General features: G+C 38.6%; 1 protein-coding gene across 3 annotated transcripts; it reads right to left on the minus strand.

Moving 5' to 3' along the window:
* Positions 1-20,781: 20,781 nt before the first annotated feature.
* TAB2 (TGF-beta activated kinase 1 (MAP3K7) binding protein 2) lies at positions 20,782-90,793 on the minus strand. 3 transcript variants are annotated; one of them, XM_032407685.1, is made up of 8 exons: positions 89,098-90,793; positions 82,179-82,265; positions 69,828-70,018; positions 58,208-59,708; positions 37,474-37,634; positions 37,169-37,262; positions 35,775-35,855; positions 20,782-25,216 (listed from the first exon to the last, which is right to left on the minus strand). In XM_032407685.1, the coding sequence occupies exons 3-8, from the start codon at positions 69,927-69,929 to the stop codon at positions 25,074-25,076; spliced, it is 2,082 nt and encodes a 693-aa protein (XP_032263576.1). In that variant the 5' UTR covers positions 69,930-70,018; positions 82,179-82,265; positions 89,098-90,793; the 3' UTR covers positions 20,782-25,073. The 3 variants fall into 3 exon arrangements, with proteins under 3 accessions (XP_032263576.1, XP_032263575.1, XP_032263577.1); XM_032407684.1 differs by lacking the exon at positions 82,179-82,265; XM_032407686.1 differs by lacking the exon at positions 89,098-90,793 and having other exon boundaries at positions 82,179-83,371.
* Positions 90,794-121,125: the final 30,332 nt, after the last annotated feature.

The raw sequence follows: 121,125 nt of genomic DNA on the forward strand, positions 1-121,125 counted from the left end.
CAAGTTGCAAACATTTCTATCACTCCCTTAAGACCCTGGTGCCCATTTATAGTCAATTCCCAGCCCAGCTTAGGCAACTACTAATCCACTTTCTGTGCAATGACTGTTCTCACACAGGTCTCTGTGCTCATGTGCAAGAGTTTCTCTGTCCACCTAAGAGGGCAATTGCAAATGCCATGGGAACATGCGTTTCAGTTCTCAAATTCTGCCTCATTGTGCTCTATGTGTTTGAATCAACTACCACTCTTAACCAGTGGTGTGTGACTTCTTCTTTGGCCACATATCTCTTTTGTCCTTTTCTTTAGTTTTGTTCTTTTCCTTGACAATCTGATTTTAGCCATACCATTGTTTCAATTTGCATTTTCCTAATTTCTATCTTTTGGTGTTGGGTTTTTGAGTTTCCTCTTCTGTGAATTACTTATTTGTATCCTTTGCTCATCTTCTAATTACCTTTTTCCTATTGATTTGTAGCAGTCTTTTATATATAGTGATAATTCTTTTTTTCAGTTATATGCTTTGGAAATATCTTCTCCCAGTCTGTGGTTTATTTAAATTCTAGGGACTGGGGCACCTGGGTGGCTCAATCGTTAAGCGTCTGCCTTTGGCTCAGGTCATGATCCCAGCGTCCTGGGATCGAGCCCCGCATCAGGCTCCCTGCTCCGCAGGAAGCCTGCTTCTCTCTCTCCTGCTCCGCCTGCTTGTGTTCCCTCTCTCGCTGTGTCTCTCTCTGTCAAATAAATAAATAAAAATCTTTAAAATAAATAAATAAATTCTAGGGACTTCTGTTGAGCAGAAGTTGGCAATTTTTATGTAGCCAAATAATCAACAATTTCTTAGTGGATTGTGCTTTTCATGTCTTATAAGAAGCATTTCCCTATCCCAAGGTTACAAAGATAGTCTTCTGTATTTTCTTCTAAAACTTTTAAAGTCTTACATTTCACTTTAGGTCTTTAATCTACCTGTAATGGGTTTTCCTGTGTGGTGAGAAATTGTTTTCTCCACGTGGACATGTTGTTCCTCTATCAAGCCCTATCCCGTGTCAAGCTTTTGTTTCTGGTCTCCCTATTCTGTTTATCCGTGCCTGTGCTAACACCACAGCATCTCCCTTATTATCGCTTTAGAGCAAGTCTTGATATTTGAATGTGACCAAGCTGTATGAGGGCAGGAGTTGCTGACTGTTTTGTTAATGACTATGTACCCTACACAGCTTTTCAAGCTAGAATATACAGTGCGTGCTCAGTATTTGTCGAATGACTACGTGAACGAATGAATGATAGGGCAGGTCTCTCCTCTCTTTTTGTCTTTAGGAATGTCTTAGCTATATTTCGTCCTTAATTGTTCTGGATAATGTCAGGGTCAGTTGGTCGAGTTCTATGAAACACCTTACTGGAAATTTTATTATAATTTTCTTTGAGTTTATGGACTAATTTGTGGAGGATTGACATCTTGGTAATACTGAATCTTCCCATCTAGGAACATGGCATATCTCTAGATTTATTTAGGTTGTCTTTATTTTCTGTAGGAGTGACTTGTCATTTTCTCTACAAAGGTATGCGTGCATGTGTTATTGAAATTATTCCTGGGTACCTTGTAGTCTTATTGTTATTACAAATTGGTTATTTTTTCTTTATTATTGGTGGTATTTATGTTTGTATGAACAAATCTTGAATTCCCTGAATGTTTTGTCTACATCTATTCGGATGATTACATTTTCCCCTTTAATCTGTTAATGTGCTTTTCTAATTTTTTAATGTTGATCCATCTTTGCATATGGGAAAAGCCAGTTACTTTTCTCCATTAGTGCTGACCAACAGAAGTTTCTGGGATGACGGAAATGTTCTGCTCTGTCCAAGAGAGTAGTCATTACACACATGTGGCCACTGAGCATTTGAAATATGGCTGCTGTGACTGAGGAATCGAACTTTAAATTTTACTTAATTTAATTATAAATCTAAATAGCCACACATAGATCATGGTTGCTGTACTGCACAAAGTCTAACTGTGTGTGTGGTGCTGGCCTGGGATGTAGCTTTGGCTTTATCTTCCCTGTTCTCCTCACTAGAATGGGCTCTTCAGGAAATGTGATGAACGATGAAGACTATCGTTTTCCCTAGGGAAATATAAAAAAGCGACTGAAGCTGAACCCAAATCACGATGCACATGAAAAAGACACATGATGGCCGCATCAGCCATCACCCCTGAGTCTCCTGCTCTGTGCTCCTTCTCAGGAGCTCTATCTCATTAGAACCGCATCCACTGAAGACCCATAACATTGATTTTTCTTTGGAAAATAATGTGCATGTGCATTGCATTATTAAAGAAATACATACTCATTATAGGAAACAGGAGATACAGGAAAATGACTAGAAAAAAATCAACTGCTTAACGTTTTGGTGTACTGCCTTCTGATATGCTTTCAGTATAGAAATTTTTGTTGTTGTTGGTTTGCAGATGTATAGTTGAGATCATTCTCCAGAGATAATTTAAAATTCTGGGTTTTTTCTTCTTGTAAAATTTTAACATGAGCATTTCCTCAGCTTATTACAAACTTTGTAAACATCATCTGTTAGAACTATATCTTTCATAGTGGAGAGACTACAATTTACTTTTTTTTTGCTGTTATAAATATAAATATCTTTGGCTTAAAGCGTTTTCACCATTTCAGAATTTACCCATAGTGGAATTATGAGACACAAGCAAGGTAATTGATATTTTAAGACCTCCGATGCCTGTTGCCAAATTGTTTTCCAAAAGGACATGCAAATTCATACCCTCCCCATACCAATGCACGAGGACCTGACTTAATGACCCCCTTCCACCAGCAAGAATTCATTAGGAACACCCCCACCCCCACCACCAGCAGCACCTTACCAGCAACTTGATGGGAGATCGGTTTAAACTCCTCATCTTTGGTTAAAATGTTTGTTTCCTCTTTGGTGAACCGTCTGTTCAAGCAATTTACTTACTTGGTCAGCAAGGTCTTAGTCTTTTATTTTATTAAAAGATTTATTTATTTATTGAGAGAACGAGAGCAGGGGGAGGGGCAGAGGGAGAGGGAGAGAGAGAGAGAATCTCAAGCAGACTCTCCGCCGAGCACGAGCCCGGTGGTGCGGGGCTCGATCCCAGGACCCTGAGATCATGACCTGAGCCGAAATCAAGAGTTTGACACTTAATCCACTGAGCCACCCAGGCGCTCCCCCCACCCCCAAACTTTCTCAATAAAAAATTTTAGATGTACAGAAGTGAGGAATGTTACAACTTATACCTAAGCATCTACTATTCAGATTTTACAAATGCTGACATTAGCCATTAAATGCATGAAATCTTTAAAAGGATGTGAATATTATAGATACGAAGCCCTCATTCTGACTTTCTGAATCTGTCATCTGTCTTCTCTCTCTGGGGGTAACCACCATTTTAAAGCTGACGTCTACCTCATTTCTACTTGTTCATACTTTCACCACATACATAGACGTCTGAAAATACATACTATTTGGCATTTAAAATATTACATAAGCGGTACCAAATGCCAGATAATCCTGCTGGCAACTTGCTTTTGTCACTTTGCAACATCGCTGCATTAGCACAGGCGGCTTCAGTTATTTTAACTGCTGAATGGATTCCATGGTATGAACTTAGCCCTATTCACACACCGTTCCCCCACTGGTGGACATTTACGTTATCTCCTCTGTTCTTCTTGCATTACAAAGCATGCTTCAATAAACGTTCTTAGATTCACATTCTTGGCATGGGGATGAGCGCCCACAGGGCATCTCCCTAGAGTAGTATTGCAGACAGGACACATCCTCAACTTCTTTAGATTCTACTGACTCCTCCTCCTGCCGGGTTTCAGACCTAGTTTTCCTACATTCTCAACAAAAAGGTATTGGCAACTTTTCCACTGTTGCTAACTTGATGGGTGTGAATCTCATTTCCCTGTGGTTTTATCTATCTATCATCTATCTATCTATCTATCATCTATCTATCATCTATCTATCTATCTATCTATCTATCTATCTATCTATCTATCTATCTATCATCATCTATCTATTTTTCTATTTTTACATTTTAACTATTTAAAAAAATTTCAATTCCAGTGTAGTGTTGTATTAGTTTCAGGTGTACAATATAGTGATTCAACAGTCCATGTATTACTCAGGGCTCATCAAGATAATCCTACTTTTAATCTTCTTCCCCGATTTCACCCATCCCCCCACCCACCTCCCCTCTGGTAACCATCTGTTTGTTTTCTAGAATGAAGAGTATGTTTTTTTATTTCTCTCTCTCTTTTTTCCTTCACTGGTTTGTTTTGTTTCTTAAATTCCACATATGAGTGAAATGATATGGTATTTGTCTATCTCTGACTGGCTTATTTCATTTAGCATTATACACTCTAGCTCCATCCATGTCATTGCAAATGGCAAGTTTTCATTCTTTTTATGGCTGAATAATATCCCACTGTATATATATACCACTTCTTTTCCCACTCATCTATCAATGGACAGTTAGGCTGCTTCCATAATTGGGCTATTGTAGATAATGCTGCTATTAACATCAGGGTACATATATCCTTTTGAATTAGTGTTTTTGTATTCTTTGGGTAAAAAGCCAGTAGTGCAATTATTGGATCTAAGGGTAGTTCTATTTTTAAGTTCTTGAGGAAACTGCATACTCTTTTCCACAGAGGCTGCACCAATTTGCATTCCCCCTAGCCGTGCATAAGGGTTCCTTTTTCTCCACATCCTTGCCAACACTTGTTTCTTGAGTTTTGATCTTAGCTATTCTGACAGGTGTGAAGTGATAGCTCATTGTGGTTTTGATTTGCATTTCCCTGATGATGAGTGATTCTGAGTATCTTTTCATGTGTCTATTGGTCATCTGCACGTCTTCTTTGGAGAAATGTTTGTTCATGTCTTCTGCCCATTTTTTAATTGAATTATTTGGTTTTTGGATGTTGAGTTGCCTAAGTTCTTTATATATTTTAGATACTAACCCTTTATTGGACATGTCATTTGCAAATATCTTCTCCCATTCTGTCAGTTGTCTTTTTTGGTTTTGTTGCCTGTTTCCTTTGCTGTACAGAAACTTTTTATTTTGATATAGTCCCAGTAGTTTATTTTTGCTTTTGTTTCCCTTGCCTCAGGGGACTTATCTAGAAAAATGTTGCTGTGGCTGATGTCAGAGACATTACTGCCTGTGCTCTCTTCTGGGATTTTCATGGTTTCAGGTCTCACATTTAGGTCCTTAATCCCTTTTGAGTTTATTTTTGTGTATGGTGTAAGAAAGTGATCCAGTTTCATTCTTTCGCATGTTGCTGTCCAGTTTTCCCAACACCATTTGTTGAAGAGACTTTTTCCCCATTGCATATTCTTTCCTCCTTTGTCAAAGATTAATTGACCATATACTTGTGGGTTTATTTCTGGGCTTTCTATTCTGTTCTATTGATCTATGTATCTATTTTTGTGCCAGTAGCATACTGTCTTGAGGACTACAGCTTTGTAATATAACTTCAAGTCTGGAATTGTGATGCCTCCAGCTCCGTTTTTCTTTTTCAAGATTGCTTTGGCTATTTGGGGTGTTCTGTGGTTCCATACAAATTGTAGGATTGTTTGTTCTAGTTTTATGCAAAATGCTATTGTATTTTGATAGGGATTGCATTAAATCTATAGATTGCTTTAAGTAGTATAGAGATTTTCATGATATTTGTTCTTCCAGTCCATGAGTGTGGAATGTTTTTCCATTTCTTGTGTCATCTTTGATGTCTTTCATCAGTGTTTTATAGTGTCAGAGTACAGGTCTTTTACCTTTTTAGTTAAGTTTATTCCTAGGTATTTTATTATATTTGGTGCAATTGTAAATGGGGTTGTTAATTTCTCTTTCTGTTGCTTCATTATTAGTGTATAAAAATGCAACAGATTTCTGTATATTGATTTTGTATCCTGCAACTTTACTGAATTCATTTATCAGTTCTGGAAGTATTTTGGTGGAATCTCTAGGGCTTTCTACATATAGTATCATGTCATTTGCAAATAGTGAAAGTTTTACTTCTTCCTTACCAATTTATATGCCTTTTATTTCTTTTTGTTCTTTGATTACTGTGGCTAAGACTTCCAGTACCATGTTGAAAAAAAAGTGGAGAGAGTGGACATCCTTGTCTTGTGTCTTGTTACTGACTTTAGGGAAAAAGCTCTCAGTTTTTCCCCATTGGGTATAACTGTGGGTTTTTCATATAAGGCCTTTATTACGTTGAGGTATATTCCCTCTAAACCAACTTTGTTGAGGGTTTTTATCATGAATGGATGTTGTACTTTGTCAAATGCTTTTTCTGCATCTATTGAAATGATCATATGGTTCTTATCCTTTCTCTTGTTGATGTCACTGTGGTTCTAATTTGCACTTTCCTGTTTACAGTGAGGCTTCGCTCTTTTCTGCTGAGCCTTGGCTGTGTGTTTTCCATGTCTGAGAATTGCCTGTTTGTGACCTTTGCCCAACAAGGGCCTCTTACCCCTCTAATCCATTCTTTACACTTGCTGCCAGAGCAAGCTTCTAGAAAAGGCAGTTCTGACCAGACACCCACTCTGTTTAGCAGCCCTGGGCCTCTCTAAGCCCCGAACTCATAACATGGCCTCAGACTTGCACATCCAGCCAGCACCTCCCACTGTGACCTTCGCGCAGGCCATACTCCCTTCCTCTCTCTGGACCCCAGGCTGCCTGGACTTCTGTCAGTTCCTCAGATATGTCAGGTTTTTCCTGCCACAGGGCCTTTGCATCACATTTCTCTGCTCATGCCCCACATCCCCTCCAAACTCCTGAAATTCTCCACGCTCAGAACAGCATGGAGCTTCAGGGTTCCTTCACCGGTCACTGCCCTGGTGGCAGCCTCCCTCCTCCCGGGTCCTCACACCCCACCCCGTGAATCCAAATCCTGGGAGTCTGCTTGTCTTGTTTAGGGCAGGACAAGGCCCTGGGCTCACAGGTGCTAGATCTCTCCCCTCCTCTCTCCCCTCACTAAACGGGGGGGCCACATCAGCCCCATTTCCTCAAGCCTCAAGTGGGTCAGAGTTGGGAAGAAAAGATACCGTTTCTAAATATATCAAGGCTGTAAGCTGTCACGAGATTTAAAAATACACATAATGACAAATATTCGCCCCAAAGCTGTCTGAGGTACCAGACTACTTGCCGTTCTCTTTCATGGCTAATGAAGACAACTTTCTCAGAATGTTATTAAATCTCATCTACACTGTGCTTCACAACAGAAAAAGTCAAATCATGGTGTGTGTGATTAATACTAGACCAAGAGAGCCTGAAAACCATGCAGCTTTTTTTTAAAAAAGATTTTATTTATTTATTTGACAGAGAGACACAGCGAGAGAGGGAACACAAGCAGGGGGAGTGGGGGAGGGAGAAGCAGGCTTCCTGCTGAGCAGGGAGCCTCATGTGGGGCTCGATCCCAGGACCCCGGGATCATGACCCGAGCCGAAGGCAGATGCCCAACGACTGAGCCACCCAGGCGCCCCCATAAATGCAGCTTTGCCAACCTGCTTGGCGTCCCCCCACCAGCTTTCCTGAGATATTAGAATATTGTGTGAGTTTAAGCTACACAATGTGATGACTCGATTCTCTTATATGGTATGAAATGATAACCACGGTAGGGCTGGTTAACATCTCTACTCACACATTTACCTTTTTTTTTGTTGTGTGTGGTGAAAACATTAAAGATTTACTCTTTGAGCAACCGTCACGTGTGCCACACAGTCTTGTAAACTAGAATCACCATGCTGTGCATTAGATCCCAGAGCTTATTTCATCTCATAGCTGGAAGTTCGTGCCCTTTGACCAGCATCTTCCCAGCTCCCCCAGCCCCCTCCTTGGCTCAGTTTGCCAGCTTGGCTTTTTTGGATTCCACATGTAAGTGAGATCGTAGGGTGTTTGCCTTTCTCTGACCTACCTCACCTAGACGGGCTCCGTGTTGAATCACCTTGCTCCACACTGGCCAGGAAGAGCCGCAGTCTGACGGTCACGGTCCCGGAGCACCTCCTGTGGGAGCTATGGAAACCTGCTGTCCTTTGAGAGTCAGCCATCCTGGGGGCTAACAGGGGGGGTGGGAGGGGGCTTTGGCTGTGACAGCCGGAGAAACGCACCCTCAGAGCCCTCACTGCCGGAAGCGCAGATGAGTGACAGGCCCAGCTGCTCCCCTCTGGGTCCACCGCTGTGTCTGTGCTGAGGCCCCTTTTCCGACGAGCTGCTCCCGGCCAGGGACAGCATGACGGGAGCACTCATTCAGCCCCTTTCCTGAGAGACAGATCTCCTCTGTTCCACAGCTTTCTTTCCAGGACCCTGAGCAAGTACTGAGCCCGGCGCAGCCCTCCTTCCGGCCCCTCTCTCCTTCAGGGAACGAGGTCTGCATTGCCGTCCAGAGGTTCTCCTGCCTTCTCCTGCTTCTTCCTTCCTTATCCTCCACAGCTCTGCCCCCGGCTGCCTCTCTCACCCATCTCAGCACCTCCTTCTCAGAGGACCTGAACCAACACAAGTGTTGCCAGGAGAGGCCCAGGGAAACGAGAGGCGGTTAAGGACAAGGTGGCGCACTCCCGGCGAGCAAAGAGGCTGCCATTCTGAGTGGCGTGTGAGGCAGAGAGACCCTGGTATGTGGTGGCAGCCCAGGTGCTAAAGATCCCACCAGTGGTGACACGAGGAGAAGGTCCTGGCGGTCAACCTGTCCTTCAGATGCGAAGACGGGAAAACGATGTCTACAGGGGGCGCATCATATCGAGGCCTTCCAGAGAGATCCCAAGGACTAGAGGCTCTTAATGAGGGACGGAGGCCGGGCATGAGAGCCAGAGCGCCTCCTTGTCTCCCGTAGAGGAGGAACTGACACTGCCGAACGGTGAACACGGGACCTGTCAGTCACATAACTTCAGAGATGCTGAAGTACTTGGTCCAGGCAGGTCGGTCATGTTGCCAAGATCATCGCTCTGGCTGGAGAACCTGGCCCACAAGCATGCGGTGGGGACACCGGGAGGGATGTCTCCCAGGATGCTGGCTCTGCGGACTCCCCTGAACCCTCTGGGCTCGCAGAGGTGGCCAGCCCTTCCCTAGTGAGAAATGACATGTCCCTGTGCTGAAGACACTGCAGAGGCCTCTGTCCCACAGAGCCACCCTCACCCCTTCTCCTGCCTGGGAACTACGGTTCAATCCCAGCGGAATCTGGTTGTCTACAGACTGCACTTCACCAGGGAGGAAGATGATTGTATCCCACAGGAGCTGCAAGAATCAGCTAGTATACTGGCAGGAGCTAGGGAGGATCCCTGCCATTGGATTTCCGGGGGTTTGATTAAGGGAGCTAGGATTTAAGACTGGATAAGTAGAATTTATTGATTGGAGGCGCTTTATTGGACACATTTAACACCCTAGCAAGGCCTCCAGAGGAGGGGGCAAAGTCCTGCTGAGTGGCTGTTAGGAGCGGCCAACTCTGAGTGAAGTGAAAATGCCTGAGTTGCCCCAGATGGTAAAGGAAGGAATACAGAGACAGAGGGAACTGGTCATGCTGGAAAGCCTATCTTATGTGAGGCCAGAAGACCTGCCAGAGACCATGTTCACGGGAGGGCTCTGGGGTTCCCAAGGCCATCAGGAATGCCCTGGTGACAGGGACTCAGCGTCACGAGGAAGTTCAGTGGTGGCTTTCCTCTGCAGCCTAGGGTGGATGGTAAAAGGGCTGGGCTCATTAGTATTCATTTTCCAGCCCCATGAAGTAATAGAGGTCAATGGCAGCACTTAACCACCAGAAGCTGGGAGGTTGCAATGACTACAGTGACCAGCAAGAGGGAAGGGGTGGCCATGGGGACTTGGCCAGCAAGGAATCATGGAGATGGCTGGTAGAGCACAATGACCCTACAGCCAACAGGGTTGCTGCTCAACATCTGTAAGAGAAAAAGTCAAGAATGGAAGAGCAGAAAGCTAAGGGAAGTTGCCTAAATAAAGCCGTGGCCCCTTCTTCAGTTCCTGGAACAGAGTCTATTTTCAGATTTTCAACCCACTAACTGAAGAAGTGGCCATGTCCCTAGGAAGAAGGATCCTCTACAACCATGACAAATATATACAGTAATATTCTCCTGGTCCTTCCCTAAAGGGACCTGTAGCCATTTACTCAGGTGACTGTATACTGGGAAAGAACAATACCCAGACATTTTGAGAACTATGGACACAGGGTCTGAGTTAACTTTAATACGCATGATCTGAAGTGTCATTGTGACCCTCTGTTAGAGATGTGACTCACTGAGGTCAGATAATTAGTGAAGTTCTGGCTAAAGTCTGGTCTACGGACCTATCCAGGGATCATCTCCCCAGGCCCTGAGTATATAATTGGAATCGATACACTTGGTGGTTGAAGTCACCACCATATTGGGTCCTTGGCCTGTGGGACTTTCCCCTCTCATCCTCACCACCTCCACTCCCTGCCAAGAAAGTAAATAAAACACAATATTGCATCCTGGGGGAAATGGTGGAGATTAGTAAAGCCATTAAAGACTTAGAGTGCAGAGATGGTGGTCCCCATCCTAGCTGCATTTCCTTAGCAGTCTGGTTCCTGCAGAAACTGGCTGGATCCTGGAGTCTGACTGGAGACAATTGTAGTCTCAGCTGAGTACTAGCCCTGACGTCAACTGTTCTGTCACATACGATACTCCGCCATAGCAATACAGGTTAGTAAGATCTCAAGGACATGGTATGCAGTCCCTGAGCTGGCAATGCATTCTTTTCTATTCCAGTTAGGAAAGAGGATCAGAAACAATTTGTAGTCATGTTGGATGGAAAATACTTATTTACGTTTTGCCTAAGGGCTATGTGAGCTCTCCTGCCTTCTGTCATGATTCAGTCGAAAGGAATCTGAGACGCTGATCCACTGCACTGATGATGTCATGCTGATCAGAGGGGAAGAGCAAGAGGTGACCAGTAAGCAGAAGCCTCGGTAAGACAGGCTCCCCAGAGGTGGGAGATAAACCCTATGAAGTTTCAGGGACTTACCACTTCAGTGAAGTTTTTCGTACTGGCCAGGGGCATGATCAGACGTCTCCTTCAAAACAGAGGACAAACTGCTGTATTTTACTTCATCTATTCCCAAGAAAACGCCGTGCCTGATGGGCTCCTTTGGGTTTTGGAGGCAGCACATTCCACACAAAGACTCCCCCAGTCCGTACACCAGGTGACATGAAAGGCTGTCAGCTTGAGTCGGGTTAGGAGCGGGAAAGGGCTTTGTAGCAGGCCTGGGAGGCAGTGTAAGCAGCCCTGCTGCTGGGACCATAAGATCTACGAGACCCTGCGGTGTTGAAGGTGGCAGTGGTGGAACGAGACGCAAGGTAGAGCTGATGGCAAGCCACAGCGGGAGACTCCCAACACAGACCCCCAGACTTTGGAGCAAGGCTATGTTATCCACAGCAGAGAATTATACCTCTTTTGAGAAATAGCATGGGGCCTTGGTTGTGGGGCACCAACCTACCATGCATCTAGAACTGTCCATTATAAGCTGGGTTCTGTCAGACCCATCAAATCGTAAAATCGAACCTACCATGCATCTAGAACTGTCCATTATAAGCTGGGTTCTGTCAGACCCATCAAATCGTAAAATCGAACGGGCCGCCATCCGTCCATTTTTAGGTGGAAGCAATCCATCCAGGATCAAGGCCAAGCAGGACCAGAGGGCACGTGTAGGCTACGTGAGCAGGTAGCCAGGCCCCATGACACCACCAGGAGCCCTTCCCCAGCTCACACTTAGGGCCTTAAAATGGGGGTGGGTCCTATATGACCAGCAAAGGAGGAAGAAAAAGCCCAAGCTTGGTTTATGAATGGGGTCCGTTTGGTACGTGGGCGTGAGCTGAAAATGCCGGGTGGCTACTTGACAGCTGCACTCAGGGTGACCTTGAAAGACAGTGGAGAGGGAAAATCTTCCAGTGTGTGGAACTGTGAGCAGTGCAGCTGGCCATCCACTTTGAGTGGAAGGAGACTCATACTGATCGCTGGGCAGTAGCCAATGGCCTGGCTGTCTCATCAGGTGCTTGGAAAGAAAAGAACTGGACAATGGGAGAGAAGGGGGTGTGGGGTAGAGGCATGTGATGGCTACATGGGAGGGGGCACGAAATAAGATTTCTGCATCACACATTATGTCCACTGGAAAGCATCACTACAGAAGAGGCATTGAACGACCACAGAGACAAAACGACTTAGTTGACATGGTCAGATGTTTTATGGACCCCTCGGAACTGCCATGAGGGGCACACGAATGGAGTGGCTATGGCGGCAAGGGTGGAGGTTACGCACATGTGCAGCAGGGATAGGGAGGCAATGATGGAGGTTATGCACATGCCCAGCAGAGAAACTGTCACCAAGGCCAATGGAGTTACTGACTGCCTCTTTCTAACCTGTCAGCACTGGAGGCCAAAGTCGATCCCCTGATGTGGTCTGGTCCTTTTCCCTAAGGACGACAACCAACCCCTTGGTAGCAAGTCAACTACATCTGGCCCATTCTGTCATGGAGGGGCCAGCATTCTTCATAAAGATAGATACGCAGTCCTGGTGTGGGTTTGTTTGCCTTTCCTTCCTGCCCACAGAGCTTCAGCCGGCATCACTGCTGGGGGCTTCCTGAATGCCTTACCCATGAGCACAGAACCCACACAGCCAACATAAGACTAGGGGCTCCTCTTCCGGAGAGAGGGGTGCAGGAGCGAGCCTGGAGCATGAGCTCCGCAGGGCGGTCACGTACTGCACCCGGCGGAAGCAGGGGGCCCGGGAGAAGCCTGTGGAAGCCCCCCCACCCCACCCCCGGCAGCCCCGCTAACACACTGGCTGAGCAATAGCGTTCGGAAGGGACAGGGGCCACCCTTCGGGAAGCAGCTCAGGCGTTAAGTCAGAAACCTCGACCGGCAGTGTCCCCAGCAAGAGCAGCTGGGGCTAGGAAACAAGGGGGGGGACACAAGTGGCCCCACTCACCATCCCCACCCACGACCCGCCGGGAGGTTGCGTGCTACTCTTCCCCCAACTTTGGGCCCTTCGGGGTTGCAGGTCCAAGCAAGTCCCACTGACCTGTAAGGTACTGCGGTGGCCCAGCGGGTGAGGGGGCACCCTCCCGATCCGCGGGGGGAAGAGGGGCCCAGGGAGGTCCTGTGCGTGGGGCCCGGATGATCCCCGCGGCCGCCTCGGGGCCCTCGCCCGCAGCGCCGCGCCGGTCCGCGCACGTCCGCCGCCCGCGGAGAGGAGGTGCGGGTCGCGCCGCCGGGGCCCCCCACGAAGACCTGCCGGCGGCGGAGGAGGGAGGCGGCAGCCCTGGTTGCGGCCCCCGCGGCCTCCGCAGGGACGGGCGCCGACCTCGTGCTCGGAGCCAGGGGACGGCGGACTGCGGCGCGCACGGCCGGCCGCTGACGGCGGCAGGCGCTCCGGCCCCTCTGCGCCCCGCCGCCCCGCCGCCCCGTCCGCAGGGACGCTTCCCGCCGCCGCTCTCCGGCCCCCCGGTCTCCCGGCTCCTCAGGCCCAGCCCACCGGGGCGCGGGGCTCCTCGGACGCTCCTCCAGCGGCGGCGGCTGGCGGCGGGCGGCCTCCCGGCGGCCCCGCCTGGAACGTGCGCAGGGCCCCTCCCGGCGCTCCCGCCCCGGCCTCCCGCAGCCTCGCCGGCCTCCCCGCGCCTAGGAGGCTGGGGGCTAACCCGGGCGCCCCGGGCTGGGACAGCTCTCCTCTTCGGCCACTTCTTTTTTTTTTTTAAAGATTTTATTTATTTATTTGAGAGAGAGAATGAGAGAGAGCACGAGAGGGAAGAGGGTCAGAGGGACAAGCAGACCCCCCGCTGAGCAGGGAGCCCGATGCGGGACTCGATCCCAGGACTCCAGGATCATGATCTGAGCCGAAGGCAGTCGCTTAACCAACTGAGTCACCCAGGCGCCCCTCCTCTTCGGCCACTTCTCAAGGGGCTGACGGTCTATAAAGAAGTTTATGGATGTTAGAACAAAAAGCAGACTTTGAACCGAAATCGATTTTGCTTTATGCAAATTCAGCACATTGTTCTCGTTTTTTCTCGGTGCTCCGGATGCCTGAAAGAGTCGGTGATGGATTGGGGGTCGGGGGGGCGGTGGCGGGGGAGGAGAGCTCGGAGCTTGGCATCTGGTGCTCCTTGGCCGCTCCTGGGCGGGATGCAGGCCCTCAGCGGGGCTTGCTTTGCTGCAGTTGCTATTGTTCGCGAGGATGGTGGGGAGGGGTCTGACTCAAGTTTAAGGCCCCAGCACAGCTAACATAAGTGGTGGGTGGATGCCCCCCGCCGGAAGGCCTGTATTCGCACGCTGTGGAGGTGATGGCTTCACGTGGGTTTTCAAGCAGTCCCTCCTGGGATGGAATTGAGAGGGGCCGCTGGGGGGCGGTGGGGGGATGCTGACGGTTCGGCTGGGGCCCAGGACCCTTCCACCCACCCCCCAACCAACCGTGGCTTCCTCCGCTCGGCATTCGTGGCCTGTGATCAACATCAGGTGCTTTGGAGCCCACCAGACCATGCTTGTGCCGTCTTTTGGAATTAATCACAACTTGAATCCTCTGCTCTACTAGTTTCTTTAGAGCAATGGAACTATCAGCCCTGTAAGAGAATAGTTCTGAAGGGAAAACTGAAAACAGCTTAAACTTCTCTCTGTAAAGTTTTTTCCGGGTGAGCAATGTTTTCAACTTAAAAATGTTCCCTTGTAATTATGCCTCTGTTTATTCAGCAGTTAGGAACGGTGCCACATAGGGCTCAGCTGATGAGAGACGCCCTCATGATGTGCTTAGAAAGCAAGAACGTGGAGCCCAAGGAAAGAAACCACACATGTGCTTTCCCCAATGCGGCATTAGGTGGGGAGGAACCCACTTTTTGAGATACCCTCCACACTCCCTTCCTTATTAAAGAGAATATTGATTGAAAGACAGAGAGAAAGAAAAAAAAAAAAAAAACTGATGTCAGATTTAGGAATCCATCCAACTTAAAAAAAAGAAAATCAGATGCTGCTCAGCATACCACAAATGCAAGATACAAAGAGTGCACTATTTAGAGGAAAATGTACCAGCTTTTAGGGAACTATAAGGTCAATGCTCCTTACTTGCCCATTTCCCTTTCCCTCCCACTTCACCAATATACCACTAAAACCAGTTCTGAAGTGATTAAAAGCTAATGTTCTGGGCATTTAGTAACATCCCTTGACTGACGAGGTCTCTCTTATATCACAAAAGCAGAAGCCAGAGAGCATTAAAGTGTGTAGTTTTCAATAAAGGTAATGCTTGCTCACTTACACAAATTTATTCTTCTGAATTTCAGCATATGCTATTTAAGAGGGAATCTGAAAACAAAATATAACAAGACCACTCTCAAAACAAGTGGGTAACATATACAGGACATAATGAGGCAGATGGCACGACAGTCCAGAGCCTTGGGAGATCCCAAGGGTAACACTGGGTCTTGTTCGCTCTTACATACCAAAACCCAGTATGTTTGGCACATAGGACTGCATTTTTTGAATGAATAAAAAAGAAATTAAATTTCTAAATCAAGGTTTAACTTGAGAAAGTCGGAACGTCTGATAGTTGCTTGGGATTTGTTCGCATAAGATGCTTCATAGTGAGTGTAAGCAGAGGCATTAACTTTACATATAAGAGAATTACTAGAATTAAACATATTTTAATGAAAACACACTTAAGACTGGGAAAACTAAAGGTGGGTAGCTCCCTGGAGAATTCTATTTGTACTGCAGAATTCAAGCCACAAGAAGGCCTCTTCACAGTACATAAGTGTGCACCAATTTCACACTGAGCTCCCTAGAAGAACAAGATGACAACACAATGCTCCTAAACCCAGGATGACCTCACGCAGTTACCTTAATTCAATAGTATTACAGTTTGAGAAGAAAACCAACCAGATATACTGGTCATCAGGTATATAGTGGTGATAGAGAGGAATTGGTATATATACTACTAATAGGAAGTTGTCAAATACTAGTTAGCAACAGTGTGGATAATGGAAATTCCCCAGTAGGATGATGCTTTAGATATGACAAAGTTTTACCTTACACCTGATAATTACTAAGGGAGCATCTAGTTGGTAATTTGTTTTGTGTTTCTGCTTTTCCACTTACTTGCCTTTCTCATGGGTGTTTGTTCATCAGAATGGGGGAAAGGTATTGAAATATGTATCAGATGCTTCCCTTCCTAAAGCTTCTTTTAAAACAAATTTGTTATTTTAATTTACATACAATAAAATACATTAATATAAATTGCATAATTCTTATGTAACAAATGCATCCATTTATTTTTTTTAATTTAAATTTTGTTAGTTAAAATATAGTGCAATATTGGTTTCCGGAATAGAATTCAGGGATTCATCATTTACATACAACACCCAGTGCTCATCATAACAAGTGCCCTCCTTAATGCCCATCCCCCATCTAGCCCATCCCCCAGCCACCTCCCTCCATCAACCCTCAGTTTGTTCCCTATTGTTGGCATTTATGGCTTGTTTCCCTCTCTCCTTTTTTTCTTTTCCCCCTTCCCATATGTTTATGTTTTCTTTCTCCCTCCCTCCCTTCCTTCCTCTTTCTCTGTCTTTTTAGAGATTTATCCATTTCAGAGACAGAGAGAGACTGCACGAGCGGGGGGTGGGGGTGGGGGGGGAAGGGGAATCCTAGGCAAGCTCCACACTCAGCACAGAGCCCAACGCAGTGTGCGGTGTTCGATCTCACCACCCTGAGATCATGATCTGAGCTGAAATCAAGAGTGGGATGCTTAACAGACTGAGCCACCCAGGCGCCCCCAAATGCATCCATTTTTCAAGGTTCTGACAAATGCAGACACCCATGGAGGCTTGCCATAATCAAGATGCAGAACATATGCATCACCCCAAGAAAGTTGCCTTGTGCCCCTTTTCAGGGAATCCTATCCTACTGCTCCTGGGGCACTATAGTTTTGCCCGTTCTATAATGTTATGCACATGAGGTCATGCAGATGTTCTCCTGTGTCTCGCTTCTTTCACCCAGCATAAGGCATTGGGAGTCATTGATACCATTGCACAGTGTTTGTTGCTTTTTAATGCTGAGTATTCCCAACATAGAGGCCGTAATCTGTTCATCCCTTCACCTATTCGTGGATATGTGGGTTGTCTCCACTGTTTGGCTACTAGGAATACAGCCGCTATCAACTTCATGGACTTACATTTTCATTTCTCTTGGGCCAGTTACTCAAATTATTTTCATGGCTCTTTTTACTTATCAAATCAAGCATACCCTTACTCTTGCTTCACGGAATGGTTCAAATGACCCTTCCCTCCTGTACTCCCCTTTCAGCCAAGTGAGCCTGCGGATCTCTGTGGGGCCCCTGTGGTTTCTGGGCTCTGCCAGGGCTCAGACGGTTTTCTGCCCTGTGGAGCATCTTTCCCCCTCTATCGATTCTCACCCGCCATTTGAGACCCCTCTCAAATGCCTCCCTTTTATGAATCGTCCTGGACTCAACCATTGGAAGTCATCTGTCACTCCACGGAGCTTTGACCCTCTGTGTTCAGCCCTTGCCTTATGTTCCATACGCCCTATAAAGTCCTGTGAAGTCATCACAGTGAAAAATGCCCCGATAGGTAGAGAAGGATTGATTCAGGATGGATTGTTCACACTGAGAGAGAAACTAAAGTTTAATCTCAAACATTAGAAAAAATGGTTCTATCAAAACAACTGGATGAGCAAGTCCTAAACCACTGCTCCCAGGGCAAGTAGAGGGTGAGGTTCCCACAGCCTCTGGTCACGTTCTCATCAGCCAGTCGATACATGACCTTGCTTTATATGTGTTTCTGTTTAAAAAAGATTATTGATTCACCAACACTGGACTCACAGGCCACGACACTAGGACTAGGGCTGAACAAAGCGCATGTTCCCCGGAAGACACATGGCAGCGGGCTCGCCCTTGGGAGCACTACACAGCACCTCGGCGCGGGGCTTGGGGACCGTTTTCAACAGCCAAACCGCCCACAAGCAGCACACCGATGCGGAAAGCGCGGCACTGACTAGACCGTAAACACGGACCCTTGTTCACAGCCGGAAAAGCTGAAGCAGGAAGGCGGAGCGTTGGCACGTGGTCTGACGTCAGCCCGGAACGCGAGGGGCAGGCCCCGGATGTTGCCCGCCCCGCCCACGTCCACGAACGGCTCTAGCGAGCAGGCGAATTCACAAGCCACAGAATCCGAGAACAGTGAGGACTGACCGTGCGTGTGCACCTGTTTCCCCTTGGTAAGCTCCAAGGTGGCGGCTTTCCCTCCCTTGTGTGACAGGCCACCTGGCCGGTGGCAGGAATGCGCTCCTGAGAAGCGTTTGAGGGAAGTAACAGAAAAATGAAGTTACCCCAGGTCGCTGAATGTATAAGGTGAACTTAAAACTTACTGTGCGTCTGGTGCATGCCGCGTCCACGTTGGGAGCGGGCTGCACGGAGGTGAACACGGAGGGAGACCTTGGCCTCCCCCGTCCGAGTAAGATTAGGAAGACTGGCAAAGGAGGGAGAAAGGTAGAGTGTCTCCTAAAATAGGAAGACGATTCCAGAGACTGAGAACTCATCACTCACTGTAGCCACGTTGGAATAAGTAGGAATAAACATCAATTTCGTTGGAAGCAGGACCGGAGTGAGACTGCCCGATGTGGACTTCTGGTCCCGCGTCTTACCCGCTGTGTGACCCTGGGCAAGTCACTTACCCTCCTCTGCCTCAGGCCCTTGTCTGTGGAATGGGGATACCGTGACATCCACCACTTGGGCTCTTCTGAGGATCCCACGAGCTCACATCTGTGAAGCACTGCGGAGCGTGCCTCATGCAGCAAGCGCGTGTTGTCGTATCTAAGATGCAGAGCATCCGATTTATCTGCTGAAGCAGCAGGTCCCGTCAGATCAATTTGATTGTGGGAGAAACCGAGAAGTGGAATGTGAGGTAGTTACTTGTGTGTGGCTAGGAAAATGCGGTCTTGGCCACTCAACGGTGTGCCGAGATGTCCTGACCCCACGGGCGTGAACCACGGTTGGTCCTGAGGCGAGAATCAGCACGGCCATTCTGCTCAGCCCTCTGGTGAGTGAGGGACAAACCTACTGGAAAAAATGCCCAGATACGTAGAGAAGGACTGATTTAGGATGGATTGTTAACACTGAAAGAGAAATTAAGGTTAATAAAAGTTTACGTTAATTTAAGTTTTTATAGAACCATTACAAAAAATTGTTCTATAAAAACAATGTAAAGTCAACAGTCAGGAGATACAAGCACTGATGGGTTGAAAATAGACAACAAGAGCAAAGAGCAGAGGGAGTGACTGGAGAGCATCGTCCCAAGGTCAGCGAGGTTCCGTGGAATCACTCTGACATGCGCACGCAGGGTGCTGTGCTGAGTACTACGGTAGGAAACCTCCCGTGTGCCCCCAACACATCCGCGAAAGCACGGGACGTGCAAGTGCCAGGAGACAAGTATGAAGCCCGCTCCCTACGTGCATCAGGATGCCAAAGGTCCCACGTCCCACCGTAATTCATAAAACATGGTTAGAGGAGGCTCGCCGCTATGTGAACGTGTATGAGGAACGAGGAACGGCTGGAAGTAGTTATTCTGTCTAGAGAAGACGAGGCCGAAATGTTACTAAACTGCACTTTTTGAGAATGACAGGGCATTTCTTTCTCAGCGTCATGCCTGTAGAAAACTGAGAACGAGGAATCAGTGAGACTCATTACAGTAACAAAATCCTTTTACTTGTGGATGGATGAGTCTGTCAAAATGCTATGAAAATGAGAGCCTTGTACAACTCCAAGGGGGTCTCAAGATCTCCGCACTGCAGCAAATGTAGATTCCACAGCACAGATGCTCAGAGAAAAAAAAATGACAGTTGGTCTAAAGTTTTCAGCGAGTCCTCCTTATTCTTTATTTCACTTGCCTTAGAATGTGGGGGCCATTTGTTTCATGTAATGTGAACCCATTGCATTTAACTGTAGGTTATTAATGGTTATGAACGGCAGGAGAGAGAGGTTGTGGTGGAGAGAGAAATACAAGTGGCAAGGTTCAGAAACTTAGCTGTATGTTCTTGCCATTTGATATTAAATATACTTTGGGATACTTCACGATCTTAACAAAGAATACCTATTATTCACTGCAATGAGGTTGCACGGCTTGCTTCTCATTCAGTCGCCTAGTAGAGCTTGGTTGCTTAGGTTAGTGGCCTTCTAAGAATGTCTAGACTGTTCTGTGATACGTATCTGGTTCTTCAGCATGTGGGCTTGTGAAATAATTCTATTAAAAGCCAAAAAGGTAGTCATCATTAGGCTCCAAGCCGAATTGTATAAAATGTACACTTGTTTCATGGTGTGCATCACACAGGAAGTCTTGGTCTCTGCTATTACTCCTTTAGTAAGAAGGCTGCCTTCTCACCTTTCTTGCTAAAGGGGAGGAGAGGGTTATTACACTGTTTGCATTTAATTTTCTTTTTTCCTTCTTCTCTTGACCATTTTTTTTTTTTTTTTAAGATTTTATTTAACAGAGAGAGACACAGTGAAGAGAGGAACACAAGCAGGGGGAGTGAGAGAGGGAGAAGCAGGCTCCCCGCTGAGCAGGGAGCCCAATGGGGGGCTCGATCCCAGGACCTGGAGATCATGACCTGAGCCGAAGGCAGATGCTTAACCGACTGAGCCACCCAGGTGCCCCTCTTGACCAGTTTTCTCAGGAAAAAATATTCTCCCATATCCCTCTGCTTCAATTGGGAGATTAAAAAAAAATTTGAGAGGTGTCTTTGAAGAAATTATTTATTTTCCTGGAGAAATAATTTGTTATACTCCATCATAAAATGTACATTCTTTAGATAGCTGGACATACAACAGAAATATAAACACACCTGATCTTCAGGTCAGCCTTTGATAATTTTATAATCTTTGCAAAGCAACTAACCTTTTGACATTAAAAGGCAAGGATTTAATCGCAGTGACTGAAATACCAAATTCTGATCCACTGAGATGTCCCTAGCCCAATTCAGAGAAATAATTGCAAACTTACCGTTTCATTTACTGATACTGTTGAGAAAAATGCATCAAAGCCCATTCATTCAAAAACATAACCCAGTTTAAGGACAATAAAATTCCTAGTGAGAAGGGGTTGGCTCAGCTAGTTTCACATTCAGTGCCACAGTGAGGCGGGTTGAACATAATTAATATAATTATCTTCATTTAACAAGGCCGAGAAATAAAAGCAAAGAACTAATCTAGGGTTACAGGGTAAATCTAGGGAGATGCCCGAATTGGACTTCAACTGTCCTGATTCTTAACGATTTGAGTGGTCTATCTAGGGAACAAGGTGCCAGGGTGTTAAAAATGCAAACACATTGAGTATAGAATTGATGAATCACTGTATTATACATCTGAAACTAATATAACACCATATGTTAACTCCACTGGAATTTAAAAAATTAATTAAAAAAATGCAAGTGCTTTCACAAACTTTCTAAATAACTAGGCAAGTCAGTGAACTATTATAATGTAACATGGCAGTTCTATTTTTGAACATATAATATAGGAAAAAATTTATAGTTGCAAAGACAATGCATTACCAAGCATTTTTGTATGATTACACTCCCTTAAAACAAAAAACAAAACAAAACTACCAAAACACACTGGGGTAGGGTGGGGGAATCCCACTTTAACAAATATAAAGCTACAAAATTCTGTTTTCTTTAAAAGTCTTTTCTCTCAAGTTGCCTTATTTTCAGATGGAAGTAATAAAAATTAAAATGCAGCCCTAAACCATTTCATCTTCAAATAATATGGCTATAATAATTGTAGCTTCTAAAAACTGGAGCCAAAAATATGTTCATTTGTCAGAGAAATGTAAGTATTTTGTAATATTGTAAGGGAAACTATGCTAATACCCAGCATGAAGATACTAAATCTGGAATGGCCCTTGGTGCCACTACAGATCCAACAGTCTTTTCTAAGGCAATTCAGCCGACTTCAATTACTCATGGACTGGACATTATTACACCTTACACCACTCACTTCTTAAACCCATCATTGCTCACTGGACGGTCCCATCAACGCTCACTGGACTGTCCCATCAACATTCAGCTGGGATAGAGGTAATTGATGAAATGTCAGTGAAGTCTGCTATTTATAACGCTTCAATTGAAATACGTTTGAAGCTAACAGCTAATACGGTTTTGACTGTCCATGGATTTGATTTTCTGCACAATTTCAATTCTCTAATATAAAGTCAATTAATATTAGGCTACAGATTGATCTAGATCAGTCATTTAAAAAAGTGGAAATTTTAAAAGAAAAATTAATTTTCGTATTTCCCACAAAAATCTGCAATACAACATGCATCTTTGTAGGACGTATTAGTTATAATAGCAATACTGGCCACTGTTCTGTTAATATAAAAGTTTTCCTGAGAAGTCCAGGTTACATGAACTGCTAATTGCCCACCTCACCTTTAAATATAGAGAATGTCAGCACCCAAGGATAATTAGTGATGAGAAACAGAAGTCTAATCGTTCTGAGGTTCTTCGTACCTGTAATTCTATTTTAGTGCAATAATTCCTGAAGGTGGTTTCCAGACCACCAGCCTCATATTCCTTGGCAAAGAATATTTCTGTCCCACTAAGTTTAAAAGACCAACGGAGGCAAGGCAGGGCTTTCCACAGTTAAAGAAATCAGTGAATGCTACTTTGCCGTTTTCAATCTCAGAAAAGCTGAGTGATGTTTTTTGAAAATTCTTAATATAAAGGGTCTCTCCAAGAGAAGCACCACTGAGATCCCCAGCACCTACACATGGAATAAAACAGATCTTAACTGAATGACTCCCCAGGCCAAATGGCCCAAGATATCCTGTTTTCAACGAGGTAAACTTTAAAACCCCCAAAAGAAACTAAAGGAAAAGCAGTAACTATGAAAAAGCAACATTCATCATTTTTGGCTCAGTTTGAAACACGGTCGCTCTCTTTCATTAGTTAAAAAGCTTGGGGGAACTGAGAAAAATAATCCAAGAAATGCAGCTGAATGCCATGATGTCACGAGAAGACTCTAGAGAAGAATGAGTTTTCTCTGATTTCAATTAGCTATCAAATGTGCTGCTGGGGTATAAATTGTCTTCTATCCCACAAACTTTAAAAACAAGTCACAAAATCCACATTAGAATATAAGTTTTTTAATTTTTATAAATAACTTATCTGTTACAAAGATAGTTTACCCAGCTAAATCACAAAACCATCAACTCAAGATATCCAAATTACGTTTTATTAATAAAACAAGTAAAAACTGATTTATCAATCTTCACATAGAACTGCAGATGAAGCTGAAAAACAAGGCCTAGTTTTAAAACAAAATGCATCAAATGTAAGGGCTTTGGGTCTATGGTCTAATTAACTAGGATTGTCATATTTCTTCCCATATACAAGATGCAAAGCCTAGAAGTCAAGGCTTTGACATTCATATAGATCACCTGTAATAATCCTGCTTATTTAAAAAATATCCATTTGCAGACATTTACAATGGGTGACAGTCAACATTATCTCCTACCTTTTGCTATATTTCAGCACTTCCCTTAGCCCCATTCTAAGCACTGATATATAATTTCATAATTCTGTTTTTTAAATGCATACTGTTATTTCTTTTTCTTGATTTCATTTAGTTATATACATTCCCGATCATCTGAATATTTATTTTCCTTATAAAAATATATCATCAAAATAAAGAGATGCTTGAGGTTGCTTCAGTGTTCAAGTTTGCTTGTTTTTCTTTTTTCCAGCTTTCCTTCAGTTGTCCTAAATATGACTAGCCTCGTTTTATAAATACACATGATACTGCCACCAAGTCAGGTTTAGAAATGGACTGCCCCGACAGTAAAGCATTTACGCTTCTCCCCACACCAGGGCTGTAGGTTCTGCTGCTGTGGCTGGTTTTGAAAACTGTACTTTCCCCATAGTAATCTCTTGTGACAGTTCTGTGGGACACCAGGCAGATGAAGCAAGCTTAACCTTGTTCCTCTGTCAGTGGGTTAAAAATACCTTTCGTTTTAAGCTTCCCTGTGGAAGATCAGCGTGCTGTGCGACCCACTGCTGAAGTCGGCAGATATAGTGTGACTTAGAGAGACGCAAGTCTTGTAGTACATTTCCTGCAAGTCAGTGTGCAGCATCCCCACGTCTTCACAGAACATCGGCACTCATGAGGGCAGAGTACAGCGTAAGTAGAGGAAAGTTATTTTGTGCACAGTTTCATTTCATTAATGCTTTTTTATTTTAAGGCATTGCTTCTTTCAGGTAAGGCTTAAAAAGGGACATGATCGTGCTTAATCACTAAAAGGAGAAAAGAAAATTAGTTAACAAAAGACTATTACACTATACATATAGAAATATAAGAAAATAATAAAGAAAAGAAATCACTGAAAGCAGACTCGAGAGATCTGTACAGTAGGAAAAGCTTTGGGATATCTCACTGCACGTTTGTACAGACAATGCATGCTGCTTTCCTTGTCATCTTTACACCCCACATGCTGGCTTCACAGAGTGGAGACGTTTCAGGGAAGACAAAGACGAGGCCACGAGTACCACAGATTCATGAAGTTCTTCCCCTATCCATTGGCACCATGCGGCAGCAAACAGTTTTTAAATAGTTACATCTTGTTCCTTTTCTTCATGTTTGTAGTGTTTCACCGAAAGCTTTAAAAAAAAAAGCCATCGTTCTATTCCTTCCTCCTGTCAAAATTCAGTAGTGACATGAGGGGGAAAAGGTCCTGGGCACACCTAGGCATTAGTATATTGAGAGTTATCCACAACGGGCTACTGGTAACACTGTACGTGGTTAGGCAGCAGGCAACCGGGTCTCTCAGCAGATTCCCTTTCATGTGATGAATTTCAACTGCCCATGACATTAGACTGAGGTATCATTAGCTCTGTGGGCTGACATTTAACATTAGCACAACACCATCTCGTCACACCTTCAATTTGACAAAATCCTATGTAGCAGTGAAACTTTTCCCCTGATGACAGACTCATTTCTTGAACTTCCAATGTGGTTTTAGAGCTACAGGGCCTTTTGGCTCAGAAATGCCTTGGCATCTCACACTGTTCACAGCGGATTAAGGCTGGATGGTTCAAAAAAGTACAGGCGGTACAATTCCACTGAGCCCCCTCATCATCTTCTGTGTCTTGAGTCTTTGGTGTTTTGACGGTGGACCTTTGATCTGTAAGGAAGCAAACGAATTGTCTTAGAAGCAAAAAAAAAATGGCAAAGTCATAAATGACTGGCAATGTGAAGCACCATCTGGACTGCACAGCACGGAGCAGCCTGTTAACCAAATGACACGCGCGCTCGGGTCCCCCCACCTCTAGCAAGCCGGTGCTTCTCTGCTGGGGAACACCAACACGGACACGATGGCGTCACCTCACTGTCTCCTTTAGGGGGAACAGAGCGTCATTTTCTCCAGTTGAGAACAGGAGAAAAGGGAAATCAATTCATAGGGGACCCAACAGCAAAGATTCCCGTAATGTCACCGCAGGACTGTGGAAAGGTGTCCTACCGCCATACTGACAGTGAGCCTGTGTCTCATTAAACTTAGATTTGCGTTCCCCACTGAAGAAGTACTTATATTTCTGTTTTCTACCAGGAATGGACATTTTTGTCAAATGTTCCCTGTTTGCTAAAAATGTAAGCCGTGAACACCACAAATAAAAATAGAAAGATGAGCTAATTTCTAAAAACCTTAACTATATATCAACAATAGATTTGGAGAAGCAAATCAGTGTAAAGATTCTACCACTCTTTATTTCTCAGTTTATTTTAAAACCGTATTTATTACAGAACACTTAGAAAGAACACTAGATTGAGGGCTGAGAGAATGGAGTTCCGGAGCTGGCTCTGCTGCTCACTCATGACTTCTCTGTTCTGTGATCTTAGATAAACCCACATACCCTTCAGGTCTAAACTCTCCTATAAAGTGAAGCCACTGCAGCCTTAAGAGGCCAATGTTCTAGAGTGTTTGAAAGGATTAATGTATATTAAATATAAGGAATAATTACATTCCTTCAAGGCTGTGTCTAAGATGAAATTACATTTATGAAACTACTTTTTTTTGAGGGGGGATCCCATTAGAAATTTAGGATAATATTCCTACAAATTAGTTTGGGGAGGCTTAAAGTAAAAGGAGCATGCATTGTTGGAGCTCTCTTGTCAAGGTTTACAATATAAAGATTCAAACTATGTTAAAACACTGTATACTAATTTGCAAATTCCACCTACTCTACTGAGTTGGTAACTAAATGGTATCTTTTCTGATAATTTAAAAGATAAACTTACTGTATCTAGTAGGCAAAATAGAGGAAATCAAGCTTTTATAACAAATCTAAAATAATTAAGTGATGTTTGGTATTCTGCCCTCTTTATTTTTTAAAATATATATTTTGAAGATTTTATTTGAGAGAAAGAGCACGTGTGCATGTGCACACAACTGGGGGGGTGGGAGAGAGAGAAGGAGACTCCCCGTTGAGCAGGAAGCCCAACTTGGGGCTCTTGGTGCTCGATCCCAGGACCCGGAAATCAACGACCTGAACTGAAGGCAGACGCTTAACCGACAGAGCCACCCAGTCGGTTCTGCCCCCCTTTAGCAGCATCTTATTTACTGATTAGTCTTAAGGAACACTTTATTGCAAAACTATCAACTTTAGGCATTGGTCACAATTTTTAGGCATCATGACACTTTTTGCCACATTCAAGAGCAACTTGAGAATGCTATTTATAGAACAAATACTTTCTTTAATTGGGTAATATAATTGAGTAATAAATTTTCTTTAAATTGAGTAATTTAAAAATATCTAAGGCTTATGTAAGTTAAAATATTTGAAAAATCGAGGATCTGACAATACTAGGTAATATTTCTTAAACCACATTAAAATAAATAGTTAAAGGGGCGCCTGGGTGGCTCAGTTGTTAAGCGTCTGCCTTCGGCTTGGGTTGTGGTCCCAGGGTCCTGGGATTGAGCCCTGCATCAGGCACCCTGCTCGGCGGGAAGCCTGCTTCTCCCTCTCCCACTCCTCCTGCTTGTGTTCCCTCTCTCACTGTGTCTCTCTGTCAAATAAATAAAATCTTAAAAAAAAAAAAAAAGTTAAAATTTTGATTTTTTACCATATAAAATGATTTTACACTTCATACTTGGGAAACATTTTATCGAATGATTGTTTTAATCTGGGGATCCATCCTACTTAATAGAATTTTGGTCTCACTTAAGTGTTAGAAAACATTCCCACCTGACACATTTAAAAAACTTCATCTATCCTTTTTAACTACAAATGTTTTTAGGAAAGTGGACTATTTGTATTAACACTTTAATCTATTATTAAATACTAGCACCTTCTTCGTTATTTAAGTAGTATCTAAGGTAATCAATAGGGGACCTACATTTTTTTCTTTTAATGAAAAATCTCCAATGGTTTTCTTATATCTGCACAATTGCATTTGGTACTTAAACTTACAAATCTTTTTATTAGAAGTATTTGGAAACCAGAATTTAAAGAGGAAGTTAGACTGCAAAGGATGGCTTGTGATTTCCACACTAATTTTAGCTGTTAAAAACAAAACAAAACAAAACAAAACAAAACACTGCAGTGTAAAGCAAAACTGCAAAATTTTTTCTAACTAAATAAATCTCTATAAATGAAACTAATAATTCTCTATTTTAGCTGAAGGCAAAAATGTTTGATTCTCTATTTCTCCAAAATAGCATAAATAGATAGAAGCACACAAAAGCTTCTATCTTTTGTGAGAAAATTTTTAATAGATTTTTTCTTTTTTCCCTTTTTTTGGGTAATAATTGCCATATTTCATATTTGACATGTTATAAACTTTTTAAATTGAAGTATAGTTGACATACAATGTTATATTAGTTTCAGGTGTACTGCAGAGTGATTCAACAATTTTATACATTATACAATGCTCACCACAATGTAGTTACTATGTCACCGTACAGAGTTATTATAATATTGACTATATACCCTATGCTGTACCTTTCATCCCTGTGACTTACCTATTTTATAACTGGAAGTCTGTACTGCTTAATCCCCTTCACCTATTTTGCTCATCTCTTCCCACCCCAGTGACCATTAGTTTGTTCTCTGCATTTATTAGTTTGCATCTGTTTTGTTGTGTTTGTGTTTTTTTGATTCCACATGTAAGTGAAATCATATGGTATATTATCTCTCTTATTTCACTTAGCATAATACTGTCTAGGTTCATCCATGCTGTTAAGAATGGCAAGATTTCATTCTTCATTATGGCTGAATAATATTCCATTGCGTGCACACACACCCCACATCTTCTTTATTCATTCATCAATGGACACTTAGGTTGCTTCCGTGTTTTGGTTATTGTAAATAATGCTGCAATAAACACAGGCATGCATGTATCTTTTCAAGCTAGTGTTTTCATTTTCTTTGGGTAAATACCCAGCAGTGGAATTACTGGACTGTGTGGGATTTCTAATTTTTTAGGAACTTCCATACTGTTTTCCATAGCAGCTACACAAATTTAAATTCCCACAAACAGTACACAAGGATTCCCTTTTTCTCCATATCCTCATCAATACTTGTTATTCCTTGTCTTTTTTTTAATTAAGTTTAAAATTTTTATTTGTCTTTTTGATACTAGCCACTCTGACTGGTGTGAGGTGATATCTCATTGTAGTTTTGAGATTGACATTTCCCTCATGATGAGTGATACTGAGCATCTTTTCATGTGTCGCCATCTGCAGGTCTTTGCTGGAAAAATGTCTATTCAGGTCCTCTGCCCATTTAAAAATTGGATTATTTGGGGGTTTTTTTGGTGTTGAGTTGTATGAGTTCTTTATATATTTAAAATATTAATCTCTTATCAGATATATCGTTTGTGAATATCTTCTCCCATTCAGTAGTTGCCTGTTTGTTTCGTTGATGATTTCCTTGCTGTGCAAAAGCTTTTTAGTTTGATAATTGCTTTTGTTTTCCTTGCCTGAGGAGACATATCTAGAAAAATGTCCCTAAGGCCAATGTCCAAGAGATGACTGCCTGTGTTTTAAGAGTTTTATGGTTTCAGGTCTTACATATAGGTCTTTAATCCATTTTGAGCTTATTTTTGTGTATGATATAAATGGTCCAGTTTCATTCTTTTGCCTGTAGCAGTCTAATATTCTCAATTTATTGAAGAGACTGTTTTTTTTTTTCTCCATTGTATATTCTTGCCTTTGTTGTAAATTAATTGATGGGCACTCTATTCTGTTTCATTGGTCTATGTGTCTATTTTTGTGCCAGTACCATATCTTGAAATCTGGGATTGTGATACTTCCAGCTTTGTCCTTTCTCAAGGTTGCTTTGGCTATTTGGGGTCTTTTGGGTTCCATGCAAATTTTAGGCTTATTCTAGTTCTGTGAAAAATACCATTGGTATTTTGGTAGGGACTACATTGAATCTCAATGTAATTGATTGCTTTGGTAGTATAGACAGTTAACAGTTTCAATTCTTCCAATTCATGAGCATGGTATATCTTTCCATTTGTTTATGTTGTCTTCAATTTCTTTCATCAATGTCTTATAGTTTTCAGAGTACAGGTATTTTTTCCTCCTTGGTTAAATTTATTCACAGGTATTTTAGTTTTCTTTGATGCAACTATGAATGGGATTGTTCTCTTAATTTCTCTTCTCCTACACTGTTGTTAGTGTATAGAAATGCAACAGACTACTGCATATTAATTTTGTATATATAATAAAATTCAACTTCACTGAATTCATTTATTAGTTCTAATAGTTTTTTTTGGTGGAATCTTCAGGGTTTTCTATATATAGTATCATGTCATCTGCAAATAGTGACAGTTTTACTCTTTCTTTATCAATTTGGATACTTTCCTTTTTCTTGTCTGATTGTTGCAGCTAGGAACTACCAGTTGAATAAATGTTGAATAAAAATGGCAAAAGTGGGCATCCTTGTCTTGCTCCTGATCTTAGAGGAAAAGCTTTCAGTTTTTCACCAATGATTATAATGCTAGCTACCGGTCTGTCATATATGGCCTTTATTTTGTTGAGGTATGTTCCCTACAAACCCACTTTGTTGAGTTTTTATCATGAAGAGATGTTGAGTTTTGTCAAATGCTTTTTCTGCATCACATTGTTAATGTGGTGTATCATGCTGATTGATTTGTAGATATTAAACCATCCTTGCATCCCTGGAATAAATCCCACTTGATTGTGGCGAATGAGTGTATTGTTGAATTGCATTTGCTAATATTTTGTTGAAGATTTTTTGCATCTATGTTCATTTGGGATACTGGCCTGTAATTTTCTTTTTTTTGTAGTGTCTTTGTCTGGTTTTGTTTATCAGGGTAATGATGGCCCTGTAGAATAAATTTGGAAGTTTTCCTTCCTCTTATTTTTTGGAATAGTTTGAGAAGGATACTAACTCTTCTTTAAATGTTTGGCAGAATTCACCTGTGGAGCCATCTGGTCCTGGACTTTGGTTTGTTAAGAGTTTTTTGATTCTGGATTCAACTTTGTTACTAGTAATCGGTCTGTTCAGATTTTCTGTTTCTTCCTGATTCAGTCCTGGAATAGTGTTTATTTCTAGGAATTTATCCATTTCTTCTAGGTTGTTGAAATCCTGGCATAAAGCTTTTCATAATCCTTTGTATTTCTGTAGTGTTGGTTGTTACTTCTCTTTCATTTCTGATTTTATTTATTTGAGCCCTCTCTTTTTTCCTGATGTGTCTGGTTAAAGGTTTATCAATTTTGCTTATGTTTTCAAACAACTAGATCTTGGTTTCATTGCTCTTTTCTATTTTTCTTAGACTCTATTTTGTTTATTTCTACTCTGATCTTTATTATTTCCTTTCTTCCACTAACTTTGGGATTTGTTCTTTTTCTAGTTCTTGTAGGTGTAAAGTTAGATTATCTGAGATTTTTCTTGTTTCTTGAGGTAGGCCTCTATCACGATAAACTTCCCTCTTAGTACTGCTTTTGCTGCATTCAAAAGAATTTGAACCTGTGCTTCCATTTTCATTTGTCTCCAGGTTTTTCCTCTGTGATTTCTTCATTGATGCATTGGGTTGTTTAGTATGTTGTTCAGCCTCCACATATTTGTGTTTTTTCCCAATTGTTCCCTTGTAATGACTTCTAGTTTTATAGCATTGTGGTTGGAAAGATGCTTGACATGATTTCAGTCTTCTTAAGTTCATTGAGACTTGTTCTGTGGCCTAACATGTGATCTATCCTGGAGAATGTCCCATGTGTACTTGACAATATATATTCTGCTGTTTTTGGATGAAATGTTCTCTATTTATCTGTTAAGTCCATGTATTCTAATGGGTTGCTCATAAGCCACTGTTTCCTTTTTTTTCTGTGTGGAAGATCTCTCCATTGATATAAGTGTACTGTTAAAGTTCCCTACTATTATTGTATTACTGTCAATTTTTCTCTTTATGTCTGTTAATATTTGCTTCATATATTTAGGTCCTCCTTTGTTGGGTGCATAAATATCTACAATTGTAATATCCTTTTGTTGATCTCTTTATCATTACGTAATGCCTTTTTTTGTCTCGTTACAGTCTTTGTTTTAAAGTCTACTTTGTCTGATATAAGTACTACCCAGTTTGTTTGCTTCTATTTGCATGTCTTTTTCCATCCCTTTCTTTTCAGTCAGTATCTTTAGGTCTGAAGTGAGTCTCTCGTAGGGAGCATATAAATAGGCCTTGCTATTTTACCATCCAGTCACCCTATCTCTTTTGACGGGAGGATTCAGACCATTTACATTTAAATTTTTTTTTTTTTTTTAAGATTTATTATTTGAGAGAGAGTGAGCGAGGGCAAGCACACAGAGGGAGAGGGAGAGGGAGAAGCAGACTCCCCACTGAGCAGGGAGTCCAATATGTGGCTTGATCCCAGGACCCTGGGATCATGACCTGAGCCGAAGGCAGACGCTTAACCGACTGAGCCACCCAGGCGCCCAGACCATTTACATTTAAAGTAAAGTATCAGTAGATAGGTATGTACTTATTGCCGTTTTGTTGTTTTCTGGTTGTTTCTGTAGTTCTTCTGTGTTCCTTTCTTGTGCTGATGACTTTCTTTAACGGTATGCTTAGATTCCTTTCTCTTTATTTTTTGTGTATCTATTATAGGTTTTTGGTTGGTGGTTACCATGAAGTTCATATGTAACACCCTAAGTATACAGCAGTCCATATGAAGTTGATGATCACTGCAGTAAAAACACATTCTAAAAGCACTACATTTTTACTTTCTCCTCTATGTTTTATGTATATGTCATATTTTATGTCTTTTTATTTTGTGAGTCCCTTAACTAATTTTTTTTTTTTTAGATATAGCTGATTTTACTACTTTTGTCTTTTAACCTTCATACTAAGCTTTATAAGCAATTGATCAACTATCTTTACCATATGTTTGCTCTCACCTGGGAAATTTTTTCATTTCATTATTTTCTTATTTCTAGTTATGGCCTTTTCTTGTCCCTTTAACATTTCTTATGAGGCTGGATTAGTGGTGATGAACTCTAACTTTTGTTCGGCTGGGAAACTCTAGCTCTCCAATTCTAAATGATAATCTTGCCGAGTAGTATCTTGGTTGTAGGTTTTTTCCTCTCGCACTTTGAATATATCATGCCACTCCCTTCTGGCTGCAGTTTCTGTCCCCAAATCAGCTGACAGTCTCATGGGGTTCTTCCTTATATATAACTAGTTCCTATTCTCTTACTGCTTTTTAAGATTGTCTATCTTTAATCTTTGACATTTTATCTTGGTGTGGTCCTATCTGGGCTCATTTTATTTGGGACTCTCTGTGCTTCCTGAACCTGGATGTATGTTTCCTTTCCCAGGTTAGGAAAGTTTTCAACTATCATCTCTTAAAGTAAGTTTCTGCCCCTTTCTTTCTCTCTCCTCCTTCTGAGACCTCTGTAACGTGAATGTTATTATTCTTAATGTCCCAGAGATCCCTTAACCTATCCTCATTTTTTTTTTTTTTTTTTAAAGATTTTATTTGACAGCGAGAGACATAGAGAGGGAACACAAGCAGGGGGAGTGGGAGAGGGAGAAGCAGGCTCCCTGCTAAGCAGGGAGCCTGATGCGGGGCTCGATCCCAGGACCCTGGGATCATGACCTGAGCCGAAGGCAGACGCTTAACGACTGAGCCACCCAGGCGCCCCAACCTATCCTCATTTTTTAACATTCCTTTTTCTTTTTCCTGTTCAGCTTGGGTGCTTTCCATTACCCTGGCTCTAGATGGTTGATCCGTTCTTCTGCATCCTCTAATCTGCTGCTGATTCCCTCTAGTGTATTTTTCATTTCACTAATTGTATTCTTCAGCTCTGATTCTTTTTATATCTCTTAAGTTTCACTGAACTCACCCACTCGTCTCTCAAGTTTGATGAGCATCTTTATGACCATTACTTTGAATTCTTTATCAAGTAGATTGTTTATTTCTGTTTCATTTAGTTCTTTTTCTGAATTTTTTTGTTTGTTTGGAGCACATTCCTCTGTCTCATTTTGTTTGACTTTCTGTATTTGTTTCTATGAATTAGGCAACAGAGCTACCTCTCCCAGTCATGAAGGAGAGGCTCTGTGTAGGAATGTCCCTGTATAGACTACATGTGCCTGGCAGCTCTGGCTGGCTGGTGGTAGCTGTAACAAGTGTGAGCTGATTCCTAGGGTACGCCATGCAGGGATGCCCTGGTAGGATGGCTGGAGCTGTAGCGGGTATAGGCTGAGCATGCACTAGTGTGCACTGCACTGTGGGCCACCTTGCTGGGATGGCCGGAGCTCAGGTGGGCACAGGTGCAGGGGGCTGTTTTGGAAGAATGGCTGGAGCTGACGGAGGGGAAGAGGCGCAATTCTTGCTGAGAAGGCAGGCTGGCTACAGTGGCTAGACTCTGCTCCCATTTATGCTATCAAGGAGGTGGGAGAAGGTAAACATAGCGCTTTGCACTTCTGACCCCAGAGAGAGTTCCAGCAGTTTTCCCACCATTTGGTAGATGCCCTAGAGTTGGTATACGGGTTTTCTTCACTTATGTTCTAGTTGCCCTTTATTTTATTTTTTAAAAAGATTTTTATTTATTTATTTGAGAGAGAGAGAGTAGGGGTGGGGCAGAGGGAGAGGGAGAAGACGACTCCTCACTGAGCAGGGAGCCCAGTGTGGAGCTCAATCCCAGGACCCCAGGACCATGACCGAACTGAAGGCAGACGCTTAACTAACTGAGCCACCCCGGCACCCCACTAGTTGCCCTTTAAATCACAGCTTTTTTTGGGGGGTGGGCAAATCTGTGCATGGGTCCCTCAATGTTCTCTCTCCCCTCTGCAGTTCACAGTGTAGGGGGTGGGGGTCCCATGGTTACTGTGTCTCCATCTCTCCTTCCAATCTCTATGTGGTCCTTCTATCCTTTGTTGTGCAAAAGCTGTTCAATCAGCCCTCAGCGCTTCAGGAGGAACTGCTCTATATGTAGGTGTAGATATGGTATGTCCATGGGAAGAGGTGGGTTTAGGTTCTTCCTATGACACCATCTTGGATCCCTTCCCTTGACACACTAAATTTAAGGAAAGGCTTCCATCTGTGCGTTCTACTGTTCTACCTTTCCTTACTTTTTATCTCCATGAAAAATTTCAAATTTATACAGAGAGAATAGTAAAATAAACCCTCATGTTCTTATCCTGCTTCAAATTGTCAAGACCAATCTTATTTCATCTATTCTCCACCTACCCTCCATCTATATACTCCTTCCTACACTCAACACATAAGTACTGGATTATGCTGAAGTAAAACAGGAATCTTTTTATAAGAAAAATTCTAGTTTTTGAGAGACTGAAAAGGTTATATTAAAGCAACTCATTCAGAGTCTGGAAATACCCACTTTGCTTATTTTAAGGAGCTAGGCTATGCCATTGTTTTCTTTATTCCTTTACTCAATTAACATCCAAATGGCATCCAGTATTTTAACCACTGCTTACTGTGACAAATGCCCTAATCTCACTTTGGCTCTGCTGTAATAATAGTTCACTGCATTCCAGCTAACTATGTTTAGGAACATTTAAATTAAAAAACAAACAAACCAACCAACCCATGAAGATACAGTTAGTCCTAATCACTTTATATTTAAACAAAAATGAGGGAATGAGGAGAAAAGGATACTGAGACTGTGCAAAGTCTTTTAACGAACCAAAGTTAGTAACATACCTATTCTTTCTTGTTCTCATTTCTCTCTATATTTTAATTCCTAGAGTAAAAAAATCCACACACATATTTTGACATACCTTAGTTTCATGTGCATACAAATCTGATTATCAATGATATAAAATGATAGTAGGTAATAATTTTCAAAAATCATTCGTTTGAAATTCAGAGTATTGTGATTATACAGAATTTGCATAAATTAAACAGAATGCTCACGAAAAATAAATTTTCCTAAGGTATTGTTCTCATCAGTTACCTAAATTTTAAGGAGTACAAATTTTTACACCTGATCATTTTTTCCTAAGACTTGCTATTTTAGGAGTATATAATGAATCCTAAGGACATGCATATTACTTTTAAAGGGCTAAGTACATTAGACTTTTGCATCCTCCCCCATCCCCAGCATGTAAGTGAAAATAAGCAACTATCTTCCTAATGAATTCATCCACGAATGCCAAAGTTTGAAGCACTTCTAGAGTGGAAGGTTGCTAAAAACAAAATTTTCTAAAATCTTGCTTTTTAAAATGTAATGGTTTTCACACTTAATGAGTACACTAACCTTTGGGTTTTGGTGGCACAGGACCTACAAATCCAATATTGTCATAAAAGTTATGAATAGCGCTGGGATTAAAATGTGGTCCTGAAATATATAAAAAGTAAATATATCAATGTTTATAGCTCAAAAATATTTAATTTTATTTTTTAAAAAGCAAATATTTTCTTTCTAAAAAAGATCACAGTATAAATAGAAGAAATGCTTTTATTTATTTTGCACCTCTAATCTTAAATTACATGTAAAGATGTCAAAACAGCTGAGGTAGGTATAATACAGTACTCACAACAGAAGTCTAAGTGGTAAATGGAGGAAGAGGTCAAAATAAACTGTTAGTAACACAGTAACAGAATTACAACTAGACCACTGTTCTATGTGACAAGTTAAAATAACTTAAAATTTAACAATTTAAAATATAATTTCAAATGATCAAACATGGTCTTTAGCAACTAAATACCTTGGCCCCAAATAAGTATTAAAAACCTTGCACTAATTTAATATAATGGTTCAGATGACAAAAGGAACAAGTTCAAGAACTGTAGTTGCTAGACCAATACTTTTAAACTATGGCATCTTCAGTGAATGTTTCAAGATACATGATTTATTAAGGTTTTAAAAGAAAATACAACATTATAATCTTGCAGTTTGATGGATTTTCGGCACACACTTAAAAGGGTAATTAAGGACTTCTTTTTTGTTGGCTTCCTTCTCTTATCCTGTCTTTTCTATTTCATGTATTTCTATTATTTCCCTAACTTCAGAATTAGGTTTAAGTTATAAAATTTCCTTTTAGTTGTCTGTGGAACTGAATTAAATTGTCAAGATGTTTTGCTACAATAACCAAGTACTGCTTATCACTAATAGCTCAAGCTTCCTAATAAACTATCATTGTTCTAAAAATGTATAAGCCATATTTTTATTCCCTTCTCTATTTTATCAATTAAGATAGTGCCATTAGGGTGGGGATGTCTTTTTAACTATGATCTTAAAAGCATGATTCTTGAAAGGTAAAAGGAAAGAAGGGAAATAGGAAAAAGACATGAGTACCTATATTTTAACCTTATTAAATATTATAACAAATATTATAGATATTATACATGCTACTAATATATTACAGCAATACTTCTGACAATACAGCCATACTAATCATTGTCTTTCCTTAACACGAGACTAAAGCAGGTTTGAATAATACAAATTTTATCAAATTATTCATAAACCAAATACATAGTTTCTTCTGGAAGAGGGGGCAGGGAGAAAAACCCAATAGTTTTTTAGTACTTTCTGGCTCCAAAGTCAAATCTGAGACAATAAGATTATAACTGATAAGTTTGTTTTCAGCCACAGGAAAAGAGTTGATAAATTAATACAATGATTTCAGTTGAAAATGCACTGAACTTTACCTCGGGCTTGAAAAAGATCAATTTCTTTGGTTAAGCAGTCAATGTCAATCTGGAGTTGTCTATTACAACTTCTCAACTGCTGCATTTCTTCGAGCTGAAAAATAATTCCGTGTGAGAAGGATCTACGTTGAATTCTCTTGTCATTAGTTAAGAAAGAGTGGAGTTTGGCAGGGGAGGGTAAGGGCAAAGAAACAAGTGTGAATTAAGAGCATTTCTAGAAAACCAGATCAACCTTTTACACTTATGACAGACTGCCTATTCTCATGTTCAAGCACAGAGGTCACAAGAGTTATAGAAAGACTTACTGAAGGTATTTGGGATATGGAATTTGATCTTTTCAGGCGCCTTCTAGTTAGATTATTTTCCATTTCATTGACCTCAGATTTTAGTTTATCCAGCTTTTTCTTTTGAATCTCAAGTTCTCTTTGAAGTCGTTCCATTCTGGCCTTCTGGTGTACCAACAGAGCTGCAACACATATTAGTAAACATGAGGACCCACCCACTTTAGTCAATTAACCTTTAAGCAGCCTTGGTAAAACAAAACAAGTAAATATTTCTGCTACAAACAAGAGCATGTCAAGATACCTTAAAACAAACTATTCTGAGTATAAATGTTTACAATTTCAAAATTTTTAACTTGAAAATTATTTTAATTATTCAAGCAGACAAATGTTGCTACTTGTTTAAAATATTTTTTAAAAAGTGTTCAGATAAACTCACTTTATGGCTAAGGACAGTATTTTTAGTAGCCTATTATTTCTCTAAAGTAATAGGTAGTAGTCTAGTCAACTAATCTACTAACTATTATTTAATTCACATCTGACCCTCTGAAAGGATAAGAAGCCTGACGTGTTTGGACTCTGCATAAGGTATTCTAATATGAACACTTTATAGACATTTCAAAAGGGAATGTGGGTTAAGCTAAATCCATTCTGATGTATGCAACAAATAAAACAGACTGATTTCAATCCACATGAATGTTAACATTAAATTGTTAATTTTTTTTTTTAAGAGAGAAAGAATGCAACCATGTGAGCAGGGGTGGGGGAGGAGAGGAGACAGAGGGAGAGAGAGAATATTAAGTAGGTTCCACACTCAGCACAGAGCCCAGTGTGGGGCTCAATCGCAAGACCCCAAGATCATGACCCTAGCCAAAATCAAGAGTTGGATACTTGGGGCGCCTGGGTGGCTCAGTCGTTAAGCGTCTGCCTTCGGCTCGGGTCATGATCCCCGGGTCCAGGGATTGAGCCCTGCATAGGGCTCTCTGCTCCGCGGAAGCCTGCTTCTCCCTCTCCCACTCCCCCTGCTTGTGTTCCCTCTCTCGCTGTGTCTCTCTCTGTCAAATAAATAAATAAAATCTTAAAAAAAAAAAAAAAGAGTTGGACACTTAACCAACTGAGCTACCCAGGCTCTCCAAATTGTGAAACGTTAGTATTAAATTGTTCAAATCACAAAGTAAAAATGATACCACTTAGAGAAATCACTTATATTTTATGAAAATATTTTCCTAAGATTTGTTTTTGTTTTTTTTAGAAAGAGAGAGAGCGAGCACAGGGTAGGGAGGGGCAGAGGGAGAGGGAGAGAATCTTAAGCAGGCTCCATGCTCAGTGCAGAGCATGACATGGACCTCGATCTCACGACCCTGAGGATCATGATCTGAGCTGAAATCAAGAGTTGGATGCTTAACTGACACCCGGGTGTCCTTATTTTCCTAAGATTTTTAAAGAAAGAAATTATGCAATCAATCTTGTAGCATGAATGATAAACTGCTTGGGAAACTTTATTAAGCCATAAAAATCAGTGTATGTTCTTGTGATTAATCCTTGGACAATGTAGGCCTCTTTTTTAGTATACTGAACTGGAAGTGAAGATACCTGTATCTACTTCTATAAAGTCAGCGTGGGATGATTTTACCATGAGAAAACAGGTGGATTTAGAAAAGTACAATTAACAACCTTTAAAAATGAAAACCAGTTATTAAAATGTAAAACTCAAGTAGATTAAACAGATTAGGTTAATGCTGAACAGTCAGATGAATCTAAAAAATAAGAAAAAGGCTATGGCATATTAAGGTATATTTGGGCCATTCAATCTAGTAATGTATTCTAGAACCAGAATTACGGTATGGAGTGGGAAAGGCTGTTAGGCTCAAGTACTTAAAAACTAACCTTAAATAGTAGATAATTTTTCCCAACAAAATCTGACACTGTTATAATCCATAGATGCTTCCCTCTGTAATTCTCCTTTCTTATTTATTGGAAAAAATAAATACTAGGGCATAAATTAACCTTTCTCCCATTTTAATATATATTCTGTGACTGCAGAGAGGTGTTTTTGGAGATAAACATGTTCCTGGTTGAAAACTCGCTGTGTCTTTGTTACTTTCCTATCAAGCTTGTTTTGTCAAGCTTTAATCAATTTGGCTTATTTATCTGAACTGCAGTTTTATCCCTCTATTTCCAAAATATAAGAATTCTATGTTAGGGTTTGTTCATTCTCCTAAAAGAAGATGAGGATGTGGGCTGTTATTTTTTGAGTGGGACACAAAGAGAAGAAAAACTGGAGGCAGGACTGCAGTAAGAATGAAGGACAAGGCAAAGGAAGATGAAGAATAATATACTTCCCTTCATTTCTAAACTCCAACCATCTACCAACAATGTGTCTCAAGTGGCATTACTTAGAAATTTGTTCGAATTTGTGATTTTATTTAAAAGTAGCATTTCTTAAAATTAATACTCAAGATTTTCTCCCTAATGACTAAATTCAATATTCTCTAATGACTAAATGATGGTTTATATTTATGCTGAAATTATAAAACAAGATATACATTTGTGGTACTATTCAATATTATATTATGAAGCAGGGATCAGAACAGATTTCCCGAGAAACTGAAATCCAACTTATAACACATCTGAGTGATCAAAATTTATATTGTAAGGGCAGAGAGAGAACCTCAGGGTGAGAAATTATTATGACAATTATCCCAGGCTAGTGATTTCCTTGGAGTGCCTGGCAGAAGCAAATGCAAACTGCTCTGTCAACCCACTTCCACTACCAGGGAGCTATTACTATGGGATCCATACAGAAAAAACCTCAATGAAGAGAAGCTCTCAACAGAAAAGTATGACCAAAAAAGAAAATGATCTACCATGAGAATCAGTGGCCCAGAAAGAGCCCCCCAAACTTAAACTAAAAGGTAGCTTACAGAATAGGAAAAGATATTTGCAAATGGTGTATATGATAAAGGGTTAGTATCTAAAAACTATAATGAACTTATAAAACTCAACACCCAAAAAACAAATAATTCATCCAGTTAAGAAATGGGCAGAAGACATGAATAGACATTTTTCCAAAGAAGACATCCAGATGGCTAACAGACACATGAAAAGATGCTCAACATCACTCATCATCAGGAAAATACAAATCAAACCACATTGAGATACCACCCCCACACCTGTCAGAATGGCTAAAACTAACACAGGAAACAACAGATGTTGGGGAGGATGCAAAGAAAGGGGAACCCTCTTACACTGTTGCTGGGAATGCAAACTGGTGCAGTCACTCTGGAAAACAGAATGGAAGTTCCTCAAAAAGGTAGAACTGCCCTACAATCCAGCAAATTGCACTAGTAGGTATTTACCCAAAGGATACAAAAATACAGATTCGAAGGGGGTACATGCACCCTGATGTTTAAAGCAGCATTATCAACAATAGCCAAACTATGGAAAGAACCCAAGTGTCGACTACTGAATGGATAAAGAAGCTGTGGTATATATATATATGTATGTGTACACACACACACACACACACACACACACACACACACACACAAATGGAATATTACTCAGCCATCAAAAAGAATGAAATCTTGCCTTTTGCAATGATTTGGATGGAGCTAGAGTGGATATGCTAAGCAAAGTAAGTCAGTCAGAGAAAGACAAATACCATATTTCACTTAATGTGGAATTTAGGAAACAAACAGATGAACATATGAGAGAGAAGAGGGTAGTAAAAAAGAGAGAGAAAGAGGGTAGCAAACCATAAGAGACCCTTAACTACAGAGAACAAACAGAGAAAGGCTGATGGAGGGAGGTAGGTGGGGGATGGGCTAAGTGGGTGATGGGCATTAAGGAGGGCATTTGTGATGAGCACTGGGTGTTGTATGTAAGTGATGAATCACTAAATTCTACTCCTGAAGCCAATATTACACTATGTATTAAACTAATAGAATTTAAATAAAAATTCGGGAAGAAAAAAAAAGGAGGGGCGCCTGGGTGGCTCAGTCAGTTAGGCGGCTGCCTTCGGCTCGGGTCATGATCCCAGGGTCCTGGGATCGAGCCCCGCGTCGGGCTCCCTGCTCAGTGGAGAGTCTGCTTCTCCCTCTCCCTCTGCCTGCCTCTCTGCCTACTTGTGCTCTCTATCTCTCTGTCAAATAAATAAATAAAATCTTAAAAAAAAAAAAAAAAAAAGGAAAAAGGCCACAAACAACCTCTAGAAATGAAAAATAGTCAGTGAAATGAAAAAGTCAAACAGATTAAGCAGCAGATTAGACACAGTCAAAGACACAGTTAGTGACCTGGAAGATAAATCTAAGATCATTACCCAGACACATAGAGATAAAGCGACAGCAAACATGAAAGGGGTTAAAAAATCTCACATAAATCTAAAAAGAAGTTCCAGAAGGAGACAACAGAAAGAACGGAGGAGAGGCGAAATTCAAAGAGATGCTTGCTGAAAATTTTCCAAAACTAAAGAAATAACAGAATCCAGAAGATCATGGCATAATTTGATTTAACTAGATTATCAGAGCATGGATGAATAAATACATTTTTAGATAAAGTTTGGGGGAATCTATCAACCACAGATTGCTGCTGAAAGAACTACTAATGATGTTTTTGGTAAGAAGGAAATTAACACAAAAGGAAAGAATAGATGGATAAATCCAAATAAAGTTCTAACTCTAAAACAAAGGAGAAAGACCACGGCAGTGGGTGGGGTGGCATAAATTGCTTAGAAAAAAGTAAAACTAAAACATCAGAAAATAACAAGAAACTGGAAATATGAAGATCAGAGAAGCATTCTAAGGTCTTAAAAGTATTTAGGAAGAATACTCTCAAATGTTGCTAAACCAAATATACATGTTAGGGGCGCCTGGCTGGTTCAGTCAGTAGAGCATGTGACTCTTGATCTTGGGGTTGTTGAGTTCAAGCCCCATGTTGGGTGTGGAGCCTACTAAAAAAAAAAATACACCACGCACACACACACACACACACACATTAAATATTTAGGAATCACTACTAGAGAAAGCTAAATAGAATGCAGTTTCTAAATTATAAGACCAAACAAAAGGAGAAATAATAAAGATCTGATTAAACTTAGATGGCAGGAAAGGAAGAAAAAAGAAATAGAAAATAAAAAAATTATGACAAGAATAATTCCAAATATATCAGTAATCACAACTGCAATTTAGTTAAATGTATTTGTTTAGATACAAGAGATTTGCACATTAGATTTTTAAAATTTAGCTCTATGCTGTTCATAAGAAACACATTTAAAACAATTCACTCACACATTCTTTTAATATATTGAGAGCCTACTTGTGAAATCAATGAACAGGCAAAAATCCTTGCCCTTGTGGAGCTTACATTATAGAGGTAGGAGAGATGGGTATGTGTGTGTGTGTGCGTGCAAGAACAAGGCTCTAAACAAGTGTTCAGCAAACTATGGACCACTGGACAAAAACGGCCCACTGCCTGTTCTGTGAAAACAGTTTTACTGGAGTACAGCCAAGCTCACTTGTTTACTTATTGTCTGTGGCTGTTTTTGTGTTACAACAGCAGAACTGAATAGCTGTGACAGAAATTGCATGGCTTGCAAAATCATACATAGTTTATTTACTATTTGGCCCTCTATCAGATCATGTGGAGACTTGATCATATTAGGAAGTTTGAGTAAAAGGGGACCCATCGTAGCACAGAAAGGTCAGGAGTAAAGGACTAAAGTAAAATAAATATTTTGCGCTTCGGGTACCACTTTAAGAGACACAAAGTAAGAGCAGCCAGTTGCTGGGGATATTCAAAGTTTGTGGTACACTAAAGGCAGTATCAAAACCTGAACCCAGCTCCGCTCCTGACTAAAGGGACTCAGCCCTTTAATAACCCGCAGAAAAGAGATGTGTTCTTGTTTCTGGGTGTAAATACTACTTATCCTAGTCTCTTCTGGTTTTTTTTTGTTTGTTTTTTTTTTTACACACAGTAATTGGCATTCAACAAGAAATTATGAGACACACAGAAAAGCAAGAGAAAAATCCAACTTATCACCAAGAGATAAGGCAATCAATAGAACCATACTAAAAGATGACCCAGATGCTAGAACCACTTGACAGGGAATTTAAAAATAACTGTGATTAATATGTTAAAGGATCTAGTTAAAAAGGTGGACAACAGGCAGGAACAAAGAGATAATTTGAGAAATGGAAATTATAAAAAAAAGTCAAATGCTAGAAAGTAAATACGGCATCAGAGATAAAGAATTCCTTCAAGAGACTTACCAGCACACTGGACACAGAAGACTCAGTGAACCTGAAAGACAGAAATTACCCAAACCACAAAGATAAAAGTGAAAAAAAGAACAAAGCATCCAAGAGATGCAGGAAATATCAGTCTAATATACATGTATTCAGTGAAAAACAAGTCAGAAGAAATATTTGAAGAGATAATGGGCAAATATCTGATAAAATTAAGGAAAGACAATAAATCACAGATCAAAGAAGCCCAGAGATCTTCAAGTAGTATTAAAACAAAACAAACTAGACATATCATAGTCAAACTACTAAAAACCAAAGATACAGAGAAAATCTTGAAGGCCACTAGACAAGTGTTTTTTCTTCTCTTTCTTTTTTTTTTTTTTAAAGATTTATTTATTTTAGAAAGAGAGAGAGCGCGCATGTATGCGATTTGGAGGGGGACAGAGGAAGAGGGAGAGAGAGAATCCTCAAGTAGACTCCCTGCTGAGTGCAGAGCCTGACAGGGAGTTTGATCCCAGGACCCAGAGATCACGACCTATGCTGAAATCAAAAGCCAGCCACCCAACTGAGTGACCAGGTGCCCCCACTAGACAAGTCTTGAAAGTGACATACCAGGTGAATATAAAATTGAAATAAAGCAAGTGTAGTAATACTCATTTCAGAAAAAAAAGTTGACTTTAGGGCAAAATATGTTATGAGATAAAAAGGCTTCTTTACTTAATGATAAAAGGGTGGTGGTGGGGGGGGAAGCTAGCATCCAACTTAGTTTTGAAAACCATAGAAGAACATTCAAATTTATTTTCCAATGAAGGCATCTCAGAACATACATTCCAGGACAGGGGCTGAACACTCTCCCAGTCACAGAGAGCTCCATCAGTAATCCCCAATATGATATTTTTAATGTTTCTATCAAAATAGGAAAGTAAACCACAGAGTTGAGAGCTACACAGAAGACCAATATTAGTAGGAGATATCCTTTAACAACAGGCAGAAATCTGATTCAAAAAAGACAAGAGAAAAGAAGGAGCCAGAGCTGCTGAAGGTTGTGGGATATTTTGAAGTTAAAGAGTAAATTCTTCAAAATGTTTCTGAAATAAGAAAAATATTACATCCCTGGGAATTTACAAAGAGAGGAGTTTTTACAATGGCTAAAGATATGGCCTGCCTTTGGGAAAAATGGCAAGATATATCCTATGATTAGACCGAAGCCCTAAAGTAAAATATTGTGAATCCATGGTCTCAGAATTTATGAGAGATTTCTTTCCAGTGAAAACAAAATCTTAGAGCAGAGTTATAATGACTATATTACTTAGAAATGACAAATGTAGTTTACAGACTATTCAGGATTTCTTAAGTATGTCTGTTAATTATAAAATAAAAAGTCCTCTGAAGATAGTAGGAAAGAGATATGACCCTCTATTTCTTAGCAATTCTTTCTTCTAAGTGCCTGGATTTTTATGTGTCTAGTTCACTTTCATTTGTGGCTTGATATTTTTAGATAGAAATCTGAGAAAGATGAATGACAAAGAAAAGAGGGGTGTCAAGGTGAATCACTACAAAAATACAGCTAAAGCCAATGAACTCTTTTTCTCTAGTTGTGGTCTCCCAATTTTAACCTTTACCATATAAACCATTATACAGTACGTATCCATTAAGAACCATTATTAGACTCAAAATGAAGAAACATAATTACAGTGTTTTTATAAAGACACTTTTGCTCTGAATCAGGCTCCACCAGTGAGTTAGCTTTCAGTCCTTCATTCTTACGTATGAACCAATAGCCATGGATCACCATACATTTCAGGAACACCTGACATGTAAAAGATCTAGATAAAGAGAAAGACTAAAACCAGATTAATCACAGATAATTCAGGAGATAGACAAAAACTTAAATCCTAATTAGCATCATTAAGAGATCTGAGATATTCATACACCCATAAAACAATCTGCTCTGAGAAAGGAATTAGAGAACTAGCTCTTAGAAATTAAAAACATTATTGCTGAAATGAAAATTTCATACATGGGTTGGAACAAAAATTAAGGAAGTATACTCAATTACAGAATAAGAACGATAAGGAGGTAGAATATTTGAGGATATAATGATGGGAAATAGAAGGCTGGTCTAGGATGTCAAATAGCTGAATAAGAGAAGTTCTAGAAAGAGACAATGGAGAAACTGGGAATCAGGAGGGGATTTCCAGAACTGAAGGGAGACACTAGCCTTTAAACTGAAGGAGTTCACTGAACGTGGAACAAGGATAATTTAAAGAAAAACCTAAACCTAAATAATAATTGTGTCTATATATAGAAGATACATATATATTTTATATCTGTTACAAAATGTTATGTATTTATTATTTATATATCTGTTATATATAATATATAGATGTTATAAAGTATATATTTTATAATATACAGATGTTATAAAATATATATAAATGTATGTATATAAGTATGTATACCTTGATAAAATAATATCATCATATATGAGTAAACTATAATAAGGCATCAGTAAAGACTGTGCTTTAATTTTATTTGTGATATTTGCCTTGTAACAGTATTTCATTCAGCCAAAAACACATTAATTAAATTTTTACTAGTCTGGAATCCAAGATTTTCTGGATTGGATGTGGAGCCCAGTGCAGGGCTTGAACTTACAACCCTGAGATGAAGACCTGGGCTGAAGAGTCAGATGCTTTAACCAACTGAGCCACCCAGGCACTCCCAAGATAATTGTAATAGTAAAGGAGCTTAAGTTAATTTCTATACTACCTGTTCAAAGGGCATTAAATAATACCATGAGTAAAGTGTGAAGGAAGGAAACAAAGTTGAACTATTTCAAGAGCTTATATTTTATTACTTTGTATTTATAAATCAGTATCCCACTAAAGGAGAAACTTTGTTAGATGAGTTCATTTCATTTCACACTTGGAAAAATTCAGCATTTTAGATTTTTCATTAAGTACATCTCTCAACTAAACCTCAAGCTCCTTGAGAGTAAACACTGAATGCAATTTTGTACCACGGGGTATCTAGTATTAAACCCTGACAATTGTAGGCACTTGATAAATATCTGTTAAATGTAAAATAATGACAACAATTTGACTTTTAGTGAATGACAGAGTAAAATACTAACTTTTGGTCCAAGAAATAGAAATACTGATAAAACAAAAACGTGAAATTTATTTTAGAGTCTTCTTGTTTAGTTTTAGTATTTATCACTTAGCACAACTGAATACATTTTGAAATATGGCAAGACTTTTAGGTTTGCTCACAATGCAGAAAGGTGGCTTTTTTTAATATGCTAGTTCTACCAAGGAAATAAAATAACTGATGTATTTAACATCTTGATCACACACTGACTTTGTTTTCTAAACCTGCCTATCCACTTTACCTTTGAAATACACAAAAAGGAAGGACGAATAATGGAGAAAAAAAATTCAGTATCTTTTAAATCCTCTTTCAGTCAAAATTACATTTTAATAGATAAAGGTAATTTAAGCATGCAACTCCCTCTTGTGGTTGTTAAAATAAATATTAGTTAATTCAAATACTAGGGCCCTTAAACCACTCCTCTAGGCATTTTTTTTTAAGCCACAGTTTGAGAAAGCTTAGTCTTTACCCAGCTTTTGTCAACTTCCAGTGAACGATGGAAACAATTTCTTACTCAACTTTATTTGTAATTAGAAAAACACACTTCAAGTTTCAGATGGTGTTAGCTTTACTAATTTTAGGTATTTTATAGTGTAAATAACATCTAATTTCTCCAAAAGTTAAAAAAAAAAGGGAGGATGCAGTGTGCATATTAAAAATACCTTTGCCACTGGAAAATGAACAGTTACTTATGGATACAAAGATCTTGGGCTTATTATAAAGAGAGAGAGAGAGAGAGAGAGGAATTTGCCACTGGAAACATAATAGGTATTTATTTCTAATGTCTTTTATACTTTTGTCTGTCGTGACAATTTTATATGCCTAAGTCAGGTACATGCCTAAGTCACTCTACCTAACAAGGTACAATGTTAGCTTCTAAAATAAATCAAGACTTTTCTAGACTGTAACTGTTGACAGCAGGGGTATTTGTTTTATACGCCAATGTGTAATTATTGTCACTTATTTAGTGATGGAGTCACAAAGGATTCAGAGATGGCAATTACTCATTAAATTAAACATCCTGATGTTTTCATCTATTTTGTCATTTTTAAAGAGAGTTTGAAATCAGGTCTTTCAACAGTGCTGCAACTGGGCCTGTAATCTGGGCAACAGAAATAACAAAACTATGAGGAATGATGCTTAACTCCTGTAATTATTTTTAAGAAACTTAAATTATTTATACTTCATATTAATAATAGGTGAGTATGAGGCTTCTGCTAGATAAACACCTTGTTGGCCTAATTTGTATATAAGTAAGATTCTAAATGCAATCTTATAGCATTAAGATATAGATACTGTCTAAAATTTTTGTGTTAGAGAAAAAGAAAACCAGGCCCTAGAGATACCAAAAGAGCCTCTAAGAAATACAACTGGATGAACCATTAAAGGAACTGGGGACATTTATAGCTTAGAAAGGCTTATCCTTTTAAAGGGGGATATGGAAATTATTTTCAAGTTTTTGAAGGGTTGCCAGAGGAAAGAGAAATGAAGGCCAGTTCAATATAGTTTCAAAGAATATCGCTATAATTTAAGAGAAGATATGTGCAAGATTTCTGGTCTTGAAAACTTGGAATGTTGTGAAGGGCTAGTTTCTAAATAAGACATAAAACCCAGAAACCAGAAAGAAAAAAAAGATTGATAAGTCTGAATATACAAAAGTAAAAATGAAATTATAAAACAAAAAAATTTATCAAGTCAAAAGTAATAAAAAAAACCCAGATATCCCACAACAGGCAAGTTCACAAAATACAAACGGCTTAAAAATTAATACATGAAAACATGCTCAACCTCACTCATATTTAAAGATGCAAATTTTTAAAATCCAAAACAATACATTTTTGCCTACCAGACTGACAAAGATGTATTCTTTTTTTCAATCACCTACATAGTGATGGGTAGGGGAGGGAAGAAGGAAAAGAACATTCTTATAAATGCTGCCGAAAGTGTTCCCTATTTACAAATATGAGAGTATAAACTGGTAGACAAAGAGTCTCAATATTGGCAACATGTTCTGTGGTAGTCATCGGTGTCCTTCACCAAATATTTCTGGCTCTCTGCCTTCCAGGTATGTATGGTAGAATTATGCCTCCCCATTCTCTAGCAATCAGATGTGGTTAGGTGTGGTTCTGTAACTTGCTTTACTAAAGAGTAACATGTCAGGGTAGAAGCTTAAGGAGTCAGTACTGATTTGCTGTATTTCTTTTGTCTTGCCTGAACAATCATGGAGGCATGGAATGGAGCTTCCCTCAACCTGGGTCCTTAAGTGAGGGTGATAAAGAACAGAGCCCACCAGCTATCTATAGTGGCAAGTGAGCTAGAGATAAATCTTGGTTGTTAAAGACAGTTTGTTACTGAAGCATAACCAAGCCTAAATGATGTATCTATCAAAATTAAAAATACACATATCCTTTGACACAGCAGTTCCACTCCTGGTAATCTCTTCTGCAAACATACTTGGACATGGGCATAAATATGAATGTACAGGATTTTTACTGCAGCAGTTTGTAAAAACAAGAACTTAAGGTCTAGCTATCAAGAAAGGCCTGGTTACGGATTATGGTACAAAACACCATGCAGCCATTTTTTAAGAAAAGAGATCTATCTGCACCTGCTGACATGGAATACTCTCAAAGAGATAGAGACAAGAAAAGGATAAAAACAAAAAGCAAAATGCTGTATTTCATTTATATAAAAAGAGATGTAAATATATATATATATGCTTGTATATAAATATATGCTTATATATAAATACATATATATATATACTTGATATACAGTTTCAGTTTTTAGAAGAATAGAAAATGAAATATTTGTGAATAGCTCTTGGTTGTCTCTGGTGAGGGGAACTTTTCACTATACACCCTTTTGTTCTGATTGCTTTTTTTTTTTTTTAAATCAAGTATATGTAGGGGGCGCCTGGGTGGCTCAGATGGTTAAGCATCTGCCTTTGGCTCGGGTCATGATCCCAGGGTCCTGGGATCGAGCCCCATGTCTGGCTCCTGGCTCAGCGGGGAGCCTGCTTCTCTCTCTGCCTCTCCCCCTGCTCGTGCTCGTGCTCTCTCTCTCTATCTCTGTGTCTCGAATGAATAAAATCTTTAAAAAAAAAAATTAAAAAAAAAATCAAGTATATGTAGAAAAATATTTTAGTGCAATTCCTACCAGAATCCCAGCTGACTTCTCTGTAGAAATTGACAAGTTAATTCTAGAATTTATAAATTATTATTATAAATTTATATGTTCTCGAAAAAGAACAATGTAGAATTTACATGTCTCAATTTCAAAACCTACTACAAAGTAACAATAATCAAGACTGTGGAATAAAGGCAGACATACAGATCAATGAAAAATAATTAAGAGTCCAGAAATAAACCCATGTGCTTATCATCAACTGATTTTCTGTGAGGGTGCCAAGACCATTCAATGAGGAAATAAAAGTCTTTTCAACAGATGGTGCTGGGGTATCTGGATAAGCTGCATGTGAAAGAATGAAGTTAGGTCCTTACCTCATACTATTATATAGAAATTAACTCAAAATACATCAAAGACCAAAATATGAGCATTAAAACTATAGAACTCTTTGGAGAAAACATAGGAGTAATTCTCATGACCTCTGATTTGGCAACTGATTCTTAGATATGACACCAAAAACATGAGCAATGAAAGGAGAAACAGCAAAATAAGTAAGTTGGACTGCAGCTAAATTAAAAACTTTTGTGCCTCGAAGAGCACTATCAAGAAAATGGAAAGACATGAGGACATGGGGCGCCTGGGTGGCTCAGTAGGTTAAGTGTCTGCCTTCAGCTCAGGTCATGATCCCAAAGTCCTGGGATCGAGGCCTGCATCGGGCTCCCTGCTCAGCGGGGAGTTTGCTTCTCCCTCTCCCTCTGCCTGCCGCTCTACATACTTGTGCTATCTCTCTGTCAAATAAATAAATAAAATCTTTAAAAAAAAAAAGAAAATGGAAAGACAGGGGTGCCTGGTTGGCTCAGTTGGTAGAGCATGCAACTCTTGACTATACACCCTTTTGTTCTGATTGCTTTTTAAGTTTGAGCGTCGTAAGTTTGAGCCCCACACTGGGCGTAGAGCTTACTTAAAAAAAGAAAAGAAAAAAAGAAAGTTCACAGAATGGGAAAAATAATTACAAATCATATAAGAGACTTACGCTTAGAATATACAAAGAATTCATACAACTCAATAATAAAAAGACAAATTACCCAATTTAAAAGGGGCACAGGATATAGACATTTCTCCAAAGAAAATACATAAATGGCCAATAAACACATGTAGTTATCCTCAATGTCATTAGCCATCAGAGAAATGCAACTCAAAACCACAATGAGATACCACTTTATAGTTACTAGGATGGCAAGATTCAAAGTCAAACGATGGCAAATATTGTTGATGATGTAGAGAAATCAAAATCCTCATATACAGCTGGTGGAATCTGCCAAAAGGTGCAGTCACTTTTGAAAACAGTCAGGCAGTTCCTCAATGGTTAAACAGAATTACCACGTGAATCAGGAATTCCACTCCCAGAGAGCATATGTTCAAGAGAAATAAAAACAAATGTCCACAAAAAAGTGTACATGAATGTTTACAGTAGTATTCATAATAGTCAAAAGATGGAAACAACCAAATGTCCATCAAATGAGGAACAAACAAAAACATAGTATATATCTATATAATAGCACATTATTCGGCTATAAAAAGGAATGAAGTACTAACACATGCTACAACATGAACGAACTTCTAAAACATTATGCTAGGTGAAAAAAGCCAGTCACAGAAAACTATTATGTAATTCCATTTATATGAAGTGTCTAGAAGATGTAAATCTAGAAGTAGATGAGTGGTTGCTTAGGACTAAGGACCACCTACTGGGATAGGCAGGTGATGGCTAAAGGGTGTGGAGTTTCTGAGGTGACAAAAATGTTTAATATTGTGTTTATGGTGGCACGTAAGTGACTATACCAAAAATCATTGATTTGTACACTGTAAATAAGTGAACTTCATGGGATTAACTCTATTTTATTAAAGCTATTAAAATAATGACTAAACTTTTTAATTGACTGAGCCACCGGGGTGCCCCACGACTAAACTTTTTAAAAAAGAATGAAATAGATTTGTACATGCTGAAATGCAATGATCTTAAGATGTTAAGCAAAAACTGTGTATGTCTCTCTACAATGTTCATTATATATACCATAGGGTATGTATAGATTATAAAACCCTGCATATGTGTATTTACATATGCCCATATATCGACAGTGTATCTGCATTATAGAAGGGGTGTGTGCATGTGATTATGACGACAAGGAGGATAAAGATGGCTAATGGAGGTTACCTCTGAGAGTTTAGTAGTGGGAGGGTTGGTGGGAAGATACAGGCAGGGGCTGAAAGGAGACACATTTTTATTCTATCTTCCTTTTTTGGGGGGTTGAAATTTCTTTCATCATATGCGTATGTTGCATAATACTTTTTAAGGAGATCAGTTTAATACAGGAAATAACTTGCTAGGAGGCAGAGTGTGGAGTGTGCTTCTTCAGGTATGCAAGCATGTACATAATGGATTTACACTTACTAGGGACCTTGCAGGACCAAGTGTTGGATGGGCAAATGGCCTGGATAACCTTCGCAGAATTTGAGATCACTTTTAAAGTCTCTTCCAACCCTGAGATTTATTTCAAATTAAAAAAGGCAGTTAGTCTTGAGATTGGGAAGAACCTATGAAAATTCTGTACAGGTTTGATATCAATTAAGCTTAATTTTGATTTAATTACTTAACATAATCTCAAGGTCAACATAGTAAGTCAACATTCTAAAAAAAGGCATTTCCAATCAGCAGATGCATAAAGGCAAAATGCAAATTTAAAAATTTGAACTAATTGAAGTTATATCTCCTCTTGAAAAGAATATTTAGCCCTCTCAATTTTTGTCATGATTAAGCATTTTTATTAAATCTTGTTAGATAGGAAGGTGTTGTGATTCGGAGAGAAGCATTGGTGAAAAAAAAAAAATGACAAGGAATGAGAAACAAAGTCCAAGAAGCTAATTTTCATGTCGTAAGTTTTCCTATTTATTTTCCTAATTTAGGTTCAAAGTCAAGGCTACTGCTTAACAATATGATAGGACCATAAATATAACTGGAAAAAAAGTACTGAGGTATCATTAAAAATGTTTATGACCTTATGTATGTAATTTTTAACACTGCACAGATGGATTTCTGTAGAAATAACAGAGAAGAAATCATTTTTGGCAGCAGTGGTACTTTGTAAGAGCTTCTGGCATAGAAAGCAGGCCCTTTCCCTCCCCTGCCATGAAAACTGGTTTGAATGAGTGAAGCATTTGTTCTCCATATCCATAGAAATTGCCAGTGTTACTAAAAGCATACTTCTATGAACAGAAAACACCAGAGAGTCTCAGAATACAGTGGATGATCAGGTATTTACTGGTACTTTCAGAAGTTAGGTAGAGTCAGGTAGTGTGACTCAAGGTGGGGGGGGCGGGGAGATGTAGCTATTTGGCCACACAGTAACCTTTACTACTGCTGAGAAATTTTCGCTTCAATATTTGTTCTTCTTAGCAGGTAAAATAAGAGTCTTCTTCATATCCATAGACTATGAAATGGAATTTCTCTCTAACCTGAATTTGTCTTTTCTATTGGGCACTCATTGGTGTCTCTGATTCCTGTGGTAGTTTAAAGACTCAAATGTAATTTATTTCCTCTCGCAGTGGTGGTGGGAGACTTGGTGACGAAATGAGCAGGAGAGTGGTAGAAGTTTCATTAATTTACCTCTTTTTCCTCTGCTCATTCTATAGCAGAGAGCATATCCAACAATGTATCTTTTATAAACATAAATTCTCATTTTTGAAATGTTTTATTGTAGATTTTAAATGTTAGATGAAATATAAATGAAAAATACTGCATTTTGTTTACCAAATTTATTTATGTTCCCGCCTCAGTTTTTGAGAAAAATATTTTCCTATGACTCTATACGTGGCTCAGCTTCTTTTCCTACTCAGAAACAGTATGTTCCAGGAGCTTTGGAAAGATCAATTTCACTGCAGGAGGCAGAGAGATTTCTTTTCTCTTTATTACCCACACCACACAAATCAGAGTTGAGAAAAGATGCTTGCTTAAAGATCAGTATTATTTGGGTTGCCGTATGAAGTACGGTAGTGAGTGCTATGTAAACTGTAGAGCATCACACACATGTAAGGTAACATCATAAAAGATGCATTTTCAGAAAAGAACAATCCTTTGATCTTAATAGAACCAAGTCAAAGAAACACTCCATCAAGACTTTGTCACTGGATATGCATAAATCTGGGTCAACAACAGCAGTTCCATACGAAACAGAAGGAAACAAGATGAAAGGCTGCAAAACAGCACCTCCCCCAATACAGAGTGCACGCAGAGAGATAATACAAGGATGCACAGCCACATGAAGGTTATGGAATTCCACAGGTATGTAGATATGTTTAAAGAAAGTGAGTGTAGTTGTTTAAACTGTCTGAAGGCTGTTAGTGAAGAGAAGTAATTTGAGTGGCAGATTCTGAGGAACCCTGCTATTTGCTATTTGGGTAGGCTTTGAGCTCTCAAACCAGAGGCTTCACTCATCAGCGTTTTTTTTTTTTTTTTCACCTTTAGGTGCCTTTGGAAGGTGCTCCCCATACCACTCCAGGGTATTACTTTATTTTTCAAGTTGTTTTCCTAATTACATCTGTATGTTGTGATTTCTTTCCCTATAGCTGCCTGTTCTTTTTATTGAGTGATCTTTTAGCTTCACACTTCTTAAACTGGGGAACATGTGGCCCCCACAATGATGTACCAGGAGTTATGTGAAGCTACAAGACAAACTTAAAGCATCCTTCCAGAGGGCTTATTTTGCAAATGTGGAAAGATGTTACAGTCCTGCGGTTAAGAGTGTGGGCTCCATTGGCAACTTCCTAGGTTAGAATCTTTGACTCTGCTATTTGTCCTTTGGCAAGGTTCTTACTTACCCAGTCTGTTTATTTATTTATTTATTTATTTATTTGGGTGGGGGAGAGACAGTGGGAGACAGCGCAGGGGGAGGGGCAGAGGGAGAAGAGAATCCTAAGTGGGCTCCATGCTCAGTGTGGAGCCCAGTGTGGGGCTCGATCTTATAACCCCGAGATCATGACCTGAGCTGAAATCAAGAGTTGGATGCTTAACTGACTGAGCCACCCAGGTAGCCCCTGTTCCTAAATATTTTAATCTGAAAATAGTAATAATACTAGTGTCTATATTATAGTTGGTTGTGAGAAATAAATGGGCATTCAGAAAACTGCCTAGCAAATAGTAAGCTTTCAGTGTATTATGTATTAGTTATTATATGTCTTAATATTAGATTATTCATTTCCCCCCTCTCTAAGCAAATATAAGCAAAAATGGAGATAGGAAATGCTGGGTAGAGATTAAGACACGAAGACCAGAGATAATCTCATGGAAAAGGTGAAGGTGACGTTTGAGTAAAGATCTGAAGGGAGTTAATTGTGGATTCTGGGAGAAGAGAATTTCGGACAGAGAAAACAGCAAGTACGAAGATCCTAAGGCATGCCTTCCATGTTTAAGGAATAGCAAGAAGGCCAATAGGGCTGGTAAGCAGAAGGAAAAGAGCTGAGGGATGGGCAGTGGGTCATGCAAGGCTTCACAGCTTTTACTCTGAACGAAAAAGCCATCATATGCAGAGGAATTATATAATCTGACTTATGTTTTTTAACAGTGTCTCTCTGGCTGCTTATTTGAAAGAAGACCATAAGGGAGCAAGAGTGAAAGCAGGTAGGCTACTGCAATAATCCACTTGAGATGATGGTAGCTCAGACCAGAGTGGTGGCCATAGGTGGTAAGAAGAGAGAGAACTCTTAATACACCTTGAAGGTTAGAGTTGACAGATTTTACTGTCAAATTAGATGTGAAATATGAAAGAAAGGAGGGGTCAAGGGTGTTTCTGAAGTATCTGGCCTAAGCACTAAAAAAATTAAGTTGCCATTAACTGAGATGGGAGGACTGATCATAGGAAGAGTAAGCTGGGGGAATGTCAGAAGGTATTTCAGATGCCTAGTAAACATTCAAATGGAGATGTTAAATAAACTGGCTTGAAATTCGGGGAATAAGTCTAGGTTAGAGTTACAAATTTGGGAATCATTAGCACATAATATTTATTTATTTATTTATATTGTTTTTAAAAGATTTTATTTATCTAGAGAGAGAGAGAAAGAGAGCACACGCGTGTGTGCGCGCAGGGAAGGGCAGAGGGAGAGGGAGAGAGAGAATCTAGACAGATTGCGCTGAGCGTGGAGCCTGACATGGGGTTTGATCCCATGATCCTGAGATCATCACCTGAGCAGAAATCAAGAATGGGACGCTTAACTGAGCCACCCATGCACTCTGGCCATTAGCATCTAATATTTAGAGTCATGAGGCTGAATGAGATCACCTACAGAATGGTACAGACAGAAAAAAGGCCCAAGGATTAAGCTTTGAGGCTTTGATCTCATTTCTTTGAGAAGTGGAAGGATAAAGAGGTAAGAGATGAGGGAGGGAGAACCAGCTAAGAATAAAAAGAGAGGTGGAAATTCTAGAGTAGTATCCTAGAAGTCAAATGAACAAAATGTTTCACAGTGAAGAGGGTGCTTGACTGGTAAATGCTGCTGATACATACATCAAGGAAGATGAAGGCCGAAAGGAGACTGTGGGTTTTGTAACAATGCTGTCACTCATGACCTTGACAAGAGCAGTTCTGGGTGACTAGAGTGGATAACATCCTGACTGGATTAGATTCAAAAGAGAATGAGAGAAACTGGAGATAGCAAGTTAAAGCAACACTTTATATTCACACTCCAGTTAAAGGTGATTATGTCTATTTCAACTGAAAATTCCCTTTATCAAATTATCTTCATACAACAATTTACTCTCCATTTAAGAAACAGCAACTACCTAAATACAGGAAATCTGCTATCTGCTGGAAGGAGAGAAGGAGAAGAGGACTGTGGGAGAAGAACAGGAATTAAATATCAGTGAAATAAATAATGGTATATTAAAATTCATGTATTGCCTGAAACTAAACAAAAACGGGTCCAGTTTTAGCACAATTTCTAGTGCAATCGGAATCACCCACGGACCTTTAAAACACACATGCACACCTAGACCTCACCATTCGGAGAGTCTAACTGAGCAAGTTTGGGATGAGCCCTGGGCATCCTTATTTGAAAGCTCCATAGGTGTTTATGAAATCTGAAAGCATCACAGCCCAGCTTGAGTTGAGAAGCACAAGAATATAGTAGTTTAAAACATAACAATCAGGCTCCTCTGAGAAACTCAGCAGTAAAATCACTATTTTAAGAAATTTTTAAAAGGACAAGTGGTACTAGTGGTCGTAAAGGGCTGCATGTTGCAAGGGGGTGATAATCTATTATTTTCCAACCTACAATACTTGGAACAGCTCACTGCGGATACAAAGATGACTACGATATGTTGTTGCTCTAAAGGACTCCCAGCCAATCTACAAACCTGCATCAATATTCAAGAAAACAAACACTTAACCTCCACTTTCATATCTGAAGGAGTTTAATGGTTTCTTACTGAAGATTAAGTAACTTAAGGGACCAAATAAAACATATATGACAGAAATTATCTCTACTTGAATTAATACAGATATAATTTAGTATTATGCCAATATCAACTAGTCTATTTCAGAAGAGGATAATCAAATGAGATAGACTAACTAATGTTTTTATCCACAATTCCAAATAAAGATAAAGGCTGCATTAACTGATGTTTAAGGGAGGCTGAAAGAAACAAATATTGAGAACAGAACTCAAAATCTCTCTTAGAGGTAAATTATTCTAGGACTTGTAAGAAGTTAGATTTTGATATAAAATAAGACTAACAATGTTATATTAGAAAAACGAAAATACTTGAAGAATAGAGAAATCGCCTGGTCAAAGAAGGCAGATTTACCGACTATACGAGGCCACTAATATCTTACTAAGATGTGTTTTTATGAATTTTTATTCACAAAAATTTTAAAGAGCAAGCCAACATCACCACAGAGAAGAGAATTCACTGAAAAGGAAGGGTTAAAACATTAAGAAAGTAAGCATACCAGGATGGATTATGCTGAAGATGTAATAACCCTATCCTTCAAACTTTTAAGTTATATGATAGTAAAAATGAAATTCACAATTTGTAGGAATACTCTGAGGTTTTAAAAGTAATATGATTTGACACTTAAAAAAAGATGAAATAATAATACTGATAGCCATTTCTACAAGTAAAATCAAATGTACACCAATAAGCCCAGCATGGAAAGTGACCCCACCTTCAGGATTATTACCTTGAGTGTAGGCAGCATCATCAGATCCCATACTCAACTTCCGTGCTTCACTTATTCTATCCACATGTGCTAAAGTAGGGTCCGTGAGGTGCTGAATATTCTCTGTTTCTACATAATGATCAGGATGGTTTAGAAGATTTGTAAGTTCAAAGGTAGGGGACACCACCCCTGGTGAAACTGCAGGGGGTTTATTAGGAGAAACTGTAATTTTGAAAGTATATTTTGTATTGGGTTGAGTGACCACGACTCGAGGAGAAGTTGCAGAGTTATTGCCTATTGCTCGACTTTTGGGAGGGTGGTGATGAATAAAGGCAGGACCCATGCTCACTTGCCCAGACATATTCCTGGAGGCAGCAGATGCTCCAGAGTTTGTGGATATGAAGAGGGTGGGCTGATTCCGCATGATCTGTTCATCTCCTGGGGCGGCATTAGCTGAAATATAGACCTTGGGTTGACTACGGGACATTACCTCATCAGTATTTGGGGGACTGGCAGCTATGTAAACAGTGGGCTGATTTCTATTTAAGGTCTGGCTGTTGACTGAAGAGGAACTGCTGGAGGTTCGAGGTCCAGAAGAACGCAATTTTGAAGAGCTGTTTCTTTGTGGGGGTTCAAGTTTGATTTCAATCTGGTTTTTTCGAGGTCCTGTTGAAATATTCTGAATGTTATATTGGCTATGGGCAGAAGACTGTGAGCTACCAGATGAATGAATTGTTGGTGGCTGTGGAGTAGTAGGTGAACTGATGGGCATGTAGACATGAGAGGTCTGGTGGCCTTGCTGGTTTGGCTGCTGGGCTGAGGTATGTGACATAGGATTAGATGCAGGATAAGTAGTCCAGGGACCAGGTTGTGAAGGTTGATAGACTTGTTGAGGGTTCATAGGATTAAACTGAGATACCCAGCCAGAATGCTGTTGCGTCTGTCGAGCTGTACCACTAGGAGTTGTAATGTAAGGCCTAATATAGATAGAATTTCCCTGTGGACTGTTAAGTACAGGTGGAGGGACACCATGTATGTGCAAAGATGTGGGAGTATTACGACCAGTCTGGATATTTGGGGCTAAAGTTACCATAATGGGATTAAATCTGGGAGTTTGCTGAGAAAGGTTAGATGTTCCTTTGCTGCCTAACTGAAATCCAAGATGTGGTGCTGAATTTGAAGCACCAGATGTACTAGACATTCCAAAAACATTAAAGCCTTGAGGAACTTGAGCTGGTGCTGTCTGTGGCTCCTGCTGAAAGAGTTCATTATTGGACTGACCACCTTGAAGTTGTCCATCACTAATGCTGTGCGTCAGAGTCCTGCTTCCATTCATTCTATTTCCTTCTCTTCCATGGTGGTAAACATTCTGTGACTGCAAGTCCAAGTTGAGAGAAGTCATGTGATTTCGGAGGCCAGAAATTCCAGAGTCATCCGAGAAATTCAAGTCTCCTTCACCATAAAGATACCTTGTACTCTCTTGAGATAGAACAGCACAGCAAGCATCCAGGTTATTATTATTCTATAAAACAAAATAAAAATAGCTTGATGTTAACAACCTTCTGGTTGTTACACTCTCATCACTACTAAAATAGTACGTGATTAACGAGTGATTAGTTAATACAATTCGAACAGACATATTTGAACCTTTTTATTGAGAAGAACTATTTTTTTGTGCAAATGCTTGAATTACAAATCCTCACTACTAACATAGTGGAAAAGCTCTCTAACTAGCAATAGCTGACAGCAAACCAAGTCACTGTTCTGTTTAAGGAGCTATTTTACAGTAAAATGGATTCATGCAAATACAGTAAAAATTATAACCTAATTAAAAACATGATTTGAATGCTGAACAAAACATAACCGTTCAAGTATTATATTCATTAGGCATATAATACTATATAATGAAATGTTTTGCACATTCAAGTGCTATATGAATTGTTTTAAATTAATGACCTTTTAAAAAATGATATGTAGGGAGCGCCTGGGTGGCCCAGTCAGTTAAGTGTCCAACTCTTGATTTCAGCTCAGGTCATGATCTCAGGATTGTGAGATCAGGCCCTGTGTCGGGCTCCACACTCAGCACAGCGTCTGTTTAGGATTCTCTCTCCCTCTCTCTCTGCCCCTGCCCCTGTTCGTGAACGCTCTCTCTCTCTAAATAAACTCTTTAAAAAATTATATATGTGGTATTTAAATAGAAAAAGTCCTAAAATAACACAACAAAGTCATCTCAATTCCTTATATGCTTCCTCTAAACTCAAGGTAGCACCTAGAGCAACTGAGCTCCTATCTCTGCCTTTAGATAGCACCATATAAATCTACTCCACAGAAATGAAAACAAAAACAAAAAAGCAACCAGATTATTTCTAAAGAATCCTCAAGAGACTGACCAATCACCAGTCATAAATCATCCATAAAAATATTTACTGAACATCTAAATTATGCATAGTACTCTGAGACTGTGAAAGACTCAATGACATATAGAACCAAAATTTTCCCTAGAAAAGTTTTGCAACTCAATTAGACAAACCATGGATTTATGAAAAGGTAACACTATTAAAACATGACTATGTGCCAAATAATAAGTGGTTTCTAAGTTCAACAGAGAGTTAGTATTGTAGACTACCGTACAAAGAACTGTGTTAATAAGGGAGGCATAGTCTGATGGGCTTCATACACAGTAGTATATGCAGGACTTGAAGAGGGAAAAAGGACTCCTAGTGAAGGGAACGGCATGAGTAAAGACAGATATTAGTGTGATAATAAGTAAAAGCATATTCTAAACAAGGTTAACTGGAACAGATTTAGTTGGAGTTAAAGGTTTGTATCGGAGATTTTGTGGAACAAATATTAATAAAGCAGATTGGGATTAAATACAGGTATACCTTGTTTTATTGCACTTTGCAGATACTGTGTTTTTTACAGATTTAAAGTTTGTGGTACCCTGCATTGAGTGAATTTTTTTTTTGCATTGAGCGAATTTATTGACACCATTTTTCCAACAGCATTTGCTCACTTCATGTCTCTGTGCCACATTTTGGTAACTGTTAGAATATTTCAAACCTTTTCATTACTATTGTATTTGTTAGAGCAATCCATGGTCCACTGATCTTTTTTTTTAAAGGTTTACTTGTTTATATGAGAGAGAGAGAGAGAGAGAGAGAGCATGCAGGAGCGCGCGAGTGGGGGGACGGGCAGAGGGAGACAGAGCCTGACTTGGGGCTCGATCCCATGACTCCGAGATCATGACCTGAGCTGAAATCCAAGAGTTGGATGCTCAACTGACTGAGCCATCTAGGCACCCAATCCAGTGATCTTCGATGTTATTACTCTAATTGTTTTGGGGTGCTATGAACCATATCCACGAAGATGGTGAACTTCATTGATAAATGTTGTGTGTATTCTGACTATTCCACTGACTGTTTCCCCATCTCTTTCCCTCTCCTTGGACTTCCCTATTTTCTGTGATACAATACCGAAATGACCCTAATTAATAATAATAATAATGATGATGATGATGATGATAACCCTACAATGGCTTCTAAGTGTTCAAGTGAAAGGAAGAGCTGTACCTATCTCAACTGTCAATCAAAGGCTAGAACTGATTAAACTTAGTGAGGCATGTCAAAATCCAAGATAGGCCAGAGCCTGTTGTAAATGCAAAGGATTTTAGGTTCTTGAAGGAAATTAAAAGCGCTACTCCAGTGAGCACATGAATGATAAGAAAGCAAAGCTGTCTTATTGTTGATAGGAGAAAGTTTTAGTGGTCTGCATAGAAGATCAAACCAGTTTCACCATTCCCTTGAGCCAAAGCCTAATCCAGAGCAAGGCTCTAACCTCTCTTCAATACTGTGAAGGCTGAGAGAGGTGAGGAAGCTGCAGAAGAGAAGTCTAAAGCTAGCAGAGGCTGGTTTATGAGGTTTAAGGAGAGAAGCCATCTCCATGACATCAAGTGCAAGGCAAAGCAGCAAGTGCTGATATAGAAACTGCAGCAAGTTATCCAGAAGATCCAGCTAAGATAATTAGTGAAGGTGGCTACACTAAGTAACAAATTTTCAATGTAGATACAATAGCCTTATATTGGAAGAAGATTCCATCTATGACTTTCATAGCTATAGAGAAGAAGTCAATGCCTGGCTTCAAAGGACAGGCTCACTCTCGTTAGAGGCTAATGCAGCTGGTGACTTTAAATTGAAGCCAGTGCTCATTTACGATTCCAAAAATCGTAGGGCCCTTAACAATGATGCTAAATCTACTGTTTTTGCTCTATAAAGGGAACAACAAAGGCTGGATGACAGCACATCTGTTTACAACGTGATTCACTGAATATTTTAAGCCCATTATTGAGACCTACTGCTCAGAAAAAAAGATTCCTTTCAAAATATTACTGCTTACTGACAATGCACCTGATCACCCAAGGAGCTTTGATGGAGATGTACAATGAGATTTATCTTGTTTTCATCCCTGCTAACACAATATCCATTTGACAGCCCATGGATCAAGGGGTCATTTAGACTTTCAAGTCTTGTTATTTAAGAAACAAATTTTGTAAGGTTATAGCTGCCATACACAGTGATTTCTCTGATAGATCCAGGCAAAGTAAACTGAAAACCTTCAGGGCATTTGATTCATGGGAAGAGGTCAAAATAGCAACATTAACAGAAGTGAGGAAGGAGATGATTCCAACCCTCATGGACGACTTTGAGGGGTTCAGGACTTCAGTGGAGGAAGTAACTGCAGATGTGGTGGAAAGAGCAAGAGAATTAGAAGTGGAGCCTGAAGATATGATTGAGTTGTGTAATCTCATGATAAAACTTTAATGAATGAGGAGTTACTTCTCACAAATGAACAAAAAAAAAAGTGGTCTTTTTGAGATGGAATCTACTGCTGAAGATGCTGTGAAGATTGCTGAAATGACAATAAAGGATTCAGAATATTACATAAACTTAGTTGAGAAAGCAGTGGCAGGATTTGACTGATTCCCATTTAGAAGTTCTCCTGTGGGTAAGATGCCATCAAATAGCATTGCATGCTATAGAGAAATCGTTTGTGAAAGAGTCAGTTGATGTAGCAAAGTTCATTGCTGTCTTATTTTAAGAAACTGCCACAGCCCCCAACCTTCAGCAACCACCATCCTGATCAGTCAGCAGCCATCAACATGGAGGCAAGACCCTCCACCAGCAAAAAGATTGCTACTCACTGAAAGCTCAGATGATGGTTAGCATTTTTTAGCAATAAAGTATTTTTTAATTAAGGTATGTTGTCTTTTTAGACATAATGCTATTGCACTATCAATAGACTATAGTATAGTGTAAACATAATTTTTATATGCACTGGGAAACCAAAAAATTCACTTGACTTGCTTTGTTACGATATTCGTTTTATTGTAGTGGTCTGGAACCAAACCCACAATATTTCCAAGGTATGCCTATAATTAAGGATTTTGAAAAATGAGTCACGATGTTAGTGACAATGGGGAGAAGCCACTTAACATGAATGAACCGAGAAGTAAAGACACAAGGGCATTTTGGGGAGGCAGTCTGTTGATACTCGAGATGAATGGGAAAGGGAAAATTTCTTGACAAGACCACCACTGGAAGACATGAAATTATGACTGTTTGATAGTGGACACAAATTATGAAAGACTACAAATAAACAATGGATACAATTTGGCTATGAGAGAGAAAGAGCCTTCAAAGAGGGTTGGAAGATTAGAAGTCTGACAGAAAGAGGTCAGTTTTAGACATAAAAAAGATGAATAGCCAAGTTAAAATGTCTATAGGTGGTTTGATAGGAGATAAAATCTAATTAAAGGAAACTGAACTACAAAAGGCATCTTGACGTCTTGTTAAGAAATGATAGTCCGCAGTTCGAATGGGTAATGCAAAAACAAAGTTAGTAAGGTTTTTTTTCCTCCCAAGCTAACAGTTCAAATCTCTCATGCTATAAAAATTCTCTTACCCTATTCCTAACTCTGAATTGATATATATTAGTTTTTGAAATAAAATTTAAAAATTCACCACAATCTTTATCAACCAATTACTGTTATTATAGTTAGACTCTTGCCAAACCTAATTGGTGCTTTTTGCTTCAAGCTAACTTTATTGCTATTTCTGTAAATTCTCCCTACTAAACCAAAGCTCACAAAGACCCCATCTTCTCACCTCCTCTCGGCCAACATCCCCAAATTAAAATGTGTATTGTCTACTTAATCCAATCCCGCACTTCCTTTTTAAAAGCAGATACTCATATTTACAAAGTCTTCCTCCTTAATTCTCTTGAGCTCTCAAAAATCCCTTCAATCCTTTATAAAATCTGATTTATAAAATCTAGTATGTTCTAGTCCCAGTTATGCCAGTAACTCACATGGCCTTAGGTTATTTACCCTCTACAGACATCACTTTCTTAGCCACAATAGGATAAAAGAAAATGTACTTTTTATTAAATTTATTTAAAAAATTTAAAACATATTCAAAAATAAAGAGTAAACATGATAAACTCACCTATATTCATCATCCAGCTTTAACAATATCAATATATGGCAAATCTTTTTTCATCTAATGGATGTGCCCCAGCTTCTCCCCCCACCAAGCTAGATCAAGTCTCTGACATTATTTCATTTTTATCTGTGAATACTTCAGTATGTATCTTTTAAAAATAGGGACCTATAAAAACATAACCACAATGACAGTATCATACCTTAAAATATTCAATACTTAATATCAACTAATATCTAAATAGTGTTGAAATTCCGATTGTGTCATAAATGTCTTTTTAGTTAGTCTGAAAGAGGATCTAAGGAAGGTCCACATATTTAATTTGGCTGATATGTCTCTTAAATTTCTAATAATAATTAATCCTCCCCTCTTCTAAAAACTTTCTGGTCATTTGTTGAAAAACTTGATCACTTGTGCAGCAGCATTTCCCATCTCGACTGGACAGGTGCACTCTGTGCTGTCAATATCGGCTGTATTTCATTGTGAACTAGTAGTTGTAACTCTAAGTGTCAGCAGGTTCATGTATGAATTTTTGGCAAGACTCTTTATAGGGTCTGTTTCTTACTGCATCACACAAGGAGACACAATAATGTCTGTCTGTCCTTCTGTGATCTTAAAGCTGACGGGCAGATTCTGATGTTATCAGCCTGATCCAGCTAATGATTTCAAGCAGTTACTGATGATCCCTTTAGAATCTTTATTTCATTAGGGGTTGCAAAATGGTGATATTGGTGATATCCCAATTATAAGATTCCTTCTTTGTGTATGAGCTGCAGTTCCTCCTAAAGAACTTGCTCTCTTCAACTATTTAGTACTCTTTGCACAGAAGAAAAAGGATAAATAAATTCTCTCTACTGGTTTTTTAGAATAACGAATTGATGCCCTTAGCAACCTCTAAAAGTTACTAAGATTTATTTTCAGTATCCTCATAAACTCCAGTTATCTTTAACATTTTGATGTGTATCAACTGATTATGGTCATTATATCCTATCTTTAGGCTAGTGGGAATGATTTCAAGTTGGCTCATGTGTACATATGACATGAACCTAGTAGTCTCTCATAGCTTCTTTGTTTTCTGATATGACAAGAAGTCCAAAATCATCTTGTACACTTCCTACCCTAGACCTGGAATCATCTATTTCTCAAAGACACCCCAATTACTTTCAGTGAGACTCCCTTTAAGTGTAACAAAAGGCGTGGGATAAGTTTCTAAAAGGTTGAAAATCATTGCTTTTTTGTATATATGCAAATCTGCATTCATTCTCTTCAAAGCTACAAAAGGTCTGACTCATTATTTCCAGTTCCTCTTGCATTTTTCCCCAAGCTTCTTGCACAGACACAGAGATTACAGATAGTATCAAAATATCTCCTACGATCATCCTTCTCTAACTCTGATTCATTCACTCCTTCAACCAATTTACTGAGCTTCCATTAGGCAAGGAGGAAGGAATACAACGGCTGCTAAGGATTTCATGGTCTAGTAGAGGACATTAATGTGTTCACAAATAAATATAATACAGAATGACAGGTGTTTTAATAAGAATATGGATAAGGACTATGGGTGGAGGTCATCTGAAAAGGCTTCAACTAAGGATACGGTACTTAAATACTAAGTCTTACAAATACTGAATGAACACAACTAACACATTGCTTTGAAAAGGAGTAGCAAATTTTAAACTTACAGATTAAATTGTCACTTTAAGAGAACTGAAAAATTCAGTTAAAAAAAAGGAAAAAAGTCAGAGTGTCAACTATGCAATATTTTTACACTATTCTAAGATTCAATTATCAAATATAAATAAAATTTAAAGATATGAGTTACACCTGCTGATATTATTGCCATCTTAGAGAATCCACAGCACAAGGAAATGATATAAGTAGTTCCAAACAGAAGAATCTGAGCAGTAAATAAAGTCAAGAAGAGAACACAGGGTAGATACTTCTGTTCTTCTCTTAGGAAGCAAGATATTTAAGAGCAAATATACAAAGTGGCAGCACAGCATGATCCTTTGATGACTAAATTTCTTATATTTTCTATACCATGGTTTTTTCATCTAGAAAAGTTCGGAACCAGTATTTTATAGGGAGGCTCTCTCCAGAGAAAGGACAGAAGCCTACCCAACTGAGGAAGGGAGAGCAGCTCCCAAAAGAAAAGTCTGTCACCAAGTAAGAGATGTTTGGAAGTACATTTAGAGGTAGCTAAATTTACTTTTACTTTAAAAATATCTCCCCAAATTTGGGAAGATGTACACCCTAGCTGTATTCCCAGAGGAGCCTTCCCCATTCCTTTCTTTAACATTTCTTGTTATATCAGCTAAAACCCACATTACTTAGATGCCCAGAATGATTATCAACTCAATTTAAAAGAATGGTAATTTGCAAGCAAAATGGATTTCATTTTAGTTATCACTAGATGCTGGGAAGCATGCCTTAGGAAGGTCTGTCTTTGTAAAACCAGATAAACATGGTGAAAGTGTTATTACCAGGTACCCAAAAGAAATTCAAAATCATTTATTTTCTTTTTTGGTAAAACTGAACACATGCTTACTTATTACATTTAAAAAAAGTAGGTAATTCATTTATACAGATCAAAACAGTAGAGAAAGATATATGTTGAGATGTCTCACTTCTATCTCCATCTCCATCTGGCCTTTTCCCTCTTGCTCACTATGGGTGACTATCTTTTATTAATTTTGTTTTTAATCCTTCTGGTATTTCTTTATGCAAACAAGGGCAAATATACATGTGAATATTTACTCCCCCATCCTCATTTATTATTTTTTTATTTTTAAAAGATTTTATTTGAAAGAGAGAGAGAATCTGTGTGCGTGCACGCACACGAAGCAGGGGGCAGAGGGAGAGGGAGAAGCAGACTCCTCGCCGAGCAGGGAGCCCCTTGTGGGGCTTGATCCCAGGACCCTGAGATCAGGAGCAGACCCTTAACCGACTGAGCCACCCAGGCGCACCCCCATCCTCCTTTATACATACTACCCTGCATTTTGTTTTAATTTAATACACCCTGAAAACCATACTGCAGCACTCTATTTTTTTGAAAATAATTTAAATAATTATACAAAATGCTCCCAGTTAAGGTTCTTCAAAATCTCTACAGCTGTGCTACTGGGAAAGTGTTCTGGACAGTTCTTTCATATCAAGTCTTATAACATTTTATTGAAGAACCTATATTATTTTTCTATTTTTCAGTGACTCACTGAACTCTCTCGGTATAATGTTATTTTATTTTAAAGTCTATTTGAAAAGTTAGAAAGAGGTACCTGGGTTCTACGGGGAAAACACCCCCCCCCCCCCCACTATCTCTGCTCCTCCCCATACTTCTGATTCCAGTCATTACTTTTTTTTTAACTTTTCATTTTTTCTTTTACATACTATATCAACTAATGTGGACTACTGATTCATTCACCAAATATTGATTATAGGTCTTCTACTATTATTATTGTTATTAGTAATGGCTGCTAACATTTACTGAGCACTCATTATGAATCAGGTATCCTACCAGTTGTTTTATCTGCATCATATTTAATTCACTGTGAAGTTTTTTATTCCCACTATACAGATGAGGAAAATGAGGGTCAGAGAGGTTAATTAAATTACTGCTAGTAACTGTTAAAACTTGAACTCCAGTCTGTTTATCACCAAAACATATGCTATTTATTATTTATTTTTAAATATTACTTTTACTTATTTATTTCTCCCCAGTTTTACTAAGGTATGATCGACAAAAACGGTATATATTTAGGCTGTACAATGTGATTCTTTAAAGGTAAATACAATGTTACAACTTAATATATTTATACATTGTGAAATGATCACCACAATCAAGTTAATCAATGCATCCACCACTTTACAGTCTTCCCCCACCAAGTGTTTTTTCAGTGGTGGTGAGAACACTTAAGATCCACTTTTTGCGAATTTCAAGGACACAATACAGTATTATTATCTCAAAACATATTCTCTTAAACACTATACTATAGAAAAAGCCAGGCATATTCAGAGAATTCCAATCAGTTGAGGACGTCTGCAGCACAGGGTGTGAAGAGGAAGGACTAGGCAAGAGACCAGGCTGCAGAAGAAGGCAGGATTCCAGATCACAGACCTAGTATGCCCTAGTCACGATATATGAACTTTATTCTGAAGGGTACGGAAAACAATCATGAGGTTTTTAGGCAGGTAAATACATGACAAAATCTGCATTTAGAAAGACACCTTGGCAGAAGTGAGGTGGATAGACTGGAGAGACCAAAACTGGATTAGACTAAAGGCAGGTAATTAAAATGTACAGATAAAAGGTGATAAGGGTATGAACAAAATGTAGTCACTTGGCATCAAGTACAGGTGTTGAGCCTTTAAAAATTTCATATAATTTCAAACTTTAAAAACAATTTGTCAAGTAAATATATCTGAGCCCAAGTTACTTTTTTATATCTCTATTTTAACAAGCTGAAAGATAGTTTTTGATGGAAAGATTTCTAGTTTATCAAATGAGAAGGCACAACTATCACTAAATATTTAGAATTATGGATTTCTAAAATTGTACAGACAAGAAAAAAGTAAAAATTTATTAGATGGTTAGTGACAGTAATTGGAAAACCTACAGATTAAATTAAAAAATATAAAAACAAACTTTTTTCTTTAGAATTGGGACCCGAGGCATTGTCGAGGTCAAATTCCTTTGTTTTACAGACAAGCAAACTAGAGCATAAAGAAGGCATATTACTCGCCAAATCAGCTTGGGGTGCTCATTTGGGATTAGAACCCATGTTTCCTGACTCCTTATTTAATGATTTTCTCACTTTCATATGAAGATGTGGAATTTAAAAACATTCTGGCAAAACAGGTGGGGGAAAAGTGAAGCAAGCTCACAGTAAGTATGGACCACGTACCAACACTTTCTATTGGGCTCCTGTTTAGTCCTCATACCTACTTTACAAGGTAGGTATTATCTGTATGCCAGAGAGCCGAAATACCTCGTTTAAGTAGGCCACCTAACTATGAGACACCAAAGTTCATTTCTTTTCATCATAGCACACTAATGCCAACAAGAAGATAAAAGAGTTTTCTTCCAATATGAAAAAAACCACCACCCAGGTTTATATGAATGAGTTCAGAAATCGATGCACACTGACCTGTAACATGCACCTGGATACAACAACTTCAGGTACTTCAGGGAATTTTTGTCGCAGGTCATGTAAAACCTGAAAATCAATTTGGTGGCTTCCTTGGGCCATTCGTATATTGCCTGATCAGGACTATTTGTACAGTAGGCAATTCTAGGCCTTAGTGGAAATAGTACTCATCTCTTCTGTCCAAGCATTTTCTGTGAAAGAAAGAAAAAAAATTTTAATGACAACTGATTAGAGAATGAATATTGTTGTGGATTTAAAATTTCAATACATAGGGTACGTGCTTTAGTAACTAACATTTAATATAAGTTATCAAAAAATTATTTAGTCCTATAATGCCTTCCAGATGGTTATGTCTTTTCGATTTATAACTCTTGCTGGCAAACGTTTAGACTAATTCCTATCTATTTGTATGCTTTATGATGGCTGTTCCAAAAGGCTTTTAAGAAATTATTGTCAAGGATGTCTTCCCTCATTCTTCTAAAAGGGGAAAATGAATAACTTTGTGACATTTTTCTTAATAATCTGAGGACAGCCTGAGGTGCATAATCTTATTTACTCTACTTAACATTTTTAAAGTTTGGATCCTGATAAAGTCTGGTTCTACAAAATGACTTTGCATGCTTTGTCTAAAAATGATCTATAACCCAGTATGTTTGATACCTTAACTTTCAGATATACTTAATCCTTAAATATGCAATGAATTCATCCTCAGGAGATTAGTAGCATTTTACTCCCTGTTTTTAATAGAATTAATATTTAAAAAATACTAACGCTTGAGCCTCAACCCCAAAGGTCCTGATTTAATTGGTTGGGGAGTAGCCTGGGCATATGGATTTTTAAAACTTCCCCAAGTAATTCTCATGTGTGGCCAAAGTTGAGACCTACCTAACTTATTTTTATTCTTAATGCAAACCATGTTTAATCTTGAAAGCCTCTTTGGGATATAAAGAGTATGTAAGTATATTAAACCTAAATAACATTAAAATATTTAACTATCATGCTATTTTCTTAATCATTTCAGTTTATGATAAATTTAACAATAAGACAATCTCTTTCAAACAGATTTCTTATGTGTGGTATTCTAATTTTGCTAACATAAGCTTAAAAAAAACACAGGGGCGCCTGGGTGGCTCAGTCGTTAAGCGTCTGCCTTCGGCTCAGGTCATGATCGCAGAGTCCTGGGATCGAGCCCCTCATCAGGCTCCCTGCTCCGCGGGAAGCCTGTTCTCCCTCTCCCTCTCCCTCTGCCCCTGCTTGTGTTCCCTCTCTCACTGTGTCTCTCTCTGTCAAATAAATAAAATCTTTAAAAAAAAAAAAAAGACACAGACCTGTAAACTCCATGAATATAGGAATCAGGCCCTCTGTCCCTTCTTGTGTAGCTAGCACTGTGTCGGCAGTATTCAGTGCAACAGTATATACGAAAGTATTTTTTACTAAATTTAGTCATGGCGGAACTCCTGAATTCTCAACAGAATAGAAGCTCATTTAGATATGCATAGTAAAGCCTTTCAGCTTTTTATTATTATTTAATTAAATTCCTTGATTCGTTCATCTATGTGACTTCTCATAGGTAAGAGCTACAATGGGTTAGAGGAAAAAAGAGAAGTACTGAAAATTAGTAAATGATACTTAAAAATAACTGAAGACTGTTCAACTTGAGAAAGCCCCCCTTGACTCCACCTCAGCTGTCAGCTCATTTCTCTGCCCCTTCCCTCTTCTGGGCTACAACCACTTGAAAGGGTTGTTTATACGTATCTTCCTTTCCTCCCTTCTAGTCTCTTTTAAACCTACCCCAATCAGGCTTTCCCAGTTTTTGTCCACTGAAACTATACTTATCAAAGCTGTCGGAGAACTTCAGGTTGTCAGACCTAACGAGTAGTCCTCAGTCCTCATCCAGTGATAGCTTAGGACTTGGTCAACCAATCCCTCTTTAAACAAGGGCTTCACTTGGCTTCCGAGATTCATACTCTTCTGGTGTTTCTCCCACCCACCGGGAGCTCCTTCTCAGTTCTGTCAGATCTTCCTTTTCTGGACATCTAAATGTTGGCGGACAATGGGGTTCAGATCTAGGGTTTCTTTTCAACTATACCTACATTCCTCTGCAGGGTCAGCTCATCCAAATATACTGCTTTACACAGAGGCTTTGCAAATTTATTTCTGCAAGGCCAAGGGAGCTCTCTCCCTTGAGTTCCACACTAATATAGCCAGTTACCTGCCTGACATCTCAAACTCACTTCAAACTTAGCATGTCCAAAATTAAACTCTTAATTCCCCCCATCCAAACCAATCCCTCCACAGTCTTTCTCATCCCAGTAAATGGTGCCAGCATTTATCCCGTTGATCCTTCTTTCACATCCCATATCTAATCCAGCATCAAGTCTCGTTGACTGTATCTGCAAACAATATTCCGAATCTGACCACTTTCCCCCACCTGTTACTGCTCTTGTCTGAGCCAGCACTGTAAGTCACCTAGAATGCCGCCGCAAAGGTCTCTTAACTGGTTTCCTCCCTGCCTTCACTTTCTGCTCCACCCCCGCCCCTCACTCTGTTGAGCGAGGTGATCTCTGTGAAAAGTAAATCAGGGCAAAATCCCCTGCTCAAAATCCTACAACACAAGGCCCCTGGCTAACTCCCACCCCTCAGACTTTTCACTTCTGTCACTCTCCCAGTTCCCTCAGTTCTGGCTAGTTCGCAAAAAAGCCACTCTGTCCTCCCTTAGGGTTTTTACACTTGTTGCTCCTTCTGCCTGGGACATTTTATCCTCAGATACTTGCATGGCCCCCCTCTCTTACTTCATTAAGATCTCTGATCACATGTTACTTCCTCAGAAACAGCTTCCTTGACCCATCTCCCTAAAATAATGCCACAATGGTCTCCCCCGATCACATCCTCATACCCTGCTTTTCCTCATAGCAGCTGTCAATACCTGATATGTATTTATTTATTACCTATCTATCTATTCCCAAAACGTTAACTCCATAGGATCAAGAACTCTGAAGTTCACTGGTACATCCCCAGGACCTACCTAGGTCAAAGATGCAACATTTGTTGGATGAAAAGGTTTTACTGTATGGTTTCTTCATATTATTTTGCTTCTAAAACACATTTCAAATGATCTAGATTTGGAAATTTTTACACAATTTGAGGGAGAGGCAAATAAATTTTCACTCTAATTGAGTTAGACCCCCTTTACTAAAGGAGGATGAATCATGAATATAAATTTCAACTGATTCCATCATTAAAACAAATTTCCAAGATTCTTTGTTCAAATGTACAACTGTATTTTAGGGATTCCACTTCCTGTAATGGCTGGGTAGCTCCTACTAGATCAATTCTCTCATACACAACTATAAACACTAGACAAAGTATAAAAACAACTACTTGAGGGCAGAAAGCATAAACAGCAACAGAGGGATGGTGGGGAGGAGAAGGGAGTCAGTACTTAGAAGGTAACAGCATGGGGTGATTTTCCCTTTTTTAAATGGCATTTAGCCAGAGAGCAGGCCCCAGCTGGTTTGGTAGCTGAAACCTAGACAGAAAACCTACAGCCCTACTTGCTTAATGAACCAAAGGATAGACTTTGGCATAACCACACCAGCTGAAAACCTAGTAAGGTAAATCACAGGAAGAGAGGAGCACCAAATCCTATGTGTAAATTCTGCACACATCTCTGATCCCCAAACTACACATATGTGAGATTCCAAGCATCCCGGCCAAAGCTAAAATAACTGAGATTTCAGAGTCTGTAGCTGGGAGTTCAGCCAAGTTAACTGCCTACTAAATGCAAGCAAGCAAGCAAGCAAACCAACCAAACATCAATGCTCACTACTGGAGGAACACAATAGAATCCAGAGTTTCTACACGTCCTCTTCTTAAGAAACACGTAAGGAACGGGAAAAACTGACCCATACTCAAGAGAGAAGGCAACCAAGGGAGAGCAAGCCCAAGATGACCCAGATGGTAGAATGATTAGCACATAAGGATTCTAAAGCAGCTACTTTATGCTGAAAGATGTGAGGGCAAATATGCTTGGATCTCAGATAGAAAAAAGCAAATGAACAGAAACTATATTTTAAAAAGAGAGAGAGAACCAAACTCAAATCAAAAGTGAAAAATAAAATGTCTGAGATAAAAAATTCACTGGATGGATTTAACTGCATATTGGAAATGACAGAATAGTCAGTGAACTTGAAGATAAAGCAATAGAAATTGTTCCAACCTGAAGGATGGAGAAAAAAAAAAATGACCGGGGGTGGGGTGGGTGAGGGGAGGAAGAGAATCTCAGGAACCTGTGGGAAAATATCACAAAGTCTAAAGTATTTGTAATTGGAGATCCAGAATGATAGGGGAGGGACAATGGGGTAGAAAAGAACTATTTGAAGAAATACTGACTAAAAATTTCCCCAAGTTAGTAAAAGATATAAATTTACAGATCAAGACGATCTTGATCACCTCCCCAGACACCTCGGTGACTGCTTTTGGTTGGGGATCATCCCACACATAAGGCAGAAGGTGGTGGCTGCAAAGACAACAAAAAAGTTGCTGGAGTCAATCAACTCTAGGCTCTAACTTCTCATGAAAAGTGGAAAGTCCTTGCTGGGGCAGGAGCAGACTCTAAAGACTATCAGCAAGGCAAAGCAAAACCGGTCGCCATCTGTAACAACCGCCCGAGCCTTGAGGAAATCTGAAATAGTACTAAGCCGCACAGGCCAAAAATGGTGTCCGTCACTACAGTGGCAATACTACTGGATTGGGCATAGCATGTGGAACATTCTGCGAGTATGCGCTGGCTATCACTGATCCAGGTGATTCTGATATCACTAGAAGCATGTCAGAACACACTGGTGAAAAGTAAATCATGCAAAATGTTTAATAAAACCGGCCAGAGCTTGTTTGAAACAACAACAACACAAAAACAAACAAAGATCCTACTGAAGAATATCAAAACCTAAACAGGTTAGACTCAAACCTTAAACAGGAAAAGCCCAGGAAAACCACACATAGGCATAACTGTCCAACTGCTGAAAATCAAAGAAAATGTTGAAAGCAGCAAAAGAAATGACAGAGGGGAATAATTCAAATGTCGACTTGTCATCAGAGACTGTGGAGGCCAGGAGACAGTCAAATGACAAAATGTAAGTGTTGAAAGAAAAAACATCAACCCACATTCTATATCCAGCAAGGGAAACTTTAAGGACATGGCAAGATAACTGTTTTTAATGTAGCCTTTGTGGTGAGTAAATAAATTTTACAAATAAATTCATTGCTGAAACAAACAAACAGCAAATGTTTAATTTCAAAAGGAAAACCATGCAATATAACTTAATCTGGAAAATTATTTCTAATAATAAATGGAAACATATATTTTTTTTTTTTTTTTTTACAGATTTTATTTATTTATTTGACAGAGAGAGAGATAGCGAGAGCAGGAACACAAGCAGGAGGAGTGGGAGAGGGAGAAGCAGGCTTCCTGCCAAGCAGGGAGCCCGATGTGGGACTCGATCCCAGGACCCTGGGACCATGACCTGAGCCAAAGGCAGACGCTTAACGACTGAGCCACCCAGGCACCCTGAAACATATTTTCTATAGTTAAGATGCAACATGACTGCTCTTTTGAGAAAATAAAGAAATCATATTTGCTAGAAATGTTTCTAGCATCAGGTGCAAATTTTTGGCACCTAAACTGTCACCACCTCAAATGATGTAGGAGGATTAATTTCTTAAGAATTCTAAATAGTAGCAGAATATATACACTACTACAGAATCTAACAGTAAATATACTGGAAAGCCTTATAAAATGTGCCTTATTCTTTCCTTTCTTAAAGAATACGTAAACAATTTATTTCTGACCCCTCAATAATTATCATGACAGTGCAGAGTACCAAGTATGGGAACATGGCTCACTGACACCTCAAGCTCTGATAGTTAGCAAGTCTTCATGTTCACCATCATTTGTCATGGTGATTTTTTCCAGGACTGTAAGAGTATGTAACACAGCTGTTTAATTGTACCCAGAGTTTGTAGTTGGGAGTTCCCAATTAAAAAAACAACAAAGAGAAAAGCAACAGGACTTACAGGTCTGATCAAAATTTGGGCATTTATGAGGCAACTAGATATGAAGAGTATTTAAAATCAGACAATCATCCTCTAATTATCCACAACCCATACATTTAAGGAGTGCCTAGAATGCAGCAGATAACTGTGCTGAAGATACAAGTAGGAGTCGTGCCCTTGTTCTCCAGGTCACAGAGGTTCCTAGATTAGAGGCACACCGACCCAAGTTTTTAATTCAGATAGCTATTTGAACTTGTGCACTAATTTACCTTCTGTCTGCCTCCTGCTGCTAGCTCAGTCTAGCTTGTTGCTACCGTATTTGTTTCGCCTCTTTCATATTCAGCAAGAGATTGGAAGGGAGCATGGTACATGAGGAAAAATTGTAGAGAGCAGAGAGCAAGAAAAATGTGGGGCCCAAGTCATGATGTGCCTTAGAGGCCATTAAAATTTGGAAGTTTTATTTTCAGAGTAATGGGAAGCCACTGCAGATTTAGGCTCAGAGGCGGGGAAGGAGACCTGATCTAGAAATCATGTATGTATGAAGAATGGCTACAGTATAGAGAAAAGGGTAAAATATAGGAGAAGCCCTGTTAGAAACCACTGCTGGAGGCTAGCTAGGAAATGCTAATAGCTCATCCCTGTAGAAACAGCAGTGGAGGCTGAGAAGGAAAAACTGAAGGGTTATTTAGGAAGTAAAAATTAATAGAACTTGTTGATGGATTAAATATTGGGGTGAAGAAGTTGGTGTCACGACCGGTTTCTGATGTGTAAATGATAGAACAGGACCAAGAAAACAAGGGGGTAGATTACAGGTTTGGTTTTGAATGCGTTGAGTCTCGGGCACCTTTAAAATATCCAAACAAATATATCACAGATGGAGTAGAGATTGATGGGTCTAGGGCTCAGAGAGCAGGTCTGGGCTGCAGATAAACATTTGAGAGGCATCTCTGGTGCTGATATTAATTAAAACCTGAGTGTAGATAATCCTACCATATAATTTAAGAACACTTGAAGAAAAATATTGTTGGTTATATTAAGTATAAAACATTATACAGTCATTAATTTTTCCCTAAAGGCCAACATTCCTTCCAGCCTCAACAACTAAACAGTATATACAAAAAAATGATTTTAAAAAATCTTAATCATCATTTGTCCAGGCAATATTTTAACATGACATATCCTATAATGAAAAATTTAAATAAAATTGTAAAGACAAAAACATGTACACAGTTTAAAAGCCAAAGAGTACTACAAAATTTATCAGGGAAACCAGCAACTTCCCTACGTCATGCCTTCCTACTCTTATTCTACTCTATAGAGTAATCACTGTCAACACTGGGCTGTTTCTCCACATTCCTACACAAGGTGATTAGAGGATTATTTCTTGATTTTCCAATTTTACACATTATCTATGGATTTCCTATTGTGGAAAATGAAGATTTAGCTTTGTAATTCAGTTCCCATATACACACACACAACCGTGCTTCTCGAATCCTATGCCCATCTGCCCAATTACTTATTTCACAATTTTTGCTTAAATCCGTATTTAGTGTTTCTATTACTTTTTTTGGTAAGTAGTATTAGCCTAGCCACTTGGTCTATTATGGGGGATGAGCTCTATCTCCAAGGTGCTTTCCCACACTAGCATTTGGGGAAGAAAAGTGTGAGAGTTCTTAATAAAAAAACTGTAGAATATTAATCATATGTGACCAAAAGCTAGTTTTCCATCAAGTACAATAAACAAAGCTTTTGCAATTCTCACCCCACAGGAAATGAGGAAAAGGGGGTGAAATGGGGTGAGGTGGGATGAAGGGGAGACACTACCATTCTACTGAAGTTACAGATTTAGATGAGATATGTTACTTTCTAGCAAGCAAACTGCCTTGATAAGATAAACAAAAACCCTAAAGCAATGACTATGGAGATATGAAAAAGTGTATCAAAGATTAAGGTTGACTGTTCCTGACCAGGAGGTACCAAAGTAAATGATGGAGCAAACTTTTAAAATGAAAGGAACAAATGATGAGATCCAACTTTTAAAATAAAATGAGTAACTCGTAATGTACCTTGTATAATTTAAGCTTGACAATCAAAGTACTGGCTTTTACTATTGAAGTCTTATCAAAAAAAGACATCAGTGAATAAATTAAATGTCACTCTGAGACAGGCTTAAAATTTTCCCAAAAAGTAGAATTTCAAGAAACCGTATTCTACACTTTAGCCATTTGTTTCTAAAATTTTCAGGCAAAAGAGCATGTTAATGGTTAAAGGCAGAGATAACACTGCTAAATATTTCAACCTGAATTCTGTATTAGTGGGCACTGTCCATTTAATGAGATAAACAAATGAGATAATGTACATAAAGTGCACAGCATTTGACACATAGTGGTGGCTGCTTAAGTATAAATTCCAGGATGCTATAATTTGTGCTCACTTACTTATGAAATTGAATCTGCCACTTACATACAGTGTCTTCTTGGGCAAATCATTTAACTTCTCTGTGTCTCAGTCTCCTCATCTATAAAATGGTGATGATGGAGTAGCTATCTCATATTATTATGAAATTAAATGAATAATACATGTAAAATAATTAAAAATAGCACAGAGTAAGTGCACAATAAAGTAGCCTATGTAAGTGCTAGTCACTAATACTATCATTTTTTCTTTGTAAAATGGGGAAAACAGCTCAAGGAATTTTAAGGATTAGTGATAACACAGTGAAAGTAAATTGCATTGCACCTGCCTGACCTGTAGCAAACAATACACACTAGTAGTAATTTTCATTCTAAATACCATGAATTCCCACAAGGTACAAAGGAACAAAACCTCAGCAAAAACACAGCTGCATGCTACCCTGGCTGTAGAATATCGAGAAAGCTGACTGAACCTTTGAAGGCTTCCCCTTCCATGTATATGGACAAATACCTTGTGTAACTAAAACTCAGGCAAAGCTCCCTGAGAAAGCAAACAGTACTAGGCTGTACATGAGTGCCAGATAAGTGGTATAAACTGTGCTGTATGTGTTTAAAGGGCTCTCTGGGCTGAGGGAGAGAATGGGAGGCTCTAGAATCATGGGTACTTAACAAGTTTAAGAACATAAAAAAGAATGAAATGTTGCCATTTGCAACAACATGGACGGATCTGGAGGGTATAATACTAAATGAAGTCAGTCAGAGAAAGACAAACACCAAATGATTTCACTCATATGTGTAAATTAAGAAACCAAAGAACAAAGAAAAAAAGAGAGAAACCAGAAAACAGACTCTTAACAATACAGAACAAACTGGTAATTACCAGAAGGGCAGTGGGGAGGGGGAGGGGTGAAATAGGTGAAGGGGATTAAGAGTACAGTTATTGTGAGGAGCACTGAGTAATGTACAGAACTGCTGAATCACTATATTGTACACCTAAAACTAATCCAACTGTATGTTAACTAAACGGAAATTAACATTTTTTAAAAAAGTTAAAGTATGAGGCAAGACAACCAAATAGGAGGCAGATCCTGGAGATGGTGAATCAGTCACCTATCTGGCTAGAAGAAAGGAGGGACAGAAGGGAAGAAGAGGATTTTGAAGCAGGAGTTTGGGGTGGGGAGTAGTTACAGGAGAAGATGAGAAAGGCCTTTATTATAGAAGACCTTCCTTGAGAGACAATAACACTAAAGTTTTATTATTATTATATAAAACTATATACATATTTTATCTTTGCCCCATTCTTACATGATTGAGTTTTACTGGAACAAATTTAATTATTCTAACAAAGAAGAATATAGTTCATGTTGAATATCAAAAAGAAATAGAATGAAATATATACAACTACAATTCACTTCTCAATTGCATTAGGATTCTCCTTTAGCTTATGGACCAGAAGGTAAGGAGGTCTTCCCATTTTAACATATGTACCATCTCAAAATTTAATTCTGCTTAATAACCTCGAGAGATGGTAATTTTTTCTGTGAACAATGGAATCTTGAGTGGGACAGGATCCCAGGAAATTATCTTGTAAAAGTATACAATTTAAAAAGTTAGAGAAAAGCCTGTTGCCCAGTAGACTCCTTTATTAGACTTCTCTTTCATCTACCTAATTTTATTTCTTAAAACCAAACCTTGATGACAAACAAAATTCTTTACACAAGTCCCGTTAGTCCCAAAGTGGAAAGACGACCTTGTTCACTGCTGTATCCTAAATACTTAAAAAGTGTAGGCCAAATAGTAGACGCTCAGTAAATATTTGCTGCAATAAATCTCTGTCCATCAGAAAATGCCTAGATTTTGAAGACTATTACAAAAAGTGCATCTGTCTGTCCAAACAAGTGTTTCCCTTACCTTCAGCTGTAAGTTCATGCTGCTGTACTTGTTTGGAAATTCAGAATTTGTTCTAATGCAACTGATATAATAGGGAACAATTTGAGCATTAAGTGAATTTTGCTGTGATTTCGCCAGCAAGAAACACTAGCTGAACACAGAAAAACCACACTCAGCTGAAACAAGTTGTGTGTGAATAAACAAAATGTAAATATGAACACACTTTAAACATCTGCCAGCCACCTCAGTTCACCCTATCTCCGCATGGTCCCACCTATCCACATCTTGTGTTACAACTTTCCTTCTGATTTCAGAAAACCCTTCCTTGACCACTTCACAATAAAAAGCTGCCACATCTATGCTCATTTCCATAAGCAAACTTCAGAACTTTTTCAAAGTACAACATTTGTTTGTATATTGTATACGAGTACATACTTCTTAATCATTTAACATGTGTAAAACTGGGGCGCCTGGGTGGCTCAGTCGTTAACATGTGTAAAACTATTCTGTCATTTTTTTAAGGTTCCTATCTTTTTTAATTGTTCTCTGATAAAGTTTTTGAGTGTTGCATCCCAAATTCTGCTTTTTCCATAAGCCCTGTGGTTTTTTCCCCCATGATTTGCATAGCATGGTGATTTTTAGAAACACATATGTTAAATTTTAACAGAACTGTCTGTACTGCAAAGCCCCTCTGACCTCAACAACTGTGAATACTAACTTCCCCAGGATGCCTACTGGAAAGGCAGAATGTTTCAACTTATCTCTTTGTTGTCAAAATGATATTAATAGTTTCTCATAACTAATTACAATTTGTGTGTCTTCTGTGGATTGGCTGACATTATCAGACTGTGCAGTGAGTTATTCTTAAAGAGTATCTTCATCAGAGAAAGAAGCACTGATAGGCAGTAATAGCTGAAAGATGCTATAATTTTTAAAATCAAAGCAGATTTTGAAACCTTTTAGCCTCAATATGATTTCAGAATTAAACCTTAAAAAAAAAAAATATATATATATATATATATATTCCCTGCCTAATTACATACACTATTTTAAATACCTTTTACTTTAGTGATACATTACCTAAGCATCTCATCAAATGCTAGTTAGGTAACAGCTGATGCACTTCACATCTGATTAACCTCAAAAGAATTTGCAAATGCCACTAATTGAACATGAAAAATTAAAAAAAAATTTTAACAGCAAATTATTAGAATTCTATTTCTTGGAACATGATGTTACAACTTTACTAAGGCAAAGCAGACCCCACCCCCAACCAAATATATAATATCAAGTTATTTTCCTAATAGTTAAAATGCAGTAACTATAGGGGCGCCTGGGGTGGTTCGGTCGTTAAGCGTCTGCCTTCAGCTCGGGTCATGATCCCGGGGTCCTGGGATCGAGCCCCGCATCAGGCTCCCTGCTCCGCAGGAAGCCTGCTTCTCTCTCTCCCACTCCCACTGCTTGTGTTCCCTCTCTTGCTGTGTCTCTCTCTGTCAAATAAATAAATAAATAAATCTTAAAAAAAAAAAAAAACAGTAACTATAGCTATGTAATTAAAAATCTAAAATTCAAATACTATCACCATTTAAGCCTAAAAACAAGATAATTATAATCCATCTTTAGCATAAATTTCGGCATGAAACAGTGGTAATATTGAATCATTTTACATAGCCAGTTATTTACAAAAATAAAGTAACAGAAACATACCAAATCAGTCATCTAAATGCTACTACTTTAAATTAGCTATCATGTTCAGCTTTTGTGTTATTTAAAAGCTTGAAAGGAGCAAAGAATCATGTTAGCAGAAAATCGATTCCTCAACTTTATACCCCTGCAATAATTTACTTTGTAAAGGAAAAAATAAACATCAAAGGCTAAAGTACATAATGATCCATACTACCTCCTCCTAAAAAGAAAACTTCCCAGTTTTTTCATTTAATACATTGCATCAAGTCCATGAATGTTGGCCATTTCTTATGGTTAAAAGGCTTACCAGTTACAAGTTCTTCTAAAGGAATGTGAAAGTCAGCCACACTTGGCAATTTATGTATTGTGGTTTTGTGGTGAGTGCTACCATTTTCTAAGGATCAAGAAAAGCACAATAAATCTAAGACAGAATGGTTATAATTCATCAAAACATATTATATAACTAACTACCTTGGGTGTATTTTCCAATTCATATCTCATTTTTTCCCCAATATATTAGGGCTTTAAGATGGGAGACACAAAGTTATTTTTCAGTGCCCCCCTTTTACTGTAATTTTTGGATAATCCATCCTGTGCATAAATATCTTTAAAAGAAAACATGATATAAATAAATGATATGACAATAAGTTCCTATTATGGGTAAGAGGGAAAAAGAGAGGATAAAAGAAAATGAAAGCACTTGGAAGGACCGGTTAGCATCTTATATCAACCATAAACATTTGTAATGAACCAGTGAACTCAATGGCATGTGAAGATTATAATAATCTGGTTAAAATATTAATCTAAAATGGCATCTTAATATGAGGATTCAGAGAAAGTTATGAGAAGTTTCATCAACTAATTCCCATGCAGTTCCAAACACTTACTTGGCCCCATGTTTTTGTGGTACATCGCATATAACTTCACCCATCTTCCTTCTAATGTCATGGCCCTCAACTGACTTTTCCCCAGAGTGGACTCCTGACCAGGTGCTAGAGGTGTGTGTGTGTCATAGCATTGGGTGTGTGTCATAGCACTGGGTGTGTGTCAATTATGTTCATGAATTACACATAGTGTAAATAGATAGGTATCAGTGACCTCTTAATAACAAAAAGTTTTAAGAACTAACAATAAGTTAAACTGGCAATTTTAAAATTATACACATACACTTGATTGGTAATACAACTGCGCTGAATGGAGACTGCTAAGCCTGCTAATGGAGAAAATACATAAAAATTTATTTGTAAAGAACATTTAAATAAAATATTTCATTACTATAACAGTACTCAGAACCTTAAAAAGAAATTACAGAGAATTCAAAATGAGCAAACGTGAAATCGGTAAAACAGTATTAAATTGAATCAAGTCTCTAAAAGACAACACAATGCAATAATTTTGTTTAGTATATGCTCGTCTTTCAAATATTACACTTTGAAACTGTTGTATATAGTTGGCTATTAGTCTTGTTATAGTAATGGTGAATGAATTTTTTAATTAGATAGTCAAGAATAATCTCGGGGGGGGGGGGCGCCTGGGTGGCTCAGTTGGTTAAGCAACTGCCTTCGGCTCAGGTCATGATCCTGGAGTCCCGGGATCGAGTCCCACATCGGGCTCCCTGCTCGGCAGGGAGTCTGCTTCTCCCTCTGACCCTCTCATGCTCTCTCTGTCTCATTCTCTCTCTCAAATAAATAAATAAAATCTTTAAAAAAAAAAAAAAATAATCTCAGGGGGCGCCTGGTGGCTTAGTCGGTTAAGCGTCTGCATTCGGCTCAGGTCATGATCCCAGGGTCCTGGAATCAAGTCCCACATCAGGCTCCCTGCTGAGCAGGGAGTCTGCTTCTCCCTCTCCCTCTGCCCCTCCCCCCTGCTCATGTGCTCTCTCTCTCTCAAATAAAATCTTTAAAAAAAAAAAAAAGAATAATCTCAGAACTGTACGGACACTTTTATCAGCAAATTTATTATATATAAATCTATTTCACAATTCTCCAATTTAGATACTCTTAGAGAATATTCAATATTTTAAATTGTATAATGTAATTAAATAAAGAACGAGAAATCTCATCCTACAAATACTTATCCATAAATCAACAAAGACTTTCCTAATAGGAAATTTGAACTGAAAAATATATAAAAGTGATGATCCACTTAACATTTTTATTTATGATAACCCATTTTCTAATTTATCATTTTTATATTTTTTCATATGTATGATATACTGCTTACTCAAGCTTTGTTGAGTGCCTGCTACTTACTCTACACTATAGTGGGTGAAAATATTAAAATTAATAAAAGCACAGTTGCCTATGTTTAAGAAATTTACATTTTAGTAGGGGAAGATAAACATTCAATAAATAAATGTAGTAACTGAATGGTTACAGATATAATGTGCAGTAAACAGGGGAGACAAAGGAGGGGCCGGCCAATTTTGAGGGAAGGGGAGGATTTAAGGAAAGGATTCATTAAACAAGGGGATACCTAAGCTGGGTCTTAGAAGATAAAATGTGTTCACTAGGTAGACAGGTGAGAGGGAAAGGTATTTCAGGCATAGGTAGTTGCCTAGGGAAAGATTTAAAGGAGTGAAATGGCGTGGCAAGTTCAGGAAGCCACAGGTAGCTGGCTAACATTGAAGTGCAGGGAGAAAGACTCACAGACCATGTGATGAAAGATGAGGCTGAAGAAGTAGGGTAAGGAGGGGCATACCACACAAGATTTTAATGGCCCTCCTCTGCATCATACACGCTGCATCCCACAAGTCAGCAAAAACAACATGCCTCTCATTTTCTCGATGCAGGTGATTTATCTCTGAAGTTCCAGGCCCTGCCATGCCCCAGGGGCAGGTATGTCTTCAGACAGCAACAAACACTGTGCCATTTACAGGTGTATAAGCTGCAGTGAAGGTTAAGGGGAAGAAGTGCCTAAAACTTAGACACTAAGGAAAGGCAGGAGAAACATCACAAAGAATGTTGTGCTTGAGTTTAGTCATTAGGAATAATAAAGGTCTTACAGGATATCTCTGACAACTGTTTGTGTTGGGGGAAAGGCCATGAAAGAACATGACAAATCTGAAGAATTATGGCTGAGTGGAGCAGAAAAATAAGATAAGGTTGAAAAGGTGGGTAATTTTCAGTGAAAACTGTACAGATTCCTAGTAATGTAGAAAATACATCTAAGAAAATTCTACTGGCCCGAACCACTTTTTGGTCACATTCATGTCTGGGATCCACTCCACAAAAACTGCCCAAGACATGCCAGGCAATGTGCTCTAAATATGCAAAGATGAATAAAATACAGCCCCTGCTTTTGAGAAGATTATAATCTAGTAAAATTCAGATTTATACTGGATTTCCCATAAGCACATATCCATTATCTCACTTTATCCTTCCCACATGGGAGGGAGAGAGGACAATTGTTAATACCGTTCCTTTTAACGGAAGAGAATCATGGATAAACACACAGTTCCCACTAAGTCAGTTGCAGATCAGTATTCTAAGCCAGCAGTTCACAACTGGGGTGTCACCACCATTGCTACTGCAATCAGCTGTGAGGTGGGCTGAATGAAATCTGTTACAAATAATAAAGTATGTGAGGTCTAGCTCTTTATCTATATAAATTAAAGCATTTAATCTAGAGACAAACACATGCTTAAAGAGGAGCATACAGTCACCTTAGTGTGTATTACTAAAAACAACCTCTACTGAGGCATGAATAAGTACATTATTGCAGAGCAATATGAAGGAATACCATGCAGCTGTTTTTTTTTTTTTTAAAGATTTTATTTATTTGACAGAGAGAGAGACACAGCGAGAGAGGGAACACAAGCAGGGGGAGTGGGAGTGGGAAAGGGAGAAGCAGGCCTCCCGCGGAGCAGGGAGCCTGATGTGGGGCTCGATCCCAGGACCCTGGGATCATGACCTAAGCTGAAGGCAGACGCTTAACGACTGAGCCACCCAGGCGCCCCTGTTTTGGTTTTTTTAAAGTGGAGTAAGATTTCCAAACAATTAAATGGAAAGACCTTTAAGACTTTAATGAATGAAAAAAGAAAGATGCAGAATCCATGTATAGGGATACCCTTTGTGGTTAGGAAAAAAAAAGATATAAAATAGATTAAAAAAGATTATTATATGAATGCATAGGAAAGGTTCTGAAAGAACACACACTAATTGGGGGCGCCTGGTGGCTCAGTTGGTTAAGCGTCTGCCTTTGGCTCAGGTCATGATCCCAGGGTCCTGGGATAAAGTCCCATCTAGGGCTCCCTGCTGAGCGGGGAGTCTGCTTCTCCCTCTCCCTCTGTCCCTCCCCCCTGCTCATGCTCTCTCTCACTCTCTAAATAAATTAATTAAAAAAAAAGAACACACACTAATTATTTTGGAGAGGGGGCCAGGTAAAGGGACACATGAATGGAAGACGATCCATCATTACTTGTATTCCTACATGGGTAGGAGAGTAAGAGAGAGTAGAATAATTTGAAAGTAACTGTACTTAGCCAACCATATATACTTCCAAATAACTTCGAGCCTATGTTATCTATGCTAAAACTGTTACCGTTATAGTTAACAGCTGCAACAATTATCACTTTTCCAGATGCTTGACAGATGAGATCTACAGTTACATTTTTTTTTTTTTAAAGATTTTATTTATTTATTTGACAGAGAGAGACACAGTGAGAGAGGGAACACAGCAGGGGGAGTGGGAGAGGGAGATGCAGGGAGCCCGATGTGGGGCTCGATCCCAGGACCCTGGGATCATGACCTGAGCCGAAGGCAGATGCTTAACGACTGAGCCACCCAGGCGCCCCTACAGTTACACTTTGATTTAAACCTTATGTATGGGCTTTACGTTTAGGTGCATGACTATCTCTATGCTCAGTCCTGTTAAAACAAAAAAGTCAGACCCCCCCTCCTTTTTTTTTTGACCAAAGGCTAACTTAATGTCAACTAATGCTCAGCTCTCAAACTGAGTAAGAAGTATTCATCCACCAATGGGATAGTTTAATTGTTTAAAAGAAAGAGGTAGGGGTAGTAAAAAAAAAAAAAAAAAAAAAAAAGGTTTATTGTTATTTTCTTAAGAGTCCCTCAATAAACACAACACTCTTGTAGAAAGTTTTCATACATAAAGGTGGACAAGAACACTTTTCTCTGAGTTTATAGTATAATCACTATGGTTTAGCATTACTGGGCCAGGTCCTGTGCTAAATGCCTAGCATGTATTATTTCAGTTACTTCTCACATTCCCGTAATAAGGATTAAATGAGAAATTACAGGTAAAACTCTTCACACATAGTGTCTGGTACATATAACAATAAATGTTGTCCTTAATTAGGTATTACTACTGCCTAATCTGACTTCATCAAGTCAACCCTTACTCTACCAGTCAGCTTTTCAAAAGACTCACCTACTTAAGTGCACCAATGCTAAGAAATCTTCAATAGATTTCCATTACCTACTACTGAAGTCCCAACTCTTTCACCTGACATTTGAAAGCATGCATGACATAGATCCAACTTCGATCATATCCTGTACACTGTTGTCTAGGCACACTGGACTGCTCACAATTTCTAGAACATGTTATATACTTTCATTTCCATAACTGAGAAATATTCTTGCCATTCTCTCGAAAGAATTCTATCTATTCTTCAAGGCTCGGTAGAAATGTTACCTTCCCCACAAAGTTGATTCTTTCTGGTATTCTCCAGTACATGGTTCATACCACTATTATGGTACTTTTTTGGTATTACTTGTCTGTAAGGTCACTGAAAACCAGGTTTATTCATTTCTGCATACTTACTGTACCTAGTACAGTGTTTTACACAAAAATTGCATTCAGGAATGTAGAAAAATTTCACCATTACTAATAGCCCTAGTGATAACTAGTAAGACTTGAAATTCAAATGCAGTTCTCTCTTGAATTTCCCCTCCAATTCCCCTGACAGCAGTAATGATCCTATAGTAACTCTGGCAGTAGCTCCCTTCCCAGTCCTAATTCAACACTCCATGAGATACAATCCTTTCAATACCAAACAAATCATGTGGGACATAATCAGTGACCCAATGCTGAATACACTGGCTGATGTTAAATTCATTATACATTAACAATGGAGGAGAGAATTTTTAAAGCACAAGTTAGGATATTAGAATCATCTTTCAAAATCACAGTTGGGATATAAAATTCCTCTGTTCAATTCCTCTGAATTGAACTTTAAAAACAAAAGATATGGGGGTCGCCTGGGTGGCTCAGTTGGTTAATCGTCCAACTCTTGGTTTCAGCTGGGTCATGATCTCGTGGGTCATGGGATTGAGCCCCATGTCAGGCTCCATGCTTGGTGGGGAGTCTGCTTGGAGATTCTCTCCCTCTGCCCCCCACCTCAAATAAATCTTTAGAAAAAATAAAAAAAATAAAAACAAAAGGTATGTATGGCTATCCACCCATTTAGTAAATAAAGTCACCTTTTATGGATTAATCCTGTTTCTAAATCTATACAAATGGGTAAAAGCAGTAAAAGCCTTTAAAAGCTAACTGCCCTCTGACCTCTAACCATCCATAAGTAGTTTTTACTCCATTAAAATCTAAGGCAACAGGAAACCTCAGTTTTTGGTTGTGTTGTTATATTCCAGGACAATTCCAACTACTATGACTTTCTTATCTGGTTAATTTTGAACAATTAAGTAAAAATACAGCAAATATTAGTTATATACTTACATTTAAAATTCTTCAGGTAAAAAGTACTATATAATACATTATCTGGTTCTATTCAGAAATCCTATGATTTCCAATTACTGAAGAATATATTAACTCAATGTGAAGGTGTTTGTAGTGTACAATAGTTGAGAGAACTAGGATCATTTATTTAATTCCCTGTACTACTTATACTATATGTGAACCTCTTAAAGGAAGACAGTTTTGTTGTCATTAATGTTTACTTTTCAATGAAGACCAGAGTATTTTTTGTACATTTACAGGGCCTAACTCAATAGCATTTCAAATTTATTTTTCTTAAATCGTTTTTTCATTACTTTGCTACTACTAGCAAACAAGTTAAATTAGAAATAGTCAGGCAAAAGGTATGTTAAAGTCAAGAGTAGCTGCATGTTACCTAGATGTTAGGAATGTTACTAAACTTGAAAGCAAGAGGACCACAGATGTTGAAAGTAAAGTTTTGGTTATTATAGATGTCATAGTAAGGCAGTTATGCAGGCTAAGCTTGACTGGTGCCATGGACTTTAGCATACCTGGAAATAGAAAAATTCAAATTGTAGCTGTTCTTGGTTGGCCCATTGCCATTTTTGTAGCTTACAAATTTTTAATTAAGTAACTGCAGTGAGCTCATCTCTACTGGATACTTCTTTTCCAGGGCAGGTCCAGGAACTGGGTCTGGAGCCTTGAAAGCAGAAGAGAAACTAGAGTAAACTAGAGGTAGGCAGAATAAGAAATGTGACCAGATAACATTATGAGATCTAATAGCAGTGAGGTAGTCCCCAGTGTGTCTCACATAAAATATTCTGAGGTGGAAAAAGGATCTCTTAAGTTCCAAGATACCAGAAGATGCTATTTACATTAGTTAAGTCATTGTCTTACTTTACCCAATTCTACTCTATAGACTCCCAGTTGCAGATACTCAACAGTGGCCTATATGAAATCTATAATGGCTTTTTGCAACAGACTGTCCAATATGGGACCACAGAGTATAACAGAAAGAGAAAAACAACAAATCCACTTTCACTGGTAAAATTAAAATTGTAAAGTCCTCATTTTCAGGTCATTTTGCTCTTCTCTCACTATCTTATTTCCAATCATCTTCTAACTGCTCCCCTAATTTCCTACAATCAATTCTCAGAGGTTTCTTAAGAAATGCATCCAAGCAATGAACTGAATTTCAGGTTCCAATTTTTAAAAATACTTGGTAATTCTTAAAGTGGGAGGCAAAGCACAGCTCATAAGATGTGGTTCATAACCACACTGGAAATTCTTTTTTCCATTACCAAAATAGATTCAATTTTTTTTTTTCCGTATAAATTCGTTAGGTCCATATTAAAAAAAAAAAAAAGAACACTGTAACTACAAAGATTACAGAAATGGTAAGATATTAGAAATAGTAGACTGTTGTACAAGGGCCTGGAAACGATGTCCTTATGCTTGGTGAATTGGCACCCGTAGGAATTTCTCTAAGAAACAAATGTCATAGCAGTCGAAATAAATTGAATGCCTCTGCTACTGTCAAATGATGGCAGACTGTGAGAACTGTAACAGGACAAAAAAAAAAAACAGTGAAGAGGAGGATTCAAAGAACTTAACTCCCTGCATTTCTTGTGACTAGCAACACAACAAAGTGAAACAGAATCGAAGTAGTTTTTAAGAAAAATGTAAATTTCCCATCTTTTGTGATGGCGTGTTGTCAGTGAAAACTTCTGGAAGGGACAGATCCAGGTTCCAATCTGGTTTCAGGATGGCCTTGGACTAAACTCTAAACAAATTTCTTTTCTATTAAGTGAGATACCACACCCTACCTTACTGGACTGTTAAGAGAATTAGCTAAAGTATAGAAGTACCTAACAACCTGGCACATAGTAAGTATGCAATACATTTTTCTGCATTACTACAGAATGAAACACATTTTTTTATTCTAAACATATGGGTATACTTAAGTTTTCATTTTTATATATGCTAAAGCAACAGCTACGTAAAACGCTGTAGGTTTAAATAACAGCATCACATCCAAAGAGATATAACTGATTTATCAACATTGATTTCAGAACAGCTATAAAGGAGATGTGTGAGAGAGCCCAAGTCAAGAGCTGATGATGAATAAAAATAAAACAATCTACTTTTAGGATATAAACAGAATCAGTGGTAAAGAAGGAGACATGTAATTCTTCTCCCTACAAGTAAAGTAGAAAATATCTTTGTCCACACACTCTTGTTAAAAAGTTATAGATCTGGGGGCGCCTGGGTGGCTCAGTTGGTTAAGCGTCTGCCTTCGGCTCAGGTCATGATCCTGGAGTCCCTGGATGGAGTCCCGCGTCGGGCTCCCTGCTCGGCAGGGAGTCTGCTTCTCCCTCTGACCCTCCCCCCTTTCATGTGCTTGCTCTCTCTCATTCTCTCTCTCTCAAATAAATAAAATCTTAAAAAAAAAAAAGTTATAGATCTGGAATATGCTATACTTTAAAAAACAAAACGATTTCCATGCATGATATAACTTGGTCTTTAAGTCAGGAAATGCTTTAAGGGCAAAGAAAAGCTTACATTTGGGCAATAATTTTCCTCTTACTGATAGAACTGTGGGTTCCATACAAAATTATTATTTACCAAATATGGCTCAAAGATCAGATTACACCTTCCCTAGCATTACCAAGTAATACAGCAAGTATCAAAGTAACAAGGATTTAAAAAAAGATTTCCTTAAAATCACTCTATTCACTGCTACAACTTTATTTCAAAACAGTTTTTAAAAGTTAACATGGAGGGGCGCCTGGGTGGCTCAGTCAGTTAAGCATCTGCCTTCGGCTCAGGTCACGATCTCTGGGTCCTGGGATGGAGCCCCACATTGGGCTCCCTGCTCAGCAGGAAGTCTGCTTCTCTCTCTCTCTCAAATAAATAAAATCTTAAAAAAAATAGTTAACATGGAAAGTATCTCATTCAAAACACACTATAATCTACTTAGAGATGATAAGATTAAATTCAGTCTGTGTATTCCCTAGAAGGCCAAAAAAAAAAAAAAAGTATTTAAGAATGAGGATCCCCATTCATTAATCCATATAGATGGACTTTCAGTTTAAAGACCATCAAGAAAAATACTTCAAACAATTACTGTTTTTATAACTAGCTGTCATAATGAAATCTCATTACTCACAGTAATGTAAGTAGGTTACACAGTAGTGTAAGTAGATTCTTTTTGTCTTTTCCAGATATACAATGTCATCTATAAATAAATTTGCCTCCTCCCTTTCAATATTTATTTTGTTTTTTGGTCTAATTACATTGGACAGTATTCCAAAGACAATGTTACAGAATAGTTAATGCCGGCCAGACCTTTTTGATTCATGACTTTTAAAAAGGAATTTAGTATTTCATCCTTTTTTTTTTTTAAAGATTTTCTTTATTTATTTGACAGAGAGAGACACAGCGAGAGAGGGAACACAAGCAGGGGGAGTGGGAGAGGGAGAAGCAGGCTTCCCGCGGAGCAGGGAGCCTGATGCGGGGCTCGATCCCAGGACCCTGGGACCATGACCTGAGCTGAAGGCAGACGCTTAATCGACTGAGCCACCCAGGCGCCCCTATTTCATCATTTCTAATAACAAAATGTAGACTTCTGGTCTGAGACATGCAAAATCTTACATCTATTCATTTATTCCTGTTTCACAAAGGATTATTAGGAATAAATGCTGATCTTCCCCTTTTTGTTAACCCTCAAGATATTCATAACCCAGTTCCTCACCTACTAACATATGAAGTTATTAATACAGTTCTACATTTATACATTGAATTCTACTTCATTACAGTATTATTCTGTTAATGTAATGGTAGTTTCTATCTGATAGTTTTATTAAGCATTTTTTGAACCAACTTTTGTGAGACTGGTGTATAATCTTTTACGCTCATATTTTATTATCATGTTATGCTGGCTTTGTAAAAAGAACTGGGAATCTTACCTTTTTTTCTCTACACTCTCAAATAGTTATCTAAGGCTTGAAGTTTTAAGAATTCAATGGTAAAACCTCCTGGGTCTGGTGATTTTTGCAGGGAATAGTCCGTTACTAGTAAGACCATCATTTTCATCTATGGCTCCAGATGCTATCCCCCTTCGTTCACATCTTGAGGAAACCCACACCTTTCTTTTCAATCTCTCCCTTCAACCTATGAACATGTTTAAGTCTTAACCATCTTAAACATACATCCATGTATATACTCATACCACAAAGTATTTCCTTACCAGTTAAGTCTTGTCCAGCAAGTACTTATTCACAAAGCTATTTATGAAAATAGCTACTTTATTCAAGGCACTGAGGAAAGAGAATGAGCTGTAGTTCCTGCCCTCTGCCTCTTCCTCATCAACTGAGAAACACAAACATTCAAAAAACTGCAATAGCAATGTAAGCAATGAATATGCTATGCTAGGCCATCTGTCTCTTACCATTCATGCCTTGCGAAACTTCTCTATTGAGTAGTTATACTATAGCTTCAATTTTGTTTTAATCTGCCTCCAAGTTTCCTCCCTTGATAATCGTTTTATTCAGATCATCAAATACAATAATCTTTTCAGGATCCTCATCCACCATTTTGCAGTAACTCCATGGAATATTTTAAGTTTTATTGGGTACTTTCTAATTCATCGTATCATTTGATCTTCATGAAAAACCACTGAGAAGGCTAGGTAATTATTCCTCTTACTCTGCAAGGTTCAGAAAATTAAGCAATATACTAATTATCAAAAACTTCAATCGGTGGCAGAGTGAGGGCCAGAAATGTATTTGTGGCTTTCTAATTTCTGGTCCAGAGTTCCCTCCTCTATGTTGTATTAACTTGATTGATTGATTACTAACTTGAATGATTACTGATCATTCTTCTCTTGAAAATTTTTTCTGGTCAACAGTGTACACATTCTTCTAGTTTCCTAGGATTGTTATTTCTAGGCTTCTTAACGTTTGTCAAAAGGATGCAGGTGCAGTGGGACACTCATCCTCGCTTGTCTTCCTCAGGCATCTCAGCTGCACTCACAGCAGAATCGAAGGACAATATCCTTTAAGTTCTAGTTTAATCTTTCTCTTCTACTTGATGAAACCTAAACATTCAGAATCGTAGAGATTGACGTTGAAAGGAGCCTTATGTATTATCTAGTCCGACATCCTTATTTAATAAAAACACGAAGTTCGAATTATCTAAGTCAGTAGCAGAATCTGAATAAAGGCTGAAGACAAAATTTGCCTTTTAAAACTATGAACCATAAAGTAAACATATACATTTATATACAATAGATTTAAAGTAATTAAACTAATTTTAAGAGTAATTATTGAACCTTATTTCATTTTTGTTAGACTTCTGTCCCTATTTCTAAGAGATTTTACTTACATAACAATAATATGAGTCCATTTATCAAAGTAGATTTAAAAAAAAATCACAGAATGGCAATAGTTACAACCTACTCAATTCTATATATCCATGAATTATCTATATTCCAGATTTTTAAAGTGAACTGGGAATCAAAATCATACCTCTGCCTATGCTAATGCTTCCCTCCTAGTTGCGGTCATGACCCAGTCTACGAGGAAGAAAGATACCACTAGGCTGCTTGCTGCAGAGCATTTAGAACAGTGCCAGGCATGCGGAAAGCATTCAAACAAAACATGTCCGCTACCACCACTGCTGTAACAGTTACTACTACTGTATATAGACACATCATTAGAAACATGGCCATACCAATGATTCAACCACATGCGGTACAAGTACCTCACTCTACTTCTTTCGGTCTATTTTCCAGGTTTTGTTTTGGTGAGCAGGGCCACAACCCTTAAATATCTAGGAACACCTCTTCAACCACTCTCAACCTTGAAGTACTTTCATGTCTCAACACCACAGTCATAGGTTGTGAAAATTAAGAGATCATTTTAAAAGGAAATTTTATATTCCACTTGTAAGCTTTGAATACTTGAAAAATAAAAGGGAAGTTTAAACTTAAACTCCTCACCAAAATAGTTTCCTTCTTTAACTTCCCATTTTTATCAGAAATAGTAATTCTCTTTTTAGCCTGAAAACTAGTCTAAATTCTTCTCCTGCCTTTCTATACCCCTCTTTCTTTCCAATCTTAACCATTTCATAATCAACATTCCTCAAAACACAACTCCTAAGACTCTCCTCACTGGATGTATTAGTCAATACAGTCTACAATCACTTCCATAGTTCTGAAATCTAAAAAGTTCTTAAAAGATTTTTTTCATGAAACTTCATGTCAAAACTCATCTGGACAGGGTGCCTGGCGTCGGAGGAACATGTGACTCTTGATCTCGGGGTTGTAAGTTTGAGCCCCAGGATGGGTGTGGAGATTACTTAAAATCTTAAAAAAACAAACAAACAACAAAACCTCATCCGGTAGTGGCAAAAAACCTGCTTTGAGCTGACTTGGGGCTACTTACAGGCTTTAGTTAGCCTACTGACTGTGACTATTTCCATGTTTCACTGCAGAAATATTAGTGTTTAATTACTGGGCAATGCCTCAGACCTTGCTGGGGGTGTTACAATAATATACAATATAAATACCATGTTTCCTTTCTAAAATCCAAAAAAATTTTGAATTCCAAAACACAAATGGCCTCGGGTTACAGATAAAGTATTGTGAACCTATACAGTATTATTCCAGGAATCCTGATTTAGGTACTCTATTCTTAACTTTGTTACTTTCCCTTACTCCACTCCATGCATTTCAGCTCCCATGTTTACCACCAAGCCCTTTAAGTTCTTTCTTAATACCTCTTGGTATTGCCAATTCACCTCCACCTCTACCGCTACCCAATCATCCCACATCTAAATGACCAGACCCATAGCTTACCTCCCTGCCACCACAGTCTTCCTGCTTGACCTATCAAGTATAGTACAGCAGATTAAAAATGCTCCTATATAACCACTTTAATAAATATTTCACTCTTTGGCATAACAACTTAATAAACTGGAACAGACACATGAAGAGTATAAGGGTAACAAATGTGGGATTATAGACAAGTTTTTGTTACCTTGTAAACTTTATCAATAGCTGTAAAATAAAGAACTTTCTCTTTTTTAAACTTAATGAAATTAAAAAATTTTTCAAGTTAACTTGTATTTATTCTGTAATTAAAACAAACAAATGAAAAACTTAATTAGACTCCTTCTCTACTTACCATTTCAACTAAAACTCTTTGGTATGGTTTTCAAGGCCTTTTCCCATTTGGTTTCACTAGATCTGGTGTCACTGACCCCTTTGGCAGTCTGAAGAAGGCTACAGATATCCTCTCAGAATATTTTTAAATGCATTAAATACAGTATACAGGATTACAAAGAAAGTCAATTTTACTAAAAATATATATATTTTTTTTTACTAAAAATATATTTTTAAAAAATATGGTTTTAAATGCATAAATGATTACAAAGAAAAGTAATTATACTGAAAATTACCAAGTTTCTTTTAAAACCTATATTTGTGATATGTTAATATATATGCTGCTTTATTAGCACTCAACAAAATAAAATCTAGCAGGTCTAATAACCATAATTTTGAAGTAGTAATCTACATAAACTATATTCAGAAATATCAACAATTATAAAGTAATATGAAAATATCTGTGCTTTACTATTAGTACATAGGCACTGCTAATACTACTGTGCTTTACTGCTTAAAATCCTAATACAGATCTTCCTTGAGTTATGATGGGGTTGCGTCCCAACCCACTGTAAACTGAAAACATTGTAAGTCAAAAATGCATCGAATGCACTTAACCTACGGAACATCACAGGTTAGCTTAGCCTACCTTGAATGTGCTCAGAACACTTACAAAAGGGCGAAATCATCTAATACAAAGCCTATTTTATAATAAAGTATTGAGTATCTCATGTAATTTATTGAATAGTGTACTGAATTGTGAAAAACAGAATGGCTGTTTGGGAGCAGAATGGTTTTGTAAGCATATTGGTGGTTCACCCTCATGATTTTGTGGCTGACTGGGGGCTGTGGGTCGCTGCCGCTGCCCAGCATACAAGAGTCCAGTACTGCATACTGCTAGCCAAGGAAAAGATCTAAATTCAAAATTTGAAGTATTATTTCTATTGAATGTGTATCTCATTTGCACCATCAGAAAGTTGAAAATTTTTAAGTTGAACCATTTTAAATAGGGACTATCAGTAGAAGGAAATGCTAAATTTCAGTTACAGGTTCCTGTTAGTGAAAACATAAAGGCGATTTTTTTTTTTCTCATCTAAACAGAGGGATTCCGTTAAATTCTATCCTCAGACCCCTTTAGTTTCATGGAGCCTGGAATAAAACTCATACTAAGTCCATCTACTTTCATTTCCCACTAGTCCTCACACCCATAGGAATCCTGTCAGGCTTGTCTGAACATGTTTAACCCAGCTTTCTTTCCTGATTACGCTATTGCCCTGGCTTAGAATGTCATTTCTCCATCTTGATGCTTATCAAAATCTTAACTACTCTCCAAAACCAATTCAAGATTCATCTCCTTCTTGAATTCTTTTGCTACTGCTTCAGCCCACATGGATCGCTCTATTCCTAGAATTCCCACTGCACCTGTGGGTCAACGCTTCACGATCCAACATTTTTCTCTTACAGTTTCACTTCTATGTCTCTTTATCTAGGTTATAAGATCCCTGGGGACATGGGATATGTCCTTGTAATAGGATATATCCTTGTAAGTAAGACACTGCTTACATATAATAAAGGCACATAGAATGTACTCAGTAAGGAGACTATTCTCAATAAATTGAGTATTAAGTATTAGATCATCTGTTTGAAAAATTTAAGTATACAAGAAAATACATCAAGGAGGCCAAAAATTCCACTAAGCAGCTAAAAGACAACATAAATTAAGTTTAATAGTTCACTTCAATCAAAACCTAGATACCCCTACTATATTAAAAACTCAGAAGCTTATTTACTAAGTAGTAATGAAGTCCAAGTCATAAATCAGGAAAGGAGTGCTAAAGTAGACATAAAACAATGATTTGTTTCAAAAATATTTGCTAAGCACCTACTACATGCCAGGCACTATTCCAGATTCCACAGATTCAATGGTAAAAAAACAAAGTATCTCACGTAGGAATTTACTGTTAGACCTTGGACTAGAACCTAGGGCTCCTGACTCTCATTCTGAAGCTCTGAAACAAAAAGCTACTTCTATCTTTCAGAACAGGTTAAGTGTGGAGCAAGGGGAATGTTCCCTATTTCAGAAGGTAGTGAATCATATAAAACATTATAAAGAAACATATTTAGAGCTATTAAATGTATACACAAACACATATGTAAGTAAAACTATGTAGTGTATATATCAGTAATATAAAAATCTCTGTACATAAAATCTATAAAAATATTTTGGGTTAAGTTTCAATTATCTTATGTAGCATATTTATTACCTAATGAAACCAGATGAGGTGTTACTCTACTCATTGATTAATGTTTTATTCACAAACACTTCATAAAGTTTTGTTTTTCTTCAAAGATCTCTACCAAGTTGACTATTTCAAAAAATATAAAAACTTATGTACCAATATCCAAGAGGTTGGGTGGATGTGGGGTGAGGTGGTAGTAGTGATGGTGGTAAATATAATTCTAAGTAATTTTTTCATTGGAGGGAAGGGTCAAAAGATGAGGATAATGGGAATGTGGGTAGGAAACAAGGAATTGCTTTCCACACATTACAATTTCTCTTGTTGATTATAACAAAAAGAAATTACTTTTCCTAAAGGGAAGTTCTTAGACCAATAGTAGTGGAATGCAGAGTGAGTGAGGGCGAAGGCTAGCAAGAGTCAGGTGCGGAAGGACTGGAACAAGTAAAACTAACAGGCTGACAGTGCCATGCTAGGCACCCAGAGTTATCCCGTCCAAAACTTAGCTCACTGCCTTCCATCCAATAATGTACCTCTATGTCAATTCTTAATAACAGAGCATGATTCTGAAGCTGGCAATTTCAGGGTCTTCAATTGTTTTCCTCCCTGTATACAATCAATAGCAAAGTTCCACTGATTACTCCCGCAAATATTTCTTGCATTCACCCCCCTCTCTATATCCGCAATGTCCTTGTTCAGGTGTCTGATACCTGGACAATCACAGTAACACAACAGTCTCTTATCTGATGGCTTATTCTATTCTTAGACCTTGCTAAGCTGTATTTCATAGTGGTAACAAACTTTCTAGCTCTTAAAACATAACTGGATTACTCACATTCCTCCCCAAGAGAGGTTAACAGGTTTTGCAGAATTAGACAGTATTGAGTTTCAGTAGAAGGTGGTGACACTGACCTAGGGAATTATGGAAAACGTGCTAACCAGGAAAAGAGACTTGAAGACCAAGAACTTACAACAAAAGAGTCAGAAGAGTTAGATAAAATTCAGGAAGGAGTGGGGTCAAGAAAGCCAAATGAAAATAAGCATAACAATAATGATTATAGAGTTTTAATATTTTTTTGATAATAATTTTTTGGGTAATTTATAATGTAAAAATTTTCTATAAACAGCTAACATTTATTAAGCACTTATTATTGCATCAACAATATCAGAGAAGCTTCTTCCTATAAACTTTATTAATTTGTTATGAACTAACATGACATATATATGTATATATAGATACATACATACATATATATACACATACATGTACAAACACACTATGGATCTGGAAATAAAATACATCACTGCAAAAATAAATATCCTCAGGGTACTTAAATCTGTATTGGAACAATAAAGGCTCAGGGTATTTTTGTCTTGTAAAGCTTAAAGGAATAAAAGTATATGAAAATGCTTTTGAAAGTATAATTACTACTGAAGAGAAAGTTGGCCTATAAATCTACCATCTACCTAGAAATGGGGAGAAGGACTAGTAAAAGACAGATTTTTTAAATGTGTGCAGGGAATTTCCTATGAGACATGCTACTTTGGGTTAAACTCTAAGCTCAGCCTACTGTTCGCAATGTGTGCCCCATTCAATACAAGAAGTCTGGGCCAAAATTGAGATGATTTTGCATAAATCCATTACCACAAGGAAAAGAAGAACAGATAATAATAGGCAAATTTGTGCCTCACTAACTTTAGTTAGTATTGTTGCTATGTGCATTCTGTAGGAGTATACTGAGGGGTATAACGTTCGTTTGAAAGCATCAACTCAAAATGTGGTACTCGGAAGAGACATATGACCATAACCCATACTCCGGAAACTCAAAAACTCATTTACTTTCTTTTTTTTTTTTTTTTTTTTAAAGATTTTATTTATTTATTTGAGAGAGAGAGAATGAGAGACAGAGAGCACGAGAGGGAAGAGGGCAGAGGGAGAAGCAGACCCCCTGCTGAGCAGGGAGCCCGATGTGGGACTCGATCCCGGGACTCCAGGATCATGACCTGAGCCGAAGGCAGTCGCTTAACCAACTGAGCCACCCAGGCGCCCCATCAAAAACTCATTTACTTTCAAAAGCAAGCAAGATTACTAGCTCTAAACTTTAGTCGTGTGTATGTGTGTTCACTTATTCATTCACAAATACTTACAGAAAGCTTAAGTGCCAAGACACTGTACTAATGCTGTAAAAACTTATATTTAGTGGGAGAAACTGAAAAGTAAACAGAATATTATAACACAATATGGTAAATCCTACAATAGAGGAACTAAAACAAAGTGCTAGAAATATATGTTATTGATAAGAAAATATTAAGTTAATTAGTTACAACAAAAAAGACTGTGACATTTAAGAAGTATTTTCTGAAATACCTTTGTATGAAGTAAACACATCTGAATGGAACTCAGAAGATCTGTCTTTTTACCAGTTCTGTAAATTGAGGCTCACCCTCTCCCTTTACTGATTTATTTTTGGGTCCAAGTCAGAAATCGAAGTCTCTTCCTTGCTAGCTATTTTGCATCCCTGTTTTCAATTTTTGTTTTTGATCTGTCTCTCTGGCTGTCCTGTTTTTACCTACAAGAGAAATATTGCCACAGAAAGCCTATAAGGCATGTAAATAATAGTGTCGAACCTTTTTCACAATACACATAGAAGTGTTTCCTTTTATAAAGGTTCAGGACAAACCTCTGAAAATAAGTAAGACACATGTGTCTATACTGCTATTACAGTCATCTTCCTATCAAATAAGCATGGTTAAATACATCATTACAGGAAATAAATAGCCCAATCACATAATAATGTCAGATACACAACAGCAGGCTAATAAATAGAACCAATCCATATTGAAACTTGGTAAAAGTTCTTCATGTGGTAGGAAAATATGGCATTTTGCAAATAAACCTTAGATAACAGACAGTAAAAAGAAAAAGGTTACTGGTACAGTTTTTAATAAATATGACTATAAATTTCTCATACATCAACTCAATTGATAACTCTCAAATTTCTATTTCTAGCCTGGATCTCTTGCTGGAATTCTATTTTATATACCGAATCACTTACTTGATATTTACAAGTGTAATAGGCCTTTCAAGTTAATATGTCCAAAAACAAATTCTTACTGCCCGGCCCAAACCTGCTACTTCACTGTCTCCTCCAAGTCAGTAAACAGCGACTCCACAGTTCCAATTGCTTGGGCCAAAAATCTTAGGAGTCATCCTTGACTTCTCTTTTATGCCTCAGATCCAATTCATCACCAATTCCTGCCCACACAAGGTTTGAAACATATCCAAAATCTGACCTTTTCTCACCCTTTCCTGTTACTACCCTGGTCCAAGCCACTATCATCTTTCATTTGGACTACTGTAATAATTTCCAATATGGCTTCCCTGCTTATAACTTTGCCCCACTCCCACAGTTTATTGCACACAGCAGCCTCAGTGAATCTTTAGAAAGAAAAGTTACCATCAGTTTAACAGTTTAATGAAGAAAAATATGATCCTATTAATTGATGTAGAAAGAGCACTTTATAAAATTCAATACCCAGTCATGATAAAAATTCTTGAAATAGAAAGGAAACTTTCTCAATCTGATAAACAGCATCCACAAAAAATCTACAGCTAACATATACTTAATGGTGAAAGACTGAATGCATTACCTCTAAGATCAGGCCAAGACAAGGTTGTCTGATCTCACTACTCCTATTAAACACAGTACTGGAAGTACTAGCCAGAGCAGTAAGACAAGAAAAGCAAATAAAAGGCACACAGATTGGAAAGAAGAAATAAAACTGTCTCTGTTCACAGACACATTAGAAAACCCATGGAATCTACAAAAAAAAAAACTTCTAAAATTGTTTAGTTTACCAAGGTCTAAGGAAACAAGGTCAACTAACAGAAATCAATGTTATAAACTAGCAATGAACAACTAGAAACCAAAATTAAAAACACTGTCATTTATAAATGCTCCAAAAAAATGTACATAGGTATAAGTCTAACAAAACATGTACAAGGTTTCAGGTTAACATGTCCAAAAACAAACTCTTGACTGCCCAGCCCAAACCTGCTACTTCACTGTCTCCTCCAATTCAGTAAACAGCGACTCCATAGTTCCAATTGCTTGGGCCAAAAATCTTAGGAGTCATCCTTGACTTCTCTTTTATGCCTACACAATGCTGAAATGAAAGAAATCAAAGACCACCTAGATGTAAGGATAGATATACTGTGTTCACAGATTGAAAGACTCAACAAAGTAAAAATGCAAATTTTCTTCAAATTGATCTATAGATTTAATGGAGTTCTGACCAAAATCCCAGGATTTTTGGCAAGATTTTTGTAAAATTTTATAAATTTTACATGGAAAGGAACTGGAATAGCTAAAAAAAATCTGAAGAAAGGCAAATTAAACTGAAGAAATTTTACCATCTGATTTTAAGACTTACTATATATAGTGACAGTAATCAAGATAATTACTGATGGAGGTACAGACACAAAAGATCAATGGAACGAAACAGAGAATCCAGAAATAGACCCTTACAAATACAACCATCTGATTTTTGACACAGGTACAAAAGCAATTCAATGGAGGAAGGATATAATTTTTCAACAAATGGTGTTGGAACAACCTGGACATCCATAGACAAAAATGAACCTGAATCTAAACTTCATCTTAGGGGTGCCTAGGTGGCTCAGTTGGTTTGGTTAAGCATCTGCCTTTGGCTCAGGTCATGACCCTGGGGTCCTGGGATCAAGTCCCACATTGGGCTCCCTGCTCAGCAGAGTCTCCTTCTCCCTCTGCCCTTCCCCCTCCCCCTGCTTGTGTGCTCTCTCTCTCAAATAAATAAAATCTTTTGTTAAAAACAAAATTCTTGAAGAAAGAAACCACATCTTAAATAAAAATTAAGTCAAAATGGGTCATAGATCTATATATCCAAAATGTAAAGGTTTCAGAAAACTTAGAGAAGAAAATTTGGGATCTAAGGTTAAGCAATGAGTTCTTAGCCTTGACAACAAATGCACAATCCACAAAAGGAAAAAGGATAAGTTTGACTTCATCAAGATTTAATTTTTTTTTGCTCTGCAAAGGCTAACCAAGAAGATTAAAAGATAAGCCACAGACCAGGAGAAAGTATTTACAAATCGTATACTTGACAAAGCATTTGTATCCAGAATATTTAAAGAACTTGCTAGATTAAACAAGAAGAAAAAAAAAATCCCATTAAAATATGAGCAAAAGATGTAACAGACACTTTACTGCAGAGGATATATAGAGAGCAAAGCACATGAAAATATGTTCAAAATCATTTACCATTAAGGAGATGCAAATTGATGCTTTGATGAGCTGCCACTACAAACCTAGTAGAATTTCTGAAATAAAAAATACTGACAATACCAAATACTGATAAGGATGTGGAGAAACTGGATCTTTCATATATTGCTAATGGGAATGTAAAATGGTATAGCCACTGTGGAAAAGTGGCAGTTTCTTATAAAGGTAAACATGTATTTACCACACAACCCAGCAAATGCACTCCTGGGGACTTACTCTAGAGATGAAAACGTATTTTCACAAAAACCTGTAGAGTTTTATTTTTATAAACTAGAAACTCAAAAGTCCTTCTATCAATCAATGGTTAAACAAATTGTGGTAGATCCATACAATGGTATACTTCTTTGGCATTAAAATAGAATCAACTATTGATACACACATTAACTTGGATGGATCAAGAGCATAATGCTAAGTAAAAAAAAAAAATCTCAAAAGATAATATAATGGATGATTCCATTTATACAACACTCTTGAAGCACCAAAATTATAGTGATTGAGAACAGATGAGTGGTTGCCAGGGGTTAAGGTTGGGGAAAAGGTATAACTATGTAAGGGTAACACAAAGGAGTTTCTTTATGGTGATGGAACAGTTCTAGTTCTATATCCTGACTGCGATGGCTACACGAATCTTACATATGATAAATGACATACAGCCATACATATACAACGTGAACAAATAAACATGTTCTAAAAAATGAGGGTAAAAAAGGCAAATAGATCATGTCTTAAAACCCTTCAGGGCTTCCTATCACATCCTGAATAAAATCTAACTCTTTATTACAATCTAAAGATACCACATGAAATACATCCTTGGATCTCATCTACCCTTCCCCTCTCTCTCAGCTCCAACTACGGTGGCCGCCTTGCTCTTGGAACATGGCAAGTATGCCCCCACCTAAAGGCCTCTGCACTTGCTATTGCCTCTCTTTGGAAAGCTCTTTCCCTTTATCACATCATCAGGTATTTACTCAAATGTCATCTAATCAGAGAAGTCTTCCCAGTCTTTCCCCAATAAAGTGATATCTTCCTTCTCTTTTCTCTCCATAGGAACCTTGAAACGAACAAAAAGAACTCAAATATGTTCCTCACCTGTTATTGCCCTGGTATGTTATTATGCTGGTAAACGACAGGCATTACACTATGCACTCAGGTACTCAAGCCAGGGCATGTGTGACCATTACCTTGTTTTACTTCACACTCAGTATTCTCTTCTCAAATTCATTACCTACTCCTCTCTTTAATCATTGCCTTAATTCATTAATCCAGTTCCTTATCCAAATACGTAGTTATAAGGCCTGCCCCTCCCTTCCAAGCCTGGCTCTTTTCTAAATATTCTGTACACTACAGCCAGAAATATCTTTTTAGAATGTTAATTTAAGCACTTGCCTTCCATCACTTTTAGACTAAGGCAAATCTACCTTACAGAGCATACGGTATTTTCATGCTCTGTCTTCTAATTTTCCACCTCATTTCCAAATAACACCTCACTAGTGCCTATGCATGGTGAAACTACTCAGTTACTAAAGGTGTGGGGACTTTCCTCCCTCCATCCTTCACACATGTTGTTTTCTCTGACAGAAATGGCCTCTCTTCTCCCAGCTCGTGTTCCTTGTCTGACATACGCTCAGATTAAGCATCACCTTTCCTATGAAGATTTCATTGTCGTATCCCTTTATCCGTCACTGAGTCAAACACTCCTCCCATAGACTCCTTAAGGGTTTTATGTTTAACACTACCACTGCATTTGTTACAGAACAGCCTATCAGCTTGTATACATGTCTACTGAAGGCAAGACCTCTATATCTTATTCATCTTTCCATCTCTGTCACCTAGCGAAGTATCTAGCACATAGCAGAAACTCAAAACTAACTCAAAACTATCGGATAAGTGAATTAGGTTGACTTATAAACAATGAAGAGATGAGACACAGTGGGAGAATGAGTCAGGCAAGATTCCCTGGGTCAGCCAACTATTCTGCACAGGTGTGTCACAGAAGGATCTGAAACAAATTCTGTGGAGTGTCTTTCTGTCTTTGATCACGTGACAGCCTATAAAAGTTGGAAGTACTAATCGTGTAGCTTGGTTTGGCTAAGATCACCAGTTCAATTTTCCCATGAACCAGCTACCTTCCTCAAAAGAGTACTTCTTGTTCCACTTGCAGACCTATAGGAATGGCTCTGAACAGCAATCCTGTAAATTCATGCCATTGTTCATGAGGGGAAAATCTCCTGAAGAGAATGAGGATGTCTCACTCAGGCTGACCAATTACTTCACCTACAAAAACCCTGAAAAAGAAAAAAAGAAAAAAACAAAAAACCCAAAAACCAAACCTCAAAGAAAGAAAGGAAGAAGGAAGGAAAAGGCAAGCTGGCAAGCTTAACCATACATGTGAATACATTTTCCTATGTAAAAAAGCAGAATTGTCCATGTGCAAATGGAAGTTTATTTTTCCATTTCCTTAGAAAATCATCATAAAGTGGCAAACAGTACTTAGTTAAGTACCATTTTGGTAAATGCTAGTTATAAGGTAAACAGCAAGTTGCTCTTAGTATCTGTATTTCCACCAACTTCTGTTTGACAATGATATCTTACGTTATCTCCTTAAGTACTTTTTCTCTTCAATTCTAGCAACGACTTAACTGTGATGCCTACATACATCTGCTTCAGTTCATGTTTATCAGGTCACTAATTGCAACTATACAACCTGTGCTCAATGGATTAAAATGGAACATACACTGTGTTCTGAATTCCTTTCAAAAAACAAGTGGTTTTTTTTGCCTATATTACTGTCTTCTCTAGAACTATTTTCTAGGGATGACTTAGCACCAGTAAAAACCTATGATCAGGAAATGCTAGTATGAGAGACAGAACCGCCCATAGAAAGTCGAGAATATGGAAGCAAGTGTCTTATCTTTATACCATAGATTTGAATGTAATTTTTAAAGGTAGACTTCTTCAATTTAAATTCTTATGGAATTATTGATCTGCTACCTGTAAGATGAACTCTGTTGCAAAGGGCAAAAAAGCAAAATTAATTTGCTGACCTAATTATTACTGGCATTAGGTGACCCACCTGAAAGGTTCTGAAAATGTTAAATTTTTAAAATAATGGTATTTGAGCAAAACAAAAATGGTCTTTGAGGAAAACAAAAAGTATATAAATAATCCTACACACTACATATTGACTTTGCTAAAAGAAGAACTATTTAGCTATAGAAACAATACTGAAAAGACCTATACTTCATAATCCTCTTTGCAATAATGTTATTTATCTAATGATTAATGGTTAGGTTTCCATTATTCTTTGTGCTTCTGGCTTTATTATACAGACTGCACAAAAACTACATGTGTGTAAGAGTAAAGTGTATTTATTACCTCTCAGGTTAGAGATTTCATATACACACTACAAAATGTTCTAAACATACTTTTTATTCATTCATTCATTCATTCATTCATACTGTTTAACTGTAACCACAGCAGTTGGATTTACATTTTAGTAATGTTATTTGTATTACTTATAATACCAGGAAAAGTTCTGAAGTTCACTGGGTGATTGATAAACAAATGGTATTTATTAATATGTTAAAATATTATTTATGCAGATAGCACTTAATACTAATTAGTAGAGCAAAATATTCTACAACATTCACATTAATTCACTCAATAGATTAAGATAAAAAACTTTTAGGAAAAATCAAAGCAAAAAGTCACAGTTAATCCAGTAATAAACATCGGGAAAATTAGCACTATATTCCTTTTGAACGTGAAATACAGACACAGAAGAGTATTATCAAAGTAACTAAAAAAAATATTAACTAGGAACTTAAAACAGAAAAGGTACAAAGATCATTTTACGTAAAGTAGCATCAGTTTTATGGTATTATATTTAACCTCATATTTAAGGTGTTTTCAAATATGACCCATGCCAATCTTCTAATTAGAAAGAACTTAATTATGAGCACGGACTACTTTCAAATAGAAAATGTAGGCTTCTTCACAGGAAAGGGTAAGGAAAATACAAAGAAATCACATGTTTACTTTGTGATGAAAAATGATGCTTTGTTGATTTCATCCTTGGTCTAAAGAGTAACAGTAAATTAAACAGTAGAGAAATTATTTCCTTTTCATTCTATTTGTTGAGGAAAAATAAAGTAAGTACCCCCAAGGAAAAAACCTAACAAAGCAAAATTCCAAACGTGAAATTACTACCAATTATTTAAGCTATATGTCTAATGTAACTACAACAAGAATTTGCCTTGTTCTATTTGAAAGATTAATACTTCAAAAAATTAAACTTGACTAAACAGAAGGTGCTCAATATGAAGCTAACATGAAAAAGTTACAGGGAAGAAAAGCTACCTTGAAAAGCACAGGATATCATAGGATATATTTTGCATTTTGACTATTTATTGACGCCTACTAGGTTCCATGTCGGTACAGTACTAACATAAGAAATACAGATAATGTAGTTAAAACTACCATTCAAGACATGTATTAGTATACGTTATTTTTCTAAAGAAAAGTCCTAGGCTCAAAGAGTTTGAGTGATTAATCTAAGGCCGCATACTTATAGCCAGCAATACAACCCAACAGTTGAACTTGGGCTCATCTGACTTTAAAGCCCACGTCTTTTCTTATTAAGCTTCAGTGAACCTCACCATGGTAATCTTAAGATATTTAGTTAAAGGGGTAGAGATTGACAAGTTGACAAGTTAAGAGAGACCAACTCAAAATCAAAAGTAATATTTTCTTCAGTTGCTGACAGAATTAAAACTAAGTAAACTCCCCTCATCTCCTCTTTCTCCAGTTCATATCAGAATTACTGTTTTTGTTGATTTGTCTGACTAAGCAAAACTTGCCTGGTGTGAGACCCATGTTCTCTGCAAGGTCACGTTGCTGATTTCAAGTTTTTGTTTGTATTGGCAAGTATTTTCTCTCATTGATAGGGAATGGAAAATCATTCACCGAACTGCCATTGGCTCTACACTGATGAAACAGGCAGTATCTCCGGCCTGCCCAGCTGGCAAAATGACAAGAAGCAAACCTGTGACGTGCTCAGTTTTGCTAACACCTAAAAGGTTAACATTAAGATAGGCCAAAAGAAATTTTCCTTAATATAAGTGTTAAGAGTAAAACTTTAAGCTAAAACTCAAAATAATATTATCTATTAATTCAGATAGAAGTATGGTTAATAGGGCGCCTGGGTGGCTCAGTTGATTAAGCGACTGCCTTCGGCTCAGGTAATGATCCTGGAGTCCCTGGATCGAGTCCCGCATCGGGCTCCCTGCTCAGCAGGGAGTCTGCTTCTCCCTCTGACCCTCCCCCCTCTCATGTGCTCTCTCTCATTCTCTCTCTCTCAAATAAATAAATAAAATCTTTAAAAAAAAAAAAAAAGAAGTATGGTTAATAAACCAGGGAATAAGTAGAATTTAGTAATCAAAAGGACTCCTTCACACACTTTTTTTGGGGAGGGGGCAATAATTTGCTATCATTCTCCCAGAACCTGTCTTCTGCACCAGCCAAACAGGCAGGTTAAATGGTCCGAATTACCCCCCCAGAAATGTTCAAGACTTTCCTGGTAGCACTAATCTCTGTAATATATCTAGGAATGTGGCATTGCTTTGACTTACTGTTTTGGCAAGATTGGGTGGGGGGACCGGTTGCAGGCATCACACACTTTGATGGATTAATTCTTTTGAATAATTTATTAGTTACAACCAGCATTCATATATTTCCACCAAAATCTTTGTTAAATTCTACATTACTCTTGCTTCTCTCCTGTCTCTTTCTCTGCAGGACTTTCCCAACCTCTATTATTTGACTTCTGTGACTTATACTAGGACTGTTTTTGTTTTTCTTAAGTGAAACAACGATGCCACTTTCTTTAACAACACAATTAAAATACTATAAATTCTTACAATGCCCTCATCTATGTTCTCCCTGTTTCTGGATAAATCAGACTTTCTTTCTGAAGCCACTCAAACTGACACTCTGTAGGAATATTCCTTTTTAGTGGTAGGTTGTTACAGTTCAAAACAAGCAAACAAAAAACCACAAGAATATCGAAATACTCAATTGTATGTATTTCTATCTCATTTCTAAAACAGTATTGTAACACATCAAATTTGAATATAAAGCAATTTGCTCCTATATATCTTTGAAGAACATTTTTTAAAAAGCCAAGAAATATTTTATATAAATGACTGCATGTCTTAGAACTTGAGGAAATCTTAGGTTTTAAGAAAGCTAAAATTACTATTCATTAGGCAGAGGATAACTTGCCACAGAACAGGAAAAAGCTGGCTGATGCTAAGATTTAAATATGAAAAATGGTTACTGTTAAAGTAGGGTGGGGTGGGATGTTTTTTCTGTGAAAACACCAATATTCCCCACATCATAAGAATGTAACAACGTGACTGAGCCATTTAATTCATAAAGCCAGTATAATTCTATAGTTTCACTGAAAGTGCCTTAAAGAGAAAGATAAACTTGTCTTTTAACAGTTAAGGGCATATAATTATGCGTGAATTTTTTTTTTCTATTCTTTTTATAAACAGTGCTGTTCACTTTTTCACTTGAATGTGAACAACTTCAAAGGAATAGGTTAATAAATGCCAATCTAGCTGCAAATAACGGATTTCTTCCTTTCAATTTCTATGGTATTTTTCTAATTTTTGGTTAGATTAAAAAAAATGGCATTCAGGAGACCTTGCCTGACACCTCAGTCTCTGCTTAAACTAGAGATTCAAAGACTTAAGCCCAGTAGTCACTTTTCAAACTCAGAAGGGGCTTACCACCAAAATGAGTTGTGATACACAGAAAAACTAAGAACCATTCAACAATTAACACACAATATTTCTTGAGCTCTTAAGCAGAGACCAACTACCGAAGATATGGTGAAGTCAAGACTGAAATGAAAATAAGCCATGGTCTGTCCCTGAGAAGCTCAGTTAGTAATCTTCCAGAATAAAAATGAAAAACAAATACTTCAATTTGATTGGCTACTCTCCCCTCAAAAAAACTCATCAACAATTTGCACTTTTATCTTTGTAAAAGTTTTCCTTAATACTTTGTGAATTCTTTGGATTACCCCCTTCACACAACAAGAGAGTAATAAATAATGAAAAGAGCATTTATCGAATGCTTACAATATGCCAGGCTGTACTAAATGTTTCACAACTATTTGCATAAATTGGAATCTTAATACACTATTGTGTGTATTTGTCAAGATGCTGAGATCCAGCTCATCAACCTTAATAAGCTATGTCACAATGCTGTCACCAGAAAAACACTGTAGATTTACACCTGATATCACATTGACTAGGCAAGTGTACCAATTTCCCAGACAGTACTAGTGACTATAAGTTACAGGTGCATTTTAATTAACCTTATGCTATCAGACAAGAATGTTTTAGTTTAAGTGAAATATATATTAAACAATGACCCACAGTGTTAGGAGAGCTTCTTGGAAGGGTCACCAACTTTAACTATGTTTATTTGACAGAACTTTCTGAGAAGCGGTAAACAAAAATGTGACAACTTACCCAAGCCCTTCTATATAGCAGATAATTGATACAAAATGTATAATTTGTAATCACATCAATCTTATTGATATTACACTCCTTTTAGAGAGACGAAAACAAGTTCAGAGAGGCTACAAAATTGTAATCCTCTGCAAATCACAAAGCTAGTCAGTGGCAAAACCAGGATAGCGGACTCGATTTTCTATTGAGGGACAAAGCAGTTTTCTGAAGTACTAACAATAGGAAACTGCTATCATTGGAAACTATAACTCTAAAGTACAAACACAGTTGTGTTCCCAAATTATAAAGTATATTCTTAAAGAAAAAACTTATGTAAGTTTTTGTTTTTGAAATCAAGGATAATATCAGTCAGTTCTGAAGACAGCAAATAAACAATGTCCATTCTCCAACCCACTTTTCTGTTCTTCTCCACGGTACTTTTTCATCCCAGACATACTACATTTTACTCATTTGTTTTTCACTACTAAATGTAAACAAAGGACAGAAATTTTCTATGTCAGTCACTGCTGCCATCTCCAACATCGCAAAGGTCCCTGGCACATAGTAAGTGCTCCATCAATATTTGTGAAGTGAATGAAAGCTTGGCACCCAGTAGGCATTTGGTACATATTAGTGTCTTTTTCTTTCCTTTACTATGAAAGAAACACTAAAAAGATATTAAGTTCTTGAAGGTCAAAAAAAAATTCATCGCTCCCTTGATAACCAAATTTTGAACTGAAACAGGTGATTAGAAATACAATAGATTAAAATTTTACATTAAAAATATTAAGAAGCAAATAGAAAAGACATTCAGCAATTTATCAAGCATCAAGAGATAAAGGGGGGTCTACATAAATTGTATTTTGAAAAAATGCACTTTTAAGTGTCTAAGCTTTAATCTATTTTCATAGGTATGTTTTGTTGATATTAACATCTATGATTTTAGTTTGTGGCAATTCTGACTTGGATCTCCTGGAATATCAACTTGTCAGCTGACACTTTTTACTGTGCTTTTAACAGTAGCTCATTCCTTTTTTGAGGATTAAGAAATTAGAAACTAAGCATATTCTGTAAAGTGACTCAATAAAAATCAGAGTGAAAAGTGTAAATGAAATGCTTAAATTTAATGCTAGAAGGTCAGTAGTATTACTTGACATTAAACATTGTGTTTTGAGGAATGGAATATTTAGAAAACAAAGAAAAAGAAAGCCATTCTTAATCTATGACTCCATCAAGATCACAGTCAGGTTCAGTGGTCAACAAAAGAGAATGCTGAAAGTACAATACTAGCTACCCTAAGAGTACTTTCTCAGGTTTTTTAGCTTTCTGATTAAGCAAGTGTCCTTGATTTTAAAGGACCAGAATCATAAGAAATGAAATATTAAACTACTGTAAAGTGTTTTCAAAATATGAGCCAGAGGTAAATAATATGAACATACATACATTTAAATTTCACATAATTTCCTTACCACTTTGATACAGGTTTATTTCATTTTTTAATAAAGATTTTATTTATTTGTCAGAGAAAGAGAGAGAGCACAAGCAGGGGGAGCAGCAGGCAGAGGGAGAAGCGGGCTCCCTGCGGGATTCAACCCCAGGACCCTGGGATCATGACCTGAGCCACAGGCAGGCGCTTAACCAACTGAGCCACCCAGGCATCCCTTGACACAGAGGGCTTCAAATAAGATGACATACATATGGTCAGAGTCTTTCAAAAGATTCAGAGCAAATCTCCTTAGTACAGTTCAGCATGATCATTTCCCTATGCTTGGCAGCCACCACTACCCACATCTACATATTTCTAGCTACCTAAAACTGTTCATCTAATAATCCCTTATCTTCTCCTCATTACTGTTTTGCCCCAATCTTCACATTTGCCTCTGTAATTACCTCAAAATCCTTCTATTACAGATAGTCCCAATCTCAGATGGATCAAATAAAGATGACATAAGTGAAACAAAGGAGAAGTGCTACCACTGTTCTCTGGGTCATGGGAGGCTGGCCAGGTAGAGATATAACAGAATTGAAGCCTTTCTGAATTACAGTTTAATTTACAAACTTTACATATTGGAAAGATTATCAGATACTTTTTTCCAAACGATCTATAAAAGACAAAAATTCCCGCTTAAAGTTATGTTGATGATTGTTAAAAAAATAAACTTTTAGTCTTAATCAGTTTATGTATCTTAAAAAATGTTTAGAAAATTCAGACATCCCTCAAGGAATTTTTGGCATGAAATGTTTAGTTTCATGTAAATGATCTACATTATACCTATTTTTCAAAATGCAGTGTGTTCAGATATATGTGTACATTTCATCCTGAACAGTATTTTGAGAAAAGAATTTTCCTTACAGAGAAAATGACAAATAGAATAAACTTTTATTTGTATCATGTTAAGACAATTACCCATGTTACTAATACTAACGAAGGAATACTCATTAACATAATTGGGGATCTGGTTAGTGTCTACCTAACTCTGCAGAGTTTAAAAGCCTCATTTCATTAGATGTCATAATTGTATGCAAGTCTTAAAACAATCCTTAGTTGAAGGCAAATCCTTCTTTCCACTAAAGAGAGGACCAAATATAGATGTTATTTCAATCAAACAGGATTGATTTAAGTCAAAATGTATTTTTCAGGAAACTGGTTATCAGATGAGACTCCCATCATTTACCTTTTTTTTTTTTTTTTTTTTTAAAGATTTTATTTATTTGACAGAGAACACAAGCAGGCAGAGTGGCAAGCAGAGGGAGAGGGAGAAGCAGATTCTCCACTGAGCAGGGAGCCTGATGCGGGACTTGATCCCAAGACCCTGGGATCATGACCTGAGCCAAGGCAGCCACTTAACCGACTGAGCTACCCAGGTGCTCCTTACCCACTTCATAATGAGTTACAAAAGCACAGGCTCTACTACTTGACAGTTCACTAAAGAGGGGTGAATAACTGCAGTTCATCAGTGTCCTCTGAGAATATTTTTAAACTCAGAAAGTTATTCCATGTACCCAAGAGAAGAAATGAAATAATGGTGTATATTCAGTGAATGACTTACTCATCTAATGAACACATTCAACTTTCAGTTGATTCTTTAAAGATTTAAATCATAAGACCCTGTATTAGAAACTGATTAGATTAAAAAAAAAAAAAAAAACCCCAACAGAAGTTCTGAATCACTGGAATTTTTGTTCTATTTCCTGTTAACACACTGATGGTACCATCACTCAATATATTTGTTCCATACACGTTTTTAAATGCTTCAGGATCCCTTTTAAACTAACTTGGCCCTAATTTAATTTGTAGCTCATTTATCTGACAATTCCTTCCATTGTTTCTAATTTAAGTGCTCAGCCAAAACATACAATAAGATGAAAAGCATGTCTTCCTTTATTAGAAAATGCAATGCTTTCAAACTAAAGTTTCAAACTGCAGGGTTTATTAAAACCAATCACTATTTCACTGTCACAAAAAAAGGGTGCCAATACTCTGCTACTGTACGAAGAAAAGTGTGGCAACCAGTTAATACTGTAAAAACTGAAAGCAAAAATTCTATTCCATGCCCACCAAAATTCCCAGCCAAATCTGATATTGCATAATGAGCAACATTCTCTTCTGAGTGAGCTAAAGCACAGACCAGTTCCTTTTATAAAAAGTGAATCAACCTGACCCTAAAATTTGACACTTTACAAACTTACCTAAAACAGACAAAATGGATGCAAAATTATACTACCTCACTGTTGCCTCGAATAGGACCTTAGCGTTCAAGAACTTTCCAGTGAATAAAAAGCTCTTGAAAACAGCCTCGCACTGGGGACTGAATTTCATGAACTACTCAGAAACCCCTGTGAAGCTGCAAATTCCCTCCGCTCTCCTGGAAACCCCTCTTATCAGAAACATTTGAAGAATTTCTCCACAACAATTAAGCGGACTTGAAGAATGGAAACCTAACATCTCAAATATACTATATATGGAATGAAACGTGGCCAAACACATAAATACAAACTCACACGGTCTCTGAGACTTTGGTATACAACTCTGCCCGGGCAATCCGACAGCATCAGCAACAGAAAGATACACCTGTCACCTGTTCAGCAATATCCAGACCCTTTCAGCCTCCCTGCTACAACCACAATCTTAGGGTTGGAGGTCGTATGAACAGAACACTAGAATTATCCAGTGAAAACGAGGGGGCCACATAATCACAGCGGGGCTTGCTCCCCATTTCAAGAAGGCTGCAGAAAACCAACACTGCAAAGGGAACGAAGTTCTCCCCGCGTCCCCGCACAACTCTTTCAGTCTCTCCCCCCAACACCCTCGCTAAGTCATCTTTATCTGGACCACGGCTCCCCAAAAAGGAGTTTTCCTTTCCCCCACCCCCATCTCACACATGCCTGAGGGGCGGGCCGGGGGCACCGGTGCAGGCAGGGGCCCTCCCCACCCCCTGGCACCCTCCCCTACCCGGGGCTCTCCCCAGCTCCCGACTCCAATGAATGCCCCCCTCCCCCTACACACATACTCCCCGGAGCCCAGGCCCGGCCCGAGGCTCCCCACCCCCACCCCGTCGGGAGGACTTGGGGGGCCTCCCACTCTGCCTCGCCACTGGGGGAGGAAGGAGGCGGACGGAGGAAGAGTGAGAGGAAGAAGCGGACGCCCCGCAAGGGCCCTGCGAGTCAGCAGAGCCCCTTCCAGACGAAGGGGGGGGTGCGGGGAGCTGAGGGGAGAGCCGGGACTGGGGATCCCGCCGAGGCCCGGCAGTGCTGTCCGTTTACCCTTCGCCGCCGCCGCTTCCCCCTCCTCCTCCTCGGCCGCCGCCGCCGCCTCTCCCACTAGGGCAGCCGTCTCCACCGTCGCCGCTGCCGCCTCCACCACCACGGCTGCCGCCAGCGCCGCCGCCGCCTCCGATTCCACCCGGCAGGGGGGACACCTCAGCCCTCCCTCCCTCCCCGCTCAGCCCCTCCGATCGGCCGCCGCCGCCAACTCCCTCCGGCCGCTGCCGCCGCTGCTCGTGGCTGAGGGGGAGGGGAGGAGAGGGGGTCGGGCTGGGTCGCCCCGCCGGCGGCTGCTGCAGATCAAAAACGCTGGCTGGGTGGCGTCGCCGCTCCCCGCTCCTCGGCTCCGGCTCGCTCGGCCTCCCTACCTCCCTCTGCCCCCACCCCCCTCGCGCTCGCCTGCCCTCCCCCCACCCCCCCAGCTCTCGCTCGCTCTCGCCGCGGCTCCGCCAGCCCAGTGCAAATCAAAATACTGTCACACAATATGGCGGCACAGCCGCCGGCAAACACCGCGAGATCTGTGGCCGCTGTTGAGGCGGCGGCTGTGACGAGGCCTCCCCCAGCCGGCCGGCGGTGGCGGCAGCGGCGGCGCGGGGATGCTCTTTCTCCGCCCTGCACCCCTCCCCCGACACTCGCAGACTCCACGCCCGCCTAGCGAAGGCCGGAGGGAGAACCCTGCTCCGCGACGCGAATTGGCGCTGGCCGCCGCCGGGGCAGTGCAAGAGGGGCCGCTGGCTCAAGGGGCTCGGGGAGGGCCCGGGATCCTACGTTTTTAAATCCCGACCTCCCATACTTTGGAGGGCTGTGTGTGTGTGTGTGTGTGTGTGCGCGGAGAAAGTGCAAATTCCCCCACTCCACGGGGGCCGGTAGCAGTTCGCGCTGAAAGGCGAAAGGAGCTCCAGTTCCGTCTGCACGGCCCGTCCGGAAGCGGGCGGCGGGACCGGCGCCCGCCGGGTGGGGGCCTTGTGCTCGGGGCCGCGGGCGGCCCCGGCGCAACGGTCGCTCCGCGCCTCCCGTGGGCCCGGGCCGCCGGGGCAGCAGGTGGGCCCGCGGCGGAGGCGGCGTCCGGCCGCCGTGGGGCCGGGACACACCCCCTTGGAGCCCGGCGGCGCCGAGGCTGCCGGCTGACGGGGGTGAGTGGGGCCGGAGCCCCGAGTCTCTAGAGTATGTGGGAGAAGTCCTGGAAGCCTCGGCACTCCCACCGTCGAGACTCGAAAAGGGTCGGACTTTAAATTTTCTAGAGCGCTTAAAAAAAAAAAAAATCTAAATGCTGCAAGGGTTTTGTTGTTTCGATTTTATTTTAATTGCACGTTCCTAGAAGTCCTAGAAGCAGAGCCAAAGACACTTTAACTTGGGGGGAGAAGGGGAGACTTGTTTCTATCTTCTTAAAGAAATATTTGTTTAATTTTCCCTGGGGGGGGGGGGGAACGTGTTTAACACTCAGACATTTCTCACAATGTAAAATATTTATTTAAAGATTCTAGTACTTTCATGGTGTCCAAAACACTACGGCATTTTTCTGTCCCTGTCCAAAATGTCCACATCCCTGCCAGGTTCTTCCTTGAAACAATTCTTACTTATTCCCCAGAAAAATCCTGAAGGACCATTTTTATTTTTGTTTCCAGAATGAGTGCTATAGCTGTAGTGAATTTTTTTTTTAATATTTTTTAAGAAGTACAGGTTTCTATACAGTTAAGGGACTTTTCCCAGTTCCTTTTTCCCCACTCATCATTTAAAAATACCTGTAATCTTGGAATAAAGAACCAACTCAAAACCTTTACCATGTCAAAAGCCAAAAGTACTTGTTATTTACAATATCAGAATTCAAGTATTTTCTCTCCTGTTGATATCATTAAGAGATGTAGAAATAAAAAATGGAAATGCTATAGTTTTAATTTATTCACTGGTGGGTAATAAAAAATCACCAAACCTTGATACTTTTAGTAGTCCTGTCTGATGAATTATTTCCATACTTAATGTTAAAGTAATTGAATAAATGAGTTTAGAGAAATTGGATCTATTATTAAGTAAATTTCACTTGAAACCACTAAAAAGCACAAAGCCAACAACGTCTTGAAATAGTAGAATTGTGTGTTTTATACAAAAATATTTTTAGAAAGTTATTTAATGAAATAAATGTGTATTTTAATAGAAACAGAATGCTTTATAAACTTATGAGTATGTTAGGTGTGAACATACATTGAAGAGCTTTAACCTGGGTCTAATTATGAGGAAGCATCAGACAAACCCCAAAAGAAGAAAGTTTTATAAAATAACTGGCCTGTATCCTTAAAACATTGTCAATGTCATAAAAGACAAAACAAAACAAGGCCGCAGATTAAATGAAACTAAAGAAACATGGCAATTAAATGCAAAATGTGACCCCGAACTGGATCCTCTTCTGGAGCAGAAAATTGCTATAAAGGACATTATTGGGATAATTGGTGCAGTTGGAATATGGACTGCAGAGTAGATAAAACTACTGTATCAATGTTAAATTTCCTGAATATGGTATGTCCTAGAATATCCTTATTCCTAAGAAAACACACTGAAATATTAAAGGGTAAGTGGACATTATGTATGGGATTTTCTCCCAACTGGTTCAGAAAAAAGAAATTACACACAAACACACACATGCACACAGACACATCTCTCATGTCTTCCATACACATACACAGACAGATAATCTTTAAAAAAAAATTTAAAGATTGGTGAATCTAGGTTATTATTTTTATTAAAGAATCAATTTTATTTCTATTGAGGTTGGAATATGATGAAAAAGGGGTTCCCTTATAAAATAAAGAATTTAAAATGAGCCATAGGGAATTTGAAAATACAAGGATTTGAAAACACAAAACAGATTGATTTCTGGAGGATAAAAGAAAAGATATTTTCTTTTTTGGGGTCTATAATAGAATTATAACTTATTTTTCAAAGATGGTTTAACTGTTCTCATGCTTGAAGGTGGTGGAGTGTATTGTCTGTGTGTGTGGTAAAAACACCATATAACATAAAACTTACCATCTTAACCATTTTTAAGTGTGTAGTTCAATAGTGTTAAGTATATTCACATTATTGTACAACAGAGTTGTAAAACTTTTTCATCTTGCAACATTGAAACTCTATACCCAACTAAACACTAAATCCCTCTCCCCTCCCCCAGCCCTTGGCAACTGCAGGAGTATTTTTAAATTCTAAGAAATGTTTAAATATTTTAAAAACCTGGTGAATATGGAAATTTATGTGTTGTTCTTGGAAATTTCCCACTAAGTTGGAAATTACTGCAAAATTAAAAGTTTTCAAAAACAAAGAGCTTTAAACTACAGAGTTCTGCTTGACGAAGAGAGTAAAGTTGGAAGGTAGACAGGTCAATAGAAATAGATCCTTTTAGTATGGGCTAGCCATTGTATCTCAGTAACAGGTGAGAGTTTTGTCCATTCAGCTTACCCTTCTCCCCCATTTAATCTACTTGAATTTAGAACAAGAATAGTTCGGAACTCTTACTTATATACTGTATTTGGTAAATGTGATTTCCAAATTTAACGATCTAATAAATAACAGTGTCTATTGGCCACAAAGCTCTGTGGAGAAAATAAGAATAAAATATACTGTGCCTTTCCAATGCTCTTTGTAGTGATTAGAGAGAAAAGAGACAAAATCCCTGTGCTCCATTCAAGAGCCTCTTAGTCTAGGACTCTGCTGTCTGATACAGTGGCCACTACCTACTTGTAGATATTTATATTCAAAGTAATTAATTGAAACAAAATGAAAAATTCAGGCCATCAGTTGCACTAACCACATTTCAAGTGCTCATCAACCATCTTCACAGAAAATTCCATGGAACAGTACTGGTAGTAGAAGAGATTATGCTAGATAAATAATACCAATTCAAGGTAGTAATAAAGACCATAGAAGTTTAGGGGAAGGAGAGATTACTTTTCAGGGGGTGGAAATAGGGAAGGGATAGCTTCAAGAAGAAAATTATATATGGACAGGAGTAGGTGGAACAAGAGTATTCCAGGGAAAGAAAAGCAGGAAAAAAGCAGGAAAGGGAGAGGTACATTTGAGGGATAGCACTTAATTCTGTGTATCTGTTACACGAGGTATGGAAAGCATAAAACCACAAATGCTGAGCTGCTGAGTCTGAACTATTCTCTAGGCAATAGGAAGTTACTAAAGGTCTTTGGAGAAAACCAAGGACATGATCAAATAGTTCATTAGGAAGGATCATCTAGCAGCAGGTGTATGAAATAGATTAGGTTTGAAGGCATAAAGATCACATAGCACTGCAATAGCCCAAATTAGAGATAATGACGAATTGATATAAAGTGGTCTATCAGTAAGGATGTTCTCACTGGCATGTAACAAATCTCAATTTAAAATGGATTAAGCAATAAGGAAATTTAGATCTTGTAAATTTGGATATTGTAAACTAGAGTAGACTTCAGGTTTAAAAGATCCAGAAGCTTGATAATATTACCAAAGACCAAGTTCTTTCCATCTCTGCTCTGATGTCTTGGGTGTTGGCATCATTGTGTGGCTGATGGCAAGATGGTAATGGCAGTCCCAATGATCATATCTCGAAGTCATAATGTCCAGAGGAAGAGGAGAGGTCTTCTTAAGAAAGGGAAAATGTTTCCCAGAACCACTTTCCCACCCATACCCCATCTTTTAGGCCATAATTGAATCCCATGCCCATTCATGAAACAGTTCCTGGTTTATATGATGGAACAAGTATTGAGGAATCAAAGACAGAGAGATGAGAGTCAAAGACGACTCAGGGTTTAAGCCTAAATGACTACATACATAGGAAGAGGAAAAGTGGAAGGAAAGATGATGATCTTCGCGATAGTCCTTCTAATTTGAGATGCTAAAGAGATATCTAGATGGAGATGATCAGCATCTGAAAACATGAGACTGGAGTTCAAAAAGAAGATCAGAGTTGGGGATATACACTGGATGTCATCTGCAGAGAGAAAATAAATGAAGCCATGAGATTGTCAAAGGAGAGGAGGAGTGGGGAGGATCTACAACACAATCCTGGAGGATGAGGTAGAAACAGGGAAAGCAAGAGAAGTAGGCAAAATTGGACTATATATAGTACAGAAATTAAGGAGAATGGATGGAGTTTCAAAAAGGCCAACAGTGTTTAGTGCTATGAAGAGATTCAGGATGATGTAGACTTAGAGGCATTGGGTTGCTGACTAGAAGGTCACTGTGACCTTTAAGAGAGTTTTTTTTTTTTTAATAGTAATGTAGGAGCAGGTAGGTTTCAGGAGTCAAGGAATGAGCAGATAGGTAGGTTAGAAGTATGAAACACAGACTATTCTTTTCAAAGGCTTGGTAGTCATGAAAGGGAAAGCTACATGAATGAAGATGTTTATAGCAATATTTACTTACATGAATAAAAATTGGAAGGAACAAAAATTTCTGAATATACTATAATTTTAAGAATCAGGATTTGTGTAATCAATTGTGTGTGATACAGTTATTTAAAGTAATTATTAAGATTATGGAACAGTATGGAAAAATTTTTATAATATTAAGTGAAGGAAGAAGATAGAAGACT

The sequence above is a fragment of the Phoca vitulina genome, unplaced genomic scaffold (genome assembly GCF_004348235.1).
Source record: "Phoca vitulina isolate PV1807 unplaced genomic scaffold, GSC_HSeal_1.0 scaffold9, whole genome shotgun sequence".
In the NCBI taxonomy this organism is placed as follows: domain Eukaryota; kingdom Metazoa; phylum Chordata; class Mammalia; order Carnivora; family Phocidae; genus Phoca; species Phoca vitulina.

Coding starts and splice junctions, on each gene's coding strand:
- TAB2 (XM_032407684.1), bottom strand. CDS start 69,929: ATGGCCCAAGGAAGCCACCAAATTGATTTTCAGGTTTTACATGACCTG. Junction 35,856..37,168: donor TGATCTTTTTCAAGCCCGAG/GTAAAGTTCAGT, acceptor TATATATTTCAG/GACCACATTTTAATCCCAGC. Junction 25,217..35,774: donor TGTGCCACCAAAACCCAAAG/GTTAGTGTACTC, acceptor GCTTCCTTACAG/ATCAAAGGTCCACCGTCAAA.